At 41.2% G+C, this 121,896-nt stretch overlaps 1 protein-coding gene and 1 pseudogene across 2 annotated transcripts; one reads left to right on the top strand and one right to left on the bottom strand.

The window, feature by feature from the left end:
* The first annotated feature begins 280 nt into the window (after positions 1-280).
* Positions 281-106,525, top strand: GLRA1 (glycine receptor alpha 1). 2 transcript variants are annotated; one of them, XM_002744410.4, is made up of 9 exons: positions 281-1,213; positions 30,212-30,339; positions 35,832-35,899; positions 64,407-64,630; positions 68,498-68,580; positions 69,649-69,786; positions 73,264-73,478; positions 98,513-98,659; positions 105,307-106,525. In XM_002744410.4, exons 1-9 carry the CDS (start codon positions 1,158-1,160, stop codon positions 105,595-105,597), a joined length of 1,350 nt encoding a protein of 449 aa, XP_002744456.1. In that variant the 5' UTR covers positions 281-1,157; the 3' UTR covers positions 105,598-106,525. The 2 variants fall into 2 exon arrangements, with proteins under 2 accessions (XP_002744456.1, XP_002744457.1); XM_002744411.4 differs by having other exon boundaries at positions 105,283-106,525.
* Positions 73,474-77,463, bottom strand: LOC108590143 (glutamine synthetase-like; annotated as a pseudogene).
* Positions 106,526-121,896: the final 15,371 nt, after the last annotated feature.

The following is a 121,896-nucleotide window of genomic DNA, read 5'->3' as shown; positions in this document are numbered from 1 at the left end:
TTAATTCCATAACCCTTCTCACCCCACCGCTTACACGGAAAGAAGCCTAGGGATGTGGGAAGGGGATTGCGCAGATCTCATCCAGCACTCTAAGCGTTAAATTCAACCCAGAGTCTAAAAGGCTATTGGCCCAATACCGGGAGAAGATCTGGTTTTCGTAGCCGCGGGCCAATGAACACCTCGAGTGGGAGGGTTTGAAGATACTAAGGAGTTTTCCCCCCTTTTTTTTTCTCTCAGCCCCCTCCCATCGGCTATCACCCCTCCCATGCCCCACGCCTCCAGTTTGTTAAATTAATGCAGTAAGAAAGTCTGAAGATCTGAAGGAGTCTTGACCAAGGGAAGATGGGCGAGCTCAGAAAACCGAGATGCATCTGAGGCGTTGGGCTCCTGAGCCCCACGGGGTAGCCATGGACACCAGTAGCCCCTGAAACTTGCCCTGGGCTCTCTGACGCCTGCGGCCCCGAGCAATGGGACACCTTTTCTGCAGTGATCATAACTTATTCGGCGGGGACCAGGAAACAGGAATCTCAAGGCGAGAGCAGACCAGCGCCGAGGCAGGGGAACGAGATTCCAAGACTGGATTGCGATGCGCCAGCCTGGCACACTCTCCGAGATTTAACTGAAGGCAGCGCCGTCAACAGCTTTCCCCTCGCCCCTAACAGCCTTAGGCCGGCCCAGAGCCATAAGCTCTGTTCTCTTTACCCAAGATGCTCGCCCAATCCAACGGTCCGAGACCAGCGCTCTGATCTCCACGGAAGATTTTTTTCCTTGCATGGAGCTGGCCGTTTAAACAGAAAAACAGCGGTAAAAAAAAAAAAAAAAAAAAAGGAAATATACCCACCCCCAAACGTGCCTCCCCAGCGCCGCAGGGAGCCAACAGACACGCTGGAGTTTAACAAACAGCAATACTCTTCGCGCTCCTGAAAAGCAGGGCTGGACGCTCTCCGTGGTGCTGAAACGCTTCGCAGCCGCCGCTGTCCGTGGTATCTACAGCCCCTCTCTCATTTCCCCTGGGCTCTCCCCCCGCGCCCCTGTTCCCCGCCTCCCCTTAACATCTGGATTATTTTTTTCAATAGCGCTTTCTGGTTTTGTAAGTGCCAATTTGAAACATTTTTGCCCCCATAACTCGTGGACTACAAAGCACAAGGACCTGAAAAATGTACAGCTTCAATACTCTTCGACTCTACCTTTGGGAGACCATTGTATTCTTCAGGTATGCAATTTTCTACTGACCACATCGCTCTGATGTAAATGGGGGGAAGGAGTACGGAGGCTGCCTCTGTCCGTGGTCCCATCATTTTGGGGAAGAGGGGTGCTGTATTCCGCTGCAATCGGGTCCTTCCATCCCCCCGTCTCCTTTCTCCCCCCTCCCGCCCCCCGCACCCCCCCCCCACCCTCCACCCCGCAGGGTGTCTGGCTTGTGCGTGGAGGTCTGAGACAGTCGCTGTTCTGACAGCTGTTTACCGGTTTCCTGCCGTTTGTTTGTCCTTCTGCCTGCTACACCCCCCACCATTGGTCCCCAGCCCCACTGCATGTTGGCTTTCACTCGGCTGAGGACTTTAAGGTGAAGCTTTAGGAGTTACTCAGTTTAATTAGGACTGCATTCTCCCTAACCGCAGTGCCGAAAACCTCAGCTTTCCCGTCTGGGAGCCAAGTGACAACTAGCGGTGACGGGGAAGGTTGCACTCAAACTCGCTGGACACAGAGCATTTCATTTTCTCTCCTTTTTTGCTGTTGTTTTCTTTTTCTGCTGGGAGGTTGGGGGGGGGGGGTTACTAAGGCTTAGTGCTTGGAAACAATAGTGTTATAACCTCAGTTTGTAAAGGCTTGAACTTGGGTACAGAGTGGATCTATTTAGGAACATACTGGGAAACATTTCCCTTTTGAAACTTTGACTGCTTCCTTTCCCCCACCCACCTTTCCAAACTCCGTTAGCTCCAGATCCTGAACTGATGAGCAATTCTCATTTGTTTTGTTTTTTAATTTATGCTTATACCTGGCTCCACAGCTGAGTTTTCCCATACACTTCTCTAGGGTTAAAATTTTCTGCCTGAAAGCTTGGCATTCTTATGTTAGTAGAAGTGAAAAGTGAAAAATCACCTCTTCAAGAAGCATTGAAATAGATAGTCCTTTTGTAAGTGGGTGAATCATATCATCTTCAGAGATGGTTATGATAAATTCCACTTATATGAATTGAAAAAAATTATTGTTCTTCCATGACATGCAGGAATCATTAATCTTCCTCATTTTAGATGCCTGTCTCTCATATTTTACTGTGGCATTGGGTTAACAGTCATTTGAAAACCCCACTCCAAATTGTTTTTTAAAATAAGTGATCACCAAATATTATCCTCTCCCAACATAAAACAGCAAATAATTTTTGTTTTATTACACTTCATAGGAATTGCTCATTTGACTAATCTGTTGGTTGGTTTATTAAGTGAATGACACCTCCCTTCAAATTGTAAGTTTCTATAGTTCAGCCTCTTTTCATGCCTTTCTCTTGAGATGAAGAAAAGGCATGCCCCCTTCTTTGAGATGCCCAATGCTAAACCTTCTAATCTCCAGTTCAAATAATTTTTTTGTAGGCCGCAGAGTCCTGACCACAGATCAGAATGCACATAGAGAGTCAGATGGAAGGAAAAAGCACAACAACCCAGGGCCTTATGAAATGTATCAAAACGTGGCTACATTATGGGGGAAAGGTCAGGAAGTATTGTATTAATAATATTAGATCTTTTCTCCCCTGAATATTTAATAGAACTACAAAATGTATGGAGGTTGGGCACTTTGTAACATTTGTATGCAAATTGATTCTCTGTTTGGTTTACAGGAGACAGAACTGAACCAGAGAGATTAAAGAGCAAATTAATAGGACCAAGCACATCTTTCTCCCCTCCCCACACACACTCCCTCTTTTTTTCTTGATGAACAGTATGCAATACTTGATTTGCCTCTCCCAGACACTGTCTTTCACAAAAGGGAGACTCAATCTAAAAGGTCTGCATTATAGTCATTTTGATAAGGTTATGAATCCACTGTGTTAATTCTTCAACTAAGCTGGTGGTGGCCTATCAGGAAACATAATTCTACATCTCCTTCCCCTATGTGTGTGAACACACACATGAGCTACAATGGACGTGGGATATAATTCCATGTGTTTATAAGGAAAGAAGAGTTATAACTACGGAGAGCTGGAAAGGTGGTGGTACCACTGCACTTTCAAAATATAGGAATGGCTACTTCATTAGGAGAGTAAATATTCAGTTTTAAAACATAATGCAAATAATGATTGAACTGAGGAAATTCAGCAATTTTTCAGTAAGATTAAAAAAGATCACAAGGAAGTAAAGTGAGTAGATTATATTTGTTCAATTGGTATTTTCATTTCTAACTCACTCATTTTTAAAATTCGAGGTGAAAATACAGAAGCATTAGAATGTGGGGACTTACTAGAATGTATGTGCGGGTAAATGGAGGCTGGCAGCTCTCTAGCAGGTTCCATGTGAATAACCCCTTCTTCCCCAAGGGATGGGCATTATGTTGGAATGGCCAATCCAATCATCTCAGGCACCCAGATACTCCTTAGAATAAATGACGACAGCTGCTCACCTTGTTGGGGAAATCAGGGACTAGAAAAGGCTCTCAATAACAGACGTGAGCTGCATCAGCACATAACCAGTGAAATGGCAATAACAACAGCAAAACAAACAAACAAAAACAACAATCGAGTGAATGAGGCAGAAATCCCATATGGTACCAATGTAGAGGAGGAACAGAGGCCTCAGAAAGGGAGACACGGGGTCCTGCAAGACAAAAAGTATTGCGTGCTCATCAACTGTGTCTTTATAAGATCAGGTGATTTGGCCGAAGTTCATGATCCAACATTTTAAAAACCTAGGCTTCTAAAATTCTGTAAGTGACATTCTGAGAGTCAAGAACCTAAATGTTTTCCTTTATTTTCAGTTGAAAATGGCCCTTATATGAAGACTGGTCAAAAATAGTAGGCAATTTTGTTTTTAATGGTAGAAGCATGTTTCTTTCAAACATCCTTTCAAGCCAAAGGCAATTTGGCTTTGATCCCCAGATCCCTAACAGAGACTTATGGCTAAGACTGACCCAATGTTACCCCAAAATTCTCTTGCCTTCTGGGCAACTCAAACAGACCCATGTTTCTCAAGCTCCGCACTACTGACACTTTGAACTGGGTAATTCTTTGTTATGGAAGTTGTTCTGGGCATTGCGGGATGTTTAGCAACATCCCTGGTGCTTTTAGCACTCCCTTCCTGAGTCACGACCATCAGAAAATGTCTCCAGACATTGCCAAATATACATCCTTGGCAGAGGGGAGACAAAATTGTCCAAGGCTTCAAAGCACAGTACAGAGTGACCAAATTTTTAATCAGCTGCTCCAATGTGCTAACTATAATGAAGAGGAAAGTTTAGCTTCCTTGAGAAAATGCCCCTCATGAAATACACAAAGTACCCTGATGAAGTAAAAGGGGACATAATATGTGCTTGAGAAAGGAGTAAAAGCAGGGAGATAAACCAGATCTAATCCCTGGGTGGTTCTCCCAAAAGATGATCAGCTTTCCTTTAATGTGCTACCTCCATCTTCCATCCCAGTAGGTGCTTCCTTGCACTGGGTTTTGTACTGAATATGCCACTCAACTGCTAACAAAGGTCATCAAAACCTTGAAGGGAAGATGTTTCTATCCACATTAGGATCAAAAGGAAAATGACAAATACATTGTTTCATATCTCAATCCAAAAAAAAAAAAAAACCTACCCAGTTGAAAGGTAAATGGGCTTTTCCTTGAAGTGGCCCCTGTGGCTTCTCCATCTCCAAGCTTGTCAAGAAGGGCAGATGACTGTCTTGATCTTTTCCTTCTGGAAGGAGGGTTGTACCTACTTTGAATCTTACCTGCTGCATTTTGGCACTGCAGAACATGTCTAGGGGGTTCTGAAATGGGTCAAGGACTTTTCCCCAAGAAATGAAGTGCCTTGGGCACTTCAATTTGACGCAAGTTTGTATTAGCGTCAAATTGTCAATTAATCTACTACCATTTTGGTCTTAGAAACCTTAAGAAAGAGAAAATAAAATGTCATGTTTTTGCTCCTGAAGGACAGGTTGGACAGGGAACCTAGGCTGGTAAATGGAGTTATGAATCAGCACATGACTTCTGCATATTTGCCAAATTTATAATGACCTAAGCAGAGGATATTTAGGAAATTGTTTTCTTTAGATTGCCTTAAGAAAGAGGTTATGGCCATGTGATGCAGTGGAAAGAGAAGCTGGGCTATGATTTCAGAACTGCTGCCTCTAGAGTCCACCCTGCTTCTATCCCATAGCATGGCCATAACAACTCTCCTTCTCTATTGGGGACTCAGTTTTTTTACCAATCAACTCAAATGACTAAATCAGACACTTCTACATTGTCTCCAGCCCCTGATGAGATCTTTGTCAAAGGAAGGGGCCCACACTTACAAAGTTTCAGGATGAATTGGCTTCAGTGGTGACACTGCCTTCATTTCTTCACCAGGAACTTGTTTATCATAGGCTTCTGTGTCCAGTCCAAAACTAAGCACTCTGCATGGACAGATGCCACAGTCCCCGTCCTTGCAGAAAGGGTGGACACTGCTCCCTTTAAAGGTATATTAAAATATTTTTTCCTCCTTCAGAGGACCTACAAAGCTCCCTTCCAGGCTGCCTATGTGTGTATCTTGCAACAACATCACATTTATGTGGGCATCATTAACTTTATTTCCTTCATCAGCTGGCAGAAGCCAGAATGATTTTTAAGATGGATGGCACTATCTCCCTGCTTGGCCATCTTGACACTATTCTGCAGGTTTGCTTTAAACAAAGAGGCTTTGGCCTAAAAGGCAGGAGACCTGGGATCTGGAATTTAGCTAGTGGCATGACCTTGAGAGGGCTCTATGACCTTTCTAGCCCTCAGTTTCCTCAGCTGTAAAATGAAGAGATTTGGCCAATCATGTTCTAAAACCCCTTTGAGCTGTGCCAGTTTAGGATATATTCTCCTGATCTCTTCCATGATAGCACAGCTTTGGTTACAGCTATTGCAGTATAGCCACATAGAGGTATAGTCATACCGAGGTATAGTCAGGCTCAAAGGTCTGAAAGAATTGAGGGCCTTACTAGGCAATTCACTTTTTAAAGAGTTTATTCTGACATGGACACAATTATTGACAGATCCTATAAACATGTCAGTTTCTTCAGGGAATGTTTATTATGATGAGAAAACATGATGCCTGATCACTATACTCACAGATCTGAGGAATAGTATGAGAAAGAGACCAAACATTTCTATACTTTTTATCAATGATTCTGTTTGGTTCTTTTTTCACCTCATAAAGCCTATGTTTTTTAAAAAATAAATTGTTTACCAGATACCATTCATCATTAACATGTTTTTCCCATCTTTATTAATCAAAGGTATATGTAACTGCCAGAAATACTAAATACCATGGGGTGAGCAATGTCGCCACACTGAGCTGACCTAAGAAAAAACAAAAGTAAAGATATGTGATTCTTTCTAGTTAATCCAGAGAGCTTTGTCAGAAGTAAATATGCAATTTGTTAGAGCCTTTGAAATGTTTAAAATGCACTCTGAGTCCTCATTATTATTTCATGAATCTCCTATGTACCCAGGGACCCCAAATTGGGAAACATTAGGTTTGATTTATTCTATATAGCTCCAAGAGAAGAATCGGAGTAAATTCATAGATTTTTTTTTTTTTTTTGCACACATACAAATTCTGACTCAATGAAAGCCAGAACTTTCTGGTAGCTCTTTCAAATGGTACTGTGGGCTGCCTTAATGGTAGTGATGGTGCCTGTTAGTGGAACTATGCAGAGACTGGATGTCCACCTCCCAGGCAAGACTTAGAAGAAATTCAAGCTTCTTTTACAAATTGAGATTTGTAATTTGCAATTCTATATTCCCTCCTTTCCTGATTCCCAAATTGCCACCTAATCTTTGTAAGCTCTTCGAATCATGACATGAAAGCCACTAACTAGGATCTTTTTCTTCTTAAAAATGGATTGGATAATTAATAAATTGGACAATGAACATACAAACACCATGCAACAAAGAATTATTAAAAGGAAATCACCTTGGTTATATAAAAGCCTGATTTTAAGAAATGAGAAGAGCCTCAGAATAAGCCAGAAAAAACTACCAGAAAATGCACTTGTCCACGGACAAGGCCACAGCCGCCAATGGTGTTCACAGGACTGACGGCCTCTCAGCCTCGAACTCCAGCTGTCTCCATGAACCAACTCCCTGTAAAGCCTAACACACAAAATGAAAACACCATACAGCCAGCCAGCAAATTCATTTGGAAAGTACATTAGAAGGAAACAATGCCCAGAGATGCTGGAGAGAGGGCTAATCCACACAGTGCCTATGGTTTGTAATGCAAGTTCTTATGAGAGGTGCTGAGGCCCCCAAAGCTTTTGAAACTCCTGACAAAGGATCCCTTTGTGGTTTTCTGAAGTTGAAATTGTCTGAGTCTCCCGAGGCTAATTCAGTGCAATTAGATTACCACTCTCTGCCTTTGAATTGGGCTGTTTTTCAGTGTCCGTAGCTAAATTAGTTTACCGTCTTAACAGGGAGCTGCCAACAATCATTAATCCCAGCCGTGAAATGGGCAGCAGCTCTGGGCAGCATGATCTCTTGCCTCATATTCTGGGCAACTCAGAGGCACAAGGAGAACAAGACCCTGCTCCCTTTCTCACAAGTACTTTCTCAACTCTTCCACCTGTTTATCCCCAGAGAATCACACTTTCTTTCAGAGTGTCTTGAGTATCAACAGAAACATGGAATCTTGGGGTAGGAAGGATTCTTAGCTCTAGAATTCAATGGCTGTTAAAGTCAGCTGTAAGGGGCTTGCCAAAAAGACAGATTCCCAAAAATCTGTTAAGAGGATAGATCTTATATTAAGTATTCTTACTGTAAATAACAACAATAATAACAATAAACAAAAGAGCAAGAGGAAACTTTTGGGGTGATGGATAGGCTTATGGCATAGATTGTGGTGACAGTTTCATGTGTATATATACTTGTCTCTAAAGTCATCAACTCCTAAATGTGTACAGCATTTTGTATGTGAATACACCTGAATAAAATGGTTTTAAGAATTAAATTAAATAAAATACAGATTCTCAAGATCATGTCAAACTACTGAAACAGAATCTCTCAGAGTGAGGACCCAGAAACCCATAATGTCAACAAGACTCTAATTCCACGCTTCAGACTTCAGCGTGTAGAATTACCTGAGTATCTCCTACGATGCAGACTCTGACTCAGGAGGTCTGGGTTAGACCTGAGTGTCTGCATTTCTAAAGCTCCCAGAAGATTGATCCTGTTGCTTCCTTGACCCAAAGGTTTGCACAGCAAGGCTCTAGATCATTCTGACTGAGCACCCCTGACATAGATCAACCCTTTTATTTTGCAGATGTAGAGGGGATAACTTCCTCAAGTTTATAGAGTGGGTGACAGAGCTTCCAAAGCTATACGTAGTCCCCAAACTTACTCCCCTACATGTCATCTATAGAGATGACACATACACCCTAACTCTGCCACCGCACTTTCTTTCCTTCAATCCTCTTACACTCTGTTCTTTCTCATAAACACACTCACCCTTCAAGAGGGTTTCTCAGGGAGCTATCCCTATCCCCAAATGGTGGCCTGGTCTCTGAAGTCCTGGTGCACCAAAAGCTCTCATTCACACAGCTGTGAATTCTATGTGATGCTAGATAAAGAAAGGGGGCACCCAGGCAATAGATTTTAAATCCTGGCCCTGGGACACAGCAATGAGAGTGTCAGGATTGATAAAGGAGGTGAATCAAGAAGGTCAGAAGGAGAGGGTTTATGGTTTCTTTCTCCAAAAATGATCTCGCTTACCAGTCTTCCTGTGTACATTGTACTCTCAACCTTGCATAGCTAGAGGCTTGCTTAGGACCCTCAGATGTTCAGAGACCACTGCCACATTCTACCACCTGTGTGACCTCAGGGCCATGTTCTTCCTTTTTCTCTATTCCTTTAACCTGTCAGCCTTTCCACAAATTACATTAGTATTTTATACACCAAATAGAGCAACTGCTATGATCTTCAGCCTTTTGAGAGCTGCGTGTTTATTGCTGTGTGCTCAGTTCTGCAACATTCTCCAGCTCCACAGGAATGCGGCAAGGCTGCTGCAACACTGGCTGCCAGGCAAATTTGCAGTACTGTCCTATAAAAAGCACTTTACAGGTTATAGCACGTTTTATATCCATAATCCCATATGAGCTGCCCTATCACCTTAAAAATTAGATACAGGACAATGGTTAGTATCCCCATTTTAGAGCTGAGAAAACTGAGACTTAAAGAAAAAAGGTGGTTTGCCTTTTGGTAACAGCAGGTGACCATGCTATTATTCTCAGAGTAAAACCAGGATTCAAATACAGATCTCCTTGCTTCTCGCTCACCATACTGATATTTAGAGACAGACAGTTAGAAATATATTCATGAAGCCCCTTTGAGCAGGTACAGCTATCAGCCTAATAACCCTCTCCCTCCACCCATGGATAACAGGGATGAAAAGAAACCTAGAAAAAAAGAGCTGAGAAATTTTCATCAGGCCTTGGGTTTGACACAGTATTATTCTTCCTACTCTTGGCCAGATAGACATTTATTTCTCTGTTCTTGATGATGTTTAATTTTACAATGTATGCATACATTATCTTTTTCAGAAATTCTAATACTACACCTAAGCCTGAGATCCCCTTTGATAAAGACTTCAAGGTCCCTTTCAACTGTTATCCTTCTTGATAATTTTTTAATTCACATATATATATATAACATATACATTTTATACACAAGTGTATACATCTTGAAATATACAATTATTCCATGGAATTCTATTGTCTATATAATTTGAAATTTGTTTTGTTCACATATTAACATGTCTTGAGAAGCCTTACTTGTTGAAGCATACGGTTCTACTTCATTCTTTTAACCACTGCAGAGCATTTTATGTTATGGATGTGCCATTGTTTTCAATAGCCATCCCCTATTGGTGAACACTTATACTTTTTCTAATTTTCCCACTGCAATGAGTGCTGCAATAATTACAGTGTACCTACATCTTTATGAACACGTGGTATTTCTCCAGGTAGATAATAAGAACAAGAAACGGAATTGCTGGGGCACAGAGCAAATCCATCTTATATGTTGATAGATACTGCAAACAGATATTCCTTTCTTCCTGAGCCTTCTTTCTGCCTTCCTTCATGATGCCCCATCTCAGCCCCAACTTCAACAACTTATTAAAAATAATCATTAGTATTTACTGTTTATTGAATGCTAGACACTATGCTAACAATGTCAGATATCCCATCTCATAATTCTAAAAAAAATACTATTATGTTCTATTATAAAAATACTATTCTTATCTCCACTTTACAGGTGACAAAACTGATATGTAAAGAGGCTATGTAACTTGCCCAAGGTAAGACAACTAGTAAAAGGCAGAGCTAGGATTCAAAATTGGGTGTGACTGTAAAAAACACTGCTTTCACCATTACCCTGCCACTATTACTCTAAGAATGAACTAGGAAGGAGGAAAGAGGAGACTAAACTGGATGAGAGAGATGAAAGATATGAATTTACCTCTCTAGAAAATCAAGAGCTAATCTCTTGCAGGTGGTTCTGGATAGTTGAAAAGTTATTAACATGCATCTATAAGCAGATATGAGCTCTCTATCCTTGACATAAAAGAGAAATTGCACTAGCTCCCACCCCCATCATAAGGTGTGTGATTAGAGCTCTGTCAAGGGGTAGAGACAGACAACTACTGAGGGTTCTTTCTTCTTTGACCCACCTGCCTTGTAACCAAGATCATTTCATTGAGAAACTCGTCTGGGATTGTGGGAGAGAATTTCTGACTGAGTCAGGAGGTCAGGAATAAGGGCAGCATAATTTCTGGCCCAGGAACAGAATTTTTTTCAATCTTAGTCCTTATACTCAGACAAAAGACATTTTTAATTGCATTCTCTAACCCCCAGAAACACAGGAAAATCCTGTCTCCCTTATTTTCTATATGTGCTCAACCTCAAGCACTAAAAGGTCTCACCACACGACCCAGATTTGCCACTCCCAAAGAAGACCTTCAAAGTAGGTTTCTCACAACATCTCTAGGCCAGAAAACCACATCCAGTCCAGACGAGTCAGGGGGAGCAGAAAGGGCCAGCCCTCCTTAATAGCCATCAGCATCACACCTGACATAGCTGTGGGAAATCCAGACAATGGGGTCTCAGACCCCTGTTTCCAATAGCTCTCTGAGTGACAACAGAGACATTTTCCAATGTGTCCCTACCAGCCCTGTTGCTACTAGGGAAAAAGAATACAATAGAAATAAAGTCTCTTAATATCAGCTCTTAAAATAGACCTGCTGGTTTGTCATTTTGTTTTCCTTTATTTTGTTTTTAACATTATAAATATGCATTTGTTGTAAAATATTAAAAAGCATGCTTGAAACTGAAATACACATAAATCTTACTTCCTAGGATAAATCACTTAATGGTTTGATATTCGTCCTCCTAAATGATTTTAACAACATAATAATAACAAAAACATGAGTGCTTCCTATGAGCCTAACACCTTTCTAAAGCTGGATAGAACTCAACCCATGTAACCTTGAGAACAATCCTATAAATCATACACTATTATTCATTTCATTGTACAGATGAGGTTAAATTGTTTTCCTAGGATCACCCTGCTTGGAAGTGTCAGTGAGGGATTGGAATCCAGGAAGTGTGGCTTCAGAGAGCCTTTAGCTACTGTGCTACTGTAAGAAGCTCCTTCTGTTTTACAAAAATGGGATTATTCTAAACACCATGTTCTGCAACTTCCCTTTTGTCACTCAGCAATACCTCATCAGTGTGCATACGGATCTACCTCACTTATTTTTGCAGTTGTGCTGCCCTTCTCTTGAAAATGCAATACGAAACTCTTAGCTTGCCACACACAGCCCTCACTGCTATTTCCAACTCCTTTATCTCACACAAACTGAATTCCAACCCAAAATGGATTTCCCATTGTCCATAAGCAGTACGTCCATAAGTCTCACCTTTGTATTTTAGCTCACGCTGCCCTCTATACTCTCCATGAATCCGGAAAAGCTCCCCCCTCACTCTGCCTTAAAAGACACATCAACCAGCTCTAGGTTCACACTCATCTCATTTTGAATCCTGCCTATGTTACTTCCTTCCTGTATGGTCTTGGCAGTTTGCTCAGTCTTTCTGAGCCTCAAGTTCCTCATCTTAAAGACTGAAGATAACAGCTTCACTGATAGATTCATGAAGTCCCACTTCAAATACATTTTCCTAGCAGAGCACAATCCTTAACAAATGATGATTTTCTCTTCTCTCTGAGATGCTGTCCATGCCTTAAGACCCATGTCTAGCATCACTTCCTCCACGAATTGTTGCTGGATTGCCTCTATGCTTAGCCTCGGCTGGGCACTGACTCTCCTTCCTAAATCCTCTTGGAAATATAGGCATTATCCTTAGCACTCAGTTTGTTTAAAGTGACCTTACATACATTTGGGTGCCCATCTAGCTTTCCTGTTGCACTGTAAGCCCCTCAAAGATTAGAGTTTAATGAATTTCTTGATGCATGTGAAAAGCAAACAGGAAGAAAAGGGAAACATCTCCTGGTGCTTTCCAGGGTTTTCAGCTTACTCCGCTACCCACTCATAGATAATATCACCCCAGGGGTTCATGTATATCAGACAGACACTCAGTGTTTGTTAAATCGAATTGCTTTATCCCCACATGCCTGCTCCCATCCTCCTGCTATTGGCTCTGCAGAAGCCCAGGACCTGAAAGATTCCAACCAACCAACCCTAAAGCACTGCTGTATCACACCATGACCCCTTTCTGCTCCAAGAAATGAGTCACAGTGAGAGTGTGAGCTAGATATGGCCGCGTAGCCCTGGCTCTGTAGCTGTTGCAGTGAGTTGCTTGCTCAGCCTTACCCTTGCTGTCTTACAGTGCATGTCCAAACTCTGGGCCTCTCAAAATATCTGAGCCATTGCAGACAAGGTTGGTCTTTACCATCACCAAGTCCTGCAGAGAAGCCCCTTCCATAAGACAAGGCAAACTTTCTAAAATAATTTTAAATGTGAAGAGGGCTTGGACTTTCCTCAGTTAAAGGTAGTTTCCTCAATGTGACCTAAAACATATAGTAGAGAAAAAAAAAAACAGTCTTCACAGAATCCAAGTAAAAGATTGCATCATGCCCAGAGAGAGGGTGCTTGAATAAGTTTATTGAATACGCCTTGGAATGTAAAAAGCTATACCGACTGAAAAAAGAAAGTGATACGGCCCAGCAAAAGATGTAATGCTCCATGCTGCCTCAAAATCTGACAGCCTAGATATTAGAGCAAGATTTTTTTCTCCCTGCAAATACTGCTCTAACTTTGTAACTAGTCTCAGCTTTTCCATGCCCAAAATGAGATGGAACTATGTAAAGACTATGGGTCATTCCAGCTGTCATTGCCTAATTCTTAAATTAAGTTGGCTTATTGAAGACCCAGAAGTCTAAAAAACTCTGGCTTAGGAATCAATCATATATATCCTGAAATCCTAGTTACACCACTTGTTCTGTGTATGCCTTGGAGCAAGTTTGTTTCTAAAATTGCTAAGCCTCAGTTTTCCTCATCTGTTAAACAGGAATGATAATTATCCCTTCCTGACAGATTACCATAGTATTAGAAGGGAGAGGGCATATAGATAGTTGGCATTGTATATAGCACACAGCAATTGGACAAAACAGGAAAACCACTCTTAGTATAATTAAAGCAGGATAGGTGCAAAGTATTGTACAAACAGACAAAAGAGCCTGATTAACTCTGTCTGGGGGTGGGAGACTGTATAAATTAAAGACACTTCACAGGACTCAGGACAATTAAACTGGGCCATAAAGAATGACTAATTTACCAGGTAGGCAAAGAGTATCAGGAGAGTGAGGCAAACAAAGGAAAAAGGCTTACATAACAGTTAAGCTGAATGATGTTGAGCTCAAGGCCACTGGGTAGGCTAGGCATCCACCCTGTTAGGTTGACACAGCCCAGTTCTGCTCTGTCCTATTCTCTCCCAGTGGGCTTTCTATCACTTAGAAGCCCATTTGAGAGTGGATAATATGTTCAACATCCAAAAAATATTTATTAATTTCTATGATAAGCAGCAGTTGTTCTAAGTTCTGCGGATAGATACACTGATGAACAGAAGAGTCATGGTCCCTGCTCTAACACACCTTAACTTCTAATGGGGGGATACAAACAAATAAACAAATTGGGAAACTATAGAATTGCAAGACCTAGTAAGTGCAATAAACCCAATAAAGCAGAAGAGTGTGCCAAAGAACAGTCTACTATCGAGTCCACTGTCAGGGTGCCTACACTTTCATACATGTCCATTATCTCACTTAAGCCTTATAAGACATAAGATGGGCAGCTTGGAGCAGACTGTTTCTTCTTATAGTTAAGGAACTGAAACCTTGAGAGGAAAAAATGATTCATTCAAAGTCCCATGGCCAGTTAGTACCATGGGCAGGCAGCCTCATTCCATGCAGAAAAGTCAAAAATGGCCAGGATGAATGACTATAAGGAAAGGAGAGAGAAGGGAAGGCAAATAGTAAAACAATCTGTAGAGTAGGATCCCATTTTTATCTTTTTTATGTATTAATGTTCTCATATGGGGAAAAAATTCTACAGAAATGGACTGAAAACTGTTTATAGTTGTTATTATCTCTTGAGAATGAGACCATGGGGAACTTTTATTTTCCGCTTTAAATATTCCTATAATACTTGAATGTTTTACAATCATATATGCTACTTTTGAAAAGCTGGAAAAATAATTTTTTTAATAAAGAGGATGCTAGAGGACATGGACATTCAATCAAACATAGAGCCCACCTTAATAGAAGACAACCTGTACCAGGTAGGAAAGAAAGACATTTGGAGACACCCAAACCAGGGCCGTGCTACTATGTTTTCTCTAAGTAAAAACCAGCCTAGAGGCTGAAACTATTTGGTGTATTTAGAAGAATTTTCTGAACAAATGGAAGTTGGTTTTCCCACAGAAGTCCTTGTGCTGGAAGCAAATGCCACTGGAAAATGGAAGGCTAGAATTATATTATAGAATTGGGTGCTCAGAACAATGTGATGGATGGTACATACCCTCATCAGGGTGACTGGAGCCCTACCCAATTCACTGTGCGATTTCATAAAATACTCCTACTCATGACAAAAAATAAATTAGAGATGGAAAGAATTATACGTCCCAATTCCTTCAATTCCCAGGGAGGAACTGTGGCCAGAGGGAAATAGATTTGTCCAAAGTCAATAGTGAGTGGACAGTGTCACCAAATAAATGAGAGCCACAGATGCAAAAAGATCGGAGATAATTCTTCACTTAACATATAAAGAGCAACTTCTGTATACCAGCTTCTTGGCTAAACAATTTATCTGTATTTCTTTTGTATGTCTTCTAAAATTAGACCATATTCTCAGTTTACAGATAAAGAAACAGGCTCAGAGAAGTTAACCAACTTTTAAGAACACCCAAATAAGTAATAAAGGCACAGTTCCAGCCCACTCCTCAGCTATCATTCTTACAGCATGGTACTGAGCAGTAGTTCAGCCTCTCCTTGAATACTTCCAGTGACAAGAAACTCATTATCTACTTAGGCAGCTTATTCCTTTGTTGGATGCCTCTAATGGTCTAAATATTCTTTCCTCACATCTGTCAGGCAGCCACCTTACTCTTTAAAAGTCCTACAGGCCTTCCCTGGTCAGCGGGCTGTAGAAGGTACTCAAACTGTGGAATCAGAAAGACCTGGCTCCATTCCTACCCTTCCCCCTATTAACCACGTAACTTTCAACCAAGTCACTTCTGCCTCTGTGCTTGTTGCATCATCTGTACAATAGGAACAAAAATACGTACCTCATACAGTGCTTTAGAGAAATAAATATTTGCAAAGCTCAGTGTCTGGAAAATAAAAATACTCAAGAACATTATTTGATTAAGTTGGGTCCCTCTTTTCCCAACAGCCCAATGGACTGATCTCTTCTGCCTAAGGCTTCTCTGAGCCAAACACCCACAGAGTCTTTAATTATTCCTTACAGGTCAATTTCAAGTTTGTTTACCAGCCCAATTGTTCCCTTTTGGACCTGCTCCAGCCTGTTAATGTCCCTCTTAAAATGCAGGACCTACAACTAAATATAATAAAGTAGCCAAGATTTGAAGTACAGCGCACATCCGGTATTTCCTGCATTCCTGACTCTTTCAGTCTTTATATTTTTCTGAAGGTCTTAAGAATTATTAGGTTAAGCTTAGGCTGGCATAGGATTTTACTGCATATTATTTGAACCTTATGTTTATTTGTAATAATTGCTAACATAGTAGGTGGCTTCTCTGTGCCTGGCACTGCAGTTCTCACTTGACATGTATTTTCTTACTTTGCCCAGCAATTCTAGAAAGCATCCTATTATCACCCTTATTTTACTGATAAGGAAACAGATTTGAAGGTATGAAGTGACTTGCCTAAGATCACACAGCTAATAAATCAGAACCGGCTAACAAACAGCATAATCACATTTGAGTTCACCATGTTATCCTACCCCTCATTTTGAGTATTTAGGGAATGCTTACAAAATGTAAGTACTTTCAGAGATTTAAAAAAATGAATATGATGCAGGCAGAAGACATATGCAGGGCAATTTAACAGAAAAGGAAATGCAATGCACGAAGCGACATTGGGCTTCTGAACAATCTGTCACTAAGAGCTCTCCTTCTCCCCTCCAGCACGTCCCAGTGTCCACAATTTCACGGGCAACGTGAGTCAGTGGAGGAAAAGGGAAAAGGTGGAAGCAGTCACTTACTCACCGTTGCCTCCAGCCCTTGCCTCTAGCACACTGCCTTATGAGGAATTAATTTTCGGTGAGAGCCAAGTTGCTGGTCCTGGGGGTTGGGAGGGACTCCTTTACTCTGGTATGGCCTTTCTACCTCAGAAATATTTCTAGCTTTGACTCAGCAATTTTGCTTCTAGGACATGATCAGAGGTTTGTGACCAAAGGGGTTTTTCTAGCATAATTTATAATAGCTAAAAATTTAAAATAATATAAATGTCCATCAATTGTGGCATAGCAAAATGAATACTAATTTTAAATGACTGCATATGGCAGTGCGTGGCTGGCATATGCAGCCATTTAAAATTGTGTTTCTAAAGGTTTAATAGCAATAGAAAATGCTCGTTTAGAATCTTCAGTCAAAAAAAAAAAAGGAAACAACACTGATTATAATCTGTAGAGGAAAAAAATACCTAGAAGAAATGTAGAAATATGTTAACAAGTAGATATCTAGATGATGGGACTTCCAGATGGGTTTTAATTTTTTTCCTTGAGCCTCATTGTATTTTTCCAATGTGCATTTTTTGCTTTAATCATCAGAGTAAAATGTTATTTTTTTTTAAGGGTTGAAAGAATCTGGTCTGAAGGCAACCAGCCAACTTGTGAAAAATAGTTTTTGCCACTGGACATTTTCCATCTGTGCAGCAGCAATTACTACTCCGTTACCATCAGATCATCTTAATCCTATTGATTGAAACACCAAAGTAATGCTATTAATTTACTACTTAACAGATAAAGTGCTAAAAGCATAGTGGAAGAACTACCTGAAATTGCTGTGGTCCCCTTCTAGGATCAGAGTAGGTGGCCTCTGGAAGTTCATATATTCATCCCCCATCACAAAGCCTAGATCCACCAACTCTTTTTGAATCAATCAAAATTGTACTGAACATTTACACTGCCATGCACCAAAGTAAGCACTGTAATAGAATACCTATTCCTTAGAACGACCGTATGACCAACAACTACTATCATCCTCATTTTTCAGATGCAGAAACAAAGATTTAGACAGAATAAGTAAGACCATACTTGGACAATAGCTTGTCCAAGACCACACAGCTAATAAAAGGCAGAGCCTGGATTTGATGCCAGAGTTCATGTGCTTAACCCTGGAGCATGCCCTGTTTCAGCCAAAAAAACAAGTTCTTATGCTTTCCTTCTCATGATTTTAAATAATAAATCAAAGTTAGAGCAGGAGCTATCTACACTCTATGGATGAGGAAGCTGATGCTTACATGCAGTAAAGGACTTGCCCAAGCTCATACAAGGAAGAATTGCAATGGGTAGAAATCAAACCCGGAATCTCTGACTCCACATCCACAGCTTCTCTTTGCCTCTGAGACAGACAACAAGCCTCACAGAAAGCAGTGGAACTCAGGCCCACTTTGGTCCCCCTGTGCTTTAGAATGTTGTGACATGCTGGAGGATCTTGAAGGCATAGGGTAAAAAGGACAGAAATCCCAAGAGAAGAAAACCTCAGCAAGGACCCTAGAGATCCTTTATCCTGAAGGGGTAAAGGGCATTGGCCACAGAGCCTTGCTGTTTCCTCATAATCCATCACTCTTCCCTCCATCTCATTAAGTCCCACAGGGTGTCACTGATATTCTTCCTGGATTCTCCTAAGTAAATATTCCTTCTAGGAGCTTATACTAAACCACAGCAGAGTAGAAACTTAAAACCATGAATATTTGAATTGAGTGAGCTGTTGTAGCAGATTTGAACAGCTGCTCCAAAACTTATGCCAAAATTTCGCCTCAGTTAGATTTATGTATCAGTTCTGCCGCTAAGTCACCTTGATCAAGTCAGTCAATCTCGCCAAGTCTCAGTTTTCTCATCTGAAAAGTAGAAAAGAAAATGCTTGATGTTTCATAAAGTCGTTGGGAAGATTAGAAAGCCTGTATGGAACAGTTCTTAACTGTGGATGGCACCTAGAAAGTATTTGGTCATTGGTAGTAGCCTTTGCTATTCTCAGTTAATCTCTGAGTCAGTTTTCCTATCTATAAAATGGAGATGATTGCCTTGCAGGCATATAATATACATTTATTAATTTATAGCAGGTAATCAATGAATTTTTTTATGCACAGGATGACCAAATCTCCTAATTCTATGACTCTGCTACTCACTTCTTGCCCAAGTCTTTGGAACCTGCTGAGTGAAACAAAGAAGTTCCACCCTGCTGAGCATAGCTGCAGCTCTGACTCTGTCTTAGAGGATTCTGGGGAATCAACAAAGGCTATTTAGAGAGCATTATTAGAGCCCTGGAGCGTCCTTACAACTCTGCATTTACATGCAAATACCCACTTCAGCTAAACCCTATCAACTCACAGTTAAGTGCTCACTTTCTGAAGACCAGTCACTCAGTTTATTAAAAGCAGCTTCAGGTTTTAATCCAAATTGCCCTTTCTACAATTTAAGATCATTTCTTCCTCAGTGCCTAGTGAGGACTGTTTATTTTCTGAGCATTCTCCTTTAAATCATAGTCTTTGGATGCTTGAAGACCACACGCATCCAAGCTCCACTCCTATGAAACCTCTGTTTTCTCTGGGATAAATACTATAGTTTTGTTGATGCATTTCCTATGGTTTCATTGCAACTTGGCTTTTTTTCACTATGAATTTGAACTAGTATAGACTTGGAAAGGAAAAGTGATATGTTTGTTTCTAATGGGCATGGATATTAAAGCACTTATGTATTCTAACATAAGTTTTCCTCTACTAGTTTGAGAGCCCTCGGAAAGCAATGGTTATTATTGCATGTTCATCATCAATATAGTTAAGAGAGAAGTCTGCAAGGTCAGGTGAACCTGGATAAATTATTTAATCTCAATGAACCCCACTTTTCTCATCAGAAAAACAGAGGTACTTATACCCCAAGCCAAAGGGCTATTTTGGGGATTAAATATTGCAAATAAAATTTTTGGTGTAATGCCTGGTACAGTACTTTATAACTCCTCAATAACGGCTGGCTGTTATTTTATTTGTAGCCTCCTCTAACACCTAATACAATCTCTGGCGTATAATACACATTTCGTAATTAAACAAATGAAATAAACTAATGCTATCTAAAATTAGATTATCAGTATCTAAAATTACCTAATGAATAAAAAAAGTTGACCTGAGAAATGAAAGTTTATTTCTTCAGCATCTGTAAAAGTACTGTGACCTTTTCCCATTCAAACACCTGCAGTTGGTAAAGGCAGGTAGTACTTTCAAGATGAGCGAACTGAGAAAAGGGTACAACAAGAGGCAAGTTGACTACAGAGAAAGTGTGATAGAATTGATGAAATAAACAGTCAAGGTTTTGTCCATACCATGATTGGTTCTGGGGAATGACCAGAGTCAAACAAAAGAAAACCCCGACCAGACCGGGAGCCCTCCAGTTAGATGATGGCTCTACATCTGAGACTGAGCAGGCCTCCTACCTTTCAGTTGAGCCTGAATGTCATCACCTGGACATGGAGATGTCGTCCTGGGGCTGGTATGAGGATCAAATGTAGTGATGATTTAGAAATGCCATAAAAACTGAAAGTGGTACATGTGTGCAAGTGGTTATCTATTACATTGTTCCCAACCTATACTTTCCAATTCCCAGAGCTCCAAAATTCTCAGTTGTAATTCAAGAGTCACAGAAACATTTATATCATGAACCAGAGAGGCTCCTCAGAGGGACTCTGCAAATCACTATCACTTGGAAGAGTCAATAAATTATAGTAAATAATACCATGGGCTTCAGAGACCAGTTGTCTCATGGGGATACCACTTGCAAACTGCAAAATCTCAGCTAAATTTTCTGAAAATGAAAGTGTCAGCTTCCTCATCTGTAAAATGGGGATAATGATGTCATCTTCATGGTATTGAGAAGAGATTAAATACAGTGAAATATATAAAGTATCAGTGAATAGTAGCCATTACTATCATTAGCTAATATCATGTCTTCATCATTTTTTATCTGATTGCTATGTCTCCTCAATATCTATATCCCCAGGCCTTTGCAACCTCAGATGACCAATTCCTGCTGATTAATGCAATCTTTTTTCCCAAAACTTTCTGTCCAAAAGCCTGGGCTCCATTCTCCGCAAAGACACATTTCTCCAGTGAGAATACGCAACTGTCTTGCATGCTCTGCTCATGTACCCCAAAACCTATAATCCAATAAAAAATTAAAAAAAAAAAAAAAAAGAAATTTAAAAGAAAACAAACAAACAAAAAAAAAGAAGCTGCATTGAAGGTAATGAGAGCCATTTGCTCTTCTGTTCAACTCGTGGGATGCATGCTGATTACATAGGGCCTGCTAAGAGCTTTCACTCAGGAACAGTAAACCCCATAGGCCAGTTCTTCGACACTCCAGCCGCTGAAGAATCCCCCTGGATTCTTCACACTGTAGCTCACCTGAGGGCCACTTGATGCCCCCCAGGCTTAAGCCAAGCATTCTTTCACCATAGGACCAAACTGCAGAATAACACTGAAGGTCAGAGGCATGGAAAAATGTTGCCTACTGAGATATATAGGCACAGCTGGGGCAAAGTGAGATGATTGTGGTAGAATTATAAATAGTGACATAAGGAAGCAGGAATGTGCAGTTTATGCACAAATAAACCTAGGTTTGACCTAGGCCAGTGGTCCAAGACGTTTTGTGTGAATACTGCTGAAGGAAATGATTTTCTTTCTCTTATTTTTCTGCCTTATATTTTCCCTGAGGACATTAAATATTTTCCGCAGGGGCTGAGTGTATCAGGGCCAGAGTTTAGGACTCTTTGGATTCCAGTCAAATCATATCACTGATGCTAAGTAATGTTGCACAGCTAAATTAAGCTTCCTCTGGAATTCCAGATATAGATCATCCATTTAACAAATATTTAATGAGCTCTGACTATGTGCCAGGCTCCGTACTTCATGAAAACCATGTTTGTTAAGAACCTGAAAAGATGTTTGTGAAAATCATGCTTTCGGGGTCTTGTCTATATAACACCTTGATTGCCCCAATTCTGAGAAAAAGGAAGGTTACAGAGCTGAAAGCTGGGCTTGAACCAGAAAAGACCAGGCTGCCATGACTCCAGCCTTCACAGATGCACGTGGAGTAAAGAGAAGAAAGATGAGAAAAAAGAAAACATCCACATAATATAAGCAAATACAGTGTGGAATGCCAGAGTTGGACATATCAAGTCACAAGCCACAAAACTGATTAAGCCTCAATTTTCTCACCTGTAAAATAGGGACAGGCATCCCTACCTCTCTGGCTGTTTGGGGGATAAAATATGTAATGTGCAATTCACAGTGCACATTAGGAATGGCAGGTGGTCAATTAATGTTGTTTCTTGCCACCAAACAAGAAAAACAAGCTTTTTGAAAAAAAGCAGGATACTGTGAGAGGTAAAGACCCCCTCATTGAGAGAATACATTTGATAATCTACAGGAAATCCTACCATGTAGACGAGGCTTGGGGATTTAGGATGTGGTAGCAGGGCTAGTACTAGGGTGAAGCAGGTGAGACACAAAATTTAAGGAAGTGGTCACTCTCTGGTCCCTGTAAATACAGGGTTGGCATTTATGCGACCCCGGGATTGAGTGCCTCCTTCTATTTTGCTAGGTACCTCATTCACCTTTCTCTAGGTGGCCCTGCTTTGTGATACATACAATAAGGCAGGAGAGTTAGTGAATGGAAGGCTATCCAGAGGAAAACATGGGAATTGATGCTACAGTGTATATGGGATCCCTAGAGGACCAGACTTCCTTAGGGGGAGAGGGAGAATCAGATGGGATTTTAAGGTTTAGCCCAGCTCTAAGAATCCAGGATTTTACCTTGCTACAAGAAGAAAATCATGTTCAAATATATGTGCTTCTTACTCAGATAAGGGTGCTTCCTTATAGGAAGCAGTAATAACTGTAGGAGGTAGGACAGGAAGGGTGAGGGGTGTCTCGTTCCATAAGATTTGGGGGTGAATTGGGCTCAGGGCATGCCAACTGTGACATTCTGTTCCCAGGGGTGCTTAGCAGATCATGAAGTGACAGTAATAAAATGTCAAGCACTCCCTAGTCAGTCTAAGCCCCTTGCTGCAATCAAATAAAATCAGAATTGCACAGCTGGCTGGAGGAAGCCAGATGCCGACCTAATGATGCAACCCAGGCAAAGCTGAGGGTGACCAGCAGGGCCCAGGCTGCACAAGCCCCAAGTTCCCTGGGGTCAGAGCCAGGGACGGGAAACTGGCTTAGCCCAGAAAGCCAAGAGTGCCAGCCCAGCTCAGTCCCACCTCTTCCCAGAAGCCCAGGGCACCCACCTCTCCTCACCACCCACCATTTCTTTTTCATTTAGAAAAAGACCGCCCACAGGCAATGGGGCAGGAGAAAGCTTCATCCCCAAAAAACACAACTTGAAAATGGCAAATGTTGGGTCTTTCTAAAAGCACACAGAGGCTACAATTAATAAAACTCAGACAATTTCTCTGATTAATCTCCACCTTCCCCCAAAATACTGCCTTTCACTGTAGCAGTCCAATTATGCCACCTAAGCAGGGTGGCAGCCTCTTATAATTGCTTAAGTACCTAAACTATTCTATCTACTGGCCAGTAAACAATTAGACAGCAAAGACTAGTGAAATCAAATTTTTAATGACTTCTACATGCCTGGCACTGAACAAGACAGACCCTACCCACAAGTATTTCATCCTCATTTCTCATCATTTCCCATTCTCTTTCTCTCCCTCCCTCCTTCATACATACACTAAACTCTTCTTTCAATTCTCCAAGTTGTATCTCACTTTTAAACTACACTTGCTGTTCCTCCTACCCCAAACACTCTTCCTCCCGTATTTTTCCAGGCCACCTCCATACTTAACCTTCAAGTTTTACTTAAAAAGTCATTTTCTCCACAAAGTTTCTTGGAGATTTCTCATCCTCCAATCAAATGTATTGGATACACTGTGCTCACTGCATTCCTCAATTACTGTGCTAACAACGGCCTCAAACTCCTCCGTTTTCAGTGTTCTCTTCCTCTTCAGCTTCCTGCCTCCCACCTCCCTGTCCTCAATCTAAGTTCCTCCTCCAACCATATGGGTCCTTCCCTTGGTTACATTCAGCCTTTTAGTCCATCTTCCACCCCCTACTTTTCTTTCCTTCCCGTTTTCCATCCTGACCTCCTGGACTTCTCTAACCATGGTGAACTGAAGAGATGGAAGCTATCAGGGGGATCACTTCTGCTAACCCAGAGTGGTTCTTGGGGGTGTGGTGCCATGCAAAATGTAGTTGAAATCGTTTTCCCCCAGTCTTACTGCCAACTCTAGGTCATTTGTAATTCAGATTGACAGCTGTATATTGATTCCTTATTTTCAACTGATGTTGCAACTGGAGAATGAGAATCTGAACATCGATCCGGCTTTTCTTCCAAGTAAAACTTGGGATTCTCCAAGAGGTTGGCCTATTGGAGAAAAACATCTTGACACTAGATGAGAAAGAACCAAGACACAAAAGCCCATTCCCCCAAAGAAGTCCAGACAAATCTGGATTCTCAGACCAGATACATGAAAAAAAAAAAGAGGGAGTATTATAGACATTATAGACTCGTAAAATGATGGCTGAGGGCTGGAAGGGCCATTAGAGATTATCTTAATCTCCTTGTATAACTGGGAAAACTAAAAGCCAACAAGGAAAGTGATTCACTGAAGGTCATACAGCCCCCACTTTATTATATCAACTTTGCCTCCAACCTCACTATTGAACTCTATTCCTGGAGCTTTCCATGGCCTCTGTCATTAGGAGTAACTTCTGAGGTCCTTTAAGTACCAAAGTCTCTTAGTGTGTCAAATCCCCTGACCAGAAAGTAGTGGAAAATCTAGTGCATGCTCTAATCCCCACATACATCCATAAACATCCATCTATTTGTATACATAACATACATAATACATCATACTTAGAAACCTACTCACATCACACAAACTCACCTACATCCATAGACACACACAAAGAAAGTAAAATGCATTTGTCCCTCATCCTGTCCATCAAAACTAGCTCTTCAGGATGTGAGCAAGGACCTTCAGATTATTAAATGAGAGTGTCTAAATATTCCTAGAGTAACTTCTGAATCTTCAAAGCAATACAAGATTGCTTTCAGTATTTTTCATTTCTGTGTATAATAGTCCAATGCTTTGTGTAGCCAGTGCATCTATTGTAATAAGCTTTCTCAGTAAGGAAAAGAAAACTTTGTCTCAGAAGATCTCACTCTCTCTCTGAAAATTACCATTAATCAAATTTTTCTAAACTGAGTCTGATTCACCCATTATATCTTAGTAATCCCTGAAAAACAACTGCATCATTTCCAAATACTTTCATAAGTTCAAAAAATTTTAACAATTGAGTGTTTCATTTCTCAGATTCATTCCCAGCTCCTCTGTCCAGCAGCTCATGGTCTATAAGCAAATGCTTAAGTTAACTGGGAATTGTGGTACTAAAAGAGCTCCCAAATGCATATTTACTCTACACAGATGCACGGCACATCAGATTCACCAGGGTGGGAGGGGGTTGAATAATCCTGTGCAAATTGTACTATCTAAATATAGACAGAAATGTACAAGGATTATCAAGTGGAGAGAGGCATAACTACTTTCGCATTAATATGGAGCCTTTGTATTTGGAAAAGAGTTGGGAACTTTTGGCCTAGGGCATAGTGAAGGAGGAGGATGATTTTAAGTGATTGACACAATAACAATAAATTATTAGTGAGCCCATTCTTTTCCAGTCTTTATTATCTCCAGAAGTCTTGTTAGGTGCTAATATGCCTCTAACGCCTGTCCAACACTTGCTAGACTTCTTTGTAACTTAGTGCAGGCCTTGGGCTCAGAACATTGGCAAGCAGCAGATCACTAGAATTGTAAACTCTTATCTTTCTGTCTTGTTGCCATTGTATTTGCTGTTATGGTTCTCTCCCATTATGGCTAGTAATACTAGATTTCTATTTGTGAGTAGTGAAACATAGTTCCCTTTTAAATAAATCTAAATTTAGAAGAAGAGAGGCAATTTAATGAAAATAATTAAGTGAATAATAGTAGAGGTGGTGAACAAACAGGGCAAAAATTATGAAAGTGACACCAGGAAACAGCTGGTAAAGAATATACAGGAGGGGCTGAACTGGAGATTCTCAAAATATGCTACTGTGAATCACTTGACAAAACAGAGAATCATTGGGTACTTCACAACAATTTCTTCTCCATTTTTAAGTGTGGTAAATTCAGAGCAGTGTATATACAGATTGCTAGAATTCAGACACATGTTTTGATTTGCTTGGATATAACAGGGTAGAACAAGCTTCAGAAACAAATACTAATAATAGCATAACTCTCATGATTTTATCCTCCTCACAATTTGCAGATGACTTTCCCACACGTTGTAGCATTTGTACGAGTCCACACTGGAAAATTGAAGTTCTAATCCCTTCTCTCTTTAAAGTGCGGTGTGACCTGAGGCCAGTTACTTAACCCCCCAGAGTCTTCATTCCTTCAACTTCGGCTCAGTGCCAAGGTTTTAAGTGAGCCAGCAGCTGGGTGACCAGACTGCAAATACCTTACTGCAGACATACAGGTTAGAATAACCAGAAGACTCTTCAGCTTTGGGGAGGGTTCTGGTATTAAATGTCATGTTATGCTAATAGCAAATGGTATGGGATAATTTGGGGCGAATTCATTCTCCCACTATACTGCCTAATAGGATTCAGGCTTATGAGAGAGGCCTAAGGGCAAAAAATTGCTTGTGCTCCAGGAACTGCTGGGAGGAAGTACTACATTCCCAAATCTTATTATCCCAGAGGAGGGGCTGGAGGGAGTACGGGAGCTTATGAAAGTGTCATAACTGCCACTCCCAGAGAGGTTCTAGAAGTGAATTATAACAGCAGAAAAGTCGTAAATCACTAGTTACATGCCTGTGGTCCCCTCTGCCCACACCAGAGTCACATAGCAGCCATGAGTCTGGTGCTGAATGGAGAAAACTGTGGGCCATGGGAAGCACCTGGGAGGGCTTTCCAACCATGTGGGGTTCACGGTGCAGCAGAAAGCCGTGTGAGACAAGGAGCAGCCTCAGACCTGCTGTGAACTGCTTCAAACACACACACACACACACCCCACATACACACACCACGCCACAAGAGAAAAACAATGTATTGTGTGCTTACTGTGTTCTAAGAACAGTCCTAGGTATTTTTAACTGTGCTACCTCAGTTATTCCTCGTGCAAAAAAATTCCTTGACAGGTAAGAAAACTAAAGCTCAAACAGGTTAAGTAACTTTTCCAAGGTGACACAGCTAATAAATGACTAAGACAGGATGAATCCCAAATCATCTGTTCTTTTCACTCTTTTACACTATTCTGTATTATATTTCACAGTACATTTCAAAAACAAACACATGCAATATGCACATTACAGACATAAATCTACAGAAGCATTTTACACATTCACACCCTATATCCCATTTATACATACACCTCACATATACACACAAAATGCCCATACTAAATGCCATGCTTAACGTATATACACATGAACACAGAAATTTACATTTTGCACATACAAACCTATGTGACCCAATTCTCTATGCACCTGCAAACACCCCCATGCACACTCTAATCCCCACATACGTCCATACACAACCATCCATCTGTGTACGTAACACATATATACAATCATACCTAGAAACCCACCCACATCAGACAAACTCACCTACATCCATAGACACACACAAAGAAACTAGTGCATTTGTTCCTCATCCTGTCCATCAAAATTAGCTCCCCAGGATATGAGTAAGGATCTTCATATTATTAAGCAACAGTGTCTAAATACTCCTAGACTACCTTCTGAATCTTCAAAGCAATACCACATTGCTTTCAGTATTTTCCATTACTGTGTATAATAGTCTAATTATTTTAAAATTGTTGATCCATGTATAAATATTTATGAACACTTTTTACTAGCCAGAATATTTGATTAATTAAAGTAGCACATTATTCATTCATTCATTCATTCATTCATTCACTGTGCAATTACTGAGCACCAATTAAGTATGAAACACCATGGTAGACACAGCAGGGAATGAAAGAACAAACAAACAAATAATAAATAAAACCACCATGATTCCTGCTCTTAAAACACAAACTCAGATAACTACATCAGCACCTGATGAGTGAGCTTGTGGGGGATGGGGGTGTGGGGAAGCAAGGAGACAAGATGACCGGATGGCTCTGAGGCTTCTAATCCTAGAGAGTGGAAGTATATTGACATCATCTGGAGAAACAGATCTGAAGGAGCAAGTTTGGGAAGGAAGCTGTAGTGTTCAGTTTGGGGGATATATTTGAGGCACTAGCAGAACATTGAGATAAATGTGTCCCTCAGGTGTTTGCAAATGAGGAAGGGGGTTTTAAGGAAGAGGCTAGTGTGGTGACAGATTTGAGACTCATCCATTATTAACTGATTGCTTAAACAGTTACAACTGATGAGACCAGAAAAGAAGCTGAGAGGAAAAACAAGACAGGTTGGGTACAAATCCTTGGGGAATATTATGTGCTGCTTGACTAGGTGACAGAAGCTTCCACCTTACACACACACACACACACACACACACACACACATCTCTATGCATTTCCTCCAACATTCCAGCCTCACAAGCTCATGTCAGTGCTGCTCATGGCTCCTAGCTATCTATCTCCTGGAAAAAATTTCAGTACCAGCAAACCTCCATTGCCCAAAGCAACCCAAATTAGTGTTCTTCAACCCTTGAGCCTCCAACACTGACTCTTATTGAAATCTATATGCTTTAAGAGCTTGATGTGGCAATTCCTCAAGGATCTAGAACCAGAAATACCATTTGGCCCAGCAATCTCATTATATGCCCAAAGGATTATAAATCATTCTACTATAAAGACACGTGCACACGTGTATTTATTGCAGCCCTGCTCACAATAGCAAGGACTTAGAACCAACCCAAATGCCCATTAATGATAGAGTGGATAAAGAAAATGTGGTACATATACACTATGGAATATTTATCCAGCCATAAAAAATGATGAATATGAGTTCATGTTCTCTGCAGGGACATGGTTGAAGCTGGAAACCATCATTCTCAGCAAACTAACACAGGAAGAGAAAACCAAAAACCATGTGTTCTCACTTATAAGTGGGAGTTGAACAATGAGAACACATGGACACAGGGAGGGGACCATCACACACCAGGGCCTATTCGGAGTTGGGGAGCAAGGGGAGATAGAGCATTAGGACAAATACGTAATGCAAATGGGGCTTAATACCTAGATAACGGGTTGATAGGTGCAGCAGACCACCGTGGCACATGCATACCTGTGTAAAACAAACCTGAGTACTCTGTGCATGTGTCCCCAAACTTAAAAAAGAAGTAAATAAATAGCTCAACAGAGGGAAGCTCATGTTCTTAATGCATTAGTAATTCATACTGTGGTGTGAAAGAATCCCTAAAGCCACTTACTTGAATGGGTGTGGGGTGGAGGAGAGGTGACAGAAATATCATGAAGCATCCCCACAGTTTGATTTGAAATCACCTCACCCTTGATACAATGAAGTGGGATACTACTAATTTACTCTGGGTCCTCTGTCAGTCCCTTCCGCTAACTGAGCCTCAGTTTCCCAAGTGAGATTTTCTGAAGTGTATGCTTCTTGAGACGGTGATCCCATAAGTATAAGCATATAAGCTTGTCAAAGCTTCTGAAGAGACTTGAGGTAAAAATGCCTGATAAAATTTGTGTTCCAGAATGCATCTGACTTTAGCAACTTTTTAAAAAATTGGTGACTTTGATTCTGAAGATAAACCTTGAGGAAATGGTAAATTACTTGATCTATAACATCCCTTCTGTCTGTGTTGCTCCATGGACCTATGAGAGTACAGGTGCCCAACACAGGGTAAGGTCTACCAAAAGACTAACCGTCCAACCTCCTCTCCCAGGGAGACCCAGCTGCCAAGTGTGATTACTCAAAATCCCAGAGATGAAGCCTTAAAAATGTCAGTGGCTTCTCAGCAGACACTTAGCTGCCTGCCAGGATCCCATGCTGGCTGATATTTGGGCTGGGTAAACAATTTAACCTGGGCCTTACCTCACTAAAGACCCATATAACCTGTTTCTCCCACTAAGGGCACTCTTGTGTTTCTACAGGGGTTGGACAAGGCTGGGATCTGATCACAGCCAAGAGAAAGAGCTGTCAGTAACCTTTTGCTTTCCTCTCTTCCTCCTTAGCCTTGCTGCTTCTAAGGAGGCTGAAGCTGCCCGCTCTGCACCCAAGCCTATGTCACCCTCGGATTTCCTGGATAAGCTAATGGGGAGAACCTCCGGATATGATGCCAGGATCAGGCCCAATTTTAAAGGTAGAGAGAACATTCCTTCCAGACCCACAGGGAAGTGCTTTCCCAGATTACAGCAGCAAGCAGAATGGTATTACACACAGATGGTAAATACACGATATGAATCCCATGACTCTTTCCTCTACCCAAGGCAGACATTCTTAATCAGTTCAGTCTTCTCTCCCACCAAGCCCAGAAAAAGCCACAGAGGATTCAATTTAATAGCACCTCTGGTTTCCAGGAGTCCAAATCTGAATTAAAAACTATCTGCTACCTCTTGTATAATAGGAAGAAGGATAAACATGGAATGTGGAGAAATGGGTTCAAGATTGGGCTCAGGCACAGACTTACTCTCTGAGCTTAGATGATGAGCCTCTCCCTTTCTTTGAGCCTCAGATTCTTCATCTGTGCAGTGATGGGCTTGGATACTTCAGCAGCCTTTAGGCATATGCTTCCCAGAGCTTTCAGACTTACAGCAGGTGCCCCCAAAGGAGAAGTAGAGGGCATGATGAGCAAGCCCACCCTGCTTCTCCCCAAGCAGCTTCCCTTTTACTTTCTATAAAGGGCTCCCAACAAAAATGCATCAGCTGACAGTTTCCCATGGGCTAACAAATACGTTGAAAATGTTTAGTCTAAATCAGAGTCATCATTTCAAATCCCTCCCATGGTCGAGTAGATAAATGAGTGAGGCAAACCAAGACTAAGACAATAGGGAGTGGTAGAGACTATGAAGAAATAGAGGTACTGGCTCCTCTACAGGGGCAGCCTCTCCTTAGCCCCAGCCTGCAGTTGCCCTGCAGAAATGTAGGCCCCATGTTGCCAAAGTATCATGTATTCCAAGAAAAGCCAGGTATTGAGATCTATGTGAGACCTCCTAATTCCTAAAACATGTAAATTTAAAAAAAAATGTGTTTAATCCCCTGTGGGTGGCCAACTTACATACTCTAGTCCAGGTGATCTGAAACATTTTTTTTAACCTCTCATAATCCTTTGGGAACTTAATCAATGTCTATAACCAAGAGACTAGTTCCCTTTGTTTACTGATGCCTTAGGAGGTTGCAGCTATCTCAAACTGCCAAGCAGAATCCAGCAGGTGCAATCTTAAGGACTTCCTTGGGAGCCTATAAACTCTGACCTTCCTCCCGGCACCCTTGCAAAAATCTTATTCCAAGGACCTGCAGTCAGCCTCCTAGACAAGCGTTGATTTCAGGTGCCCTTCCTCATTGTTCCTTTTGGCTCAAGTCCAAGACCAAACAAGGTATGTGACAGCTGGTAACAGCTTCCTAATATTTGCTCACTTTGTCCCCTGCTCTCAAGTCCCCTTCTCAGAGTGCTTGCTCCGCACAGCTCTGCAAATAGAAAACGTTCTGGGAGATGCACGCAGGTCTCTGTTTGGGCCCGCTCTCCACCCGTTTACCTCGAGGCTCCTTCACTCCCGCCTGGACCTTGCTCCCGAGGCCATAGCTTCCAGCATTGTGAGCTTTATCCTTGTGGTTACCCCAAGGATAGGTAAGTCAAGAACAAGGTTGCTGCCCCAGCACACTCAGCTCAGGCCTTCACCAGGGTCACCATCTCAAATACCTAGAGGGGCAAGACAACTATAGTATATTAATGAAGCAGGATGGAGAGAAGAAAATAAAACCCGAAAACATGGGGCTCATCTAAGGGCAGCCACTTCTCAGCTCTTGCTGATGGCTGTCAGGCAGGAATGCAGACCCTGTACAGCCAGGCCTTCCAAGAAAAGACTTAAGTCTAAGGTTTTATCTGAAATCTTGCAAACTGACAACTAAATCACCTCTTTAAAAAACACTGTTGGCCAAATCCAACACTTTCAAGAACCGGTTAGGGCCCTTGGCAACCAGGTTGCATCCTCTGTCCCTCGCTGTTTTTAGGCATCCCGGTCCACCGCGCCCCCTGGTGGGCTCTCTCAGTACTCCATCCTGAGTAAAGGCGGCATGGTCTTGCTTTCCTGAGAAATGTGTTGAATGTGGGTTCATCCAGGGTTTATATGTTAATTATTCTTTGTGCATGCCACTGTACTTGACACGTTCAGTGAAAAGCCTTCATGAACGAATGAGTGAATGAATAAATAAATAAGCCCACAAATATGCTACTTAGAACAGTTAAGTGACTTTTTCAAGTCATGCTATCAAGACCAGAGACTTTAATCCAGTTATTCTAACTTAATTCTTTGTCTAATAACAATGATTTATTTGTTTGTTTGCCTATTTATTTATGTACTTTGCTTATTTACTTACTTAGCAATGGACATTTTTAAGAAATAAAATATTGCCCTGACCACTGAATCAGGGCCCTTCCAACCTTCCCACTCTGAGAACCTTGGGCCCAATATCCACAGAACTAGATCATCTTTTAGGCCTCTCCTAACACTGCACTAGCCTTAACCCCTCCGACCCCGCACCTGACTGGGAATGAGGTGCAGCTTCCTGGAGCCTCACTGTAGGAGCTGAGAGGTTTTCTCTGCCCTCTTTTTTGCTGAGGCCTGAAAAATTTCCAAGAGGATTTTATGCCCTGAGCCCTTTGATGCCTTTCATGCTTCCACCCGGACACAAATCAGATTCCCCAAAACCCCATTCAAACCATAGAGCTCCTCAAAAGGCCATTGAGGATCAGGCCCCCTGTGACTCCAACCTGATAGAAGAGGGCTGCATTGTTTAAAAACTCTATGAAGGGATCCATCACTCATTAGCTGCCTTAAGTGCTAGAAATTTTCCCTGCTCCTGCCCCTCGTGAAAACACTGGTAGCAAGGAACAGCAACCACAGTCTGCAGAGTGCAATGGCAAAGAAACTGTGACGTGGAAATAAAGGGCCCTAAGACAGCATTCCAGTTCTTCTACTTACCTAGCAGGCATGACCCCACTTGAGTCACTTACTTTATCTCGGCCTCTGTTTCTGCATCTGTAAAATGACTCAGCAGAACTAGGCCATTCCAGCTCTGCTAGTGTCTTCCATATGATTTTGTAAATTATAATGGCTCCTAGGATCAGGGGCACAGCCCAATGCAAATAAATACACAATAGCAAAATTAAACTTTAATATTTAATGAAATATATACATTATCCTGCTGCAAAAGGCAGCTGGATTGTAATTTTCTCGAGGATAATTTAATTTCAGATTTATTTCAATGAATCGCACCTCCCCATAGGATCCTTTTGGCCTGCACCCCCTCACACACATAAATCAGAATCTAATTTATATGGAAGTCACAGTGCCAGACACTTGCAGGGACTGGGTGAGAACTCTGTGCACGTCATTCCAAGGCATAGGCAGAAACTCCTTGGGGTATCTTAATGGCGTGAGGCAAAAAAAAAACAGGTCTGAGTCTAAATGAAGGAGAAAAATTCTGACCATTCAGGTTTTTTCCACCTGACCTTTGTTTAGGTGGAAGTGACAAGGAGGCAGACTTCTGCTCAGCACATGGAAAAATATATTTAGCAGACAGAGCTCTCCAATTATGGAAAGGGTTGCTCAAGACAAAATCAGTTTCCCACTGCTGGAAGTATTCAGGCACTCAGCCTTGAATGGGTAGTCAGTCTACAGCAGTGGTCCCTAAACCTGGCTGTGCATGAGACTCACCCAGGTAGCTCTCTGAACACTAGACTCTTGGGCTAACCTCCAGAGATTTGGTTTCACTGAGTGTGGGGTTGGGCCAGAGAATCTGTAATTTAACAAGTTCCCAGATGATTCTCCTGCAGATAACCCTGTCTGCACTAGAGTTTGGGAAGAAATTGATGAGGTGAGCTTTAAGAAACCTTCCAGCCCTGAAATCTTATAACCCTGAAATGCAAATGGATAGCTTCTATAAAGGAATTCCAAACCACTGAAGCTGAGAATGACTACCTAGAACAAGAGCTACTCTCTCTCAAGATTGATGAGGAAATTGAGACCCAGGACAGAGAAAGGACATTGCCAAGGTCAAACAATCAGTGAGTGCTGAAGTTATGTCTAAAATCCAGAGGTCCTGATAATCCCTTTAAGGAAAAATGTGGATTCTCACCCCAAGACTAAGTCCTCTCCTATATGCCAAGACTTCTGATCTTAGCTTAGTTTGAGCAAAATGCCTAGGCTACTCTTTCAAGAGGGACAGAATGCAATGGGTGCTAGGGGGCATAAGGACATACCTACTTTCTTCTTTCCACAATCAGAAAACTTTGGTTCAAGTCCTGGTTCTACCACTTGTTAGTTAAATGAGACTGGATGAGTTACCAAAACTCTTGGTGCTACCTTTGTCAAGTAGGAACAAGCATTCTGCCCTGCCTACCTCAGTACCTCATGGGAATCAAGAAACTGAATCTGAAAAGAAAATCACAAATCGCAAATTACAATCTTCATGTGAAAGGTTGGGACCTTTTATCCACGTCCTATTCATCTTCAAAGTCACCTCCAGGTCATCACCTTTCTGAGATCTTTCCTGCTTCATTCTCCAGAACCTCTCTCACTTGGACTCCTGATGCTCTTACCACTCTTACCCATGGTCTTGCATTTCCCTTTGGTTATTTTATGTCAGCCCTTTTTGTCAGCTTATTTGGAAACCCAGTACTGAAAATTCTGGACTCTGCCACTGTCTCTGTGACTATGAGCATGCCCCTTCCTTCCTCTGAACCTGTTTCCTACAGACTAGCCATTCAGATGAGCACCCTTGGAGTTAGACAAATCTGAACCCAAACTCTGGCTCACCCATTTGCTAGTTATGTAACCATGAACAAAGAACCTCTCTGAGCCTCTGTTTTCTCACCTGTAAAATGAAGGTAATAACCATACCTTCTCCTGGAGTTGTTGAGAGGATAAAATGATGTTAATGCTCTCAGCACAGCAGTAACCCCTTTCATGTTTAGTAAATGGCACCTGCTATAATTAATAGTATAAAGTGAAGAGATTGGGCTTCAATGAGACGACATTTCCTCCAGCAATGAGATAGCAAAACAGTGAATAATCCTCCATTTCTTTCCTATACTTTGTAGTAGGATTCAAAAAACTTGCTCAGAAAGTATTTAACTAAGTCTGTAGACTTCCCTTGAGGTTCCTTCTGGATTCCTCAGCTGGTAATTCCCGTCAATGCCTTTCAGACTATCATTCTTGGTTCATAAGTTCAAGGCAAGGAACTTGCTGTTCCTTGTGATTCCCAAGATGGCCTCCAAATGTTGTAGTCATAAATATATTTCAGCCACAAATTAGAAGGCAGCCAATGGGACTTGGGAAAGGAATTTCAACCATATGGCAGGATGATGAATCATCCCGTGTTAATGAAAGTACATCTCAGCTCAGCCTCTGGTGTTCTGTACCTGGTGCTCACTTGGGGACCAGGAAATCTGGCATAGAGATGTTAAACGGTGGCTGGGAATTCCAAGTGGCGGGGGGGGGCAGGTAGAGAGCAAGCAAGGATCTCCTCCACCAAGGGCAATCTATTCCAGAAGTCAGTGTTCTAGGAATGGGTCCTATCCTGTGGGTTCTTCCATGGCCATGGGACTAAGCAGGAATCTCTCTTGATTGGCAGGTCCCCCAGTGAATGTGAGCTGCAACATTTTCATCAACAGCTTTGGTTCCATTGCTGAGACAACCATGGTGAGTAAGTCAAAACACAAGCTGTTAGTTTCTGCTGGGGATATCTCTCCATGAAATATTTATCCTCTGCATTGGTCTCCACCAAGGAGGTGGGGAATCAGCTGGGTTTTCTTCAAGTCTCCAGTGGTATACCATGAGGCTCGATGTCTTTACTGTCACACTAAATGTTTTCAGTAAGGATATAACATCTGAAAATGGTTAAAGGGTTAGCAGGGCAAGCACCTGCTAAACATCCAGGATTACAGAAACAAAATTGTCCGACAAGTCAAATTTTTAGAGTAAAAGAAAATGTGAAGACCTGTTTTTAAGTTTAACATTCAACTGCAGAATGGCAGGAGATTCATTGCTGGTTATAGAAGCTGAAATGGGTATATTGGGTTAATTGTATATTTCCTCTACTGTCGAATACATTTAAAACTTTTCACAGTAAAAAAAGTTTAAAATAAATCAATTACACTAGAAGAAATGGCTAAAAAAAAATACCAAAATTGGAATTGTGATTATCTCTGAATTATAAACTTATGAATAATTTTTATTTTCTTCCCATGGTATTTATATATTTTTCAAATTTCTGCAAGGGATGAATATTACATTAATAATTATAAATAAATATAATGATACTTTAAAACATTTCTCAGCTGTTTTTTGCTTTTCAACAGAAAAACAAATTATACTTATGTTAAGGAAGTGATCTAGCTTGTGAAAAAATAATCAGGGCAGCCTACAGTTAACTGTGACCTGTCCATTTCTGGACATCCACCTGCCCCCAATCTACTTCAGGTTTCCACTGTGGCTTGCTTACATGACTGCAAAGGGTTCTCATTGGCTTCCAGCTGGCCCCCTTCCAGTCTACTTTTTCCCACACTGGCCTTTCCAAAACACAAATCTAACCACAGCACTGCCTCGATTTAAACCCTCCCTACGGCTCCCCATCACCCTCAGCGTTAAACCCAAATTCTTTTGCAAAGATGAGGAGGCTCCCTGTGATTCACCCTGCTTCATCTCTTCCCTCTCCCACTGCATACTCTAGCTGCACTGATTGCTTACTGCTCTCCATCCAGGTTGTCTCTCACTCCCTGCTTTACAGGTTTCTGGGGATTGCTGCTACGCCGCTGCCCAGAGCACCCACTCCAGCCTTCTTTCCCTTGCCAATTCCTATCGTCCTTTAAGACTCAGGTTAGAATTATTTCCATAGAAAGCCTCCCCACTCTAACATGTGTGTACGTGTGTGTGAGTTCATGTGTGCACTTCACCCAAGGCTGGGAGGAGTCCCTTCTGTCCATTCTCAGGACACATTTTACAGTTTCCACAACAGCACTTGCCACTTACAATCACCACTGTACCAGCCTGCTTATGTGTCCCTCCTGTCACTCTACTCTAAGTTCTTTGTGGGCTGGTATCTTGTCTCGTTTTCTGTGGTGACCTCAGCTGGCACAGTGATTCAATAACAGATAGTCAACGGCTTTTTAAATAAATAAACCAAATCAATTATATTGCCTATCAATTAAAACCAGTATTTGGTCCTAAGCATTTATGGAGATTACACGCAAACTTTCAGTCCGAGGCTGGCAAAAATCACTGAGTTCTGTAGGTGAGGTTTCAAATGATCTAAAAGCTGTCCTTTGCAAACAGGCCTGTCTTGATGTGGCCAAGAAGACTGTGCCCACATTCAGAGGACAAATGGTGAAACTCCCTAAAGTAACAGACCTCTTCTTTCCAAATGGAGATGGCCCCACCTGTTAGCTAGGAGCAAACACAGGTGCTTTGCATTGGGTATCCAGGTGAAATAAATAGCCAAGTTCTTTTCACTTTTGAATGGATGTCTTACAAGCACTCTTAATGAGCCCCTGTGCTTTTCTTCTCCTCCTCCAAGATCAGAAGCATGTTGACATCTGTATTAATCATAATCTGTACAGTGAGTGTTGACACTGCCACTCTTTCCTCAATGGTAAGTGGTTATCAAGTCAAGTCAGGGAGTGGACTACCTGGTTCTATAAAGGGCCTGGTTATTTGAGGATAGGCACACATATCTGCACTTGTTTCCCTATAGTGACCAACAGAGACCTAATTTCTTCATACAGATTCCTAAAAAACATAGGTATAGCCCTGCTTCATGTAGTGGTTAAAAGCTCAGCTCTGGAGTCACATACACTGAGCTATCTGTGAAGTCTTTAAGCCTCAGTTCTTCATCTGTAAAGTCCCAATGGTAATTAACATACTGATATCATTAAGTTATTATGTGTAGTATGTAGAGAAAAATGTTTTTTGTTTTGTTTTGTTTTAAGACTGAGTTTCACTCTGTAGCGCAGCCTGGAGTGCAGTGGCGTGATCTCCACTCACTGCAACCTCCGCCTCCTGGATTCAAGCGATTCTTATGCCTCAGCTTCCCAAGTAGCTGGGATTACATACATGTACCACCAGACCCAGCTAATTTTTGTATTTTTAGTAGAGATGGGGTTTTGCCATATCATCCAGGCTGGTCTCGAATCCCTGGCCTCATGTGATCCAACTACCTCACCCTCCCAAATTGCTGGGATTACAGGCGTGAGCCCCCAGCCTAGAAAAATGTTTTTCATTGTACCTGCTTTGTAAATGTTCACTAAACATTTTTTATGCTGGTAATGATGATAGAGACTCTGGACACTGAAGCCCCAACATTATCATTGATGATTTGCTGTGCAATCTTGAGCAATCCTTAGACTTCTCTGAGGCTTGGTTTCTTCCTCCTTTCCTCTCCACCCCAACCCCCACAACCCTCATCTCCTACTTCCCACCCCACATCTTCTGACTACCTTTTCAGACTTCACTTCTGCTGCATTTTGCTTTCTACAGAAACAGTGTAGCAGAGTAATTAGATAAAGTCTTCAATGCCCAGACAAAATTTGAGGCTCAGCTCTGTGATTTTGGCCAAGGTATTTAAGTTGGCTTTCTCATCTGTTGAAAATGGGGATGCCCATAGCATTCACCGTGTGGCCTGCTGTGAGTATTAAGAGATAATGCACAGAAAGTGCAAAGTGCAGTGCCCAACACAAAGTGCACATGCAATGATGCCAGCTATTGTTACATGCCATTTATAATTTTCAGCACATTTTCACATTCACTCTCTCATGTGATTCCTTCACCAAACGTTTAGTCTTACAATGGCTCTGTAAAGTTGGCATACTAGGTTCCCCATTGTACAGCTGAGAAAATGGAGATTTGTACAGATCATATCACAAAGCTAGTTAGTGACTGTGCAAGGATTAAGATCCAGTTCTCATATCCCATAGACAAGTGTTTGTTCTGTGCCACACTGCTATAACTCCAAAGAGCACAGACTAAAACGTTTTGAGGACCAGGACCTACAAAGTACACATAAGCAACAGTCTAAGTGCTATCAAAAGTGGAAATCCAACCCAATAGCATGCCCAGCTCCCCCCAAGAGAAAATAGTAACTAACAGTAATGGAGATAATCAACAAGACAACCCCAGAAGAGATGGCCCCCTGGAGAATAACTAAATAATCTTCAGACAGGAAATGAAGGATCAGCTATGATGTGCTGCCTTGAGGGTAGACCACAAATGACATAGTTTTCTTCCTGTTTATTAAAGTTAATCCCAAGTAGGGCAGGGGGTGCTATTTCCAAGCTTGCGCATTTCATAATATAGTGGAATCTCATTTAACATCACCAATGGGTTCTTAGAATCTGCAACTTTCAAGAAAATGACTACAACACAAACCATTTTATTTCTCATCAACATTATAACAAAACAACATTATTCAATAAACTGCTAAATGTCATTTCACTTAAACTCTGTTCCCAATAATCTATCCAAGATGTTAAATGAAGACTTATGTACTGTGATTTTTTTTCCACTAGCTTCTTAATTATTTATGTGTATAACTTACTTTGCAGATGCTATAGGGGGAAAAGTCTCAGATATAAAAAAAATTGAGAAATTGCCTAGTTCAGCTCTCTATTTTCTGGAGAGAGATCTGGTGGTTAGAATGGTAAGGTCACTTGAGCAAAGTCACACAGCATGAAATAGGTGTGAAAGAAACACAGGTCTGATGCTCTCTGCAGTGGTCAAAGATTCCCCTCCCTTCAGCTTCTTTCCCCTCTAGCTTCCAACAACCAAAACTTTCGGGCCACTTTCCCAATTAGAGCCTCTTTCCTTATCACTCAGAGTGTCTTTAGGAAACTGGTATTAGTGTAATAATAAGAAGAACAACTTGTTCTGAAGAACTTATTATATGCTGCTACATATCAGGCAGAGAACAGACCACTTCGGTATCTGTCACCTAATTTAGGCTTGATAAAAACCCCCATACAGTGGGAAGGATTATATCCAGTTCACAGATGAGAAAGCTGAGGATCGGAAAAGTTAGGTTATTTTCCTAAGGACACACAGCTAATAAGTGGCAAGGGTAGAATTTCAACTCAGTGCATGGTCTCGTAGGCCAAATGTAAATATTTAATTCCTGGATGTTTGGGACTACCCACCCCTTGCTTGTCCCCTTTCATCACAGAGAATTAGAGCAAAAGAGAACTTCAGCTTGAACAGACATAGAAACTGGAGGCCTCCTCTGAAATCTAGGTGGAAAGAAAAAATAAAAATAAAAGAAACTGGAGGCCAGAGAGAGGATTTCACTTACCCATGGATGCACACACACAGCTAATTACTGGCACAGTCAGCCCAAGCTCCCTGACTTCCAGCCCAGAATCTGCCTCTGCAATCCCACAAAGAGCTGGTCATGCACCATGGGTCCAAGGTAATATGGACATAGTCCTGGTGTCAGAAACTTTCCAGGCTGTGTTTGTTCTCCAGAAACAGCAGGAGTGCATAGCAGCTCTATAAACAGCTGGAGTACCCAGGCTTAACTGCCTGCCTCCCAGGACCTGGCTTTATTCACCGAAGCTAACAGACCTGAGAACAGAGAGGCAGCCAGCAAAGCAACAGGGGTCTCTATCCAGTCCTGACAAGGGGAAGGCTGAGACTGCCTGTCCTTTATCTAACCTTTTCCAGGACTCTCTTTGAGTCTGTGCAGCAAGAGGAAGGTAGAAGTTGAAACAGAAATGTACAAGGGAGGCCACGCACAGTGGCTCATACCTATAATCCCAGCACTTTGGGAGGCTGAGGTGGGCAGATTGCTTGAGCCCAGGAGTTCAAGATCAGCCTGGGCAAATGGTGAAACCCTGTCTCAACTAAAAAGAAAAGAAAAATTAGCCGGGCGTGGTGGCACATGCCTGTAGTTCCAGCTACTCAGGGAGCAGGGGCTAAGGCAGGAGGATCACCTGAGCCTTAGGAGGTCAAGGGTGCAATGAGCTGTGACTGTGCCACTGCACTCCAGCCTGGGCAAGAGAGTGAGGCCCTGTCTAAAAAAAAAAAAAGGAAAGAAAAAGTAAAAGGAATATACAAAGGAAAAGAGGAAAGAGTCCTGATCTAGAGCAGCCCCTCTGGTAGTCCACAAAGAGCTAAAACTCAGATGAAAAAAGCATGTGCATAAGTGTGTGCACTGCAGCATCTATGGATCTGTGTAGTATGTATGTGTAGGTGTATATTGTGGGATTGTGCAGTTGTATACGTAGGCATGTGTATATGTGATGCTAATTTGAACATACGTAGACATGTAACCTCAAAGAGAATGTGTATGATAATATATAGGTATAAACATAAGTATGTGTATTTCTGTATATATTTACATGTGGAAATCTGCATGTATGAATATGCATGTATCCGTGAGTTTTCATATATGCAGGAGATGTGAAAGTACTTAAGAACTAATGTGCATGAAGTGTATTATTTTCTTTGGGTATTTGTATGTGGATATTTGTGAATATATAGAGATATTTATGTATCAGCATTTGAGTCAGCACATTTACATGTGTGTACATGCATGTGCATGTGAATGTGTGTGCATATTAATACATGTGAATAAGTAAAAGAGTATTTAAATATGTATCAATATGGGAGTATGTCTATACATGTGTGCACATTAAGGAACTTGTATATTGCTGGAATTTATGTAGAACTATATATAAATACATGAGAGAGAGAGAGAAAGGGAAAGAGAGAGAGAGAGAGAGAGTGTGTGTGTGTGTGTGTGTGTGTGTGTGTGTTGACATCCTTTGGGCATGAATCCCAGTATTTCCATTATTAGAACATGTGTTCTAGCCTCTCTTGCCAAGGGGCAAGCCAGCTTGGCACAGAGACAGGTGCACTGTGGCCAGGACCCCTGCTGATTGATGACAGCCTATGCAACTACAGTCCACAAGTTTGGCCTTATTTGACATTAAGGGACAATGGACAGAGCTCTGAGCCAGGAGTCAAGAGACCAGGATTTGAGTTCTCACTCTGCCACCATGTAACACTTTTGAGACTCAGTTCCCCTAGGTACATGGCTCTAAGAATGGTGCATAGGATCACACAGAGTAATAGGTATGCAAGTCTTTGGTAAATGCTATAGAAATACAAAAGATTATTTACTACTAAACTAGCCAGCCAAAGTAAAGACTTTGCATTAGTCCATTTTCACAGTGCTAATAAAGACATACCCAAGACTGCAATTTACAAAAGAAAAAGGATTAATTGCAGTTCTACATGGCTGGGGAAGCCTTACAATCACAGTGGAAGGCAAGGAAGAGCAAGTCACATCTTACATGCATGGCGGCAGGCAAAGAGAGAGCTTGTGCAGGAAAACTCTCCCTTATAATAACCATCAGATCTCGTGAGACTTACACACACGATCACAAGAACAGCTTGGGAAAGCCCTGCCCTAAATTCAATTACCTGCCACCAGGTCCCTCCCACAACACATGGAAATTCAAGATGAGATTTCAGTGGGGACACAACCAAACCATATCATTCCGCTTCTGGCCCCTCCCAAATCTCATGTCCTCACATTTCAAAACCAATCATGCTTTCCCAACAGTCTCCCAAAGTCTTAACTTATTTCAGCATTAACTCAAAAGTCCACAGTCCAGAGTTTCATTCGAGACAAGGCAAGTCCCTTCCACTTATGAGCCTATAAAATCAAAAGCAAGTTAGTTGGGCAGGCACAGTGGTTCATGCCTGTAATCCCAGCATTTTGGGAGGCTAAATTTGATAGATCACTTGAGGTCAGGAGTTCAAGATCAGCCTGGCCAACGTGATGAAACCCCATCTCTACTAAAAATACAAAAATTGGCCAGGCATGGTGGTGCAAGCCTGTAGTCTCAGCTACTAGGAGGCTGAGGCAGGAGAATTGCTTGAACCCAGGAGGCAGAAGTTGCAGCAAGCAGAGACAGCACCACAGCACTCCAGCCTGGGTGAGAGAGTGAGACTCTTTCTAAAATAAATAAATAAATAAAATCTGGGGGGGAAAAAGCAAGTTAGTTACTTCCTGGATACAATGGCGGTATAGGCGTTGAATAAATACAACCATTCTAAATGAGAGACATTGGCCAAAACAAAAGGGCAAAAGGCCCCATGCAAGTCTGAAATCCAGCAGGGCAGTCAAACCTTAAAGCTCCAAAATGTTCTCCTTTGACTCCACATCTCACATCCATGTCACGCTGATTCCTGGGCAGCTCCTCCCCTGTGGCTCTGCAGGGTACAGCCTCCCTCCTGGCTGCTTTCAAAGACTGGCATAGAGTGTCTGCAGCTTTTCCAGGCGCACAGTGCAAGTTGTCAGTGGATCTACCATTCTGGAGTCTGGAGTATGGTGGCCCTCTTCTCACAGCTCCACTAGGTGGTACCCAAGTAGGGACTCTGTGTGGGGGCTTCAACCCCACATTTCCCTTCTGTACTGCCCTAGTAGGGATTCTCCGTGAGGGCCCCATCCATGCAGCAGACTTTTGCCTGGGCATCCAGGCATTTCCATACATCTTCTGAAATGTAGTTGGAGGTTCCCAAATCTCAATTCTTAACTTCTGTGCACCTGCAGGCTCAATGCCACATGGAAGCCACCAAGGCTGGCTGCTTCCACTCTCTGAAGCAACAACCTGAGCTATACCATGGCACCTTTTAGTCATGGCTGGAGTGGCTGGAACTCAGAACACCAAGTCCCTAGACTGCACACAGCACAAGGACCCTGGGCCTGGCCCACGAAAGCATTTTCTCCTAGGCTTTTGGGCCTGTGAGGGGAGGGGCTGCTGTGAAAACCTCTGACATGCTCTGGAGACAGTTTCCCGGTTGTCTTGGGGATTAATATTTGGCTCCTCATTACTTATGCAAATTTATTCAGCCTGCTTCAATTTCTCCTCAGAAAATGGGTTTTTATTTACAATGTCAGGCTGTGAATTTTCCAAACTTTTATGCTTTGCTTCCCATATAAAACTGAGTGCCTTTGACAGCACCCAGGTAATGTCTTGAAGGCTTTGCTGCTTAGAAATTCCTTCTGCCAGATACCCTAAATCATCTCTCTCAAGTTCAAAGTTCCACAAATCTCTAGGGCAGGGGCAAAATGCTGCCAGTCACTTTGCAAAAACATAACAAGCATCACCTTTGCTCCAGTTCCCAACAAGTTCCTCACCTCCATCTGAGACCACCTCAGCCTAGACTTTATTGTCCATGTTGCTATCAGCATTTTGGGCAAAGCCATTCAACAAGTCTCTAGGAAGTTCCAAACGTTCCCACATTTTCCTGTCTTCTTCTGAGCCCTCCAAACTGTTCCAACCTCTGCCTGTTGCCCAGTTTCACATTTTTGAGAATGTTTTCAGCAGTCCCCAAAGTCACTTACACATTTTCAGCTATCTTTTCAGCATTGCCCTACCATACTGGTACCGACTTACTGTATTAGTCCATTTTCATGCTGCTGATAAAGACATACCTGAGACTAGGTATTTACAAAAGAAAGAGTTTTATTGGACTTACAGTTCCACGTGGCTAGTGAGGCCTCACAATCATGGAGGAAGGTGAAAAGCCCATCTCACATGGCAGCAGACAAGAGAATTTGTGCAGGGGAACTCCTCTTTTTAAAACTATCAGATCTTGCGAGACTTATTCACTATCACGAGAACAACATGGGAAAGGTCCACCCCTATGATTCAGTTACCTCCCACCAGATCCCTCCCACAACATGTGGGAATTCAAGATGAGCTTTGTGTGGGGATATAGCAAAACCATATCAGACTCCAACACTTCAACACACAAACATAAGGAAATGCCCTTCTAGGTTTCTGAGGTTTTTTGTTTCTCTTTTCTGCTTGTTTCTGTTTTCACTGGTCTCTCTTCATTCATTTGTTCTTTATACTCCATTTATTAATTAAGGTCTTACATGTGCTAAATTTGGCATTAGGCTCTAGAGATAGACTTCTGTCTTAATCCTATAAGCTAGGCTTTCCTGCAGTAACAAATCCCCAAAATCTCAGCATCTTCAGACAACAATGATTCATTTATCCCTCATCTAAAGTCAGCTGCAGATCTAGGGGATCTCCAGGGCTTCTGTCCCCCAGGTAGTAGCTCAGCATTGCATTTCCATATCGACATATAATTTCACATTTGCCATGAAAGAGAACAATACACTAAAGGGTTGAACATTGGTGTATTGGTTTGTGCTACCATAACAAAATACCACAGATCAGATGGCTTCAACAACAGAAAATTATTTTGTCACAGTTCTGGAGGCTAGAAGTCCAAGATCAAGGTGGCACCAGAGTTGATCTCCGGTGAGGGATCATTTCCTGGCTTGTAGACAGCCTTTCTCTCACTGTGTCCTCACATGGTCTTCTCTGTGCAGAGAAAGAGAAAGATTTGGCACCTCTTTCTCTCTTTCTCTCCTTTCTTTTTCCTTTTTTTTTTTTTTTTTTTTTTTGGTCTGAGATGGAGACTCACTCTGTGGCCCAGGCTGGAGTGCAACGGCATGATCTTGGCTCACTTGTAACCTCCGCCTCCCGGGTTCAAGTGATTCTCCTGCCTCAGCCTCCCGAGTAGCTGGGATTACACATTCATATCACCACACCCATCTAAATTCTGTATTTTTAGTAGAGACGGGGTTTTGCCATGTTGGCCACGTTGGTCTCGAACTCCTGACCTCAGGTAATCCACCCACCTCGACCTCCCAAAGTTCTGGGATTGCAGGCATGCGCCACTGTGCCCAGCTTCTCTCATTAGGACACAAATCCTGCTGAATTAGGGCCCCACCCTTATGACCTTATTTAACCTTTATCACCTCCTTAAAGACTCCATCTTTAAATACAGTCACTCTGAGGGTAAGGGCTTCAACATATAAATTTTGGAGGGACACATTCAGTCCTTAAAAACTGGCAAGTAAATGTGTACCACCTAGGAGTGACTCCTGCTTGCATTTCACTATCAAAGGGAAGTCACATGGCACTGCTCAAAGAGAAGTATCATCCTCCTATGGTTCCAGAAACAGAAACAAGACATCAGTGAGTAGGAGGTCTCTGCTTTCAAGGAATCTATTTCAAGGAAAACAAGATAATACCACAGTAGGATGAGTGAGATTACAGAGCTATGCATGGATGCTATGGAACACAAAGGTTAATAATAATTCTCTGTATAATATTAATAATAATTCTCTGAATATGTATGTGCCAGGCACTGTTGTGTACTTTTGAGTGATTCTTTTTTCTTTTCTTCTAAACTGATCAGCATCAAATTGAATGATTTTTCTAAAGCAGCAATGTAGTCAAGATACTCCCCATGTTCGAACCTTCCAGGAGGGAACAGTTTCAAGGGATGAACCAAAGGATGAAAGGGTTTCAGAAAACTGGTATGTGTTCAGTAGTGCCAAAAGAGGAGAGAAAAGTCGAGTTAGAAAAGAAAATATTGTCCAGCAGTTTTGGCAATGGGGGATAGGGGAAGGGAAGGTGCATATATATGGAATTAAGGAATGCAATTTCAGGGGCATGAAGAAAGCAAAAGACAAATTGAAACAAAGACAGCATGAAGATAAGTCTTTCAAAAAGCTCTACTCTGGAAAGAATGTGAGGTGTATTAGTGTTTGTCATTTACTGAGCACTTTTCTGAAAGCCAGGTAATTGCAGTTAGTGAATGATGGAAATTATTTCATGTAGAACAATCACATTTTATAGATAAGGAAACTGAGGCTTAGAGAGCTTGATTCACCCAAATTTTCCCAGCCGATAAATGGCACAGCCAGTTATCATCCCCAGGCAGCATGACTCCTGAGGCTCTGTTCTTGGCCTCCTCCATTTGCTGAGCATAAAGGAAGAGGGAAGTGGGAAGTGACAGAGCCAAGGGCACCAGGGCCATGTGAGGGCATGACCTCATCCTGGTCTTCTGCAGCATGGTTTGGTCAGTAAGCAGCTCAGAAGGATTGGTGCAGTTCTTGTCTATGGCCATACCACCCTGAACACACCCAATCTCATCTAATCTCTGAAGCTAAGCAGGGTCAGGCCTGGTTAGTACTTGGATAGGAGGATTTGTCTAGTCCTATAAGAGCTTGTGTCACAAGAAAGACTGTGGTCATTCATCGTCTTGGGTATTTGCAAATAAGACTTCAAGATACAAGAAAACAGCTACCACACAAGAAGATCAAAAGCCCTTTATAGCCAGGTGTGGTGGTTCATGGCTGTAATTCTAGCATTTTGGGAGGCTGAAGTAAGGGGATCACTTGAAGCTAAGAGTTCAAAACCAGCCTAGGCAACAAAGTGAGACCCCATGTCTGCAAAAAATTAAAATATCAGCCAGGCATGGTGGCATGCACTTGTATTCCCAGCTACTCAGGAGGCTGAGGAGAGAGAAAATCACTTGAGCCCAGGAGTTCAAGGATGCAGTGAGCTATGATTGTGCCATTGTACTCCAACCTGGGCAACAGAACAAGAACCCATCTTTTTTTTTAAGTCCTTTGTACCCAACCACAAATATTAACACATTGACTAGGAAGCAGTCATTTAGCCAGTCAATGTCAACTTATCCTGGGCTCAGTTGATTGAATGAAGCAGACATTTTGAACCACAGATTAAAACTTAAATCCATCTACTTAGCTACTTTTTCCCCACTTTGCTGCTTTCGGCTCCTAGTTAAACTTGGCATAATCTCTCTCCTACTTGACAAAATGGCTTCCTAACTGGTCTCCTTCCCTCCCCTCCTCGTGCTCCCAACCACTTCCCACTGTTGCTAGAAGGATCATTTTAAACCAAAAATCAGATCGCAGAAGTCTCCTACTTCCACTCCTGCAACAATTTTCTATGGTTCTTAGCACATTCTGTTTCCTCTGCCCAGAAAGATCTTTGCACGCATGCCTCCTCACCCTTCAAGTCTCAGCTCAGACACTGCTTCAGGGGGTCCTTCTCCACCTCCCTACCTAAAACTATCCCCCTCTCCCAGTTACTTTCTATCACATCACCATGTTCTGTTATTCTCAGAGTAATATCTATTTTATTTTATTTTATTCTTTTTTCTTTGAACCACAACCATGCTTTGATATCCTCAGAGCAACATCTAAAATTAAAAGTTCACTTGTTTGTCTGTCACCTTCTTAGCTTTTTCATCCAGAGTGGGGACCTTGTTTCCCTCAATCACCTCTGTATTTCCAGTGCCCACCAAATTGCTTAAATCACAAGAGCTAGTCAGTATTTGTGGAAATGTTCTCTAAGCACACCCCCATCTGTTGTCAGAATTCCTGCCACAAATATCATGTCCAAGTACTTTTTGCTTGCACACCTCCAGTGATGGTGAACCTACTGCCTCCCAATTTTAGACTCAGGGGGTCATGTGCAGGTTTGTTACTTGGATATATTGTGTAATGTTGGTATTTGGGTTTCTATTGAACCCGTCACCCAAAGAGTGAACATAATAACCAATAAATATTTCTTGGCCTTTCATCTCAAGACGGAAGTCAATGCACTGAGGAGAGCACCCTGATGGTAAAGGGACTGCCCATTCCATCTTTGGGCAGCTCTGAAATCTCCATTTACCCATGGCTTTAGTCCTGACCCTAGTGCCACATAGAACCAATCAACTCACCTGACAACCCTTCACACAACTGAGACTGGGTCTCCCTGTCCCTCCCCAAGCCTGGCTTCCTCAACCACTCTCTCTAATTTTCAATCCCTTCACCACTGAGGTGCTCTCCTCAGAGTGCATCCAGTGCTTTATTTCCATCTTGAGATGGAAGGTCAAGAAATAAACTACCTATAGGGTACTATGTTCATTATTTGGGTGATGGGTTCAACGAGCTCCAGCATTACTCAATCGACCCTTATAACAAGTCTGCACATGTACCCTGGAATCCAAAATAATAATTTTTTTAAAAAAAGAAATACACCCAGCCCTGGCAAGGAGTGCTCAGAGCAGAGTGAAATGGAGCCATCACCATCTTTATTCCGGTTTAGTGAATTTCAAAGCACTGTTGTTTTTTTTTTTAATTTCTTTTTTTAATTGCATTTTAGGTTTAGGGGTACATGTGCAGAACATGCAAGATAGTTGCATAGGTACACGCGTGACAGTGTGATTTGCTGCCTTCCTCCCTTTCACCCATATCTGGCATTTCTCCCCATGCTTTCTCTCCCCAACTCCCCCAACTGCTGTCCCTCCCCTACTCCCCCCAATAGACCCCAGTGTGTGGTGCTCCCCTCCCTGTGTCCATGTGTTCTCATTGTTCATCACCCACTTATGAGTATGCGGTATTTCATTTTCTGTTCTTGTGTCAGTTTGCTGAGAATGATGTTCTCCAGATTCACCCATGTCCCTACAAAGGACACAAATTCATTGTTTTTGATTGCTGCATAATATTCCATGGTGTATATGTGCCACATTTTCCCAGGCCAGTCTATCATCGATTGGCATTTGGGTTGGTTCCACATCTTTGCTATTGTTAACAGTGCTGCAATGAACATTCGTGTGCATGTATCCTTATAGTAGAACGATTTATAGTCCTTTGGATATATACCGAGTAATGGGATTGCTGGGTCAAATGGAGTTTCTATTTCTAGGTCCTTGAGGAATTGCCATACTGTCTTCCACAATGGTTGAACTAATTTACACTCCCACCAGCAGTGTAGAAGTGTTCCTATTTCTTCACATCCTCTCCAGCATCTGCTGGCTCCAGGTTTTTTAATAATCACCATTCTAACTGGCGTGAGATGGTATCTAAATGTAGTTTTGATTTGCATTTCTCTAATGACCAGTGATGATGAGCATTTTTTCATATGTTTGTTGGCCTCATGTATGTCTTCTTTTGTAAAGTGTCTGTTCATATCCTTTGCCCATTTTGAATGGGCTTGTTTTTTTCTTGTAGATCTGTTTTAGTTCTTTGTAAATTCTAGATTATCAGCCCTTTGTCAGATGGGTAAACTGCAAAATTTTTTTCCCATTCTGTTGGTTGCCGATTCACTCTAATGACTGTTTCTTTTGCTGTGCAGAAGCTGTGGAGTTTGATTAGGTCCCATTTTTCTATTTTGGCTTTTGTTGCCAATGCTTTTGGTGTTTTGGTCATGAAGTCCGTACTTACTCCTATGTCCTGAATGGTTTTGCTTAGATTTTCTTTTAGGGTTTTTATGGTTTTAGGTCTTATGTTTAAGTCTTTAATCCATCTGGAGTTAATTTTAGTGTAAGGTGTCAGGAAGGGGTCCAGTTTCTGCTTTCTGCACATGACTAGCCAGTTTTCCCAACACCATTTATTAAACAGGGAATCCTTTCCCCATTGCTTGTTTTTGTCAGGTTTATCCAAGATTGTATGATTGTAGATATGTTGTGTTGCCTCTGATGTGTCTGTTCTGTTCCATTGGTCTATATCTCTGTTTTGGTACCAGTACCATACTGTTTTGATTACTGTAGCCTTGTAGTATAGGTTGAAGTCCAGTAGTGTGATGCCTCCTACTGTGTTCTTTTTGCTTAGAATTGACTTGGCTATGTGACCTCCCTTTTGGTTCCATATGAAGTTTAAGGTGGTTTTTTCCAGTTCTGTGAAGAAGGTCATTGGTAGCTTGATGGGGATAGTGTTGAATCTGTATATTACTTTGGGCAGTATGGCCATTTTCATGATATTGATTCTTCCTAACCATGAACATGGAATGTTTCTCCTTCTGTTTGTGTCTTCTCTTATTTCTTTGAGCAGTGGTTTGTAGTTCTCCTCAAAGAGGTCCTTTACGTTCCTTGTTAGTTGTATTCCTAGATACTTTATTCTCTTTGTAGCAATTGTGATGGCAGTTCATTCTTGATTTAGCTCTCCTTAAGTCTGTTATTGGTGTATAGGAATGCTTGTGATTTTTGCACATTGTTTTTGTATCCTGAGACTTTGCTGAAGTTGCTTATCAGTTTCAGGAGTTTTTGGGCTGAGACGATGGGGTCTTCTAGATATACTATCATGTCATCTGCAAATAGAGACAATTTGGCTTCCTCCTTTCCTATTTGAATACCCTTTATTTCTTTTTCTTGCCTGATTGCTCTGGCTAGAACTTCCAGTACTATATTGAATAAGAGTAGTGAGAGAGGGCATCCTTGTCTAATGCCAGATTTCAAAGGGAATGCTCCTAGTTTTTGCCTATTCAGTATGATATTGGCTGTAGGTTTGTCATAAATAGCTTTTATTATTTTGAGATATGTTCCATCAATACCGAGTTTATTGAGGGTTTTTAGCATAAAGGGCTGTTGAATTTTTTCAAAGGCCTTCTCTGCAACAATTGAGATAATCAAGTGGTTTTTGTTTTTGGTTCTGTTTATGTGGTGAATTACGTTTATAGACTTGCGTATGTTGAACCAGCCTTGCATCCTCGGGATGAATCCTACTTGATCATGGTGAATAAGCTTTTTGATGTACTGTTGCAATAGGCTTGCCAGGATTTTATTGAAGATTTTTGCGTCTATGTTGATCATGGATATTGGCCTGAAGTTTTCTTTTCTCGTTGAGTCTCTGCCAGGTTTTGGTATCAGGATGATGTTGGTCTCATAAAATGATTTGTGAAGGATTCCCTCTTTTTGGGTCATTTGGAATAGTTTCAGAAGGAATGATAACAGTTCCTCTTTGTGTGTCTGGTAAAATTCAGTCAAAGCACTGTTTTTAATAGCAGTCCCACCTTAGTTCATTTCTAAGGTGAATCTCTTTTTTTTTTTTTTTAAACATAGTCTCACTCTGTCACCCAGGCTGGAGTGCAGTAGCTCGATCTCGACTCATTGCAACCTCCACCTCACGGGTTCAAGTGATTCTTGTGCCTCAGCCTCCCCAGTAGCTAGGATTACAGGTGTGCACCACCACACCAGGCTAATTTTTGTATTTTTAGTAGAGATGGGGTTTCATCTTATTGGCCAGGCTGGTCTTAAACTTCTGACCTCAAGCTCTCCACCCCCATCAGCGTCCCAAACTGCTGGGATTACAAGCATGAGGCACTGTGCTTAGCTCTAAGGTAAACCCTATATAGCACTTTAATAAACAGATTTTTTAAATGGGTGGTTCTGGTTGAAGTGAAGAGGGAACCAAGAATCTCATTCTCTTGACGTCTCTCTCAAGGCCCTAAAATCCATTTCTGCCCATTCCACCTCAAAGACCTTTCCATTTCGGAAGCCATGTCACAATGTTCACTCACAGTTTGCTTATGGACAGCAACACCCTGGAACTTTTTTAAAAGTGTGTGAGTAATACATGAAAACAAGCTTTTGTAATTAGTTCAATAAAAAAGAAAAATGAGAATGAGAAATAAGAATGCCCCCCACTTTTCCCTCCCCTCCAATTCTCTTTGTCCTATCCTGAGTTACAAATGAAATTTACTGTATACCATACTAGTGCCCTTTCCTCGATTGTACATACATTTAGGTACATATACATGTCTTTGTATAAGTAGGTTTGTGCAATACAATTTGCTTTTTCCACTCCACTATGGCTTGGCACCTCTCTCTACATGGCTACATATAGATCTACTTTATTCTTTTTAACTCTCTGTGCACCCCCAAATTTGGAAACATGGGAGAATAGATACATTCTTTATTAATATTAAATTAAATATATGAAAAATTATACTATCTATGTTTCCAGGCTTTATAGCCTCCCTGTAAAATTCCATGGTATGCACACAGCATCACTTCACAGTATTTATCCACTCTTCTCTTGACATGCCTTTAGGTTTATTCAGCTTTACACTATTAGAAACAATGCCAGAATGCGCATTCTTGTACATAACTCTATATGTGCATTTCTTTAGGATCTATTCCAGAAGCAGAATTGCTTTAATGAAAGAATATTCACTTTTTAAAAAATATTTTGCCCAATTCCTTTCCAAAAAAAGCTTCAATAATTTACATTCCGTAAATGATGTGTTTATTTCTCATCATCCTTGCCAACCCAAGATATTATCAAACTTTTTAATTTTTACCAAATGGGATTTTCAAAATAGTACCTCATTGTCATTTTCAATTTGCACTTCAGATTCCTAGTGAATCTGAGCATCTTTTAATATGTTGACTGGGCATTTTGAATAATATTATAGGTTTCTTTTTTCATATGCATCTCCTAAATCCATTTGGAGTTTACATTTATATGAAGAATTTGGTGGTGGCTTGACTCAACTTTTCTCTGATTGAGTTTCTATTATTCCAACACCATTTTTTTAATAGTCTTATTTTCCTACTGATTTGAAATGCTTTTTCATAAATTAAAACCCTATGTATACATTTCTAGTCTCTAGTCTCAGTTTATTGCTCCATTGCTCTGTTTATCTGCTCCTGTATCAATATCACACTGCTTTAATTACTATGACTTATTATATCTCTACGTCTGGTACAGAAAGTCCTCTATTGTTCTTCATTTACGAGGTTTTCTCAACTCTTTCAGCCCTTTCTTTCTTCCATGTGAACTTTAGCATGAGACTATTGTATTGAGGCCTATAAAAATCCCCTCAGGTTTTGATTAGGATTGCATTGAGTTTAAAGGTTAATTTGGGAATAAAATGCATCTTTACAATATTTTATAAGCATAGTACATCTCTCCAATTGTATAGGTATTCTTTTATGCCTTTCAGTAAGTTTTGGAGTTTTCTTTTTAATATATACGCCTCACATATTTCGTGTTAGGTTTATTCATAGATACTTTGTGGGGTTGGTTGCTATTATGGATGAGATCTTTTGTTGTTGTTGCTTTTTCCATTACATTGTTGTCTGTCTACACAGCTTATGCTAGGTCCCTTATCTTCTTGGGTCTAGGGGATCCAAGAGAAAGTCTATTAACTGTTATTCAATTAGATATGGTGCCATACTCAACAAAGCTTTGGTAAATGAAGGACTAAGAGAGGGCCAAGGAGAAAGCCCTCAGAAATGCCAGTAGAGTCTATCACAAGCAAAGCATGAGATGATGAGCACTCTTGGTACCATCTGCTGGATGATTCTCTCCCAGTCCACCAGGGAGGCATCACAGCAGTGAATTTATGACTACCCAGAGTGTGGCTCTTCATCAGATCAAATTCCAGAAGGCTGACTCATGACCATCAAACCACGAAAGACTGAAGCGAGAAAATCAAACTGCCAAATTGCTTTAATTGACAATAAGACTTTCCATTGCAATAATAGGAATGCCGTGTCCACCAGGAGTGTGCTCCCTTGCCACTATCCTAAAACCAGAAAAGCCAAGCAAAAGTTGCTTTTAGCGTAACTGGACTTGGAGGAAAGAGAAGTAGACAGTCTTGAGGGAAATTTCATCCAGGCCAGGGAGAGTTCTAAGAAACCATCCTTGCATCACCACATAGAAGCCCTCCTTCTAGTGGCAAGAAAGTTGGTGTTCACACAAACATAGTGACATTATTCCCTGGAGCATGCTAGATTACCAACTGTCAAATTCCTGCTGCTTGAACTGCGCTTTCCTATGATACAGAATAAATGTCCCATATATGTTTACAAAACAGTCCCTGAAACAAGATACAATATAATCAATTAGGATATTTCTCATTACATTACAAGCATATGCCCATCCTAAATCATTGAGATTACACATAGGTCATTGAGATTGATGGTGGGCCTCAGATTTGAACACACAAATCCCTCCATTGCACATTCATCTCCATTTTTTTTATTATACTTTAAGTTCTGGGGTATGTGAGCAGATCGTGCAGGATTGCTACATAGGTATATACATGCCATGGTGGTTTGCTGCATCCGTCCCCCCGTCACCTACATTAGGCATTTCTCCTAATGTTATCCCTCCCCAATCTTCCCACCCCCTGCTATCCCTCCCCTAGCCCCCTACCCTTCAACAGGCCCCAGTGTGTGATGTTCCCCTCACTGTGACCAAGTGTTCTCATTGTTCAACACCCACGTATGAGTGAGAACATGCAGTGTTTGGTTTTCCGTTCTTGCATCAGTTTGCTAAGAATAATGGTTTCCAGCTTCATTCACGTCCCTACAAAGGACATGAATTCACCCTTTTTTATGGCTGCATAGTATCCCATGGTATATATGTGCCATATTTACTTTTTTTTTTAATTATTGTACTTTAGGTTCTGGGGTACATGTGCAGATCATGCCGGATTGTTGTATAGGTACACACATGGCAATGTGGTTTGCTGTCTCCATCCCTCCATCCCCCCCATCACCTACATCTGGCATTTCTCCCCATGTTATCCCTCCCCAACTTCCCCACCCTCCACTGTCCCTCCCTTAGCCCCCCACCAACAGACCCCAATGTGTGATGCTCCCCTCCCTGTGTCCATGTGTTCTCATTGATCAACATCCACCTAGAGTGAGAACATGCGGTGTTTGATTTTCTGTTCTTGTGTCAGTTTGCTGAGAATTATGGTTTCCAGATTCATCCATGTCCCTACAAAGGACACAAACTCATCATTTTTATGACTGTATAGTATTCCATGGTGTATATGTGCCATATTTTCCTTGTCCAGTCTATCTTCAATGGGCATTTGAGTTGGTTCCAGGTCTTTGCTATTGTAAACAGTGCCACTATGAACATATGTGTGCATGAGTCTTTATAACAGAATATTTATAATCCTTTGGGTATATACCCAGTAATGGGATTGCTGGGTCAAATGGAATTTCTGTTTCTAGGTCCTTGAGGAAGTGCCACACTGTCTTCCACAATAGTTGAACTAGTTTACACTCCCACCAACAGTGTAAAAGTGTTCCTATTTCTCCACATTTCATTGTTTTTTTTTTTTAACTCTCAGAGGGTGACATTAATTTTCATATTTCCAAGTTTGTTAGTGGCATGTCTCACCATTGTGCCCTACAGTTCCAACTCTACCTGCTTTCTTCTTTCCAGGTTAACATCTACCCTTCCTTCCATTTGTACCCTTTGGCAATTAGTTATAAATCTACTTCACTGCTTCATGTTCCAATCCAAAATTCTCCTCCTGATACTGATTATAAGGTTATTTATGCACCAACCTGTCACATGGACTCAGTGGGGCCTCAGTATTCTAAGTCTACTATATTTCTTTGATCCACCCAATAGATAGTCTAGAATATTGTATTTAATATTTAATAAAAAGTTTAAATATGTGTTTAAAATATTTAATAATTTTAATAAACATTTAATTTCATAAAGTAGATTGAACTTGGTTTAAAAAAATTTTTTTAAGGGGAAGATACTGCTTATAATTGTCAAAAGAGTGTGAAATTGGGAACCAGAAGTCCTAGATTCATATCTCTGTTCTTAGCACTTACTAGCTATGTGATCTTGGGCAAGAAACTTAATCTCCATTTAACCTCTCTAAATTTCAGTTTCCTCTCCTATGAAATGAGTATAATAATATCCAGTACGTCATGCTGATGAAAAGGCTTTTTTTTTTTTTTGCTTTTGTTTTTCTTTTTCTTTTTCTTTAAGGTGGATTCTCGCTTCGTCACCCAGGCTGGAGTGCAGTGGCGTGATCTCTGCTCATTGGAGGATCAACCTCCACCTTCCAGGTCCAAGCAATTCTCCCACCTCAGCCTCCCAAGGAGGTGGGACCACAGGCACCTGCCACCACACCAGGCTAATTTTTGTATTTTTAGTAGAGATGGGGTTTTGCTATGCTGGCCAGGCCAGTCTCAAACTCCTGACCTCAGGTGATCTGCCTTCCTCAGCCTCCCAAAGTGCTAGGATTACAGGAGTGAACCAGCACGCCTGGCTGAAAAGTTCAGCAATATGATATGTATAAAATTCTATGCAGTCTGTAATCCCAGCACTTTGGGAGCCCAAGGTGGGTGGATCACTTTAGGTCAGGAGTTCGAAACCAGCTTGGCCAACATGGTGAAACCCTGTTTCTACTAAAAATATGAAAATTAGCTGGGCGTGGTGGTGGACACCTATAATCCCAGCTATTCGGAAGGCTGAGGCAGAAGAATCGCTTGAATCTGGGAGACGAAAGTTGCAGTGAACAGAGATCGCACCACTGCACTCCAGCCCAGGCCACAGAGTGAGACTCCATCTCAAAAAAAAAAGTTTTAGCAAATGTTAGACACCCAATACACCCAATAAAAATAACTACTATTCACATTTTTATGTAATTATTAAATTCACATTGATCTTTAGTAATCCCCTAAAAACAAAGATGCTAAGCTCCACTGGTCCAAACCATCTACAGTCCTTTACAACAAATGTAGCTCTGACTGTGTGATATCCAAATGAGAATGCACCGGGCAGCATGGTGACTTCTGACAGGTTCAAGGCACAAAGCATCTGGGGCCAACCAGGCAACAGGCAGGGATCTGGGCAGTCCACAAGCACTGGACTTGAGTGCAGAGCAGACAGCAAATCAAATCCGTGGCTTGAGGCAGAAATAAGGCAATCGTGGACTGCTAAATCTAGGGCAGAAGCTTTCTGTCCTTTGCCCTTTTCAATACTTCCTATCAGTTGTGGGCATCTAAAAACCCATAGGTACATAACAGTAGCCAGAGGAAGTACCTGACGACATCGAGGTACTGTCACTCAGTGCAATTCTGAGATATCATGGGTAGTGTAGTCTCCTGGTTAAATGCTTGGGCTCTGGCATTAACAGCCTGGGTTCAAATCCCACTTTGTCACTTATCCATTGTACAATGTCATGAGTAGAACATTAACATCTCTGTACCTTGATTTCCCTGTAAAATGATAATAACAACAAAACCTACATCACAGGGTTCTTGTGAAGACAAAATAACACACATAAAGGTCTTAACACAGTTTCTTGCATGTGGCAAAATCTCAATGTATTAGTATTATTTGCATTGTTATTCTCAATTCTGCATTTACCAGTAGCTAGTGATAGGAACTTGAGCTTTTAGGGCTTTAGTTTTCACATCTGTCCAATAGGATTTCTGCATGCAAGTCCCACCTTAGTCACTGAATTGCCATGTGCCCCTGAGGGAGACTCCCTTTCTGTAAAATAAGAGAGTTGAGACATAAGTCTTAAGGTTCTTTCTAGCTGTAATATTTGTTGGTGAAAATGATGATGACAATCAAGAATGATGATTCTCTCAACTAGTTCCAATCTCCATGCCTTCTATCTTAGTTTAGAACCTTTATTCCCTCCCAATTGGACTGTCCCAACAGCCTTAATAGAGGTCTTTCTGAACCTGTTTTTTCTTCCTTCCAATTTTCCACAGTGGCTCCTGCCATACTGATCTTTCTGAAATCAGTGACATTTCTCCACTGCTTAAGTCTTCAGTGCTGCTAAATTGGCTACCAAGTAAAATCCAAACACCTTGGTTTGGCAATTAAGGATAGCCACATTCTCAAATCAATTCACTTTCAGCCTTATCACAGCAGAGTGGATGAGAACCTGAACTTTACGTAATCAGACAAACTAGGTTTGAACTCTAGCCCCACTATTTTCTAACTGTGTAAATCTGGACAAAACACTTAATCTCCCTGCATCTTCTTCATCTTAAAATTAGGCTGAAAATGCCTACTTCATAGGATTGTCTTAAAGATAAAATAAGCTGACATGTATAGCATGCTTAAGACATAATACCTGGTATACGATAGGGCCTCAATAAGGGACAATTGTTATTATTTATGCTGCTAATGGTTGGTCTAAACTGAATTGTTTGAAAGCACCTGCCTACACACCTCTGCTTGTGCTATCCCTTCTACATGAGGTTCCTTTTACCCCCAATTATACATGTTCTAATTCTAAATACTCTGAGGCTGAAGCCCTAGTCCTCATGTCTTATCCTTATCTCACAGATGTGAGAAGTATAGGCTTAGAGCATGTCACTGGCCTTATTCCAGGTGAAATCAGATACTGTTCACATCTCAGAACAATACCAGATCTAGAGATGCTAACTTCTGGAGGATGGAACAAACTGAAGGGGGCAACCTCAAATGCTAGCTTCTCTTCAAAAGCTTGTCCAGACTTGCCCAACTTGGCTGGAAGTCATCTCTAATAGCAATTTGTTAAAACTTTTTTTTTTTTGAGAAGGGTCTTGCTCTGTTACCCAGGCCAGAGTGCAGTGGCACAATCACGGCTCACTACTGCCTCAACTTCACGGGTTCAATTGATCCTCCCACCTCAGCCTCCCAAGTATCTGGGACTATAGTCATGCACCACCATGCCCAGCTAATTTTTTTTTTTTTTGTAGAGACAGAGTTTTCCACATTGCCCAGGCTTGTCTCAAACCCTGGGCTCAACCAATCTGCTTGCCTCGACCTCCCAAAGTGCTGGGATTACAGACATGAGCCTGTTAGAACTTCTTATGACCTGTCTCACTTTCAGATTTCTGTGGTAGATATTTGTGTCCATGCCTTATCTTGCTTGCTAGATAAATTGAGTTATATGAGTATAGAAACAAAGACCCTGTACCTCTGCCTTCACTGCACTCCCAATCAGCCTAATACATGTTAATAGAGTTGGACTGAGTTTAGAGATGAGGCATCCCCTTGGGTGTTGGAATAATGAGACTTTCAAAGGTATAAGAATCTGGTTCTTTTGTTTACCTCTTGATGCAATATCTCTTGGTTCTGACTGCAATGGGTCCACGTCTTGCTCTCCACATCCCCTTCCCACCAACATTCTTGTACAAGCTCTTATCTCTATTCTACTGAAACACTTCATGCTTCCTATTTCATCAAAATACTGAGTTTAGAGGAGTTTATTAGGAAAGGTTAGAATCTGAAATAAGGCATAGTGGGGGTACAGGTGGGGGACAGATCCAACTTCAGGTGATACATAGGAAGCCCTCAATAAATGTCTGTGGAATGAATAAATGAATGAGTTAATGTTCTACCTTGGTTTCATAAACAGGGCAGCTAGTTGCCCAGTTACCCAAAATTAGATCATCAGGGAATCGCAGAGGCAGGATGGGTGAGTTGATGCGGAACACTGTTGAACCAGAACTCCAATCCCTCCTGCTTCCAGTTTGTGGGATAGCCTTGAGGGTTTGGGACCTAGAAACCAGCTCCCAGGGGTGGAACTCAGGTTCTAGGGTGGAGAATTCGATTGCCTCTCCTCTAGTCCCTGAACTTGAACATGGCTCCCAGCATGTTGAACATCAACCAACATACTATAGCTATGGCCAAATAAGCAAAACAGCCTTTAGCTTTCAACCTACTATACCAATTACATTGATCTCTTTTGAGATTTCTCACTGCTGTTTGCCAACTTAAGGGAGGAAATCAATGGCAGCAACTTGTTTGGGTGGCAGCTGCTAGGGCAGTCACCGCCAGTGGGAGTCAAGCTGCCTGAGGACACCAAGATACATTCGCTATCTCTCACTCTTAACTTTTCAGTAGTCATTTCATAATGAGAGGCTCATTATGAAATATGAAGAGATGGGTTTTATTTTGTTTTTCTTCTTTTAGATGAAAAGAAGAAAATATTGCTTCTGAAATAAGCAATGCAAATTGACAATAAAAAATATAAAGTGCATCATCTAAAATATTTTTAAACATTAGTAATAAAATGCAAATGTAATAATCTCCATCTCTACCTAAAATTCTTCAAACCCTCCACATTATGATTAGGAAAAAGTTCAAATTTCTCAGTACAGCTTGCAAGACCCTGCATGCATTCTCCCTCTCCTCTATTCATTCACTTGCTATTCTTTCCAAAGTGCCACACTCTTGCTTTGCCTCTAGGCTTTCACATATGCACTTCCAACTGCCCAAAATGCCTTTCCTGTTTGGCTCAACCATATTTGTTCTCATCTTACATATCACTTCTGCCTGGAGACTTCCCTGGTCACCACCCACAAGTCCAGGTGGGAACCTGTCTTCCATATTCCCTAGCACCCTGCTCTTAACCCCTATGAGAGCCCTTATCTCAGTGTGGTTAAAAGTGACACTGGAGGCTCTGGAGCTAAATAAAAATATCTTTCTTGTTCTCAGTGGATTCTTCAATGCCTAGAATAGTATCTGGCACTTAAGAGAGTTCAGTTAAATGTTGTTGGAAAAAATAAAACTAACAATTAGCTGTTAAACTTGGAAAAGTTCTTAGAGACCATCTAGCCTAACTTCTTTTAACAGTGAGGCTCAGAGAAGCAGAGCTAAGTTCCAATTCCAGATTCTGGACTGAATTGCTGTGTGACCTTAGGAAGTACCTTTCCCCTCTGGGTTTCAGTCTTTCCAGATATAAAATAAGAAAAGCCCATTCTGTTCCAATTTTTTCTGACTTTGCCTCCTCTTCCTTCTCATAGGTACCAGGTAGCTCATAGGTGGACTGACAGGGTGACTAGGTGAGATGGTGCAGTGAAAATATAAGGTCTGGTTCATCTGCTCAAATTGGTGCCAATCAAGCTGAGGAGATAAGACATACACAGTGAAGAAGTGCTCAATTAAATGTTCCAGGTGATTCGATCTTGCTAGGAGATCAAAAAGGAAGAAGTCAGGGAAGCCTGGGGCATCAAATCTCCTATAGGAGATAAGTCTTAAGCTGAGAAGGCAGAATTTGCCTGAGCAATGAGGCTGACAGAGAGTGTCCCTGACACAGGATTGCTTGTCCACCCCATGTGATGTAAATCACGAGTGCTCACTAGAGGCTCAGGCTGACGCTGATTCCAGTCCCAGCTCTGCCACTCACTGGCCCTGTGCCTTGGACACGTTTCTCAACCTTTCCAAACCTGTTTTCTTACCCTCACTACGGGAATCCGAATGTCTAGCTTGCAGGGGTTTTGCAAGGATTAAATGTATGTGACAGTATCTAGAATGGCGCCTGCTGCCTAACAGACCATTTTAAGAAATGCCACTTTCTTTTCTTCCTGCTAGCCACACAGCAGACTTGACATGTCACTGGCAAGAACATCAAAAGTGCAGCTGGGGTTTGGGAACTGAAGGCTTTTTCTGACCAACCATTCATAGTCTGTTCACTCTAATGTGACTTGCCCAGTGCCTCATCATAAACACACACACACACACACACACACACACACACACACACACACTTCATGAAAAATCCAAGGGAGAAGGAGAAGGTGAGAATATGCCCAATCCCCTGATCAGATGGGGCCAGATTGGGAGCTGTCCATTACCATCATCAGGACAAAGAGCTAACACTCAGGCCAGACCTGAAGTTCTCCCACCACCATGGCACTTAGAAGATATGAGATTATGAAGCCAAATGTCACTTTCTATGGGGATGGAGGAAGAAACTGCCATTAAATTATATAACAATCCTATAAAATACCTTGGAACATTATATAAAGCTATTGATATTTCTATAGGAAAACAGAAAGAGGCATGCACTGTAGGAGGAATTGAGCAGAAGTGAGAGTGAGTGGGGAGAAAGGTTGTTTGTTTTAGTTCATCCCTGCTGATGACAGATCAAGACTGATGAGGATTTATAAGCAGCATTACAAAAGAAAATATTGCATGACCTTATTTATCCAGCACCCTCAAAGAAAAAAGCAACAGCAGGTCCTCATGTGTGGAGATTACTCCTTGGAGGAGAGCATTTAAGGTTGCACTTGAACTGAGGATATTAATCACCTGGGGAACTATAGACCCTTTGGGAGATCCAACACAGAGAGCTGTCCTTCCTCCTTGGGAAACACAAATATTTCCTAAACTCTACTTGTAGTGTCATGATATTCATGAACTCCAGGTTTACAATGTCTCTGTAATAAAATTTAAAACTTTCTTTTTTGTTTTGTTTGTTTGAGACAGGGTCTCACTTTGTCACCCAGGCTACAGTACAGTGGCATGATCATGGCCCACTGTAAGCCTGAACCTCCCTGAATTCAGGTGATCCTTCTACCCCAGCCTCCTGAGTAGCTAGCACTATAGGCTACTGTACAGGCCATCACACATGCCACTACACCTGGCTACCTTTTGTATTTTCTGGTAGAAACGAGATCTCATCATGTTGGTCAGGCTGGTCTCAAACTCCTGGGCTCAAGCAATCCTCCCACCTTGGCCTCCCAAGGTTCTTAGATTATAGGCATGAGCCATCGCCTCTGACCAAAAACTTTCTTAATGGAAATATTTCTTAACTGCATGATCCAGCTTTCTGCTATTGAGAACTACTCACACCATAATAGCTCCTCATGTTGTGAATAGAAACTGAATGGATTCTTTCAGTTCCTCTAGGAGGCAATTGAGCAAACTCTCAGCTAGGAGTCAGAACACTTGGGTTCTAGAATCAGCTCCGGCCCTACATTTCCAGAGTGACACTGAGCCAGTCTCAATTCTCCCTAGATTTCAATTTCTTCATCTGGAAAAAAAAAAAAGGTGGGAGGTGGGGATGGAGTTTTGACTAGGACAGCTATTCCTAACCTATATTCTATAGAAGATGCTCCTCATGCACAAAATAAAGAGTTCCATGGCCAAAATAAATCATATTCTACTCCCTTCTTGAGATGCACAGAATTCCTCAGCACATTAAGGTCTCTGAGAAGTCCTGGAACAAAGAAACCTGTTGTATTTCATCTGGTCTAACATTTCCCTAACTGATTTTACTCATGAATTTTCTTTCAGTGAAATAACTACCCTGCGGTTGCATCAGAGAAACATTAAGCACTGAGTTTAGAAACTAGTAAGATGTGACTCCATGACATCTATTAAACCTTTCCAAACAAATCAACATATGTCACAGTAAGTTATAGAAAGCTGGTATTACAAGAGTGAGATGAACCCTAAGACCAGCAGGAATACTACAGAATTCTTCCACCCATCTTTCCTTCACTGCTTGAGAATTAATTGTTCTCTTTAGGCAGAATAGTTTGAATGCTCAGACTTCAGCTTTCTTTCCTTTCATTCCTTCAATCTGTCTAGACCAGTGATTCTCAAATCATAGTGTGCCTAAGAAATCCTGTACTATTGGGGTTGAGGTAAAAGGGGGACTTCAATTTATCTGCAATGTATTTTTTCTCTTATTTGAAGAAACGAAGTAAACATGACAAAATATTAACAGGATGATGAAAACAAGTGTTTATTACATACATCTTTGAACTTTTATTTAGATTAATTTTTTTCAAAAGAAAGAATAACATTTATGTAATCTCAGTTCAGGGTTGAATATACCTCATCAGGCATTTAGAAGATTTTGGGGGGAAATTGTGACTCCCATGGTTTTTGTCTGATACACACCTTTTATGTCTCACCCTCATATAAGATGCAACCACATTTAATAACAACCTACAGAAAAGGTTTTACTGGCCAAAAGCACCCAGGTCCTCCAAAAGTTGATGTCCTTGGCCCTAACACTGCCTTCACCTTGTTTCCTGGCTATAGGACTATAGGGTCAACATCTTCCTGCGGCAGCAGTGGAACGACCCCCGCCTGGCCTATAATGAATACCCTGACGACTCTCTGGACCTGGACCCATCCATGCTGGACTCCATCTGGAAACCTGACCTGTTCTTTGCCAACGAGAAGGGGGCGCACTTCCATGAGATCACCACAGACAACAAATTGCTAAGGATCTCCCGGAATGGGAATGTCCTCTACAGCATCAGGTGAGTTCTGATCAGGTTCTCCCACTCCCTCCTCAGAACTTGCCTTGCCCCACTACCTTCTGGATGCAGACCCTAAAAGAGGGGCCAAACAGAGGTGAACAGGCCCTGGCAAACCAACACCTTTGTAGAATAGGCAGACCCAGCTCTTAACTTATACTCAGCAAGTAAGAATAAAATACCACAGGGTATTTGACTCATGAATTTTCTTTTAGTGGAATAACTACATGGAAGCCCCATCAGAGAAACATTAAATATGCACTGAGTTTAGAAGCTAGTGAAACGTGACTCCATGACATCTATTAGACCTTTCCAAACAAATCAACATATGTCACAGTAAGTTATAGAAAGCTGGTATTACAGCAGAGTAGGATGAGCCCTAGGACCAGCAGGAACACAACAGAATTCTTCCATCCATCCTTCCTTTGCTGCTGGAGAATTAATTGTTCTCTTTAGGCAGAATAGTTTGAATGCTCAGACATCAGCTTTGGGGTATTTTATTCTAGGAGCCAATGGTTTATTACAACCAAGGAGACCAAGGAAGGCATCCTAGAGAAGCTGGGGTTTAAGTTATCCAACATTTAAATCAAACAAGATAGGAAAGAGTATTGAAGCATTATTAATAATAGCAAAAGCTAAAGCATAAAACCTAGGAAATCACAGCAACTTCAAAGCAAATGAGCCTGCCAGGTAGATGGGGTTGCTTGTGGTCAAGGTCAGGGCTACTCCATCCCTTCTGTAAAATCTTCCTATCCCCCAAACCTTGCATTGGGTCTAGGAGTTTAGATCTTCTCCAGATGTGGAGTATCCTTTAAATATTGGTTAGGGGCAAAGCCTTCAGAGTCTGTTGCCGCCCCTCCACACCAAGTCCCTGATCTTCTCTCCTAAGGCATAAGGAAAATGACCAATATCCAAGAGATGAATAATACCATGAGGCGTTATTATTACCTTACTCATGCAATAATAACAGCTACCATTCATTGAGAATTCACTAACTATGCTGGGTACTTTTCATGTGTTATATCTAGCCCTCATAATAACTCCATGAACCAGGTTTTACTATGCCCATTTTGCAGATTAGACAAGTGAGGATCAGAAATTTTAAGTAACTTGCTGAAGTTTCCAGTTTGTTAGTAGCAGAGCCTAGATTCTAATCCATATTAGTGTGAATCTGATGCCCTCTCAAAGTCCTATAGCAGTGCATGGCATTCAATAGGCACTCAAATATATGATCAATATATGAATATGTTTTTATTTCAAAGAGCTTAAAGGGACACTCATCCTAAATGTCTTCCCTTTCTGCACCAGTCCTTTAGAGAAACATACCTCATCATCGAGGTCAGGCTTGGAGGAACCTGAGGTTCACATGGCCTTCCTTACTCAGGAGCCCACCCTCCCATCCCCGCCAAGTAAACATCCAGACTGGAAGAGTGACAGGCTTAGGAAATGAACACTCAGCCCAGCTGGCTGGGAGAATGGTAAGGGCAGCCTGCTTGTATTTTGCTGCTGCCAGGCTAGCTTCCTTTCTCTAGGAAGCTAAGTCCTGGTGCAGCAGGATAGAAGGACAGATCAGCAGAAAGTGATATTTCCAAGGTCATTCCACCTCAGGAAATTAACACAGTGTGACAGCTGCCCCACTTTGGAGCTTTTATCTGTAGAAATTCAACTGTATTCACTTTCTCCTTCTTTCCACTTCCTTCTTTTCCATCTTCTCCCTCCCCATCTCCCTTTCATTTTCCCCCCTTTGCTTCAGTGTTGTGCTTAAAGGGGCCCACATCCAGAGCTGTGGTTGTAAGCTGGAGGAAGGAAGTTCACAAAGGACTGTATACCTCACCACAAGCAGCCAAAGCGTCAGCTCAGTTCCACTAGAACACCACCAATTAGGTGTCTTAGGATATTAGGGTTGGCTTTTCAGGATAGCAGTGCTGCCAGCAAACACATGAGCAAACCCACCCTGGGACTCAAAATCCAAAGGCCAGGACCATGGTTTTGAATCCTGGCTGATATATCAGCTTGCTGTGTGACCTCAGATGACTCTCAACCTATCTCTCTCTGCCCCCTGGGTTTCTCACCTGTCACATGAGGTAGTTGGCTTGATGATCTAAGGCTGTTTGGGCTCCAAAAGCCTTTCTTCTTCATCCCCTGCAGCAGGCACTCAGATGTTGGAAAAGCCTTTCAAGCTGGAGTCTCGTATCCCAGCTTGAGCTGCAGGCCTTGAATTCTGTTGAGGGGACTCCCTCTGGTTCTGAGTCTGTAGCCTCTGTAAGGGTTGAACAACCAAACTAAACAGCTAGCCTAGAATCCTGGGGAGACCCCCCTTTCCAGCCGATCTCAGCATGAGGCCACTAATGTGAGTCAGCTGTGTTTGGACACCCAAAAGGCAGGAGGTCTCTTTGAAATAACTTTTGATGAGCCCTATGCATGGAGAAGGTGGCCAAGAACCACTTGCAACACCTGCTGCAGGTGCACATGGGCACTGCTCAACTTAAAATCTGAGCTCTGTCTCTACCTGAGGGCTATGCAGAAGAGGAAGGAAGCAGGGCAGCCCCTGGCCTCCAGGCGACTTGCTAAAGACAGGTGTCCAGAGGCCAGATAGCCTCCAAAGAAACCCTGAAATTCACTGACTTTGTGTCACTTTAGGCAACCTACTTTTACCTCTCTACGCCTCCATTTTTCAATCAGGAACTTGGAAATACACATATATTTATTTAATAAACATAAGTTGTCCACACCCACTGCCAGCAAAGGTCCTGTGTCCCAGCAGCTATCTGGAGCTTTGTCTAGACTGGGCAAAGTTGGCTGGGAGACCAGATGGCCACCAGGTCACCAAGGTGGGGTGGGAAAAGAGGTGTATTGCTGCTTGAGGCCTAGGCCCAGCCAGTGGGAGCCACAGCAAGGGCTCTGGGAGCCTTCAGGACAGAGGCTGCAGCCAGGCCTGGGCCCCCAGCTCATCTGCATGCCCAAGGCCAGAGGGTCTGCAGGTCCCCAAAGCAGCTGGCCGCACTCTGCTTCCCACTGCTCTGCTGCAACTCCTTGTGGATTTTTTATCCTTCAATTTTGCTAAATTCCTTTATTTGCTTTAACAGTTTGTACATGTGTGTGTAATTGTCAGGGCTTTCTAGATATAAAAATCATGTCGTGGCCGGGCACTGTGGCTCACACTGGGAGGCTGATGTGGGAGAATTGCTTGAGCCTGGGAGTTTGAGACCAGCCTAGACCACCCCTGTCTCTACAAAAAAAAGAATTGGGGGGGTGGGGGATGGAGCCTTGCTAAATCACCCAGGCTGAAGTGCAGTGGCATGATCTCAGCTCACTGCAACCTCCACCTCCCAGATTCAAGTGATTCTCCTGCCTCAGTCTCCAGAGTAGCTGGGACTACAGGCACGTACCACCACGCCCAGCTAATTTTTTTTTTTTTTTTTTTTTTTTTTTTTTGTATTTTTAGTAGAGGTGAGGTTTCACCATGTTAGCCAGACTGGTCTCAATCTCCTAACCTTGTGATCCACCCGCCTTGGCCTCCCAAAGTGCTAGAATTACAGGTGTGAGCCACCATGCCCGGCCCAAAAATTTTTTTAAAAATTAGCAGGCATGGTGGCATGTGCTTATGGTTGCAGCTACTCTAGAGGCTGAGGCAAGATAATTGCTTGAGCCTGGGAAGTCGAGGCTGCAGCGAGCCATTATTGTGCTATTGCACTCCAGCCTAGGCCACAAACAGAGATCGTATCTCTCAAAAATAAATAAATAAACAAACACCAGTTCCCTGACCTTCTTTCCCTACCCTGGATAACTGATTTTCTATTATAACTAGAATAGAGGCACAGCCTCCCTGATATGTGGATCCGGCATCATTCAATTCCCTTCTCTTCCCAGAATCACCCTGACACTGGCCTGCCCTATGGACTTGAAGAATTTTCCTATGGATGTCCAGACATGTATCATGCAACTGGAAAGCTGTGAGTGTCTTCCATGAGTCCACTAGAAAGAACCAGGCTCCCTTTTACCCATGGGACAGGCAGAAATTCCCACACAGCTGCTCCCAACCACTAGACCCCAGGAGATTACTGTAATAACCCAAAATATTTGATGAAGGACTGCTTTTAGAAAATTAGAAATACAACTTCCCTCACGTGGCCTGACTGAGGTCCATGTTTGAAGCCAGCACATTCTCCAATGGATTATTGTTCCACATCTATAGTGAATGTGAATGGAAAAGAAATGGCTTGAATAAGCCACAGTCCTTGAACCCACAAGATGTTCACTCCAGCAGGGGAGATAAACAACTGACTGCACAAACAACGCTAACAAAGGGCGGCAAGTGAGTGGTGTGTTGTTAGAAGTACAAAGCACTGTGGTTTTATGGCAGAAAGAATGCTTCCTTCTGATGGAGAAGGAGAGAGGGTATTAGAGTAGACGTTACAGAGGACCAGGATTTTAACGGATTGGATAGCTGACTCCTTTGATTGCAAACAGAGAAACCAATCTGACTAACTTAAAAATACAGAAACCAAGGCAGAGCACTTAGGCAACAGGAACTAATGGACCATTTCCTTGGAGTACTATCCATGAGGGGAATCAGCACAAACCAATTCTGAACGTTATGTTACTTCACTCAAGAGTCACTGAATTGCTGGGGCATGGTCTGGCCTAGCTCGAGTCACCATTTCACACCTTTCCCCTCCTACCCCAGCCAGTAGCTAGTCTCACCAAGACAGCATGCAAGAGTTGTTCCGCAGAGGAATATCTGCTGTGAGCAAAAGAGGAGGTTGGCAAGGATAGTGTGCAGGTGAAAATAGCAGATATAAACTGCATTTCACCATGGGAGTGAGGGGGGAAACAACAGTACAAGCTAATGCAGAAAGTTGGGAAGAGAGATGGAAGGGCTATGATGTAGATATAAAAATTAACCAGTTTTTACCTCCCTTGAGAGGAAACGAAAAGCAACATGGTCCCACAAGTACCATCAAGTGTCTGATGTCTCTCAGTCTCTAACCCTAACCAACCTTCTTCTGATCCCATCCCAGTTGGATATACCATGAATGACCTCATCTTTGAGTGGCAGGAACAGGGAGCCGTGCAGGTAGCAGATGGACTAACTCTGCCCCAGTTTATCTTGAAGGAAGAGAAGGACTTGAGATACTGCACCAAGCATTACAACACAGGTAGGTACAAGGGCCGTCCTCCTCAGATCCCACCCCACAACCAGGACCAGAGGTTGTTTCAAACACAATCATTGATTCAAGAGATCTTATGAAGTACCCATGATGGGAACAGCCCTGTATTTATTACCTAGTGGTTAAGAGAATAGGTTTTGAAACAAAAAAGTGGCTCTGATATTTTCTTCCTGTGAGCCCTGAAATGAGTAGCTTAAGCTTGGGTTGTACCTAATTACCAGGGAAGCTGGTAAATACAGTCATTATTCCAGGTAGTGGAATGGATCCTATTTCTAAGGCAGAAGTGAAGAACTGATATTGGGAAGACACCTAGTAGTTGCTGTCACAGAGGAGACATTTCCAGTAGAGCAAAAGTAGAGAGAATGCTCACAAAAGACCTCAGCAAGAGGGAGCTTAGAAGTGGCACTGAAGGTTAGTAAATAGCTAGAAAGGGTTCACTAGCCTGTGAGCTATGACAAGGCAGAGAAGCCACGATGGTGTAGCTCAGCTCTCTATCTCCCATGCCTTTTTGGAAGATTGAATATCTGGATGACTGGGGCCGGATCAAGACTGGCTTTGCATGCCCTGTCTCGGGTTGAGAACAAGTTCATAAAAGCATGGAGGAAGAAAGTCAGTTGGTTGGTACAGCAGCTGGAAGGATGAGTAGGAAGCCGGGATCTGAACCCAGCTTCATAGAGTAGAGAGGCATGGAAGGCCAGCAGGAGGAGAAGGTGAAAGAGAGGGATTGAAAGAAACAATCATAGGCTCTGGTGCAAGTAGAAAGCCCAGTGAAAGTGCAGGCACCCTGGGCTATCGTCTGTCTTGGGCAGCTGCCTCTTTTTGAGTCACCTCAGAGTTGTTTCAGAACCTCCAAAGATACTATCTTCATCCCTTGAGCAATAATGGTATTCCCATAGCTGCAGTGAAAGTAATGACTCCCAAGTTAAATCACCACAACTGACCTTCACATACCAAGTTTTTACTCTTAATAGAGTATTTTCTTTTATTCTTTCTTTTTAGCTTTCTTAAGGTATAACTGACCAGTAACAATTGTATATATTGAAGGTATGCAACATGATGTTCTGATATATATGCATTGTGAAATAATTATCACACTCAAGCTAAGTAGCATATCCATCACCTTACATACTTCTCAGTGTGTGTGTGTGTGTGTGTGTGTGTGTGTCACATGCCTGATAAAAACACTTAAGATCTACCCTCTTAAAGACCTAAATTTAAGATTAAGATAAATAATAAAACTTGTAGAAGAAGACCTGAGGGCAAATCTTACTAATCTTAGATTTGGCAATAGATTCATAGGTATGACATCAAAAACAGAAGCAACAATGAAAAAAACAACAGACTTGACTTCACAAATATTAAAAGCTTGTGTGAATCAAAGGATACATTGTGAAGATAAAGAACCCACAGAATGGGAGAAAATATTTGTAAATCATAAATCTGATAGGGGTCAAATATTCAGAATATATTTTAAAACTCGTCAAATGTGGGGGGGCAGGGAAAGGCCAGGCATGGTGGCTCATGCCTGAATCCTGGCATTTTGGGAGGCCAAGGCAGTTGGATCACTTGAGGCCAGGAGTTTGAAACCAGTCTGACCAACATGGTGAAACCCTGTCTCTACTAAAAATAAAAATAAATAGCATGGTGGCACAACCCTGTAATCCCAGCTACTTTGGAGGCTGACCCAGGAGACAGGTTGAACCTGGGAGTTGGAGACTTCAGTGAGCTGAGATGGTGCCAGTGTACTCCAGCCTGGGCTTTTTTTTTAAGACACTACCTCAAAAAAAAAAAAAAAAGTGAAAAGGTGATATTCCCTCTTAGCAAATTTCAAGTATACAGGACAGTACTGTTAATTCTAGTCACATCGCTGTATATTAGATCTCCAGAGCTTATTCGTTTTGCATAACTGAAATTCTGTATCCTTTGACCAACATCTCCCAATTTCCCCCATCCCTCGGCCTCTAGCAACCACCATTCTATTTTCTGCTTCTATAAGTATGACTGTTTTAGATTCCACATATAAGTGAGATCATGCAATATATGTCTTTCTGTGTCTGGCTTATTTCACTTAATATAAAAATGTCCTCCAGCTTCATTCACAGTGTCACAAATGGCAGAATTTCCTTCTTTTTTAAGGCTGAATAATGTTTCATTTTCTTTATCCATTCGTCCATTGAGAAATAATCTTATGATCCAGCAATTCCACTTCTAGATACATATCCAAAGAAAATGAAATCAGTATCTCAAAGACACATTTGCACTCCCATGTTCACTGCAGTAATATTCACAATAGCCAAGATATGGAAACAGCCTAAACATACATAGCATATTCTCATTCATTTCATTTGCTCTTCACCATGTTCATTTTAGTAAGGGCTGAGCTCTGTGCTAGACCCTATGGATGCAAGGAGAAAAGGCTGACAAGACCCTGACTATATGGTGCTTAGAGTCCAGGGAGCTTCAGGAAATTCCCTAGTTATTGTGCTTCAGAAGACAAGAACTAAACCCCATCCTAGGACTAGCTCCATCCCAGTTCCAGGGATACACAGACAGGGAGGAGACAAGCTGCCTAATCTAGTGCAGAAGACAGAGAGACAGAGAGAGAGAGAGAGAGACTGACTGACTTGCCCACTCACTCACTGTATTATGTCTTAAATGCTCTGATGATCATGTGAACAGGGTTCAAAGAACACAGAAAAAAAAGCAGCATTCTGCCTGGGGGAGAAGGAATGCTGCTCACATTTATACTGCCATGAAGGAGAAGGAGGATTTTTTTGGCTAGTTGTGGGAAGGAACAAGGGGATTCTGGGCAAAGGGATGAGCAAGATCAGAAGCTCAGAAATATGAAAGTTCAGGGCATGCTCAAGGCAAGGGATGGCATGTAGGGAGTCATGATTAGGGTGAAGAGTGAATGGGGAAGGGGACAGAAAGACTGGTTAGAGCTTGACTATAAAGGGCAGGCTAAAGAGTTGGAACTTTTTCCTGTAGGTAATGAGAACTGCCTTGTATGAGGAAAGAAGGATGGGACCAAAGGTTTTAAAAGAGGAAATAACAGAATCAAATCATATTTTGGGAAGATAACTGGCAGAAAGGTAGAGAAAGTGCCACTTAGGCCCATTCTCAGCAACAAAATAGTGATGCTGTTGATGATGATGACAATGGTAATTATGGCAATTGACAATCCAGAATATTGAAAATGTATGAGGACTGTGCTAAGCTTTTCATAAGCATCATTAATTTTATCTTCACATTAACCACATAAGTCACTATATGAAGGAGATATTATTATTATTATTATCCCCAGTTTATTATACACAACAAACATATACAGAACAATTCAAATACTTGTCTAAGGAAACAGGGAGTGTGAGACTGGACCAGAACTTGAGCCAAGGTTGTTCTAACCCTAAAGCTTTTGGTCCTATTCACCTGGCTGTACTGCCTTCTCACTGCAATTTCTTGCAGGTAAATTCACCTGCATTGAGGCCCGGTTCCACCTGGAGCGGCAGATGGGTTACTACCTGATTCAGATGTATATTCCCAGCCTGCTCATTGTCATCCTGTCATGGATCTCCTTCTGGATCAACATGGATGCTGCACCTGCTCGTGTGGGCCTAGGCATCACCACTGTGCTCACCATGACCACCCAGAGCTCTGGTTCTCGAGCATCTCTACCCAAGGTAAGTCCCATTGCCCAAGAGCATAGAACACCTGGACAAATGAGGAAAGTATCCATTATTTACTTCCTTATGCTGCCTAAAACATGGAAAGCAAAGGAATTATTCACTACTTATTTATGTACTATACTTTGCAGGATCCTGCAGATCTTTCCAGGTTCTACACTTTTCGGATCCATCAAACCTGCCACCAGAATCAACATTATGGTTCAACACGAGTTGCCAGACACCGCATTCTGGTCCACTGTCTACCAACACTAGACACACATTCTGCTTCATTTACTTTTAACACTCAACTTATATTCTCCTCCATTCACTTTTAGAGCTAAGTACAACATTCTGCTCTTTTCACCATTAATAGTATATACTGTGTCCAGGATCTCCAACACTAACCCCATATCCAGAGATTGGATAGAAAGATTCATAAGACTCAGCATGAAGTTGTATTCACAGCTAAGATATTTTTATTTTTTTATTTTTTGAATTAAAAAAGACCTTGATATTCCACCCTTCAAGTTACAATTGAAACAACTAGGAGACGGGAAAGAGTTGGAGTGGGATAAAGAACTAGGAGGGGTTCGATGGCTGGATGCCTAGTCCACGTAGTTTTTGTACCGGAAGGACTCATCACTGGTTTCATTGAGAAGACACATATGGATGAGGGCTTCTGTCACCCAAAAGGATCACAGTTGGTGGGGGATGGGGTGATAGTCTTCAAAGTAACGCTTCTTCTCCTGGCCAACGGTCCAGGGAATGCATATGTTGGGGCTACAATTGTTTACACCAGCAGAGAAGTTGTTGATGTTGGAAGTTTCATGGAATCCAGTTAGGCATCAGGCATTGTCCAGGCCTCCCTTGGGATCATAGGTGTGGATATGGTACTGGTGCCACTTGCTTAGTTTCTCAATGGCCTCCTCAGTGTACTCCAGACCATTCTCCTCCCACATGGCCTTGGTGCTAAAGTTGGTATGGCAGCCTGCACCATTCAGTTCCCAGGAATAGGCTTAGGATCAAAGGTTGCTATCACTCCAAAGTCTTCACATACATGATGCAAAACAAAACAGGCCACCCAGAGATGATCTCCCACGCTGATTCCTTCAGAGAGTCTGATTTGAAATTCCCACTGGGCAGGCATGACCTCAGCATTAGTCTCCACAATCTTGACTCCAGCATACAAGCAGAACTGTAATGGGCCTCCATGATGTCCCTGCCATAGCCTTTGTCTGCTCCCACACTACAATAATAGGGATGCTAGGGTCCCTGGAAGCCATTGGAAGGCCAACCAAAGGGGTGCCCATCTGTCCCCATGAGGCTATATTCCTGCTCCATGCTAAACCAGGGGTACTGGTTGCTCACCATGTCCATTATCCCTTTACAGGTGTGCCTCAAATTGGTCTCTGCAGGCTTTCAGTTGTACTTGAAAACTTTACAGAACACCAGCTTGTAGGGTCCTTACTGAAAGAGTCCCAAAACATGGCAGCAGACATGAGATACATGTCACTGTTGGAGCCTTCAGACTGTAAAATACTAGGGCCATCAAAATTCCAGGCCAGGTGCTGTGACTCACACTTGTAATCCCAGCACCCTGGGAGGCCAAGGCAGGTGGATCACCTGAGGTCAGAAGTTCAAGACCAGCCTGGCCAATATAATGAAACCCCATCAACTAAAAATACAAAAAATAAGCTGGGTGTGGTGGCACACACCTCTAATCCCAGCTACTCAGGAGGCTGAGGCAGGAGAATCACTTGGACCCAGGAGACAGAGGTTGCAATGAGCCAAAACTGTGTCATTGCACTCCAGCCTGGGCAACAAGAGTAAAAACTCCATCTCAAAAAAAAAAGAAATTCCACTCAGGCAACTCTTCCACACACTTGGGCTCACTGTCCAGGGTCTGGGTCTTGCAGTGCAGTCCTTTTCCAGTACCATGGATTCAGATATACATGACCTGGACTTTCTCACCCTGATGCAGGGACATGTACACCTGCTTAGTGCCTTTCTTTAAGTGGGAACTTGCTGAGGTCGTCATGGTGGAAGGTGTTCTGGGCACCGAGCTGGTGGGCGGGTAAAGGTAAGCTGAGAGAGCAAGGTGAGGAGAGGAGAGGAGAGGAGGCCGCTGTGCTGCTCACATACTCTGCTCTTCTCCCATTCTCGGCTCTCCACAGCTAAGATTTATTACAGCAACATATTCAGAAGATACAGCTGGCTCATCAGGGGAAAAGAACATAGACAGAGACTAGGGGAATCCATGTGCAGGCTTCCTTACTCTCACCCTCCCACAAGTGGGTCACAAAGAATGCACTCTTACTCCAGCAACAACATGCAGACTTGTGTGTAATGTTTCTGCCCAAAAAGACAGAAAAACAGAAACTCTTAGCCAGGCATGGTGGTGTGCACCTGTAATCCCAGCTACTCAGGAGGCTGAGGCAGGAGAATCACTTGAACCAGAGAGGTGGAGGTTGCAGTGAGCCGAGATCACCCCACTGCCCTCCAGGCTGGGCAACAAAGTGACACTCTGTCAAAAAAAAAAAGGAAAGACAAAGAAAAACAAAGACTGTTCTATGATTCATTTGAGGCTCAGTGTGCCATGTTTTAACTGGGAGCTGGTCACATCAGCACCCTCTGCCTAGCATGTGCCAAAATTCCAGATGCCCAAAAGGAAAGCAGATTGTTCAGCATGAACCAGGATGTTTGTACAATCGAGGCACAGTGAGCCAGCTTTATCAGTTAGGGAAAGTAGGAATATACCCAAAATCTAACTTCCCAGATGGCACCCAAGAGGCAAACTTGCAAGAGGACCTTTCTAAGATAGCAGCCTCAGGCCTGTTTTATTAACCCTTTTCTGGACACACTTCAATTTGATTCTTACATTTCTAGTGTTAAACACCACATTTGCTGTTAACTCCTAAACCATATTCTGCTTCATTCACTATCAACACTAGACACAGCATTCTGCTATTAATGTCAGATACACATTCTGCTCCATTCACCCTTATGCTAGACACAACATTCTGTTCCATTCACCTCTAACACCAGACACAGCATCCCACTTCATTCATTGCTAACACCAGGCACTATTTTTCTTCCAGTCACCCTTACAATCAGTACAACTTTTGGTTCCCTTCACTGTCAATACTAGACCTTGCATTCTGCTTAATTTACTTTTTATTTTTTTGAGATGAAGTCTTATTCTGTTGCCCAAGCTGGAGGTCAGCGGCATGATCTCAGCTCATTGCAACCGCCACCTCCCAGGTTCAAGTGATTCTCCTGCCTCAGCCTCCAAGTAACAGGGACTACAGGCTCACACCACCATGCCCAGCTCATTTTTGTATTTTTAGTAGAGATGGGGTTTCACCATGTTTGCCAGGCTGGTCTCAAACTCCTGACCCCATGTGATCCACATGCCTCAGCCTCCCAAAGTGCTAGAGTTACAGGTGTGAGCCACTGCACCCAGCCCAACTTCATTACTTCATGTGTGAATATTCCAGCACCATTTTTTGAGAGGAGTATTCTTTCCCCTGTTGAATTGACACCCATGTCAAAAAACTCAATTGACCCATAAATGGATTGGTTTACTTCTGGACTCTTGATTCCACTCCATTGAATCTATATGTTGATCCTTTTGTCAGTACCACACTGTTTTGGTTACTGTAGCTTTAGAATAAGTTTTAAAATCTGGAAGTGTGAGTCCTCCAACTTTTTCAAGATTGTTTTGGCTACTCTCTGTCTTTTGCATTTGCATATGAACACAAATATAAATTTTAGAATCAGCTTGTCAATTTTTGAAACAAAAATAATACCTGGGTTTTAACAAAGAATGCATTGAATTCACAGATGAATTAGGGTAGTACTGCCATCTTAACAATATTATGTATTCCAATCCATCAACATGGGATTTCTTCCCATTTATTTAGGTCATCTTTAATTTTTTTCAACAAAGATTTCTAGTTTTTGTGTACAAGTCTTGTACTTACAACAGGTATTGTACAGGTATTATATTCCTTTATGCTATATAAATTGAATTTTTTAAGTTTAATTTTTAAATTATTCTTTCTAGCCTATGGAAATACAACTGATTTTTGTATGTTCATCTTGTATCCAATAACTTTGCTGAACTCATTCATTAACCCTAAGTCTTTTACTTATTATTTTTTAATTACATTTTAGGTTTTGGGGTACATGTGCAGAACATGCCAGATAGTTGCATAGGTACACACGTGGCTGTGTGATTTGCTGCCTTCCTCCCCTTCACCCACATCTGGCATTTCTCCCCATACTTTCCCTCCCCAACTCCACCCTTGCCACTGTCCCTCCCCTATTCCCCCAATAAATCCCAGTGTATAGTGCTCCCCTCCCTGTGTCCATGTGTTCTCATTGTTCATCACCTGCTTATGAGTGAGAACATGTGGTATTTCATTTTCTGTTCTTGTGTCAGTTTGCTGAGAATGACGTTCTCCAGATTCATCCATGTCCCCACAAAGAACACAAACTCATTGTTTTTGATTGCTGCATAATATTCCATGGTGTATATGTGACACATTTTCCCAGTCCAGTCTATCATCGATGGGCGTTTGGGTTGGATCCACATCTTTGCTATTGTCAACAGTGCTGCAATGAACATTCGTGTGCATGTGTCCTTATAGTAAAACGATTTATAATCCTTTGGATATATACCCAGTAATGGGATTGCTGGTCAAATGGAATTTTTATTTCTAGGTCCTTGAGGAATCACCACACTGTCTTCCACAATGGTTGAATTAATTTACACTCCCACCAGTAGTGTAAAAGTGTTCCTATTTCTCCACATCCTCTCCAGCATCTGCTGTCTCCAGATTTTTTAATGATCACCATTCTAACTGGCGTGAGATGGTATCTAAATGTAGTTTTGATTTGCATTTCTCTAATGACCAGTGATGATGAGCATTTGTTCATATGTTTGTTGGCCTCATGTATGTCTTCTTTTGTAAAGTGTCTGTTCATATCCTTTGCCCATTTTGAATGGGCTTGTTTGTTTTTTTCCTGTAAATCTGTTTTAGTTCTTTGTAAATTCTGGATATCAGCCCTTTATCAAATGGGTAAACTGCAAAAACTTTCCCATTCTGTTGGTTGCCAATTCACTCTAGTGACTGTTTCTTTTGCCGTGCAGAAGCTGTGGAGTTTCATTAGGTCCCATTTGTCTATTTTGGCTTTTATTGCCAGTGCTTTTGGTGTTTTGGTCATGAAGTCCTTGCCTACTCCTATGTCCTGAATGGTTTTGCCTAGATTTCCTTCAAGGGTTTTTATGGTGTTAGGTCTTATGTTTAAGTCTTTAATCCATCTGGAGTGAATTTTAGTGTAAGGTGTCAGGAAGGGGTCCAGTTTCTGCTTTCTGCACATGGCTAGCCAGTTTTCCAACACCACTTATTAAACAGGGAATCCTTTCCCCATTGCTTGTTTTTGTCAGGTTTATACAAGATTGTGTGGTTATAGATATGTTGTGTTGCCTCCGATGTGTCTGTTCTGTTCCATTGGTCTATATCTCTGTTTTGGTACCAGTACCATGCTGTTTTGATTACTGTAGCCTTGTAGTATAGGTTGAAGTCCGGTAGTGTGAGGCCTCCTGCTGTGTTCTTTTTGCTTAGAATTGACTTGGCTATGCGACCTCCCTTTTGGTTCCATATGAAGTTTAAGGTGGTTTTTTCCAGTTCTGTGAAGAAGGTCATTGGTAGCTTGATGGGGATAGTGTTGAAACTGTATATTACTTTGGGCAGTATGGCCATTTTCACGATATTGATTCTTCCTAACCATGAACATGGAATGTTTCTCCTTCTGTTTGTGTCCTCTCTTATTTCTTTGAGCAGTGGTTTGTAGTTCTCCTCGAAGAGGTCCTTTACATTCCTTGTTAGTTGTATTCCTAGGTATTTTATTCTCTTTGTAGCAACTGTGAATGGCAGTTCGTTCTTGATTTGGGTCTCTTTAAGTCTGTTACTGGTGTATAGGAATGCTTGTGATTTTTGCACATTGATTTTATATCCTGAGACTTTGCTGAAGTCGCTTATCAGTTTCAGGAGTTTTTGGGCTGAGACAATGGGGTCTTCTAGATATACTATCATGTTGTCTGCAAATAGAGACAATTTGGCTTCCTCCTTTCCTATTTGAATACCCTTTATTTCTTTTTCTTGCCTGATTGCTCTGGCTAGAACTTCCAGTACTATATTGAACAGGAGTGGTGAGAGAGAGCATACTTGTCTAGTGCCAGATTTCAAAGGGAATGCTTCCAGTTTTTGCCCATTCAGTATGATATTGGCTGTTGGTTTGTCATAAATAGCTTTTATTATTTTGAGATACATTCCATCAATACCGAGTTTATTGAGGGTTTTTAGCATAAAGGGCTGTTGAATTTTGTCAAAGGCCTTCTCTGGTTATCAATTGAGATAACCATGTGGTTTTTGTTTTTGGTTCTGTTTATGTGGTGAATTACGTTTACAGACTTGCATATGTTGAACCATCCTTGCATGCCTGGGATGAACCCTACTTGATCATGATGAATAAGTTTTTTGATTTGCTGTTGCAATCGGCTTGCCAGTATTTTATTGAAGATTTTTGCATCTATGCTCGTCATGGATATTGGCATGAAGTTTTCTTTCTTGTTGAGTCTCTGCCGGGTTTTGGTATCAGGATGATGTTGGTCTCATAAAATGATTTGGAATGGATTCCCTCTTTTTGGATTATTTGGAATAGTTTCAGAAGGAATGGTACCAGTTCCTTTTTGTGTGTCTGGTAGAATTCAGCTGTGAACCCATCTGGACCTGGGCTTTTTTTGTGTGATAGGCTCTTAATTGCTGCCTCCACTTCAGACCTTGTTATTGGTCTATTCATAGTTTCGACTTCCTCCTGGTTTAGGCTTCGCAGGACACAGGTGTCCAGGGATTTATCCATTTCTTCCAGGTTTACTAGTTTACGTGCATAGAGTTGTTTGTAATATTCTCTGATGATGGTTTCAATTTCTGTGGAATCTGTGGTGATTTCCCCTTTATCATTTTTTATTGCATCTCTTTGGTTATTCTCTCTTTTCTTTTTTATTAATCTGGCCAGTGGTCTGTCTATTCTGTTGATATTTTCAAAAAACCCACTCTTGGATTTATTGATTTTTTTTGAAGGGTTTTTCGTGTCTCCATCTTTTTCAGTTCTGCTCTGATCTTAGTTATTTCTTGTCTTCTGCTAGGTTTTGAGTTTTTTTGATCTTCCTCCTCTAGCTCTTTCAATTTTGACGATAGGGTGTCAATTTTGGATCTCTCCACTCTTCTCATGTGGGCACTTATTGCTATATATTTTCCTCTAGAGACTGCTTTAAATGTGTCCCAGAGATTCTGGTATGTTGTGTCTTTGTTCTCGTTGGTTTCGAACAACTTCTTATTTCTACCTTCATTTCTTTGTTTATCAAGTCAACAATCAAGAGCCAGTTGTTCAGTTTCCATGAAGTTGTGCGGTTCTGGGTTAGTTTCTGAATTCTGAGTTCTAACTTGATTGCACTATGATCTGAGAGATTGTTTGTTATGATTTCAGTTTTTTGCATTTGCTGACGAGTGCTTTACTTCCAATTATATGGTCAATTTTCAAGTAGGTGTGATGTGGTGCTGAGAAGAATGTATATTCTGTAGATTTGGGGTGGAGAGTTCTGTTAATGTCTATCAGGTTTGCTTGTTCCAGGTCTGAGTTCAAGCCCTGGATATCCTTGTTAATTTTCTGTCTGGTTGATCTGTCTAATATTGACAGTGGAGTGTTAAAGTCTCCCACTATTATTGTGTGGGAGTCTAAGTCTTTTTGTAAGTCATTAAGAACTTGCCTTATATATCTGGGTGCTCCTGCATTGGGTCCATATGTATTTAGGATCGTTAACTCTTCTTGTTGTATCAATCCTTTTACCATTATGTAATGACCTTCTTTGTCTCTTTTGATCTTTGTTGTTTTAAAGTCTGTTTTATCAGAGATGAGAATTGCAACTCCTGCTTTTTTTTGCTCTTCATTTGCTTGGTAAATCTTCCTCCATCCCTTTATTTTGAGCCTTTGTGTATCCTTGCATATGAGATGGGTTTCCTGGATACAGCACAATGATGGGTTTTGGCTTTTTATCCAATTTGCCAGCATGTGTCTTTTGATTGGTGCATTTAGCCCATTTACATTTAGGGTTAATATTGTTATGTGTGAATTTGATACTGCCATTTTGATGCTAGCTGGCTGTTTTGCCCATTAGTTGATGTAGATTCTTCATTTTGTTGATGCCCTTTAGCATTTGGCATGTTTTTGGAGTGGCTGGTACTAGTTGCTCCTTTCTATGTGTAGTGCCTCTTTCAGGAGCTCTTGTCACACAGGCCTGGTGGTGACAAAATCTCTGAGTACTTGCTTGTTTGCAAAGGATTTCATTTTTCCTTCACTTATGAAGCTTAGTTTGTCTGGGTATGAAATTCTGAGTTGAAAGTTCTTTTCTTTAAGGATGTTGAATATTGTTCCCCACTCTCTTCTGGCTTGTAGAGTTTCTGCCAAGAGATCTGCTGTGAGTCTGATGGGCTTCCTTTTGTGGGTGACCCGACCTTTCTCTCTGGCTGCCCTTAGCATTTTCTCCTTCATTTCAACCCTGGTGAATCTGACGATTATGTGCCTTGGGGTTGCTCTTCTTGCGGAATATCTTTGTGGTGTTCTCTGTATTTTCTGGACTTGAATATTGGCCTGTCTTGCTAGGTTGGGGAAATTTTCCTGGATGATGTCCTGAAGAGTATTTTTCAGCTTGTATTCATTCTCTTTTTCACATTCAGGTACACCTATCAAACTTGGATTAGGTCTCTTCACATAGTCCCACATTTCTTGGAGACTTTGTTCATTCCTTTTTGCGCTTGTTTCTCTTATCTTGCCTTCTTGTTTTATTTCATTGAGTTGATCTTTGACTTCTGATATCCTTTCTTCTGCTTGGTCAATTTGTCTGTTGAAACTTGTGCATGCTTCACGAAGTTCTCATGTTGTGTTTTTCAGCTCCATCAATTCACTCATATTCCTTTCTAAGTTGTCCATTCTTGTTATCATTTCCTCAAATCTTTTTTCAAGGTTCTTAGTTTTTTTGCATTGAGTTAGAACGTGTTCTTTTAGCTCACAGAAGTTTCTCATTACCCACCTTCTGAAGTCTGATTCTGTCATTTCATCACACTCATTCTCCATCCAGCTTTGTTCCCTTGCTGGTAAGGAGTTGTGGTCCCTTGGAGGAGGTGAGGTGTTCTGGTTTCGGGTGTTTTCCTCTTTTTTGCACTGGTTTCTTTCCATCTTTGTGGCTTTATCCCCCTGTCATCTGAGTAGTTGCTGATTTTCTGATTGGGTCTCTGAATGGATGTCCGGATTGTTGATGATGAAGTATTTCTGTTTCTTAGTTTTCCTTCTAACAGTCTGGCCCCTCTGCTGCATGACTGCTGAGGTCCACTCCAGGCCCTGCTTGCCTGGGGAACACCTGTAGCAGCTACGGAACAGTAAGGGTTGCTACCAGTTTCTTCTTCTGCTATCTTTGTCCCAGAATGATGCCCACCAAATGTCAGTCTGATCAGTCCTATGTGAGGTGACTCTTTGGATATACAAGGGTCAGGGAGCTGCTTGAGGAGACAGTCTCTACTTTATATGAGCTCAAGTGCTGAGCTGTGAGCTCTGTTGTTCATTCAGAGCTGTTAGGCAGGTACATTTAAGTCTGCCGCAGCAGAACTCAAAAAGCCCCTTTTTTTCCTCAGGTGCTCTGTCCCAGGGAGTTGGCTTTATTTATGAGTATCCGTTGCACTGTCCTGCCCAGCAAGGAGGCAGTCTAGTCACTGCCTGCCTGCAGAGGCTATACTGAGCTATACTGAGCTCTGGGGTCCGCCCTGCTGCCGTGGGCTCCACCCTGCTGCTGTGTGTAATTCCCTGCAGTCCTGTTTATATGGGTGTGGTTAGAACTGCTGTGGCAATGGTGGCCTGCCTCTGTAATGGCGGACTCTCTCTGTTATGGCGAGTTGCCTCAGCAATGGCGGGTTCCCTCAGCAACGGCAGGCTGCGTCAGCAATCGCAGAGTACCTCTGTAGGGGTGGAGTGCCTTGGTAATCACGGACACCCCTCCCCCACTGAGCTGCACTGTTCTGGGTTCAGCTGTGCTTGCCATGAAACTCTCAACCCCGAGCATTTCCAATTGCAGTTTTTTTGTTTGTTTGTTTTTGTGGGGGTAGGACTCGCCAAGACTGATCACCTGGCTCCCTGCCTCAGAGCCCTTTTTTTTTTAAGTTGAGTGGTTGACTCTCCCAGGTGTTCCAGTTGCCTGCTGAAAGGGCGCTGCAATCTGTGTGATGTCCCATGCAGCAACCCACTGTGCCAGCTGAAACAACGTTGCTGCCCAGGAATCTCCTGACCTGGCTTTATGTTTAAGTCCCATTTAATCAGATGAATGTGTTAATCTGCCTTCCCAGATCTTCAATTGCCAGTTTAACAGGGCAACCAGACAAGTGTATTTTGTACAGAGTGCCGCTGCACTATGGCACCAGCCAAAACAGCCGCACTGGCCGAAACAGCCGTGCTGGCAACCCGTGGGGCTCCTAAACCTGGGAATCTCCTGGTCTGTGGGCAATAAAGATCCGTCTGGAAATGCAGTGTCCACTCACCTTCTGTTCTTTCACTGGGAGCTTCAATCCTGAGTTGCTCCTACAGCGCCATCTTCTCTTCTTCCCAACCCTAAGTCTTTTATACAGCCTTAGGATTTTCTTTGTACAAGACCATGTGATCTACAAATAGAAATGGCTTTACTTTTTCCTTTCTCACCAAGAAGTCATTTATTTCTTTTTCTCACCTAATTTCCCTAGCTAGATCTTCCAATACAATGAAGAATAAGAACAGATATTCCTGTCTCATTCCTGATCTTACAGAGAAAGCTTTTAGTTTTTCACTATTAAACATGAAGTTAGCCATGGGTTTTACATAGATGCCCTTTACAGTTTGAAGAAGTTTTCAATTCTTAATTTGCTGAGTATTTTTACCATGAAAGGTGTCAAATTTTGTCAAATCCTGTTTCTGCATCTATTTTGAGGATTGTGTGATATTTTTCCTTTATTTTATTCATATGGTGACTAATTGTGTGTACTCAACTTTTAACATTGCATTTCTGAGATATATCCCACTTATTCATGATGTATAATTCTTTTCTATATATCACTAGATTTGGTTTGCTAGTGTTTTCTTGAGAATTTTTTTGTCTGTATTCCTAAGAGATATTGATATGTAGTTTTCTTTATTGTGGTGTCTTTGCTTTTGTTATTAGGATAATACTGGCTTCTTAAAATGAGTTGGGAAATGTTCTATCCACTTCCACTTCTCTGAGAGAGTATAAGAAGGATTTGTCTTAATTCTTTAAATGTTTGGTAGAATTCATGAAGGAAGCCATCTGGACTTTTTTATTTTATTTTGGATTACTAATTCAATCTCCTTAACATGTTATGTGTGTATTCAAGATTTTGGTTTAGTGTTTTTTTTGTTTTGTTTTGGTTTTTTGAGGTGGAGTTTCACATGACTGGAGTGCAGTGGCACGATCTCAGCTCACTGCAACCTCTGCCTCCTGGGTTCAAGTGATTCTCCTGCCTCAGCTGCCCAAGTACCTAGGATTATAGGTGCATACCGCCACACCCAGCTAATTTTTGTATTTTTAGTAGAGACAGGTTTTCAACGTGTTGGCCAGGCTGGTCTTGAACTGCTGACCTCAAGTGATCCACCCACCTCTGCCTCCCAAAGTACTGGGATTACAGGGGTAAGCCACCATGCCCAGCCTCCATTTCTTTTTGAGTTATTATCTTTTTAGGAATTTGTCCACTTCATTAAGGTTATCTAATTTATTGGCATACAGTTGTTCAAACTATTCCCGTTTTATTTCTGTAACGTCAATGGAAATGCCCCCTCTTTCACTCTTTTATTAATTTGATTCTTCCTTCATTTTTTCTTGAACAGTATAGTTAGCAGTTATTCAATTTTGCTGATCTTTTCAAAGAATTACCTTTTGTTTTCATTGGTTTTCTCTATTATTTTTCCACTATTTTACTTACTACTATTCTAACGTTTATTATTTGCTTCCTTCTGCTTACTTTGACTTTAGTTTGCCCTCCTAGTTTCTTAAGGTGCAAAGTTATGTTATTAATTTGGGAGCTTTCTTCTTTTTAATACAGGTGTTTACAGCTATATACTTCCCTCTGAAAATTATTTTAGCTCATCTCATTAGTTTTAGTATGTTGTGTTTTTGTAATTCAACTTAGAGTATTCCTTAATTAATCTTTTATTTATTCTTTGATGCATTCTTATTTTTGTGAGTTTTCCAACTTTTTTTTGGTTATTGATTTTTAATATTCCATTGAAATCAGAAAACATATTTTGTATGATTTCAACTATTTTAAATTTGTCGAGACTTGTTTTATGCATAATATATGGTTTATTCTGAAGAATACTCCATGTGCACTTCAGAAGAATGTATATTCTTCTGTTATTGAGTAGACTGTTCTACAGGTATTTTTTAGGTCTAGTTGGTTTACAGTGTCATTCAAAGTTTTCATTTCCTTGGCATTCTTCTACTTGTTCTATTCATTATTGAAAGCAGGGTTTTGAAGATTCCAAGTATTATTGTTGAATTATCTGTCACTTCAATTCAGGCAGTTTTGCTTCATGTATTTTGGGGCCCTGTTGTTAGGTGTATAGATGTTTATAATTGTTATATTTCTGATGGATTGACTTTTTATTATAAAATGCTCTTCATCTTTTAGTAACAATTTTTTTTCCTTAAATACTGGGTTTGTGTGTGTGTGTGTGTGTGTGTATGTGTGTGTGTGTGTGGTGTGTGTGTTTGATATAATCACTTACAAGTTAGTTACTGTTTACATGGTATGTTTTTTTCCATTCCTCTACTTTTATTCTAGTTGTGTCTTTGAATCAAAAGTGTGTCTTTCATAGACAGTATGTAGTTGCATGTTATTTTTTAATCCAGTCTAATCTCTATCTTTCAATTAGTGTGTTTAGGCTATTTCCACTAATTTAATTAATGTGATAAAAATTGCAATTGGTATAATTTGTATCTGCCATTGTGTTGTTTTATACATATATATATGTATATATATGTATGTATATATATGTATGTCTTCTTTTTTGTGTCTTTGTTCCTCCATTACTACCCTTTTTGCACTAAATATGTATTTTAATCAGTGCAGTTGTTCATTCCTATAATGCCAGCACTTTGAGAGGCTGAGGCAGGTAGGTTGCTTGAGCTCAGGAGTTCAAGACCAGCTTGGGCAACATGGTGAAAACCCATCTTTACAAAAAATAATTTTTAAAAATTAGCTGGGTGGGATGGCACACAGCTGTAGTGGTAGCTACTTGGGAGGCTAAAGTGGGAGGATAGCTTGAACCTTGGGGATTGAGGCTGCACTAAGCCATGCTTGCAACACTGCACGCCAGCCTGGGTGACAAAGTGAGACCCTGTCTCAAAAAAAAAAGTATTTTCTAGTGTGTCATCTTAATTCCCTGGTCATTTCTTTTACTATTTTTTTTTTTTTAGTTTTTTTTTTTTTCATGATTGCCCTGGGGATTACAATTTCATCTTATTTTAGAAACATCTAATTCAGATTATTAATACTAACTTAATTACAACAGTGTCTTAGTTTACTTGGACTGCTAAAACAAATGCCACAAATTTGGTGGTTTAAACAAAAATTTATTTTTCCTAGTTCTGAAACCTGGGAAGTCCAAGATCAAGGTGGCAGCTAATTCAGTTGCTAGTGAGGGTTCTCTTTCAGGCTTCCAGATGACTACTTTCTTGCTTTGTCCTAACATGGTGGAGAAAGAGTTTTTGTATCTCTTCCTCCCTAATTCCTATTTAATTAGGCCCCACCTCTAAGATGTCATTTAACCTTTATCACTTCCTCATAGGCCCTATCTCCAAATACAGTCATATTGGGGGTTAGAACTTCAACATATGAATTTTAGGGGCACATAAACATAAAATCATTGCTCATATATAGCCAGTTACTACCCCTTCCCTTGCACTGCTATTATCATATAAATTACATCTTCGTTATGTATTCATTAACACAAAATTATAATCATTGCTTTACTCAGTTGTCTTTTAAATCGGATAGGAGAAAAAAGTTATAAACAAAACTACATTTATTATATTGTCTTGTATATTTACTTATGCAGTAATCTTTACTAATACTCCTTATTTCTTCATATTAATTTGAGATGTTGACTAGCATCCTTTTATTTCAGCCTGAAGGACTTTCTTTAGTATTTCTTGTAGAACAGATCTGCTAGTGGAAAAGTCTCTCAGCTTTTGTTTACCTAAATATTACTTTTTCATTTTTGAGGGATACAGAATTCTTGACAAAAATTGAACATCTTTTCCTTTCAGCACTTTGAAAATGTCATCCCACTGTCTTTTGTACCCCATGGTGTGAATGAGAGTACAACTGTTAATCTTATCAAGAATCCCTTGTACAAGAGGAGTTGCTTCTCTTTTGCTGTTTTAAGATTCTGCCTTTGCAGGAGAATTGCTTAAATCGGGAGGTGGAGGTTGCAGTGAGCAAAGATCTAGCCATTGCACTCTAGCCTGGGTGACAGAGTGAGACTCCAAATTTTAAAAAAAGTCCGGTGCAGTGGCTTAAGCCTCTAATCCCAGCGCTTTGGGAGGCCGAGGCGGGTGGATCACGAGGTCAAGAGATCAAGACCATCCTGGTCAACATGGTGAAACCCCGTCTCTACTAAAAATAAAAAATTTTTAAAAAAATTAGCTGGGCATGGTGGTGTGTGCCTGTAATCCTAGCTATTCAGGAGGTGGAGGCAAAAGAATTGCCTGAACCCAGAAGGCAGAGGTTGCGGTGAGCCGAGATTGCGCCATTGCACTCCAGCCTGGGTAACAAGAGCAAAACTCTGTCTCAAAAGAAAAGAAGAAAAGATTCTGCCTTTGTCTTCTGACAGTTTGATTAGGATGTGTCTAGGTGTGGATCCCTTTAAGTTTATCTTACTTGGAGTTCCCTGAGCTTCTTAGATGTATAGATTGCTGTTTTTCATCAAATTTGATAAGATTTCAGGCATTCTCTTTTCAAATATTCTTTCTCTTTCTGTCTCCACTGGAGATTCCTATTAAACATTAGATTGGTGCATTTCATGGTTCCCCACCAGTTTCTGAGGCTGTTTACTTTTCTTCATTCTGTTCCTCAGATCATATAATCACTGATAATATGATCTGATTATATGATAATTCACTGATTTTTCTTCAAGTTTCCTGATTCTTCTGTCTTCTTAAATACTGTTGATTCCATCTAGTAAAGTTTCCATTTCAGCTATTTTACTTTTCAACTCCAGAATTTCTATTTGGTTATTATTTGCCATTTCTTTCTTTCTTTCTTTCTTTTTCGAGACAGTTTTGCTCTTGTTACCCAGGCTGGAGTGCAATGGCACGATCTCGGCTCACCGCAACCTCTGCCTCCTGGGTTCAGGCAATTCTCCTGCCTCAGCCTCCCGAGTAGCTGGGATTACAGGCATGTGCCACCATGCCCAGCTAATTTTTTGTATTTTTAGTAGAGACGGGGTTTCACCCTGTTGACCAGGATGGTCTCGATCTCTTGACCTCATGATCCACCCGCCTCGGCCTCCCAAAGGGCTGGGATTACAGGCGTGAGCCATCGCGCCGGCCTCATTTCTTTCTTTGAGATGGAGTCTTGCTCTGTTGCCCAGGCTGGAGTATAACGGTGCATCTCAGCTCACTGCAACCTCTGCTTCCTGTCTTCAAGTGATTCTTCAATCTCAGCCTTCTGAGTAGCTGGGATTACAGGCATGCACCATCACATCCAGCTAATTTTTGTACTTTTAGTAGAGACGGGGTTTCACCATGTTGGCCAGGTTGGTCTCAAACTCCTGACCTCAGGTGATCCACCCACCTCAGTCTCCCAAAATGAAGGCATTACAGGCTATTATTTCTTTTTATTAATATGCTTAATTTTATTAATATGCTTAATTAATATGCATTAATTTATTTGATGAGACACTGCTCTCATATTTTCCTTTAGTTGTTTAGACACAGTTTCCTTTAGTTTCTCGAACATACTTAAAATTATTGATTAAAGTCTTTATAATTTCAGCATCTGGGCTTCCTCAGGGGAAGCTGCTTTTGACTGCTTTTCTCCCTATGTATATATGAGCCATTCTTTTCTCTTTCTTTGCATGTCTTAGATTTTTATGTTAAATTTGGATATTTTAAGTTCTGGGATACATGTGCAGAACATGCAGGTTTGTTACATAGGTATACATGTGCCATGGGGGTTTGCTGCACCCATCAACCCGACATCTACATTAGGTATTTCTCCTAATGCTAGCCCTCTCCTAGTTACCCACCCCCCAACAGGCCCCAGTGTCTGATATTCACCTCCCTGTATCCACGGGCTCTCATTGTTCAACTCCCACTTATGAGTGAAAACAGGCAGTTTGGTTTTCTGTTCTTGTGTTAGTTTGCCGAGAATGATGGTTTCTAGCTTCCTCCATGTCCCTGCAAAGGACGTGAAATCATCCTTTTTATGGCTTCATAGTATTCCATGGTGTATATGTGCCACATTTTCTTTATCCAGTCTATCATTGATGGGCATTTGGATTGGTTCCAAGTCTTTGTTATTACTAACACTTCTGCAATAAATATATGTGTGCATGTGTCTTTACAGCAGAATGATTTATACTCCTTTGGGTAGAAACACAGTAATGGGATTGCTAGGTCAAATGGAATATCTGGTTCTAGATCCTTGAGGAATCACCACATTGTCTCCCACAATGGTTAAACTAATTTATACTACCACCATCAGTGTAAAAGCATTTCTATTTCTCCACATTCTCTCCAGTATCTGTTGTTTCCTGACTTTTTAATGATCACCATTCTAACTGACGTGAGACGGTATCTCATTGTGGTTTGGATTTGCATTTCTCTAATGACCAGTGATGATGAGGAGCTTTCTTTCATATATTTGTTGGCCACATAAATGTCTTCTTTTGAGAAGTGTCTGTACATATCTTTCACCGAATTTTTGATGGTGTTGTTGGGGTTTTATAAATTTGTTTAAGTTCTTTGTAGATTCTGGATATTAGTCCTTTGTTAGATGGATAAACTGCAAAAAATTTCTCCTATTCTGTAGGTTGCCTGTTCACTGATGGTAATTTATTTTGCTGTGCAGAAGCTCTTTAGTTTAATTAGATCCCATTTGTCCATTTTGGCTTTTGTTGCCATTGCTTTTGGAGTTTTTGTCATGAAGTCTTTGCCCATGCCTACGTCCTGAATGGTATTGACTAGGTTTTCTTCTTTGTTTTTTATGGTTTTAGGTCCTACATTTAAGTCTTTTTTTTTTTCTTTTGGAGACAGAGTCTTGTTCTGTCACCAGGCGCCAGGCTGGAGTGCAGTGGTGCAATCTCGGCTCACTGCAACCTCTGCCTCCCAGGTTCAAGCAATTCTCCTGCCTCAGCCTCCCAAGTAGCTGGGACTACAGGCACATGCCACCAGGCCCAGCTAGTTTTTGTATTTTTAGTAGAGATGGGGTTTCACCATGTTGGCCAGGATGGTCTCAATCTCTTGACCTTGTGACCTGCCTGCCTCGGCCTCCCAAAGTGCTGGGATTACAGACGTGAGCCACATTTAAGTCTTTAATCTACCTTGAGTTAAGTTTTGTATAAGTTGTAAGGAAGGGGTCCAGTTTCAGTTTTCTGCATATGGTAGCCAGTTTACCCAACACCATTTTTTAAATAGAGGATTCCGTCCCCATTGCATGCTTTTGTCAGGTTTGTCAAAGATGGCTGTAGATGCGTGGTGTTATTTTTGAAGCCTCTGTTCTGTTCTATTGGTCTACATATCTGTTTTGGTACCAATACCATGCTATTTAGGTTACTGTAGCCGTGTAGTAGTTTGGTCAGATAGCATAATGCCTCCAGCTTTGTTCTTTTTGCTTAAAATTGTCTTGGCTATGCAGGCTTTTGTTTTGTTTCATATGAAATTTAAGGTAGTTTTTTTCTAATTCTGTGAAGAAAGTCAATGGTAGCTTGATGTGGATGGCATTGAATCTATAAATTCTTTTGGGCAGTATGGCCATTTTCACAATATCGATTCTTCTTATCCATGAGCATGTAATGATTTTCCATTTGTTGTGTCCTCTCTTATTTCCTTAAGCAGCAGTTTGTAGTTCTCCTTGAAGAGGTCCTTCACATCCCTTGTAAGTTGTATTCCTAGGTGTTTTATTCTCTTTGTAGTGATTGTGAATGAGAGTTCGCTCGTGATTTGGCTTTTTCTATTATTGGCATATAAGAATGCTTGTGATTTTTGCACATTAATTTTTTATCCTGAGACTTTGATGAAGTTGTTTATCATCTTAAGGATATTTTGGGCATAGACGATGAGGTTTTCTAAATATACAGTCATGTCATCTGCAAACAGAGACAAGTTGACTTCCTCTCTTCCTATTTGAATAAGCTTTATTTCTTTCTCTTGCCTGATTTCCCTGGCTAAAACATCCAATACTATGTTGAATAGGAGTGGTGAGAGAGGGCATCCTTGTCTTTTGCTGGTTTTCAAAGGGAATGCTTCCAGCTTTTGCCCATTCATTATGATATTGGCTGTGGGTTTGTCATAAATAGCTCTTATTATTTTGAGATACATTCCATCAATACCAAGCATGAATAGGGTGTTTAATTTTATTGAAGACCTTTACTGCATCTATTGAGATAATCATGTGGTTTTTGTCATTGGTTCTGTTTATGTGATAGATTACGTTTACTGATTTATATATATTGAACCAGCCTTGCATCCCAGGGAGGAATCCAACTTGATCATGGTGGATAAGCTTTTTGATGTGCTGTTGGATTTGTTTGCCAGCATTTTATCAAGGATTTTCACATCAGTATCGATCAGGGATATTGACCTGCTGTGTCTCTGCCAGGATTTGGTATCAGGATGATGCTGGCCTCATAAAATGAATTAGGGCAGAGTCCCTCTTTTTCTATTGTTTGGAATACTTTCAGAAGGAATGGTACCAGCTCTTCTTTGTAGCTCTGGTAGAATTCAGTGGTTAATCTATCTGGTCCTGGAATATTTTTGGTTGGTAGGCTATTAATTAGTACCTCAATTTCAGAACTTGTTATTGGTCTATTCAAGGATTCAACGTCATCCTGGTTTCGTCTTGGGAGGATGTATATGTCCAGGAATTTATCTATTTCTTCTAGATTTTCTAGTTTATTTGCATAGAGGTGTTTATAGTGTTCTCTGATGGTAGTTTGTATTTCTCTGGAATCAGTGGTGATGTCCCCTTTATTTTTTTTTATTGTGTCTATTTCATTTTTCTCTTTTTTCTTGTTGATTAGCCTGGCTAGAAGTCTATTTTGTTCTTTTTCTTTTTTTCTTTTTTTGTGACAGAGTCTTGCTCTTGTTGACCAGGCTGGAGTGCAATGGCATGATCTTGGCTCACTTCAACCTCTGCCTTCTGGTTCAAGTGATTCTCCTGTCTCAACCTCCTGAGTAGCTGAGATTACAGGTGCCTGAAACCAGCTAATTTCTTGTATTTTTAGTAGAGACAGGGTTTCACTATGTTGGCCAGACTGGTCTCGAACCCCTGACCTCAGGCAATCCACCTGTCTCGGCCTCAAAGTGCTGGGATTACAGGCATGAGCCACCGTGCCCAGCCCTAATCTTTTCAAAAAATCAGCTACTGGATTCATTGATTTTTTGAAGGGTTTTTCATGTTTCTATCTCCTTCAGTTCTGCTGCTCTGATCTTAGTTATTTCTTGTCTTCTGCTAGCTTTTAGATTTGTTTGCTCTTGCTTCTCTAGTTCCTTTAATTGTGATGTTAGAGTGTCAACTTTATCTCTTTTCTGCTTTCCCCTGTGGTCATTTAGTGCTATAAATTTCCCTCTAAACACTGCTTTCACTGTGTCCCAGAGATTCTGCTGCATTGTGTCATTGTTCTTATTTGTCTCAAATAACTTATTTATTTCTGCCTTAATTTTGTTATTTACCCAATAGTCATTCCAGAACAGGTTGTTCAGTTTCCATGTAGTTGTATGGTTTTCAGTGAGTTTCTTAATTCTGAGTTCCAATTTGATTGCACTGTGAGCTGAGAGACTGTTATGATTTCCATTCTTTTGCATTTGCTGAGGAATGTTTTACTTCCAATTATGTGGTCAGTGTGGTGCTGAGAAGAATGTATATTCTGCTGATTTAGGATGGAGAGTTCTATAGATGTCTATTAGGTCTGCATGGTCCAGAGCTAAGTTTGAGTCCTAAATATTTTATTAATCTTCTGTCTCATTGATCTGTCTAATATTGACAGTAGGGTGTTAAAGTCTCCCACTATTAACTTTGTGGGAGTCTAAGTTTCTTTGTAGGTCTCTGAGAACTTGCTCTGTGAATCTGGGTGCTCCTGTATTGGGTGCATATATATTTAGAATAGTAAGCTCTTCTTGTTGCACTGATCCATTTACCATTATGTAATGCCCTTCTTTGTCTTTTTTGATCTTTGTTGGTTTAAAGTCTCTTTTATCAGAGATTAAGATTGCAACCTTGCTTTTCTTTGCTTTTCATTTGCTTGGTAAATATTCCTTCATCCCTTTATTTTGATTCAATGTGTGCCTTTGCACTTTATGTGGGTCTCCAGAATATAGCACACCAATGGGTCTTATCCAATTTGCCAGTCTGTGTCTTTTAATTGGGGCATTTAGCCCATTAACATTTAAGGTTAATTTTGTTATGTGTGAATCTGATCCTGTCATTATGATACTATCTGGTTATTTTGCCCATTAGTTGATGCAGTTTCTTCATATTGCTAATGGTCTTTACAATTTGGTATGTTTCTGCAGTGGCTGGTACTGGTTTTTCCTTTCCATGTTTAGTACTTCCTTCAAGAGCTCTTGTAAGGCAGACCTGGTGGTGACAACATGACTCAGCATTTGCTTGTCTGTAAAGGATTTTACTTCTCCTTTGCTTATGAAGCTTAGTTTGGCTGGATATGAAATTCTGGGTTGAAAATTCTTTTCTTTAAGAATGTTGAATATTGGCCCCACTCTCTTCTGGCTTGTAGGGTTTCTGCAGAGAAATCAACTGTGAGTCTGATGGGCTTCCCTTTGGGGGTAACCCAACCTTTCTCTCTGGCTGCCCTTAACATTTTTTTCCCTTCATTTCAACCTTGGTGAATCTGATGATTATGCATCTTGAGGTTGCTCTTCTCGAGGAATATCTTTGTGGTGTTCTCTGTATTTCCTGAATTTGAATGTTGACCTGTCTTCCTAGGTTGGGGAAGTTCTCCTCGATAATATTCTGAAGAGTTTTCCAACTTGGTTCCATTATCCCCATCTCTTTCAGGTACACCAATCAAATGTAGTCACATATTCACATAGTCCCATATTTCTTGGAGGCTTTGTTCATTCCTTTTCATTCTTTTTTCTCTAATCTTATCTTTATGCTTTATTAAGTTGATCTTCAATCTCTGATATCCTTTCTTCCACTTGATAGATTCAGCTATCGATACCTGTGTATGCTTCACAAAGTTCTTGTGCTGTCTTCAGCTCCATCAGGTCATTTATGTTCTTCTCTAAACTGGATATTCTAGTTAGCAATTCCTCTAACCTTTTTTCAAGGTTCTTAGGTTCCTTGCCTTGAATTAGAACATGCTCCTTTGGCTTGAAGGAGTTTGTTATTACCCAGCTTCTGGCCTATTTCTGTCAATCTCTCAAACTCATTCTCTGTCCAGTTTTGTTCCCTTGCTGGCAAGAAGCTGTGATCCTTTGAAGGAGAAACAGCATTCTGGTTTTTGGAATTTTCAGCCTTTTTGTGTGTTTTTTTCTTCATGTTTGTGGATTTATCTACCTTTAGTCTTGGATGCTGGTGACCTTCGGATGGGGTTTCTGTGTGGATGTCCTTTTCATTAATGTTGATGCTATTCCTTTTTGCTTGTTAGTTTTCCTTCTAATAGGCCCCTCTGCTGCAGGTCTGATGGAGTTTGCTGGTCCACTCCAGACCATGTTTGCCTGGTTATCACCAGCAGAGGCCGCAGAACAGCAAAGATTGCTGCCTGTTTCTTCCTCTGAAAGCTCTGTCCCAGAGGAGCACCCACCAGATGCCAGCCAGAGCTCTCCTCTATGAGGTGTCTACCAGTCAAGAGGTACAGGGGTCATGGACCCACTTGAGGAGGCAGTTGGTCCCTTAGCAGAGCTCAAATGCTATGTTGGGAAATCCGCTGCTCTCTTCAGAGCTGGCAGGCAGGAGCGTTTCAGTCTGCTGAAGCTGTGTCCACAGCCGCCCCTTTCCCCAGGTGCTCTGTCCCAGGGAGATGGGAGTTTATAAGCCCCTGACTGGGGCTGCTGCCTTTCTTTCAGAGATGCCCTGAAAGAATAGGAATCTAGAAAGGCCATCTGGCTACAGTGGCTTTAGAGAGCTGCAATGGACTCCACCCAGTTTGAACTTCCCATTGGCTTTGTTTACACTGTAAGGAGAAACCTGCCTACTCAATCCTCAGCGATGGCAGACGCCCCTCCCCCTACCAAGCTTGAGCATCCCACATCAACTTCAGACTGCTCTGCTGGCAGTAAGAATTTCAATCCAGTGGAACCTAGCTTGCTGGGCTCTGTGGGGTTGGATCTGCTGAGCTAGACCACTGGAATCCCTAGCTTCAGCCCCCTTTCCAAGGGAATGGACAGTTCTGTCTCACTGGTGTTCCAGGTGCTACTGGGGTATGAAAAAAAAACTCCCGCAGCTAGCTGGGTGTCTGCCTAAACGGCCTCCCAGTTTTGTGCTTGAAACCTACGGCTCTCGTGACCTAGGGACCTGAGGGAATCTCCTGGTGTGTGGGTTGTGAAGACTGTGAAAAAAAGCATAGTATCTGGGCCAGAGTGTACCATCCCTCACACAGTCCTTCAAGGCTTCCCTTGGCTAGGAGAGGGAGTTCCCCAACCCCTTGCACTTCCTGGGTGAGGCAACATCTCACCTTCTTCAGCTTGCCCTCTGTGGACTACACCCACTGTCTAACCAGTCCCAATGAGATGAGCTGGGTATGTCAGTTGAAAATGCAGAAATCACCTGCCTTCTGTGTTAATCTCACTGGGAGCTGCAGACCAGAGCTGTTCCTATTGAGCCATCTTGCCAGCCAAGTTTGGACATTTATATAATGTGGTGACTTTGAAAATCAAATTTTCTCCCCTTCAAGATTTGTTGCTGTTGCTATTCAGCAACTTTTCTGAACTAATTCTATAAAGTCTGTATTATTTGTTTTGTGGGACCACTGAAATCTCTGCTCAGTTAGGTTGGTAGTCAGCTAAATATCAGACAAAGGTTTCTTAAATGCCTGGAAGCTATAAGTGTCCTAGCCTTTCCCAAGGGGCTCTGTGTGTATGTTAAGACCTACCTTCAACATTCTGCCAGGCAGTTTACAACTTTGACTTAGGCTCAGGCTTCACTTCCTACTTGCTCAGACTATCAAGGTTAGCCAAAGGTGAGAGCTTAGGGCCATCTCAGGTCTTTCCAGGAATGCACACAGCTCTAAACTTTCACACAGTTTCCCAAAAATATGTCAGAGTTTTCCAAAGTCTGGAAGAAACAAACATCTCATTACCCAGTTTTTCCTTTTCTGCTTTTTGATTAACCTATTATTTTGCCCCAACTGCCTCAGGTAGTAATCACTATTGATTGCTTTTGATTAATGCCCTCAACGAAAAAGTTGTTCACATGGGGCCAGCTCCAAATCAGGTCAAATAAAGATAGCCTTGTGAGTGGCATCTTTGTGTGAAACATGAGATATGTTGAATGACGATAACTCTCCGGGTATGGGTCTTTGAAGAAGCTTAAGCTCTGTTCTGCTCCATCCAATGGCTGCCAGACAGCTGGTTTTCATGTGCAACAGGCTGTTGGTTTTCAAGGCTACCATGGAGCTGAGTAGATTAGGATAGGAATAGGGCAACACATCACAAAGCTCCAAGGAAAATGAAAATACATGTCCATGCAGAAACTTGTACATGGATGTTTATAGCAGCATTACTCAGAGTAGCTAAAAGGTAGAAAACTTAAATATCCATTAACTGATTCATGGATAAACAATATGTTGTATATCCATAAAACAGAGTATTATTCAGCCATAAAAAGGAATGAAATACTGACACATGTTACAATGAATGAACCTTGAAAATATTATGCTAAGTGAAAGAAGCCAATAATAAAAGGCCACATATTATACTACTTCATTCATATAAAATATAGATTAGTGGTTGTTTATGGCTGGGGAAATAGAGAGGTGATGGCTAAAAGTAACAGATTTCTTCTTGAGGTAATGAAAACGTTCTAAAATTGACTGATGATGATGGTTGCACATAAGTGAATATTCTAAAAATCATTAAACTCTTGTTTAATGATTTAAACCCTTTAAATGTGTGAATTGTATATGTTAAATGTGTGAATTGCATAGTATGTGAATTATATCTCAATAGCACTTCTGAACAATGCCACAAAGCTTGCTGTTCTTAACAAGATTCAGCATATTTTCTCAAATAAATATTCACAGGACTGCTATAAGTCTTTGGTAATTAGCAGAGTTCTGAAAAGTTGGCACTGACCATTTTTTTCCAGTGTTCCCATTAATTTTATAGAAGAATTTTCAGAAGTCCTCATGGTGTCATTTTTGCTGACATCCTCCATTCACTTTTAATGCTCAGTACAACAGTTTGTTCCTATCACCCTTAAACAAAACACAGTATTCTGTTCTAAGTGATAATGCTAAATATACCATTGTCCTCTCTTTAGTACTCTCATAGGTACCATAATCTATTTACCCCAAATATTCTTTCCAGTCTGTTTGATGCATCTCTCTTGTTTTCCTCTGTACCTCTACCCTAATATCCCAGCTGAGGAGCAGAGAGCAGTGGGTGATGGGGGGGAAATTACTGAAGAGCAGAAAACATCCCACCATGCTCAATATTTTATACTCCTCTGCTCTCACTTCCCTGTGTTTCTCCTCCACCCCCACTCTAGGTGTCCTATGTGAAAGCCATTGACATTTGGATGGCAGTTTGCCTGCTCTTTGTGTTCTCAGCCCTACTAGAATATGCTGCCGTTAACTTTGTGTCTCGGCAACATAAAGAGCTGCTCCGATTCAGGAGGAAGCGGAGACATCACAAGGTAGGCCCTTGCGTCACTGCCTAAGGAGGGACAGCTGGTAGTAAACAAAAGAGTTCTAAGCAGTCTTGTCTTGTGTTATTTGTTTCAATGGTCCATCTTTCTCAATGTAAAAGGCAGTTTAGAAATAGGAACTAAAGACCTAGAGGTCTCAGCTTTTCTCCCATAAATAATGACCTAGTTGGGTCTATAGGCAGTCACTCTTCCAATTGCAACAGTAACACTGCAGAAATTATCAAGTTACACCTAAAGGCAGAATTAATGGACTAAATGCTGATGGGGTCACGAAAATAACTAACTATAAACCTAAAAGATTGGGAGATGTCCATTGGCTTTTTTCTGCAAGCCTGCATGGTTTTAATAGGCTTGATTCCAGAAGACAATTGCACACAAAAAGTGAGATCTTAAAGAAAATGCCCAGGTTCAGACTTTTACTTCCTGCCTCCAGGATAGAGGCAACAAGCAAGATCCTCCACCAGAGTGCATTCTCGCACCATATGAGGGATTGAATAAAGGAATATTTGACAGGGCACCTCTGAAAAGTAACCAACTTCTGTCTACTCAGAGGTCGTGCACTGACCAAAGAATACCACTGGGGAGTGTGTAGCCTGCTGGAGCAAACTGCTCCATACCCTGGGTTCCTAACCAGTTCCCCAGAAGACCACTGTCCTGGGGATCAGAGAGTCTGCTTTCCTTTGCAGTCTCATTTTCACATCAATTTCCTTTTTGCTCTCTGAACACCAGCCACCCTGGCTTTTTTCTTAGTTCTTCAAATATACACACAGGACTTTAGATATCTTGTTCTCTTTCCCTGTCCTGCTCTTCCAGTGCACTGTGTGTGCTATGTTCTAATTGAACTTAACTTCTAACCTTCTAAAACTGTACCCTGATTTCAGCCAGGCGTGGTGGTTCACGCTTGTAATCCCAGCACTTTGAGAGGCCAAGGTGAATGGATTGCCTGAGATCAAGAGTTTCAGATCAGCCTGGCTAACCTAGTGAAACCCCATCTCTACTAAAAACACAAAAATTAGCAAGGCATAGTTGTGGGCACCTGTGATCCCAGCTACCAGGGAGGCTGAGGCAGAACAATCACTTGAACCCTGGAGGTAGAGGTTGCAGTGAGCCAAGATCACCACTACTGCACTCTACCCTCGGCAATAGAGTGACACTCTGTCTCAAAAAAAAAAAAGTATCCTGATTTAAAAGCATAATTCAATGATGTGATTTTTAAAAAGTCTATCTCTTCTACCAAATTGCAAGCTCCATAAAGGCAGAGACCATGTTTATTTTCGCTCAGTGCTAGATCCCTGGTGCCTAACACAAGGCCTAACATATAGTGAGCATGCAATAAGTATTTGTTAAACAGATGAGCAAAGGGATAAACAAATAATTAGGTTGGTGCAAAAATAATTGCAGTTTTTGCCATTAAAAGTAATAAAGAAGCAGTGTCTGGACAGAGTTTGAAGTTCTTCTAGTGACAGATTAGGGCAATGAGGGACCCACACACTAGGACCTGTCATAGTGTTGCAGGCCATAGCACATACCTGCAATGTACCAGATCCTACAAGCTTTAGACTGATCTATTTAAAATAATTGTCTATTAATCAGTAAATTACAAAAACAACACAAAATAGTTATCTGCCAAGCTGCCACGTGCTGTGACAAAAGACCCTGCCTCTTTAGTCCTCTTTGCTATGAGACTTCAAGCGAGTCTATTCTTTGGTCCAGGTTCTTCATGTGCAAACTGCATATAAAGGGAAACTGGTGAGAATTACATCAGTGGATGCCAAAGCAGCTTTTTGTTCCTGCCATACAAGTGCCAAGTATTAAAATGATTACATATATACAAATTTCTATCAGTATGTTTCTTAAACGTCAGCAATCTGATTCAATTAACTTCTGGCAGTTTACCATAGGGAGGAGGCAGACATGCCAAGACAGAAGATGTCCATGGGAATTACGATATAACCATCCTTCTAAATCTGCATTGAAGGAGGAAATTGTCTTGGGTTCAGCAAGCCAGATAGAATTTTTTAAATGACCCCTAGTTTTAGCTACTCTATATTGCCCATTGAATACCTAGCCTCTGATTCTTAAAAAGGAAAAAAAAAAAAAAGTCTAATTAAGAAACTGGAATGATGGCTTTTGCCTATAATCCCAACTACTAGGAAGGCTGAGGTGAGAGGATTGCTTTAGCCCAGGAGTTCCAGACCTATATGGGCAACAGAGTGAGACTTTGTCTCAAAAAAAAAAAAAAAGAAAGAAAGAAACTGAAAATGACCAAACATAACTATATCTAGGATGTTTTTATTTTTCCTTTTTTCCCCCCATAGACTAGCTGCTTTCTGTAATTTCATTTGCTAGAGATATTTGTTAAAAACACTAATTTGAAAAGACCATGTCCAAGATATTTTACTATGACCAGGCCTTTTGACTGGACACTGCACAGATCCACTAGACGCTGTTTGCATAGACTAAAATGGGAATGGAGCCTCCTGAAGATACGCAGTATGGTAGCCTATGGTACTTTCTTTCAAAGGCTGCTTCTACCCTCCCCAAATACCTACCAGTTTGACACACTAGAAGAAAACAAACATTTCTCTCTGGCCAGATAAAGTTAATGAGGCCACTATCTAGATTTGATAAGATTTTCCTACTTGGTTCCCTCCTGGAAGATACCTCAGCAATCACCCCATCCACTCCTGATGAGGGAGACCCACAATAGCAAGGCCAAGTCACTGGCATCACGAGGCACTGATGGCAAAGGCAAGGGAGGTGTTCAAAGACCCGAGGTTCTTCTCCAAACATTAACCATACCATCATGAGTCTTTATCTGTTCATCAGTGTGTCCATCCTGAAGCAGATAAAAATTGCCCTGCATTTAATAGATCTTAAATAAAGACTAAGCCTTATTCCAAGGTGGAGGTCAAAAACTAGTAGCCAAAAGATGAAATTTGATAGCAAGTATCTTTACTTTGGCCAGTGTTTTTAAAATCTGGACTAAGGGGTCAGCATTTAAAAACCACACTTCTGGCTTCATTAGAAAAAAATTACAGCATTCAGCCATACTGGATGTGCTTCCCATAAGGTACTGGTGCACGGGAACTGCCTTTAGATAGGGAATGCATTCTTCAGTTAATACCATATGTTCTAACCAGATATTTTTCAGCCCCGACTTACTTTGCCACTCACATTTCTCCTGCCTGCCTCCTTGTATTCATTTGATTTAATGTGATCTCATTCATAAGGGCTCTTAAGTTGGCCCAAATGTTAGAAATTACAATGATGGAGAATTGAGCTCACCATAAAAAATAATTTCCTGTGGAGTAAGCCACATTGGAAGTGATTTGTACACTAGCGGTGTACAAGCTTCTGTTCCAGAAACCTCTCTTTAACAGGTAGTTTGCAGAGGGAATTTTAAATCCTGATGGTGAATAGAGAGGAACTAGCTACATGCCTGAATTTCTCAGAGCCTGTGATCTTGGCCAGCCTTCCCAACTCCCACCATCTTCCCATGTTGACTCATTTGTTGTGCAGAAAGCATCTGGTTTTCCAATCCTCTGGCTGGCCTCCTTACACAAATTATTAGGAAACCGTATCTGCGAGCACCACACTCAGCAGGCATACTGCTAGCAACCTCCCTGGGTTCCAGGGTACACTACCAGATTTCCCCTCCTCCAGCTCTAAGCAGATCTAGATAGAGTTGGGCATGCATTTCCTGCCACCTGCTGGTTCCAATAAGAATAGCAAATCTTTTACCAGTCAGTCCTAGGGAATTTTCTTTCTCCCAGACACAATGTGAAATTGATAATCCTCTAGCTATAGATAGGGCCTTTAATTCAAACCTCTACTCTTCCCATTCCCATGTTGAACAGATGAGAAAGGCAAAGAATAATATCCAAAGCAGCATAAAAAGTTAATTTGGTGTTTCCCCCTACCTAACTAGGTCCTAGTTTAAAATTAAAACAACAACAAAAAAACAACATCCCCAACCCAAGCAAGGGGAGATTTTCATTGAAATATAATAGAGTTCAGACTCAGACCCCCTTCTAAGTACTAGGTCCAGCTATTTGGCCAGCTCCCCGCAACTCCTTTCCTTGGCCCTGGCATTGATTCTTCTGTTGCCCCATGCATAGACAAGTACTTAATAAGCACCTATTTGCCAGGCATTGCATATATGTAGCACATCCTCTTCCTCCCCACTTTTGCAATGAAGGTGGACAAGATTCATTCATTTTCTAAGGATCTCTTGAGCATTTAGCGTATGTCTCAAACACTTCTGGTGCTAAAAATACAACCCCATCTAAACCAAAAAATAAATGAATAAAGGAAGATAAAGCTGGTGAAGATATACAAGTAAAAATTTACTCAACAAATATGTACCAAGTTTTGAGCTTATAAACCAAGGACTATATTCATATGTTCAGTGTTAAGAGTGCAATGAACATGACAGATTTTTCCTCTACTTTCAGGGAGCTTATAATCTAATAAAAAACAGATGCTAGTCAAGAAATTACAATACAATGTTACAAGAGCTTTAAGAGGGAGATGGCCAGGCGTGGTTGGCCTTACGCATGTAATCCCAACATTTTGGGAGGCTGAGGCAGGCAGATCACACGGTCAGGAGATCGAGACCATCCTGGCTAACATGGTGAAACCTTGTCTCTACTTAAAAAAAAAATACAAAAACAAAAAACTAGCCAGGTGTGGTGGCACGCACCTGTAGTCCCAGGTACTCGGGAGGCTGAAACGGGAGAATCACTTAAACCTGGGAGACAGAGGTTGCAGTGAGCCAAGACTGCACCGCTGCACTCCAGCCTGGATGACAGAGCCAGACTCTGTCTAAAAAAACAAAACAAAACAAAAAAGAAGAAGAGGGAAATATGTATAAAGAGCTTATGGAGCACACAGCAGTGTTGGCTAGCCTACTTGGGAGCTCAGAGAAGACTTCTGAGGAAGAATTAGGTGAAAGAGGAGCTGGAGGCAAGAGATGGGATTGAGATTGTGTTCTAGGCAGGGAGAACAACTTGCACAAAGGCCCAGAGTTCAAAATAAGGAGCATGACATTTTCAAAATAAGGAAATATTTCAGAGTGACTGAAGCATAGAACACCAGATAGAAATGGCATAAGATGAGGCTGGAAAAGCAGGCAGCATTCACATTCTAAGGCCTTGTTTATCACGTGAAGGATTTTAATTAACCAGAAGTCAATGGCAGCCTATTAAAAGATTCTAAGCAAAAGATGACCAGGAACTGTGTTACAACAACTCAAATGGTTTGGGTGGTGGGGGTAGACTGGAGGCTATTGCAATGGTGGGCTGGACACAGTAGCTCATAACTGTAATCCCAGAACTTTGGGAAGCCAAGGGAGGAGGTTCTCTTGAGGCCAGGAATTCAAGACCAGACTGGGCAACATAGCGAGACACCCCATCTTTACAAACAAAACAAAACAAACAAACCAGAAGGTGACCTATCCTACAGTAGAGAGGGAGAGCCACCAGCAGATCCTGTACTGAGTTTCTTGTTCTCTGCTGGCCCTGTCCTACACAGGAACAAGCAGAAGATAGTGTTCCTTTCCTAAAAGCATTATCTAAGTGGGCAATGTAAGCTGATAGAACTTCTCCGTGCCAACACTGAATCAACAGCTCAGTTGAAACCAAAACATTAGACTCTCAACTCCACTTTTCAGCTCACATGCAAAGATAACAAACCTGGACATGAGGAGAGCAGACAATAATGCCTCCATGATTCAGACCAGGGCAAGACCACCATGACCTGGAAAAGGGATGAATTAGAAAGATCAGGGCAGAAGGCATTGGTAGTAAGCATAAGGCAGGGACGTGAGAACACATAAGAGAAAATGTACAACAAAGCTGGAGGGGTGCAAAGTATCTGGTCAGGGAGAAGGCAAGCCTGGAAAGGTAAGTTGGAGCCAAATGATGAAGGGCCTTGTACAAAAAGTTAGTAAAAATCCAGAGTTCTGTCTGAAGTTACAGCTGTCAGGGATGTGGGAGGCAGGAAGAAGCTGTGGCTTCCCTGGCTTGTGGAATGTAAGTGAGGCCCAGAGCTCCTGCTCCATCCTGAGCCATAGCCAACCCCCTTATCACCCATTCCTGGGAGCTGTAAACTGGGGAATGGGATGGGGAAGAGGGCAAGGAAGCAACAGAGGCAAAGCAGGGGATCTCTCCAAATTGTCCTCTGAATTTCTAACTAAAATCCAGTACATCCTTGAATATGTTCTCAAGTATAACTTCTAATGGTCAAAAGAAACTTGTCGAGTAGTGGGGTGAATCATATCCCCCAGGTAGAGGAAAAAATGAAATAAAACTTTCCGAGACTCACAGAAGGAAATTACTTGCCTACGGTCATACAACCAGCAACTGATACAGCTGGGACTGGAGCACAGGTCTCCAAACTCTAAACCACATTCCTATCCCCTGGTTTGCACCTGTTTCAGCAGCCAAGTGGCGCCCCTCTATAAGGCAGAACTCCCCAGCCAGCCAAAAAGCCTCCAGAAACCTAGAGTGGTGTAGTCTGGAAAGCAGGGAGAACCAGATGGGCATGGTCTGGCCCTCAGGGGAGTGCCTTGCAGGGAGGGTGCCTAGTCCCTATCTTATTTTAAGTAGAGCCCCATGTTGAATCTATTCCAGGAGGATGAAGCTGGAGAAGGCCGCTTTAACTTCTCTGCCTATGGGATGGGCCCAGCATGTCTGCAGGCCAAGGATGGCATCTCAGTCAAGGGCGCCAACAACAATAACACCACCAACCCCGCTCCTGCACCGTCTAAGTCCCCAGAGGAGATGCGAAAACTCTTCATCCAGAGGGCCAAGAAGATTGACAAAATATCCCGCATTGGCTTCCCCATGGCCTTCCTCATTTTCAACATGTTCTATTGGATCATCTACAAGATTGTCCGTAGAGAGGACGTCCACAACCAGTGAAGGGTCTGGAAGGTTGGGGGAGGCTAAGAGAGGGGAACGTGGGAATAGCACAGGAATCTGAGAGACTAAGGAAGAGAAGGGGAATAGAGGGAGGGGGCAAACTTACACAACTCTCTCTATAATATGTGCAATAGCAAAATGCAGTGATGCATGAATTTTAAAATGTGGCACTATTTAACCTCGGGTGGGCTGTGGGTGGGGGGTCAGGAGGGACTTTTCTAATATAGTAACAGGGCTGGGAGGAAGGGTTGGGAAATGGGGAAATAACAGCTTTCAAAAATCTCAGATCACAGGCTGTGCAGTTTTCCTGTTTGGAAGGAGAGTGCAGTCTGCCCCAGAGCAGAAAGAAAGCAATGTAATATATGATATATATTCATGCTTAATATTAATGCAAAACCACAAGAACAAAAGATTTGTTTCTTAACCTATCAGCCTAGTAACTGCTTAAATTTTTAAAGTCACAGAAGTAATGGAAAATTTTTCCCGGAGTGGAAACAGTCACAAATAAGCTTGCTCTGGTGTATATCATACCCCTCCAAAGGCCATACCTGTCTTTAAACTGGCCCAGGCAGACACATGCCAAAAAGCCATTTTGCCTCTGCTTCCAGAGGACTGTGTGGTATGGGAATGGGTAGTGGAAATGGGGAAAAGTGGAGGGAGGAGAAGGGCGTGACTAAATAGAAGAACTTTTCAGAGGCCAAGGATTGAGAATATAGGTGACCCCAGCTCAATCCTCACATCTCAAGGCTGAGGACCACAACTGCCGCTCTCTGAGCCCTCTTGCTTCTGTGCTTCAGAACCGCCCCACTCACCCTCCACTACCATCGCAAAATGGCCAATGTGGTTTTCTCATTATATTGCCAATATGCAATCTTTTTTATGGTTAAAAAAGTAATAATCTTGAATAATAATATGCAGATAGACTGAGTGTAAACAGGTACTTTTTTCAAATGTCTATTTTTTCGGAGTCTCTTTGGAATTGCCAGCGAGTGCATGTCTGGGAAGGTGGGGTCAGTGGTATAAAATACATTTCTTATCTAGTGGTTCTAAAAAGTTTTAAGAGGTGAAAGGGCAGTGTTGAGTCTGCTGCAGATTAGGTATAAGGGTGGGGAGAGATGGTAATGTTTAGAAAACGTTATATTTTGACATATCATATATCATAATGTGCAAAGTTTGCGGGGATGACCCCGTTATATTTTTGTAAGTCTGTTTTTTTCCTTTTAGGTGCTTTGTTTAACATTTAGGAAAGTTAGACAAATATTTCTCTATCCTTTTAATTCTGAAGTGCCAGAATTGTCCTGGGACAGCTAGGGCACTCCGGAAAAAAAGAAGGACCAGGAGATGAATTTAGTTTGCAGGATGGGGTGACAGAAATGGGTATCACAAATGGGAGGTCTGCAAGGTGGAAGCAGCAGGCCTCTGTCCACTGTCAACAGCAGTATGCCTGAAATAATGGCACCACTGTCTGCAGCATTTTCCCTGCTTTGGCCCATGGCTACAGTACTGGGGTTCCATTTATTTCTTTGCACTTTAGTGTCTGAACTTTGGATCAAAGGTGTGGGTAGAATGTTGAGAGACAGCTGACAATCTGTGTGCATTGAGGCCTGGGGTTTCACACGTGTCTTTAACAAATCTCCAATGTTAGGCAGGATGGGGGAGGAGTGGTAAGCAGAGAAGGGACACTGGAAGCCTAACTTTTCCCTAAAGCACCTTCTCCTAGGGGATTTTCTCCCATTCCAGCAGCACAATAACTAATACAGGCCTAAAATACCAGGTCAAGACAAAGATTCTAGAGATATTTACATAAAGGAAATGCACTATGCAGCCAAAAAAAGGATTTGGCTTTGAGGCTTGAATGGGTAAAGGTGTTTAATCCCAGATCCAAGGAAAATAAATTAATGCCTTCCCTTCTTTTAGCCTGTGTAGACCCAAAAACCTAAACTGGATTACAGCTTTGAACAATATGGGCTAGAACCTGCAATCCTTTTTTCTAAGAAATCTTGGGAGATGGGAGCCAAGTGGGTAGGAGTCTCTCATCTAAGACCATCCTTTACCCCATCATAAACACGTGTCCAAAGGAGAAAAATTAAAAAGGGGGACTTGAATGACTACAGTTCAAGATGAGAACATCAGTCTTTGGACTGCTGTCAGCACCTTTTATTAGCATTATATTCTCAAGTGGTGCATGAGTCTTTGGAGAGGCCCTTTCACTAGCACTTTATTCACTTTATTTAGGGAAAATCATTTTTTAATTTAAAAAAATTAAAGAAGCCCTTCTTCCTATTTTACTCATTACTGGACTAAATTCAGAATGTCTAAAGTCTTGGTGAATCAGTCAACAATCGTGCTAGACCTCCAGCAGAAACTAAAGACAATGCCATTGTTCTAAGACATTCTGCCTCCACTCAAATGGATAAATCTGCAGATTCCAAACCTCCTTATGTGCAGTGTCTGGAATCCCTCTGAGCGAGAGAAATCACTGGGCCATTTGCCCAACCTCTGCTGGGTCCTTGAACTTCTGCCACCATATTCAGCTTGTGGCAGCTGCCAGGTTGACAGTAGCCAACAAACAATTGAATCATCTCTTTGAGACACAGAGGGGGAATGTCACTGAAATCTTCTCTCAGACTATTTCAAACTAGAGCCTCTTATGGAAAATCAACATGAGTGGAGTCTTTATAAAACGAAAAAAACCACCTGGATTTTAGTCCTGCCACTAATAGGCTGAGTGACCTTGGGCAAATGACTAGTCTTTAGCTCCTCTAAATACACAATGTGAAGTCTCTAAACTCCCTCCTAACAGACTCAGGCGGCTCTATGACTCTGTGTTTAAGGTAGTCTACAGGAAATTCACACAACCAAGAATTTAATGTCTCTTTGATTTCTAAACCCTCCAAGGTGGATGTGTGGATACGTATGCATGAACATATGGACCCACACATTGTTGTCTTTCTTTGGAAAATTTGCAGATTTCTTTTTTCTTTGCCCCACATTTGGTGAATGGTGGTGAGGAAGGGACATCAATCATTACAAAGTCAAAAATGTCATCATGAATTAGGAATGGAAGCATACTCAAGGAAAAGACATTATCATCAATGTATAATGTAGAAAGGATTTAGCAAATTACGTGTATTTCATCATTATAGAAAAATCAAACCAGATAAGCTAAGCCAATTACTTTAAGTGGCTCCAATGAACAGAGCAGTACTTTCTTAATTTCCTCTTCAGTTTGAGTACAGGGGATATTGTGCTTTGATATTACAGATGCCAAGTGGTATGGTGGCCAAAAAACTGATTTAGGTGCAATGCATGGTTTACCGGTTCTCAAACTCTTTGCTTATCTAGACCACAGCAGTATTTATACATGGTATGAAAACTGGACACTGGCATAGAGGATTGGTGATTTCACCCTCCAAAACTAGAGCTAATCCTAGGAGCCAAACTAGTAGGTACCAATTAAGCAGACAGAATTTCTGCTTAATTGTTTCTCACCAATTAGTTTACAATGTATCTCATTCATTTCAAAAACAGTCCAAATAAATGGCTCAGCTTTGATATCCTCTAGTCCTTTCAAACATTCTTGGCTAATAACATAGGGAATGAGCAAGACCAGGCATGAACAGAAAGGGGAAAAATATTTATCTGTGTATATATTGTATGTGTGATAACTTGATTTTAACTCTATTTTCAGTTTGAGTCTTAAAAAGAAAAGAGTTCATTATCTGACCCAAATTATTCCTTCTAAACTGTCAATAAGTAAGAAATGAATCCCCTCTCAAAAGCTCACCAATTTTTTTCATAGGCTATTTTGTTCATACTGGGGAGAAAAAATAAATGGGAGATGGTTCCTTTCCTTCAAAGTATATATCTTTATGAGCATTATAAAAAAAAAAGGGAGATGTTCTGTGAGTCTCCATTAGAGTCTCCCCAGCTAAACTGGTACCATCACTAAGAGTCTTTTGTGAAAATTAGATTCCTTAGTTAATTGCAACACACTGAAATGGAAGGAATTATTATGTCTGTAGTAACTACCTCCTTACTACAAGAATCTGGCAAGCACAGGGCTTGATGGTGGTACAATCTATATCAGCTTCAGGACAGAGCTCAAGATTTAAGATTTATAATTGTTTCCTAGTCTGGTTGGAAGCCCAGTTAAGGAGCCATGAATGCCACTCTAGAAAGCTGTCTTCATTATTCAATGAGCAACTTTTGTGCATTCTACCCACCCTGAAAAGGCAAGCAAGATACTGTCTGTGGGCTATGTTTCCTGGGTTGGCTGGGTGACTTGCACTGAGGGGCTAGTAAGGTATGTTGAGAAAGAGTGAATGGACCGCTACCCTTGATTTTTGGCATCATTTCTTCTTGAACCAACCAAATAAAAAATTCTCTAAACAGGCAAGCAGAGAGGGTGTTTTGAAAATATAATTTAGCTTCTTTTCCACCACCGAACTATTTCTGTCAGAAATCAACTCCAGAAATTTAAATTAAGAACCTTCCTTGTCCAGGCGAGGTAGCTCACGCCTATAATCCCAACACTTTGGGATGCTAAGGTGGGCAGATCACCTAAGTTCAGGAGTTCAAGACTATCCTGGCCAACATGATAAAACCCTGTCTCGGCCGGGCCAGTGGCTCAAGCCTGTAATCCCAGCACTTAACCTATCAGCCATTGTGGAGGCCAAGGCGGTTGGATCACGAGGTCAAGAGATCAAGACCATCCTGGTCAGCATGGTGAAACCCCGTCTCTACTAAAATTACAAAAAATTAGCTGGGCATGGTGGCGCGTGCCTATAGTCCCAGCTACTTGGGAGGCTGAGGCAGGAGAATTGCCTGAACCTAGGAGGCAGAGGTTGCGGTGAGCCGAGATCGTGCCATTGCACTCCAGCCTGGGTAACAAAAGTGAAACTCCATCTCAAAAAAAAAAAAAAAAAAAACCCTGTCTCTACTAAAAATACAAAAATTAGTCAGGCATAGTGGCAGGTGCCTGTAATCCCAGCTACTCAGGTGGCTAAGGCAGGAGAATCGCTTGAACCCAGGAAGCAGAGGTTGCAGTGAGCCAAGATCACACCACTGCACTCCAGGTGGAGTGACAAGAGATTCTGTCTCAAAACAAAACTTTCCTATTTTTCCGCAGTTTATGAAGCCAGAGACACGTACTAATCCTGACCAAAGGGAGGAATAGAAGAAATATGGCTTAATTGAGCTGGCTTGCTGAGAGAACTACTTGTATCAGCGTAAGGGAAATCATAAATGTTGGCAAGGCTTTGGCCTCATGGTATCCTGAAATCCCAATGCAGAGGGAGAACATCCTTGGATAAGTTGAAATCCCTGTAGAAATAAATAACTTAAAAAAATTCCTGAAATGAAGCCCTGCCCAACCAAGCCCAGTATTAAAAGAATGAAAGCAATGACTTTTTCTGATTGTCTTAGCTAAGAATCCCAGAATGTATGTCAAAAACAAGGGTATACTACAAACATCTTGCCCAAGCCTAAGTAACTTAGATTCATAAGGGCCCATACTAGATGATGCCTCTACCAATTATCATCCTGTTGTTTCCTAAGAACTTATCAAGCTGTAGAGACAGCAATGGCAGTAGATAGGTTTGCTCATACGTGGAGTACTATTTCATGCTGTTTTGATGGAGCTATGTGGTTATTTAAAGCAATAATTAAGGTGCTTTCTCATTCATTAGAAAAACAAAACGAGTTCCAAAGTAGAAACTGCCCAATAATTTTAATATCATTAAGGCTCCTTCAGCTAACAGACCATTCTTCCTTTGCTCTCCCCCTACTCCTCCCATTGCCTCTCTTCTGTCAGCATCTCCTGTTTCATCAGTTTGTCCATCTTATTTTGTGAAACCAAACTGTCAGAAGATGCTGATTTATTTCCAAGTTAAGTAGGGGAAGACTAGAATGGACATAGCAGCTCCTGTCTTATTTGCTTTAAGGCTGCAATTTCTGTTCATTCTCTTGCCCATGCATTTTGAAATTTCATTGCTCTGCAAAGTTTCCACTGGAACACTGGGTCAAGAAGTCAAAATGTAGAGAAGCAAACCAAAAATATACTCTTTAGAGAGCTCAGTAATGAAAATTATATCCTACATAAGGCCATTAACCAGTTACAACGCAGTACCAGCTAACTAACCTGGGGAAAAAAGACATCTGCTGGCAGCATACAAATTCTAATCATAATAGGTCTCCCATTTCCACTTCTACCTGGCTCCACAATTCCCTGCATTGCCTTTTGTCCTTCTCTTCTTCAGACTCAACTGTTTCCTTATGCAACTCCAGAAACCCAGTAACCTATTTAAACATACCTGCCACCTAACGTAGACAGGTCAGAGAGGTGGGTCCTTCTTCTGGTATGATCTCAGGTTCGTCATAGGAATATAGATAAGCTGTTTCACTTTCTTGGCTTATTTACTCTCCTGTAAAAAGAGGGAGTTGCAGATTCTTCCAAGCCAAATTGAGTATTTTGATGGGTTGAAGAAAAAAAGCTCTACAGCGTGTTGTTAAAGGTCATTGTTTCTCCATGTTAGTATCAGTCTTGGCACCCCATCCCAGGCCTTCTGGTGAGTAGGTAGGGAGACATTTAAAAAGAGGAGAGTGAGTCTTGGCCCTTGAGGAGATTATAATCTGAATCGTTTTCCTTGAAAGTCAAGGTATTTCACAGCACTGAGGGACTTGTCTCTAAGACTAGCTTCTCACCTGAGAATCCCATCACACATCAGGATGACATTCCACACTGGTGTTTTTGCATGTGTATCCTATGAAGGCTGTAACCCATTTCTCATGGCAGTTGTCTGAATTCTGCCAAAGCCTCTGCAAGAATCAGAAATGCATCAGAGCAGAACTTGTGAAATATCCTTAGAGAAATAACTGTAATGACTCCTCCCCGCTTCCCCCTCAAATTTAGTCATAATGAGAAACTTCCAGTAAGAATTAACAATGTTTTCCCTGGTGTGTCCCTGTTATTCCAAGTACAGCTACAGCAGAAAACATGGGACCATTCCACACCACCAGGGGGTTTATCTAAATCATACCACTGACTGACTAAACTAACAAAAAGAAGCAATTTTATAGATGTGGCTGGAGTTGGGCCAGCTCTCTCCATATTCACCCTCAAACAAGACCTCACCCTGGAAATGTTTCTGAAATGCTTCCACACTCCTATGGCTTCAACACTTCTTATATTCAGAAAACACTGTCTTTATCAACAGGGAGATTATATATGGTTTGTATCAGTGGAATCCAACAGACAATCAATTCAAGGTCTGGGAGGATGGGACACTTAAGCTCAGATTCTAAACAAAAGGTTCTTTTCCATAGCAGTTGGATTTATCAGAGTTTCTAACGGCTCTTTACTCCCATCCAAGCTCTGGACATGAAGTAAGAAAATGAAATCACAAAGGAAATGTGTCAACAGAGCTGTCCCCTCCACAAAAAAGCAGATGCTCCTGCTTGTCTTGAAGTCCTTTTATTCCTGACTTAACCACCTGTGCAAACTAGCCAGATGAGTTGATGGGACAAGGCCTCCACGACTGTGCTTCATAGAACCCACTTGGCCTCACCTGTCTCTTCAGTTGGTCTTTGGCATGACAGGATCATGAGCAACAGCAGTGATGTCAGGAATGTCTCAGCTACTGCTCTAAGGGCCAGCACAGTACCCCTTCCACTCAGCTCTGGATGTTGTTCAGAAAAGTGGCACTCTGGTCCCTATTTAGTGACCCAAGTCTGGTTTAGTGGGTCTCCAGGTAACTGCTATGTACATGCTTTGGGATGATTTCTTAATGTTTCCTTAGCCTGGAGAAAGCATTTTAGTCTTCTTTCAAAGTATAAAATGGGCTCAGAAAGAACTAGAATATATTTTATTACATAAAACATCATATGTATACAAATATTATCCCCATTTTTTCTTTCAGATTTTTAATTTCCCTATACCTGCCTTTCCACCTGCTATATATTAAATCTATTATGGCAAATTGGTATACCATGAAAGCAGGGCATCAGAATAAAAACACAGCCCCTTTTCCTACAACATAGGAGGGGATAATAGAAGCACCAATATCATTACCGAAGTGTGATGTAGTATGCAACAGGAGGAGGAGGGTGCCATGGAGAGAGTAGAAATTAAATTGTGGAATGTGAGCAGTAATGAATAGATGAGATTTTGACAGATGGGGACAAGATTCCAGGCAGAAGGAACAGTATGAGCAAAAATATGGAGGTTAAAAAATAGGCAGCACATGAAAGGTGATTATCCACTTGGATAAAGCGTAGTGAATGGAAGACATGTTTGCAAAGCTAGATTTAGATTACATCGAAAGCTTAAAATAGAGAATAAAGGGTCAGGACTCATTAAGTGCAGCAGTTCTCAAAAGCAACCCAAGGTGCTCCCTCATAAACAGGAGCTTTCTACCTTCTTTCCATTAACCAACACCTTCAGCCCGCTCAGATTTTCCTGTACTTATTTTGAGAGAACTTAACTTTTCCTTTGTCTCAGAAGTAGCGTACCCACTAGAAATTCACATCTTCAAGAGTGTCAGTGTGAACTAGTAAATACTAGGCATTTAGTTTGTCATAGGTAGCCAGCCATTAGAAAGGAGATAGGTATGGTAAAGCTATGGTTCTACTGTGAGCTCACTATTCTATACCGATTCTGAAAACATTTTTACCGAGTTGTTTACCAAGGCAATACTTAGTACAATGAAGGTGTTTTTATTGCATTTTAGGTTTTGGGGTACATGTGAACAACATGCAAGATAGTTGCATAGGTACACACGTGGCAGTGTGATTTGCTGCCTTCCTCCCCTTCAGCTATATCTGGCATTTCTCTCCATGCTCTCTCTCCCCAGCTCCCCACCTCGTGCTGTCCCTCCCCTATTCCCCCCAACAGATCCCAGTGTCTAGTGTTCCCCTCCCTGTGTCCATGTGTTCTCATTGTTCAACACCCGCCTATGAGTGAGAACATGCGGTATTTCATTTTCTGTTCTCGTTCTACTACAAGGACACATGCACACGAATGTTTATTGCAGCACTGTTTACAATAGCAAAGACCTGGAATCAACCCAAATGCCCATAAATGATAGACTGGACAGGGAAAATGTGGCACATATACACCGTGGAATATTATGCAGCAATCAAAAACGATGAGTTCATGTCCTTTGTAGGGACATGGATGAACCTGGAGAACATCATTCTCAGCAAACTGACACAAGAACAGAAAATGAAGGTATTTCTAAAGAGCTTTTGCTCTAAATATTTCCTTTTATTGATCTAATTGAAATACTAAACAGACCTGAGGGAAACACAGTCTAGCACATCCTTTTTTACACCCTCAACTGCATCTGAAATTACTTCTCCCAACAGTGTCTCTATTCAAAGCATGAAACTCAGGTACATAAAGAAAAAAGGCATAGAGAGGGGGGAAAAAAGGCCAAATATGAGTAGAAAAAAAATAGACAAACATGTAACTGATTGCTATTAAGTCATTGCTAGTCCAAGTACGAAAAAGGAAGTTTCTTTCACAAAAGGTTACGCGTCTTAAGTAAATCCTTTGAAGAGACACTCTGGGGAAAGGAAAAGTTAGTATAACCTACCATGGTAAATTAAAGATTGCCTCAAATCTTTTTTAAAATTGGTATTTACATATCAAGTAAGCAGTTTGCTAAACCCAACTTTTTCCATTAGATATATTTCTACCTCATCTAAAAGCATACCATGCTCAACATGTCAATTTAGTCTGAATGGTATAGAAAAGGCTAAAAATTTTACTTCCCATAGGGTACTTCACAGCGTTTTAAATTCATACTACTTCCTATTTTAATGGTTCAATCTTCCAATACTTAGCCATTATATCTTCAACACTAACAGTTAAAATGATATGGGTAAATTAAATCCTAAAGAGGTCCAACCTGCTTAGTATATTGAATGGACATAGATAAAATACCTACTCAATGTGATTCTTGTGTATATTAGACAAAAAGTTAGTGCAATGTTCTCAAAAGAAAAAAGAAAAAAAACGAAACAGCTTGAGTTCTACTTTCAAAACAAACATAGCAGAGACTTCAGTGGCCTCCAAGTATGTCTGACAAACTGGATAAAACATATCTTCAGCTGTTTTGGACTTGAAATGGACAAAGTGAAACCACAAAGTGACCAAGACAAAAACCCTAATACTTTTATGCTCTCTTGATATTCCAAGACTGCCAAAGGAGATTCCCGTCTCATTGTTTAGATCAGCACCACAGTAGACTTGTTGATTAAAAATCACCCTATCTAGAATTGATGCAAATTACTGCAATAACTTGTAGAGCATTTAGGGTGAAGAGTGGTTGGTACATGATTAGAATACTCAGTGACCGTTAACTTCACAAGTGTTCAAGCATACCACAGTGCTTCCAAATCACAAATTACCTGGTCCTCTCGCCTAGGATGGGTCATCTACGGAGACCTCATTCTCAAACTTGACTGGCCTAGGGAAACTGGCCTAGGGAAATTGAATTACCTTGCAGCCACAGTTGTAAACACACTGGAGCCACACTTGAAAACTGGTGATGAACAGGACAGAGAGATACCAATTCATTGCTAAGACAACATTAATCACAAAGTTGTATTTAATTTAAAACATTCCAAAATGAGTTTAAGATTACAAAATAAATGCAGTCACTGGGGGAAGGAGTTATTTTATTTGTACACTCTATCTTAAATTTAGCAACTTTTCATTTTGACTCAGGATTCACTAACTTAAGATGGGCTATTTTCTGCCAACAGGACACGAGTGTGAAATCTCAGAGTCCCACCCAACCTTGCCAAAGCGAATGACTTCTGCATTAAATGGAAGTCTTTCCCAAAGGACTTGCCCTTAATGTTTTTCCCATTTTGCCCACTTAGATATCTGCACAAAAGATGTACCCTTTGTCTTAAAAGTTCCCTGGTTTGATGTTTACGCAGAAGAGTAAATCCCGGGTTATTATTCTGCAAATGATTTTACATTTCCTTTATTCCAAGAATGTAGCTACCAACTTAAATATATTATGACACACAAGGGGTAAAAGTTAGATACAAACATCTAAGAGCTAGGGCATGTTTCCTGAAACACTTTGGTTCATTAGTACATTATTTAAGAAGTTACCTTAACCCCAAAGAATCTAAGAAGGGCACCGTGTAATTCTTCAGGTCACAATGCCAACATGACTATGGAGTCTGTTACAGGTAAGGCAACCACAAGTTACAATTCTACTTGCTTAGCTGGGCAGTGTGAATTAGCTAAGCAACACAGTGCTATGATGGAAGAGGTTCAAGATGATTCATGCTTTCATGCCAGACCATAAGTCACAAGCCCACATAGCAGCGACTCTGACAGCTAGCCAAAGTAGAAGAGATTTCTAAAAAGTGGACTGGGACATTTTAATTAATTGGTCTGGAAAATTAAGTCAGAATTACAAAGTTCCTTATTCTTATGAAGAAGAAAATGTGATAGTATGTCTTTTATATGGAAATTTCTTTGTATATATGTATAAACTTGGTATGGCCTTAATGCTGCATTTAAGGATTTGTTTGGCTACCACCTTGAGCAGCGTGTTAAGCAATCGCTTCCTTAATGTAACATTTTTACTTCTTACTGGACACTCAACCTTGAACAACTAATTCCCTTTGCCCCTTATTCTTTCCCCCCCCTTTTTTTTTTTTTTGCATGAAGTCATAAAAGTTATGGCAGTTTTTTGGCTTATAAAAAAAAATCTATTTCTGCAGTTTGAAGATGGAATGTAAAATTTCTGTGAAACATGTATATAAAAGTATATTTATTGAACCATCCATATACACATATCCATGCTGATTCCAATGGAAAAAAATTAAAGTTTTCTGAAATTTTCTGTGGTTAACTCATAATTATTACTATTTAACCAACTTCATATGCAAGAACCTCCAATTACCCCAGAGAGAAACCTAGGAATAACCTGGAAAATATCTCCCTTTAGACAAGGCTTTATGTCGAGAAATGAAAATTCATTTGTTCATTCAGGAAGTATTTATTGGTAGGTACTAGGCAAGATACAAAGATGACTCAGACACAGATCCTGCCCATAAGGAGCTTACAGTCTAATAGCGGAGAGAGAACACATACATAGAATACATGGTTAGAGCTATGTTTCAGTAAGATGAATCTAACATTGTGTATAAAGTAGGCTGGAGTAAGAAGAGGTTAAGTGAAGCTGAGAGGCTACTGAAATCACATGGGCGAGGAAGAAAGACATGAAAGACTTGAGGTAGAACCGACAGGACTTAGCTGAAGACTGGATGTGGGGAATAACATAAGTGGAAGCAGATGACTCAGACTTTAGCACGGATGATTTCATGAACTGAAAAAAGGAACAAGTTTTTACAAAGAAATGAAAATTTCATATAAAGTTCTTCTGCATAGAAACAAACTGCCTGGGATATACTAGGCACAATCAGGAAGAAATGACTAGTTACCCAGACCAATAATGAAAGCACCTCAAAATGGCCAGTGACTTCCTCCCCCTTCTATATCCATCCCCCAAAATTTCCCAACAATTTCCTCCACTGCTTAGTGCCTAATATTGATTAAATTCAAGGTCTGTCTTCAAACATGCCTCCCTTGGGAATGAAAACAAATATATTAAGTTATTCAACTCAGTAAATTATCATCTAAAGACTCTAGTTATGAGTCACTATACCTTCTGGTGGAATACAGAGATTAACTCCCTAGTCCTTATCTTCTAGGAGCTTACAGTCTAGTAAAGTAATAAAACAGTAATGTAATTCTAATTCTAGATTGAAGGGGTCAAGTTATGAACTATGAGAAACACAAAATGCTCTAGGAACAGTGGTCAAAACAGAACCTCAAACAAGAGAAACAATGTGGAAAACAGAGGAGAATGAATTTGTTCCTCACTTCAAATTCTGGGCAGATCAGACCCAAAAAGGGACTATCAGATCAGACCCAAAAAACTCCCCATTCCCGTTGCAAATTTCTTCTTAGGAAAAAACATAGCTCTTGTACTGATCTTTTAAAAAATTACTTACATGGCAAGAGATCTGAAGGCAGGGGGGCAGGGAATATAGATCTCAGTGGACCTTCAGGGAAGAGAGAAGGCACTTGAAGCCAAGGAATCACAATGCCTGGCTTATTGGGAGGACCCTAAGTGTCTCAGCAAGGCTGGAGCATCAGTTCCATGAAGAGTGGGAGAAATAACTGAAAAGTAATATTAAGACCTTGATATAAACATGGCATTGCCAGGCACTAAACAGGGTATATGCCTAAGACCAAATTGCTGCCCCCTAGGAGCTTACAGTTACAACAATACAAGGTGGAAAAAGCACCACAATGTACAGAATGCAAAATGCTGAAGTATTTAGGAGAAATTACAGCTGAGTTTCAGCTATTAACATATTAGGATACCCAATAGCTTTCTGACAGCTAGTAGTAAACCCATCCCTGAGGGGAGCACAAGTTAATGTCCTTAGCAACAAGCCCTGGTAGAGCTGGGCCATTAATGACAATACTAAAAAAATCGAGAAAACAGGGCTATGAAAACTGCAGATGCAACCGGGTGAACATATAAAAAGTGATACCTTCCTTTTTTCTTCTGACAAACTTTAACAGTGCTGGCCTTCCTACAGTGAACCTAAACTGATGATCATATTACCTCTAAAAACACATTTGGGACTCTGCTACTCAATTCTCTGATCACTTGTAAAATGAAGGGGTTATAAAGTCACTTCTAGTCCTTTCTAGCACTAACATTTTATGATTCAAAGAATTCTGAGAGTTTCTCTGTTCCTTGTGGTAATAATCAAAACGGAAGAAAAAAATTGTCTGATGCTTCTCACTGAAAAGTATATTTCCTATATAAATCACAAATGATCCCTATGCTAGCAGCTAAATTTTACTTCCACCCTATCCTACAAAATCCAGAAAATTTTTTAAACCACATGCCCTACAAGCTACATTAGCATGCACCAAATGATTTTAAAAAAAGTATTCTCCTCTCCTACTTCATTATACCACCTTCTTGGTATAATGTCATTTAAAGGGCCAAATCAGTGTACATCCAATCTTCATAACAAAATTTTAAAATTTAGGGGAACAACTGACATTAAAGCATGAGGACAATGAGTAACCAACACGTTTTTGTTTCGTTTTGTAATTTTTTGTTTTTTAGAGACAGAGCCTCTGTCACCCAGGTTAGAGTGTAGTGGTGCAATCAGAGCTCACTGCAGCCTCCAATCCTGGACTCAGGAATTCCTCCTGCCTCAGCCTCCTGAGAGGCAACATTACAGGAATGTGCCACCATGTCTGGCTCATTTTTTCAATTATCAGTAGAGATTGAGTCTTGCTATGTTGCCCAGGCTGTTCTCAAATTAATGGTCTCAAGCAATCCTCTGGCCTCAGCCTCCCAAAGCACTGGGATTACAGGCATGAGCCACCACATTCAACCCCAAAGTGATTTTAACTTCAGCAATAGTTAAAACTGTTTCTATACAGGCTAAACAGGATTTAATCTTCCCTTTAATTATTACCAAAAATACAGGCAACCTTCCCCATAAGTGGGCTCCTGAAAATAAATACTTGGTTCAGTAAATCAACAGTTAATTTCTGGTAATCCAGAAAAAATCCTTAATTTACTTAAAAAAAGAATCCTAAGACACACTGTATGCAGTTACCTTACAAATCTGGGACACAGGCCACATTTCAAAATACTAAACACATATGAATTTCTGTAATTGGTCAAGTCACATGATTTATTAAAGAAATAGTGGAACAGGATTCTCCGTATTATTTTCCTCTTACTTCCAGGGAATTAAAATAAGCTACTAGGTTCAAACAGAAACTGTGGAGAGAAGAATCCACTGTTTTCAAACAAGTCACATAAACAGAAACTAAAAACCTGATTCCAAGCCAACACATATGCACAATCAAAAACCAAAACTGGTTAAGGGTTTTAGGTATTCTCTACATCATCTTTTCATTCATTTAGGCCTTGATTTTAGACTGTCACATCAAAGCGTGAACAGAGCAGTTTAATTTCAGTGTTGTCCTGAGGTGACATCTAATAAGAATGTAAATATAAACAAGTTTTATCTAACATGTGTCACCATCTCTCCTTTACTATAATCTGTTAAGAGCTGACAGGCCCACCTATGGTCCCCAGAACCTCAACATTAAACAAATATAATCCCAAAAGCCATTACTACCTTAGAACCAGAAATCCTTAATTTAGTTATCATCTAGTGCCACATGGCCAAATTGATCAGCAACTTTAATTCAACCCCTCATTCCACATAAGACATTGCTAAGTTGTTTTTTTTTTTTTGTACATTAGGAAGTTAGCTAAAACCTGATATTCAAATAAACGTTGGTGTTATTTCTTCTGCAAAGTTATAAACTGCTGAACTAAAAAGGTCAATGATTATCTCATCTGTATGCAATACTGCAGAGATTCTCTAAAGTAGCACAAAAAGAAAACTGTAATATAAAAGACATCTTCAGAAGTAGATTGGCAAATGCAACCATTTAAAAGAAATGTCATTCAGCATACAGGGGTCTACAAATCTATGCTCCATAGAAATGTTACCTGTAAGTTCTACAATGGATTTCTATAAAGTGCAACATTTTCCATTAAATCATTAACTTCTAACAAGGGTTTTACAATAGAGGGATGAAGAAAATTATCAGGTCACAGTTGATTAGCACAAAATACAAATTCTGTAAACTCACCTGGATTATGCTATAATAAAAATATTGTTATCCACATCCAGATTTCAAGTTTGCACTAAATTATCAAACCAGATGAGAAAAAAACTTAAGAACAAACCACCATTACTGTGTTACCATACAGAATCTGCAAATCAAAAAAAGACTGGCAAAATCCAAGTTTAATTATCTTGTCTCCCCTAAAGAAAATTAAGAACTATAATGTTAACCCTATTCCGAATGTATTCCTAACTCAAGTCTCCCTACAGTAGGAAGTTCATTACGGTCTATGTTACTGAAACGTAACTGGGGGGTCATTATGGTTCTAGAGAAAAAGTATTTGTTTGGGAGTCAAATATGCTCCTTGCTACATGGAGGACTGGAAAGTCTGTCATTTCACTGCTCTCAGTTTGTTCCTCATCTATTATGCTAAGGATAACATTAACTAATCCACAGCACAAATGTGAAAATTAACTTTTCTAACCTAAAACTAAAGTGCAAATCAACTAACACTGTGGTAGTGACATACTCAACCAAAGTCAAATTATTATTTTTGGATTATCCATCTCACTGGTCCCTAG

Source organism: Callithrix jacchus, chromosome 2 (assembly GCF_049354715.1).
Source record: "Callithrix jacchus isolate 240 chromosome 2, calJac240_pri, whole genome shotgun sequence".
NCBI classification, from domain to species: domain Eukaryota; kingdom Metazoa; phylum Chordata; class Mammalia; order Primates; family Cebidae; genus Callithrix; species Callithrix jacchus.
Note: the sequence above shows the minus strand (reverse complement) of the source record. Positions and strands in the feature narration are given on the sequence as shown.

Coding starts and splice junctions, on each gene's coding strand:
- GLRA1 (XM_002744411.4), top strand. CDS start 1,158: ATGTACAGCTTCAATACTCTTCGACTCTACCTTTGGGAGACCATTGTA. Junction 1,214..30,211: donor GAGACCATTGTATTCTTCAG/GTATGCAATTTT, acceptor CTTCCTCCTTAG/CCTTGCTGCTTCTAAGGAGG. Junction 98,660..105,282: donor GGAAGCGGAGACATCACAAG/GTAGGCCCTTGC, acceptor TATTTTAAGTAG/AGCCCCATGTTGAATCTATT.